The 120,358-nt window shown below is 31.8% G+C and overlaps 15 protein-coding genes, 3 non-coding genes and 2 pseudogenes across 33 annotated transcripts; 18 read left to right on the top strand and 2 right to left on the bottom strand.

The window, feature by feature from the left end:
- The first annotated feature begins 3,706 nt into the window (after positions 1–3,706).
- LOC111318152 (protein POLLEN DEFECTIVE IN GUIDANCE 1-like) lies at positions 3,707–11,821 on the top strand. Of its 4 annotated transcripts, none has more exons than XR_016333959.1 (11): positions 3,707–4,556; positions 5,554–5,705; positions 6,038–6,141; positions 7,132–7,220; positions 7,409–7,482; positions 8,671–8,821; positions 8,906–9,073; positions 9,810–9,907; positions 9,976–10,139; positions 10,401–10,469; positions 11,019–11,821. XR_016333959.1 is itself a non-coding variant. In XM_022920831.2 (11 exons), the coding sequence occupies exons 1-11, from the start codon at positions 3,974–3,976 to the stop codon at positions 11,223–11,225; spliced, it is 1,818 nt and encodes a 605-aa protein (XP_022776566.2). In that variant the 5' UTR covers positions 3,741–3,973; the 3' UTR covers positions 11,226–11,821. The 4 variants fall into 4 exon arrangements, 3 of the variants coding, with proteins under 3 accessions (XP_022776567.2, XP_089611119.1, XP_022776566.2); XM_022920831.2 differs by having other exon boundaries at positions 3,741–4,556; positions 10,017–10,139; XM_022920832.2 differs by lacking the exon at positions 9,976–10,139 and having other exon boundaries at positions 3,729–4,556.
- A 2,354-nt stretch (positions 11,822–14,175) lies between these two features.
- LOC111318154 (protein RGF1 INDUCIBLE TRANSCRIPTION FACTOR 1-like) lies at positions 14,176–16,636 on the top strand. Its single transcript, XM_089755018.1, has 4 exons — positions 14,176–14,364; positions 14,934–15,194; positions 15,611–15,769; positions 16,032–16,636. Exons 1-4 carry the CDS (start codon positions 14,362–14,364, stop codon positions 16,272–16,274), a joined length of 666 nt encoding a protein of 221 aa, XP_089611144.1. The 5' UTR covers positions 14,176–14,361; the 3' UTR covers positions 16,275–16,636.
- Positions 16,637–18,529: 1,893 nt separating this feature from the next.
- LOC111318153 (binding partner of ACD11 1-like) lies at positions 18,530–22,336 on the top strand. 2 transcript variants are annotated; one of them, XM_022920835.2, is made up of 6 exons: positions 18,530–18,687; positions 19,680–19,763; positions 20,420–20,523; positions 20,597–20,672; positions 21,173–21,256; positions 21,569–22,336. In XM_022920835.2, exons 1-6 carry the CDS (start codon positions 18,682–18,684, stop codon positions 22,148–22,150), a joined length of 936 nt encoding a protein of 311 aa, XP_022776570.2. In that variant the 5' UTR covers positions 18,530–18,681; the 3' UTR covers positions 22,151–22,336. The 2 variants fall into 2 exon arrangements, with proteins under 2 accessions (XP_022776570.2, XP_022776571.2); XM_022920836.2 differs by lacking the exons at positions 20,420–20,523; positions 20,597–20,672 and having other exon boundaries at positions 18,531–18,687.
- Positions 22,337–23,435: 1,099 nt separating this feature from the next.
- On the bottom strand, positions 23,436–26,939 carry SDS (Cyclin family protein). The gene is made up of 7 exons (XM_089755025.1): positions 25,572–26,939; positions 25,302–25,469; positions 24,731–24,897; positions 24,399–24,527; positions 24,062–24,242; positions 23,751–23,795; positions 23,436–23,573 (listed from the first exon to the last, which is right to left on the bottom strand). Exons 1-7 carry the CDS (start codon positions 26,649–26,651, stop codon positions 23,541–23,543), a joined length of 1,803 nt encoding a protein of 600 aa, XP_089611151.1. The 5' UTR covers positions 26,652–26,939; the 3' UTR covers positions 23,436–23,540.
- Positions 26,940–27,061: 122 nt separating this feature from the next.
- Positions 27,062–33,240, top strand: LOC111318156 (vacuolar fusion protein CCZ1 homolog B-like). Of its 6 annotated transcripts, none has more exons than XM_022920838.2 (11): positions 27,062–27,196; positions 27,292–27,500; positions 27,608–27,701; positions 27,963–28,146; positions 28,245–28,283; positions 28,393–28,502; positions 29,497–29,592; positions 29,781–30,242; positions 30,949–31,104; positions 32,249–32,478; positions 32,882–33,240. In XM_022920838.2, exons 2-11 carry the CDS (start codon positions 27,319–27,321, stop codon positions 32,910–32,912), a joined length of 1,584 nt encoding a protein of 527 aa, XP_022776573.1. In that variant the 5' UTR covers positions 27,062–27,196; positions 27,292–27,318; the 3' UTR covers positions 32,913–33,240. The 6 variants fall into 6 exon arrangements, with proteins under 6 accessions (XP_022776573.1, XP_022776576.1, XP_022776575.1 ...); XM_022920839.2 differs by having other exon boundaries at positions 27,075–27,196; positions 27,306–27,500; XM_022920841.2 differs by lacking the exon at positions 29,497–29,592.
- Positions 33,241–33,869: 629 nt separating this feature from the next.
- Positions 33,870–35,960, top strand: LOC111317553 (uncharacterized). The gene is made up of 6 exons (XM_022919986.2): positions 33,870–33,986; positions 34,992–35,049; positions 35,170–35,188; positions 35,287–35,364; positions 35,461–35,565; positions 35,660–35,960. The coding sequence occupies exons 2-6, from the start codon at positions 35,045–35,047 to the stop codon at positions 35,774–35,776; spliced, it is 324 nt and encodes a 107-aa protein (XP_022775721.1). The 5' UTR covers positions 33,870–33,986; positions 34,992–35,044; the 3' UTR covers positions 35,777–35,960.
- On the top strand, positions 34,105–34,195 carry LOC149520186 (small nucleolar RNA Z159/U59). Its single transcript, XR_016335290.1, has one exon. It is a non-coding gene; the product is annotated as a small nucleolar RNA Z159/U59 (small nucleolar RNA).
- LOC149520187 (small nucleolar RNA Z159/U59) lies at positions 34,270–34,352 on the top strand. Its single transcript, XR_016335291.1, has one exon. It is a non-coding gene; the product is annotated as a small nucleolar RNA Z159/U59 (small nucleolar RNA).
- LOC149520188 (small nucleolar RNA Z159/U59) lies at positions 34,503–34,588 on the top strand. The gene has a single exon (XR_016335298.1). It is a non-coding gene; the product is annotated as a small nucleolar RNA Z159/U59 (small nucleolar RNA).
- A 6,729-nt stretch (positions 35,961–42,689) lies between the features above and the next one.
- On the top strand, positions 42,690–44,318 carry LOC111317554 (vacuolar iron transporter 1-like). The gene is made up of 4 exons (XM_022919987.2): positions 42,690–43,239; positions 43,372–43,457; positions 43,600–43,714; positions 43,908–44,318. Exons 1-4 carry the CDS (start codon positions 42,908–42,910, stop codon positions 44,203–44,205), a joined length of 831 nt encoding a protein of 276 aa, XP_022775722.2. The 5' UTR covers positions 42,690–42,907; the 3' UTR covers positions 44,206–44,318.
- A 1,038-nt stretch (positions 44,319–45,356) lies between these two features.
- LOC111318159 (vacuolar iron transporter 1-like) lies at positions 45,357–48,305 on the top strand. Its single transcript, XM_022920844.2, has 4 exons — positions 45,357–45,684; positions 45,830–45,915; positions 45,996–46,110; positions 47,854–48,305. The coding sequence occupies exons 1-4, from the start codon at positions 45,437–45,439 to the stop codon at positions 48,149–48,151; spliced, it is 747 nt and encodes a 248-aa protein (XP_022776579.1). The 5' UTR covers positions 45,357–45,436; the 3' UTR covers positions 48,152–48,305.
- Positions 48,306–49,280: 975 nt separating this feature from the next.
- On the bottom strand, positions 49,281–53,522 carry LOC111318158 (heat stress transcription factor A-8-like). The gene is made up of 2 exons (XM_022920843.2): positions 53,113–53,522; positions 49,281–50,577 (listed from the first exon to the last, which is right to left on the bottom strand). Exons 1-2 carry the CDS (start codon positions 53,329–53,331, stop codon positions 49,588–49,590), a joined length of 1,209 nt encoding a protein of 402 aa, XP_022776578.2. The 5' UTR covers positions 53,332–53,522; the 3' UTR covers positions 49,281–49,587.
- Positions 53,523–58,958: 5,436 nt separating this feature from the next.
- Positions 58,959–63,179, top strand: LOC111318160 (alpha,alpha-trehalose-phosphate synthase [UDP-forming] 6-like). Its single transcript, XM_022920845.2, has 3 exons — positions 58,959–61,664; positions 61,755–62,028; positions 62,653–63,179. Exons 1-3 carry the CDS (start codon positions 59,644–59,646, stop codon positions 62,944–62,946), a joined length of 2,589 nt encoding a protein of 862 aa, XP_022776580.2. The 5' UTR covers positions 58,959–59,643; the 3' UTR covers positions 62,947–63,179.
- A 4,806-nt stretch (positions 63,180–67,985) lies between these two features.
- LOC111318161 (MAC/Perforin domain-containing protein) lies at positions 67,986–73,553 on the top strand. The gene is made up of 8 exons (XM_022920847.2): positions 67,986–68,393; positions 68,519–68,760; positions 71,183–71,375; positions 71,469–71,543; positions 71,809–71,992; positions 72,186–72,355; positions 72,547–72,611; positions 72,711–73,553. Exons 1-8 carry the CDS (start codon positions 68,154–68,156, stop codon positions 73,324–73,326), a joined length of 1,785 nt encoding a protein of 594 aa, XP_022776582.2. The 5' UTR covers positions 67,986–68,153; the 3' UTR covers positions 73,327–73,553.
- Positions 73,554–79,027: 5,474 nt separating this feature from the next.
- LOC111317716 (loganic acid O-methyltransferase-like) lies at positions 79,028–81,696 on the top strand. Its single transcript, XM_022920135.2, has 3 exons — positions 79,028–79,317; positions 80,107–80,766; positions 81,358–81,696. Exons 1-3 carry the CDS (start codon positions 79,186–79,188, stop codon positions 81,694–81,696), a joined length of 1,131 nt encoding a protein of 376 aa, XP_022775870.2. The 5' UTR covers positions 79,028–79,185.
- A 2,140-nt stretch (positions 81,697–83,836) lies between these two features.
- LOC111317717 (loganic acid O-methyltransferase pseudogene) lies at positions 83,837–85,586 on the top strand (annotated as a pseudogene).
- A 497-nt stretch (positions 85,587–86,083) lies between these two features.
- ABO5 (ABA Overly-Sensitive 5) lies at positions 86,084–90,660 on the top strand. 7 transcript variants are annotated; one of them, XR_016333975.1, is made up of 4 exons: positions 86,084–86,970; positions 88,338–90,002; positions 90,108–90,187; positions 90,325–90,660. XR_016333975.1 is itself a non-coding variant. In XM_022920848.2 (2 exons), the coding sequence occupies exons 1-2, from the start codon at positions 86,230–86,232 to the stop codon at positions 89,541–89,543; spliced, it is 1,947 nt and encodes a 648-aa protein (XP_022776583.1). In that variant the 5' UTR covers positions 86,084–86,229; the 3' UTR covers positions 89,544–90,192. The 7 variants fall into 7 exon arrangements, 1 of the variants encoding a protein (XP_022776583.1); XR_002693617.2 differs by having other exon boundaries at positions 90,140–90,187; XR_016333988.1 differs by lacking the exon at positions 90,108–90,187 and having other exon boundaries at positions 88,338–89,693; positions 89,818–90,002.
- Positions 90,661–91,786: 1,126 nt separating this feature from the next.
- On the top strand, positions 91,787–94,411 carry LOC111317555 (stem 28 kDa glycoprotein-like). The gene is made up of 3 exons (XM_022919989.2): positions 91,787–92,729; positions 93,510–93,719; positions 93,904–94,411. The coding sequence occupies exons 1-3, from the start codon at positions 92,332–92,334 to the stop codon at positions 94,079–94,081; spliced, it is 786 nt and encodes a 261-aa protein (XP_022775724.1). The 5' UTR covers positions 91,787–92,331; the 3' UTR covers positions 94,082–94,411.
- A 660-nt stretch (positions 94,412–95,071) lies between these two features.
- LOC111317718 (loganic acid O-methyltransferase-like) lies at positions 95,072–96,415 on the top strand. Its single transcript, XM_089755092.1, has 3 exons — positions 95,072–95,181; positions 95,281–95,937; positions 96,050–96,415. The coding sequence occupies exons 1-3, from the start codon at positions 95,113–95,115 to the stop codon at positions 96,386–96,388; spliced, it is 1,065 nt and encodes a 354-aa protein (XP_089611218.1). The 5' UTR covers positions 95,072–95,112; the 3' UTR covers positions 96,389–96,415.
- A 133-nt stretch (positions 96,416–96,548) lies between these two features.
- LOC111317719 (loganic acid O-methyltransferase-like) lies at positions 96,549–102,082 on the top strand (annotated as a pseudogene).
- The last annotated feature ends 18,276 nt before the right edge of the window (positions 102,083–120,358 follow it).

The following is a 120,358-nucleotide window of genomic DNA, read 5'->3' on the forward strand; positions in this document are numbered from 1 at the left end:
AGAAGGTAAACATAAACACACCCCTTCTCTATCCATTACTATCCTTAAGTAGAAGTACCTACATGACATCTTATTTTACTTGACTTTTTTTTATTTTTATCTTTTTTATTTGGGTTTTTTTTTGTTAGTTTTAATTTTATTTTAGTTATATCTTTTAATATTTTTAATTATATTTAAAAAATAAATTTGTAAAAATGAATTTATATTTCATTTGTTATAGAAGTTATGATAATAAAATACATACATTATTTATAAATTAATTGATAAATTTTTACTAATTATTACTTTTATTCAAAATTTATAAAAGCATTGATTTATTATTTGATATTATTAACTACAAATAAAATAAATTAAACCCGGGATAAAATGTAGGTAGGCAAGTTACTATCATGAAAATTACAAAAATATATATATATATATATATTAAGAATTTAACAAGTAGTGCTGGATCTTGATATATAATTTAGAGGGAACCAATAATAATATATAATATATTTTATCTAATTTATTTTCTAAGCCGTATTTTATCATTCTTATTAATATATATATATATATAGGTAAACAATACACTAATAAAAAAATGATAAGAATATAAAATTATAAAATAAAAATATTATTATGATAACATTATACTTTTAATAATAACATGATTTATAATTAATTGTTGAATTATTAATTACATAGAATTTTTTTGACAATTTAAAAGTTAAATAAAAAATATGAATAAATCAATCATTAAATATTTTATCAAAATAAGAAAACTAAATATACTGTTAAAAGAAAGGAGATGAAAATTTGAGGTTATAAGTTTGGACTTTTCCTATCCTTTTGTAAAATAGTTCAAATATGGTTTTTTTTTTTTTTGTTGAAAAAATAATTACAATATGTTATAAAGATCTAAAATAAAAAAAAAAATACAAATAAAATAAATTATTAAAAAATATAAATGTAAGAATTTACAAATAATAATTGTTGAATATAATAAATAAATAATTATAAATATGAATTAAATATCTCTTAAATTACAATGCATAAATTTAATTTATAAAAAAATGATAAAATTAACATATTTTAATTAAAAAACCAATTTAAATGTATATATATACACACACATTTTCAAAACTTTGGAGGGCTCCATTGGGATCCGTTCCTGTTAACAAGTGTTATTGTGAGTCCGGCATTAAAATGTGTTGGAAACTAAGTATTAAACATTACAAAAAAAAAAACCTTCAACTTCTTGGCCTAGTGACTAAAAAAATTAAAAAAAAAAACATCGAGACTGAGTTCTACCCCAACCTCCCCCTTCTCCCTTGTCATAGGATTTTACCTCCTCTTAAATCAAAAAAATACAAAAATCATTTGAAATAGTTTATACTTTGAAGAATAGGACTTATAATAGTTATAAATATTATTTGATAAAATAATATTAAATATATGAAATATAAAATATAAAACAAATAAAAAAATTGAATTTTAAAACATAATAATAGATTAAAAACATTATAAAATAAAATTATCGTCCATTAGTTTGCTTTATTATTGATTTAGTTATCTATTTTAATTAATTACTTAATTATAAAAATGTTTATCTTTTTCAATTTTTATCAGATATGATTTTATTATAAATTCGATTATTTATTTATGTATTTTAGCTATTGATATAATTATATAAATGATTTATTATATAATTCTAAGAATGTTATGTCAAAAACTTTCTATAAAAAATGAAAAATATAAATAACAAAAAAATCAATAGACAAAATCTATTAGTGATAAGAGGTATTTTCATCAATGCATTATACATTGGAGGGCCAAAAAAAAAAAAAACTCTTATATTTGCACCTAAAAAATTTCTCCGCACCCTTTTTTTATTATTAAAATATTCTTAAATGGAATTACTTAATTAATATTTGTTAAATTACCTTTCAGTGCATCATACACCTATGTTGTTTTCTTCTTCTCTTCAAGCTTTTGGATTGACATTTTAGGAAGTTTCTTCAAGTTTTCAGATTTAAGCTTTCAGAAATTTTTAAAAAATTTTAAATTTGTATTCACATTTCCAAAAATTTTTACAAAATTTTAAAATGCAAATATGAATCTGTATCTTTGAAATTTACGAATTTACGTATAATATCTCATAAGAGATATCAATCTATTTAATATTTAATCAAAATTTAACAAAATTAAAGGTGATTTATTTGTAAATTTAAGTTTAGTGAGTTGACTAGCTTTAAAACTTGTGATTTTGGGTAATTTTTTGGTTAGGATTTAAGGGGTTAGATTAAACTGAAAATGGATAGGAAAAATAGATGTGGTTGGTGTTAAGGGAAAATAAGAAATGTGGTTAAGAGATGTAACCAGTAAAAATTAAATTTTAAATTTTAAATTTGGGGTGTTAATCGTAATTGAGTATGTAATTTAAAAGGGTGCAAATAGAAGTTAAAAAAAAAAAAAAATGGCAGGACATGAAGGAGAACTGCGGTTGAGAGAATGGTTTCCTATTGGTGCCTTAAAGGTTTAGTGACTGTCGAAACCTCTAATGTGGCTAGAGAACGTTCAATCGCGTTGGAGCGTGAGATACAAACGTACTCCAATGGTGGTTGTAGTTCCAAATCGTGCCGTGCCTGAATAATTAGAGATTTAAATATTTTAGTTATTAATTTTATTTCGGTATCAATTATATTAATAAATACGTTTTAATTATATTAAAAATATAATATATTAAAAGATAATTTTTTTATCAAATTTAATATTAAATAATATTAATTATTTTCATTAGTTTTGACTAATTTTGATAAATTTTAATTGATTAACATGTTTTAGTTGATTCATGAATGTGAAATATATTTTATATTTTATAATTTATTTTTTTTTATTTAATTATTTTTAACATAATAAAAATAAAATTAATTGATAAAATAATTCTTGAAAATTGAGTTTTTTTTTTATTAAAAGTTATTCTTTTATACTTTATTTTTTAAATCAAAGTTTATAATTTTATACTTTATTTGTTTAAATAAAAGTTTATAAATATTTTAATTTCTTTTAAAAAAGTTATTATATTCTCTTTATAAAATTTAACAATCATAAAGTATTAGTTAATTTTTTCATCTCTTTATTTTTATCTTAATATTAATATAAAAATATTTATTTAAATACCATATAATCAGATTAAATATTTAAAAACATCATAAGACTTTCATGATATTATTTATTATATTTTTAAATTTGTTTATTTAATTTTTGAAGATATTATATATTTATTTTGTAAATTATTAATAATATTATAATATATAAATTCATTTATGTTTATAAATATATTTATATTAAATCAAAAAAATTAAAATAATATATCAAAATAACTTATATCGATATATATTATATATCTTATAAAAAATTAAATATTATATGATACAATATTAATAATTTTATTAAATACAATCTTAATCATTTAAACAAAATTTTAGTAGCTTTTAATTAATTAAGATTTTAAACATTTTTTTCATTAAAATATTTTTAATTGAATATTTTTATATAAAGTTTAAATGTATTAAAAAAAATTTCAATGATTTATGAAAGACGCCAAATTATATTTTAATGGTTTTGAAGATTTATATTTGTTTGTTGGTCTTTTATAAGGTAACATATGGTTAACATTAAAAAAAAAAAAATCAAGGACAATGAAAGGCTATTTATCGTAAGAAAAAAGAAAAGAAACAGTAAAATATTTTCATAAAAAGAAAGAAGCGTTACGTGGAAAAAGTTGATTTGTCGAACATCGTCAGTAGCGTTACTCGAGATGAAACATCATCAAACGTATTTCCTTGGAAAAACGGATTTCCACTGGCAGCCCACTCACTGCAATTAAACGCAAAACAAACAGAGGATGAACAAAATCCAAATTTGAAATTTTATTTATGAAATTATTTTTTTCTTTCTAGATTTCTCTCAAATGTTTGGGTAACGATTGACGATGACGTTGACATCATCAAGTAGTAGAAAGCTCTCTTTCGAGATTTTAAGCAAAAGTAGCTCTTTAGAAGAAGGATACCGATCAAATTCAGATCCAATCCAATCCCAAAACGGCGTCACTCAACCGTCCCGCAATAATCGAAAGAAGAAGAAACACAAGAAGAAAAAGGAGGCTACGACTGAGTTCCCGATCATCCCGGAAGATCCGGTCGAGAAACAGCGCCAGAGCAGCGTCTTGGTGGAGTCGAATTCCGAGAATTATGGGATCATAGATAACGGAAATGTTAACAGGATCAGTTACGTTGGTGGCGGAAGCGTCGTGTTGCTGGAGGAGAGCGTGTGTCAGAATGTGTGTGGTTTTGGGGAATTGAGGCAGAGGAATGTCAATGGAGTTGACGGAAGCGGGGGAGATGAGATGGAGACTGTGGCAGCGAGGGCGGACGAGAGTGGCGTGGAGTTGAGTAGTTCGAAGGAGCCGTTTCCGCCGGTACCGCCTCAGCCGGTGGCGAATGGGAATTTGGTGAATAAGCTGGAGACGGCTGAGTCGTTGTATTGGAAACGGCTCATGGCAGAGGATCCTAATTGTGAGTTTTTACGCAATTTCATTCTTTTATGAATTTTTTTTTGGTTGCGAATTTGATGGAAATATATTTTGGTGCATGTAACATACAAGAAGAAATTAAGGAACAAGTATAAATAAATTGTTCAGATATGATTTTAATCATTATTTCTTAACCAATTCAAGAAAACTATTATTATAAATTGGTTGTCAGTCATCTGTTAGCATTACTAGTTATTAAAATCACCATGGTTGATGGTGTGAGTACAAATTGTAAATCTTTGGAAGAAATAAATTTAATTCATTAAAGCGGTTCAATGAGTTAGAGAGTTTTTAGAACACAGGGTCTGATGTCCATCAAGCCTCTTCATAAACCGTAGTTGAGTCTAATGGAAAAATTTATGTGGCAGACCTAAAGTAGTTTCTGATTGAGGCTTACTCCTATATATTGATGAATGTTATAAAAAAAAGAGGTGGCAAATTTGTGTGTCATAATTCTGCGTAACATAAAAGAGAATGGTACTCATGCATGCATAGTAGGTAAAGATTTCTGCATGCTGTATGGTTGTATTTTATGTTTATTTCCTAATGCAGAAAGGAGAGGAAAGTTTTAAAGATGCCTTTCCTTTTCTTTAGTTGTAACCCCTTTTGTAAAGTTTCCTTTACTCCATTGTCTCTTTGATCAAAGGGAACTTAAAAGTACCGACAGAAGCATATACAGGTTATCCAATGGGTTGTCTAACATATTTTTATATGTTGTAAGCTTTCATTCTATGAGCATTGCTCATGATGTTGTATCCAGGAAGTTATGATTTTTGCATTCAGTCTAACTACTTGGTGGAATTTTGTATAGAAAATGTTCTCTGATTTATTAAACGAGGATTCTGATCTTAAGTTTGGTTTCTTGGAGGAAAAAATTAGGGGTCTGAGCATTATATCTGCATTCTCTGGTTTATTTTAGTTATGTTTTCGTGGAAATGCAAGTTTAAGATCTACTCTTGTTTTGGTCCTTGGCTTGTCAGATCTTTATACAGTGGAGAAATCACCAATGAAATACCTTTTGGAGGAAATGTATAATGGAAATTCATTGCGGAGCACCACAACACTTGGTAGTGAGAAAGAACGAGAGAGAGTTTATGACACCATCTTCCGCTTGCCATGGAGATGTGAAGTGGTAATCTTAACTCTCCCTTTTTGAATTTTGAAAGGGATAAAAGAAAATAGAGAACAAAGATGGATTTTGTTGGTCATTGTACCTGTACCTCATCAATTTATTAATGATAAGTTTCCTTGCACTTATTATTCTGTGTTTTTTGGATTTCATTTTACCTCATTTGGTAACTTATTAGTATTTAAATTTTGTGCATTGAAGCTGACATGTCTACTCTATTTTTTAAAATGCTGAAATAATGGTGTACTTCTGGTGGATTGCTTAATCAAATTGATTTATGTTCTAGTAAAATTATTTTTTTTGAAAAATTCTCAAGCGTAGCAACATTATTTCAGCTCATAGCTGTTGGCTTCTTCGTCTGCTTCGATTCATTTCTGTCCTTGTTAACTATCATGCCTACAAGGGTTCTGATTACGCTTTGGAGGCTCCTGACTACAAGGTTAGCTATCATTCTATGATACATACGCACATACATATTTTTGCTATGTATGATCTGTTGGGAATTCATGCATGTAAATGTACCACATAAATACATGCAAATAGATGAGCATTATTTGGTTTGGTTGATTACTCTTACAATGTCTCATTGCTCATTTAAAATGATTTGGATTCCCCATGCCTGTAACAAAATAGGGTCAAACAGTTTTGTTTTTTCTCTTTTTGGCTTGTTCCTTGTAGTAAAATTATTCTGTTAAAATTATGACTCATGCTTGCATTTGGAAGGTTAAAAAAGGCTGGCATTATGCCTGGCTTTTCTTGAAGAAGACAGTCTTCATAATCATCTTTTTTTTCTCTTAACTTGGTTACAACTCCATTTCATGAATAGATTTAATACTTCCTCCTACTTCTCTTGATTATTCTTTTCTTTGAAGAAACCACTTTTTTCTAACAATAATTTTGCCCTCAGAAGATCTGAGTGTAGATTCTGGCTTGTGATTGCTGGAGATTGAGTAGCCGAAAGTGTAGCATGGTGATAATAGGCCCTAAAATTGGAAACCTGAAAATTTTCAGGGTGTCTTCTTGGTTTCCCTTTTTTGTTTTATTTTAATGAGGCAGAAGCAAATTTAAAACCATGCTTAGTAGTTTAAAATGAGCACAATGTTCTTGAAGATGGAATTTTAAACTGGCGGAGAACTAAAAACAATTTGCAAATGTTTCACTTTTTATCCTCAAAATTAAGATGAGAACAAAAATGTAGTTTTTGTTCTTGTAAACAAAAGGTATTCCAAAAAATTAGGAAGTATTCTTAAAGTATGTGTATGATAAAAATGTTTTTTCCCCTATGCTCCTTTTAGTTGATCAACATTTGATTCTTTCAGGCCATATGTGAAATTAAGCTCTTTGGTTGTCTATATAGTTCTTTTTAGGCACATACTAAAGTTGTTGTAACTTGTAATGATTGCAAAATAACCTAACCTGTTTGTGGCAGGCAGTTCAAGAGGCCTTCTGCAGCAGAGCTGTGTGATTTTGGCTGCTTCGCTGTTCTGGCTTGTGGAGTTATTCTCCTGGAGCGAACAGGTATAGCTGGACTATCACTTCATGAATGTTTGTAATATACAATCATTAACAAATATCCAAGTGGTATTGCTGCTTGTTAAGACTTTGAGGCATAATTAATGCTCTTCCACTAATGGACCAAGAGTTGAACTAGTAATACTGATTTCATAGGCAGTTTTCTGTTCTAATTTTAGTTTTTGTCTTCCCAGATATCAGCCTTATATATCACATGATTCGCGGTCAAGGAACGATCAAACTCTATGTGGTTTACAATGTGTTGGAGGTGAGAATGAACAGCTGGACCTGAGAACTTTTACATATTTCCAAATTACTTTGAGGGATTTACTGATATGCACTTAAGGGCGCAGATCAGGGGCTGAACATTTACCTTGAACAAAGCGTTGGACTGTCTGAGATTTTGATGCTTCATGGATTTAGGGCCTGAGTTTGATGGATGAGTTGGTTAAAATTTTGAGTTTTTCTTTTTTTTTTTTTTTTTCTTCCAGCTATAGATTAAAAGTTTGTATAAAAGTGGAAGAAAAGAAAAAAAGAAATAAAGAAAGAAGTGGAAACATATGGGAAAAGCTTTTGGGAGTTTCACTCAGAAGATTTTTTAATAGAGTGACACCATCAAAAGGATGCAAAAGGTTGTAAAAGTCTTTCATCAAGTAAACTTTCTTGGTTACTAATAGAATTTTCTGTTTTCAGTATCTAGTAATGTTAGAACCTAACAGACTCAACAAGTGCTACTAGAGGTGATTGCAATGAGGGACTGTGGTGGTGTCCACCATTGGAGTTCACATTGGTCTTTCTAACCTTAGAACATACCAATTTTATAAGGTGGATTGATAACTTCTAAAGTGGTCAAGGAGACATGCTTATAATGCCGGAAAGCAATTCATAGCCATAGGTTTCTAGTTGTTGAGAATTAAATACTCCTTAATTCATATACTGAAAAATGAGAAATTTATCTTCTGGCCTTTTAATCATTGAACTCCATAATTGAAATTTGTCAACACAATTGCTTATTATGCATGCTATTTAATAAATTTTTTAAAGTTGGGAGTTGGGACAATTTTTTGTTGAGGGACAAGTACAAAATTTTTATGTCAAGAATATCTCAAAAGGAAAGGGATTAAGGTCATGGATTTGAAGTTTGCTTAGTATGCTGCATACACTTAAATAAATTCTATACTTTTGGAATATATTTTTATTTGTCACTGAATAAAATAATTAATAGTACGATATTTTCAAAGAGTCCATATCTAGGGCTTCTAAAGTAAGATTAGATAGTCTTGTAGAGATTTTTTTTGGATTCATGATTGTTAAGTGACATTTATGGTCTCATATAATTTGTAGATAGCGTGTGTGTTCTTCTAGCATTCATGTTGGCTCTACTACCATCAGCTGTGTCTTTTCACTAGTATCTGGCTGAATTTTGTATAACATTGTTTCTTGTGTCCACATACAGATATTTGATAAATTATGCCAAAGTTTTGGTGGAGATGTATTAGAAACCCTATTTAATTCTGCAGAAGGACTAGGAAATTGCTCTCAGGAGAACATGAGATTCTGGATTCGCAGATTTGTTTCTGACCAAGTGTTGGCTATGGCTTTTTCAAATATCCTTATGTTCAAGCAATGTTCTCTCTCTCTTTCCCCTTTGTAAACATTCTTTTTCCATGTGTTTCCTTGACTATTATTACTTCTTCATTCTTTTATTTTATTAGCTCAGGCAATTACTTTATCAACTTGCATTGTCGCTCATAATAATGCACTATTTGCTTTGTTGGTATCCAATAACTTTGCTGAGATAAAAAGCAATGTCTTTAAACGCTTTAGCAAGGATAACATCCACAGTCTGGTATACTCAGGTCAGTTGCTCGTATGCACATTTCTTTTTATGTATTTGTAACTGTCTGATGATATTTTTGATTCTTGCGCAATTTAAAGGACCCATTGGTGTAACATTTGTCAGATGATTTTTTTTTTTTTTTGTGATTCATGGGAAATATTGAAGATATTTTCCTGTTAAGTTCATTTTGAAAGTTATGAGACAAGAATCCAAGCTATGGCCACGTCTTTGATGTTTTATGTACCCATTAGTATCATATATCCATCATGGTTATCATATTTGGCTTGCTTTGCTTTAAGCAATTTCTTTCTTGACATTTATTTTCTAAAAAGTATATGTATTCTTCTTTCAATGCTTAGTTGAAGTTTGTTCCTTTATTCTTTCCCTTTGTCAATACCTCTCATTCACTTTCCATCCGTGCCATCATACTTATATTGCTGACTTCTCTTCCATTTTTGGTATTATTTTGATGCCTTCTTGTAGTCTACCTTGTTGCCAAACTGATTGAAATATTAGTTAGAGAGAACAAGAAGTAACAATACATGTATCATTTAGTGGGTAAGAACCAACTTGAGTTAATTCCACTTGTAAACCCATGGAAAACATTATAAAAATATTATATTGGCATTTTGTGTCCGTGTTTTCTTTTTGTTGTATGGTTAATTGCTGTATATATATATATATATATATATATATATATATATATATTTTTTTTTTGTTTCAAATATAAACTATTGAATTATTTTAACTCTCAGATTCGGTAGAGAGATTCCACATTTCAGCGTTTCTCTTATTCGTTTTAGCTCAAAATATTTTGGAAGCTGAGGGTCCTTGGTTCGAAAGTTTTCTTTTTGTAAGTACACCATAAAAATCATAGTACTCTATGTTTTAAGATATTTTCTTATCATAAATGCTTTACAGGTTTGTATGGCTTGCTCATATGTCATGTATGAACTCTGCAGAACGCACTTGTGGTTTTCGTTTGTGAAATGTTAATTGATATCATAAAACATTCATTCCTAGCCAAATTCAATGGTATAAAGCCCCTTGCATACTCTGAATTTCTTGAAGATTTGTGCAAGCAGGTATATGCTTCTCTAGTTGATGAATTGCTGATCCACCCCCCACCCCCCCCCCCCCAAAAAAAAAAAAAAACTGTCCTTTTGGCAACAAAAATTGTTGTTGTATATCATCTTTTCTGTCACATTTCCATCTCTTCTATCATTTTGCTTTCTATAGATTAGCTTCTTCTATTTATAAAAAAAAAAAAGAAAAAGAAAAGGATTACCTAGTTTAACTCGTTTGTATTAATAACTTTTAAAGTAACAATCTGTCAACATTTTCAGACTTTGAATATACAAACTGAAGATAGCAAGAAAAATCTCACTTTTGTTCCTCTTGCACCAGCTTGTGTGGTAAGTACCTGTTAATACTTTGTTCAATTGTTTTCTTTGCTTCTCCCCCCTCTCTACCTCTTCTCCTTCCTTTATTTATGTTTATATTGTTTTTTCCCATATCTAGCCCTTTCGCTGTTCTTTTCCATTTTCTCTTTTTAATATTAAATGAAAAGGTTTCTTCCTGATAGCATATTCTTTGCAAAACACTCTCTCTGCATAATCATATAATAATGATTGAAAGTAGAGCCCTCCTTTTCAAATTAAATTTGCCAATATTATGGGGAAAAAGCTGACAGATTTCACCAGCTGCACATTTCAATAGACAGTTCAAGTCATAATATTCTGAAGGCTTTGTTGGAAAGTATTAGATGTTAGGCAGTATAAGATGAGGGAAAAGCACGAAATTTACCATTGATGCTGTGATAGGCTTTGAAAAATATTTGCAAATTCTAGGTAATCAGTTTCTCTGTATTGAATTTCTGGCTTGGTTTAAAAAAAAAGGTTGTTTATTGTTTTCTGGGCAAGTATTTCAAATTACATAATTTATATCTTTTTTCTGTTTTTAAGGTCATACGAGTGCTGACTCCAGTATATGCTGCTCACCTCCCATACCGCCCCCTGCCATGGAGATTCTTTTGGATCCTTCTCTTGATGAGCATGACTTATGTCATGCTCACAAGCCTAAAAGTGATGATTGGAATGGGCCTACAAAAACATGCAACTTGGTATGTCAACAGGTGTCGTAAAAGAAAACACCATCTTCACTTCGATTGATTTGAAAGAGTAAAGGTGGATATCATTAGAAAGTTCAGTTGCATGCGTTTGGTGGTTCTTGGTATCCATTTCACCTGGTGGGAAAAGTATCAATCAAACGAGAAATATAAAAAACCGCTCAAGATTTCTTTGTGAGACAGGTAGCAGGATCCAACATATGATATGGTGATTGTCTCCCGAAGAGTACTACTTTTACATGTAAATGGGTCTTCCCTCCTTCCCTCCAATTTTGTAGAGAATGATCACTTGCTCACTTCAGGGAGTTACTCTTCATATGAAGGTTTTAATATTAAAATTCTTCCCTAATCTGCTGGTGCGTTTCTTGCATCTACATTGCTTTTATTTTTTGTTGGGAGGAGTCCTATGTCTTTTATTATCATTATTATTATTATTATTATTTTTTATATTTGAGTTTGTTAGGGTTTAAACTCTGGTCATTAAAATTAAGAGTTCAGTATTTTACTAACAAACCATGCAATTGTTAGTGGGGTATTGTTCTATTGCTTCAGAGGTATTTCTATTTGATATGTAACATTGAGTATTGTTCAAAAGGAGAATCTGGAGAAAATAGAAGTAAAATTATTTTATAGTTTCTATTTTTATGCTAATGACTTATTATTGGCCCTAATCTTCTGAACAGTCCTATTTGAAGAAATCAGGAAAAAGTTAGCGAAGGGGATTTTATTTATTTCCCCTATTCAGTGTTTGATTTGATGTCTCTCCTGGGAGACCTATTTTGGTTTCCTGGCGCTGAATGCTCTTCCACTTTCAAACCTTTTTGAGTTTGGATTTGAGCTGACGTCTTCATTTTGAGGACTATGCGATTCCTCTTTAAACTTGAGAATTTCTCGGATACTAGACTTGTTTCTAGGGAAATCTCTGCAATCTTTCAAGTCCACTTGCATTTCCCAGGTTCTAGAGCAAGCGTGAATCATGCATTCTACTGTCGACAGAGCTCTGGCTCAAGTAGGGCTATAACTTGGAATGGTTGCGGAATCATATCTTCAAAGTGGCCCATGTATCTTAGCCAGGTGTGCTGAGAAAGTTGATTTGACAACGGCGAGCTCATGGAAATAACATCTCGGGTCCCTCTAGAACCTCGTCAATTTTTTTTTCATGTTGATGCCAAGAAGCCAAGGGGACCAAGGCAGCCTGCCAACCCCCAAGTTTCGCATCTGGCTATAATCATGTTTTTTCAAAATTTACTAAACTTTCTAGCCTCCTCAACTTTAGGGGTTTGAAATATTACACCATCCCTTTCAAGTGGTGTTGGAAATTTTTTTCTGAATAATAATGTGGAACTCAAAGAAATCAACATTCAACGCTAGAATTTTCTCTAACGTAAAGAACGAAAAAAAGTGACACTTCCAACTTGTAAGCACAAATATATATGGGCACCGTCAATATGAAACCCGTTGGCGTGCCGCAATTATTATCAAGAGAGAGAATGGCTGTCGTACACTTTTTTGTTCAATAGAAAAGAAAGGAAAATAATATGAAGAGAGAGAAAAAAAAAAGAAAAATTGTTTTTCAATTATCTAAAAAAGGAAAAATTATTTTTCTCATTACTTTTTTTTTAAATAATAAATTTTTCTCCTCACATTTGGTAAAAAATGTAAATTAGAAAGTAAAGAAAAAATTCTACTGCAAAATTAGTAGTAACTAAAATAATGGGAGCTTAAGCTTAAGCTTAAGAATACACTCTAAAGATCTTCAATTTGAATTTTTTGATAAACAAAATAAAATTTATTAAAATTCGAGAAGATTAAAAGATTACCATAAATTATGTAGCCGAATATCAGTTGTACGTAGAAATAATTCTCTATAAAAATATTAAAATAATAAATAAATATAAAAATGATCATTATTATCAGTTTATATTGAATTAAATTAACTAAAGTGATAATGACAACAAAAAATTAGGGATAAACATGATAAATGTGAAAAAAAAGGAATCGCTTTGATGAATTGAAAATTGGGTTAACTTCTGATAAGATATAATTCCCAGACATGCCTTTTTTCTCTTATATTTATTTTATTATTATTTTGATATATAATTTCGGAGCAGATATAGGAATTTTTTATATGCACAGCTTTTTTTTTTATAACTTTGCCTGTCCCCATCAAAAGTTAAATTTCTCTGTGTTTTCAAGCTTCTTTTCTATCACCTACCAGCCCACCAAAGATTATTATTTTGTTATATCTTGATTTAGCGTTTTTTTTTTCTTTAAGATTTTTTTGGCTTTTCATTTAAAAAATAAATAAATTACCACTTGACCTAGTGGAGAAAATTGAGGCAGAAATAAAGTCAGTCCTCAAATCTTCAAAAATATAAAATTATTTTCCTCTTTTGTCAAATTCTCTTAAAATTTAATGATTTCTTAAATTTTGGAAAACATAGTTATTTGAGAAATTAATGTATCTTAATACAATTTGTTTCATAAATTAATAATAATTAATAGTTTTTAATTTTAATTTTTCACAAACTCACAAGTCCAATAAAATTAATTCATAAATGTTAAAATTTACATATAAAAAATCCAATATTTAATTCAATAAATTGATGTAATGTTCTCAAAAGATAAAATTTAAAATTTAAAATTCAAATTTTAACTTTTAACTTTTTAATTTTTTTTATCTTTAGATTACTAATTTTTTATAATTTTTATGGAAAAAAAATTAAGGTTCCAAAATTTAGTTTATATAAAGTTCATGAATCATATTCATGATCATGATAATTCTAAGAAAACAACTTGATAACAATGAAAGCTTTAATAAATTAATGGCCGTCCGATCAAGCTCTAACGCTCCAATCAGAATGATTTGTTCACCCTTCCCGCCTATCATAGGTCACTTCGTTTTCTTTAGCAAAAATTGCTGACAAAATTTTCTCTTTCCATTTTATTTTATTTATTTTATTTTTAATATCTTTTACTGCACATTCCTTATATTACTCTTTCCACATTCTGTAGGCTTCTCTTCTCACTCTCCGTTCCTTTCTCTCTCTCTCTCTCTCCCTCTCTCTCTTATTTTTCATTTATTTTTCTTAATTTTCTTTGCAAATTGTATTGGTTAGAGTATTGATCAGAGCAATATATATATATATATATATAAATATCAAATTCAAAGCAAAGAAATGGTGAGAATTCTTTTTCTTTCACTAACTGTTGGTGTCTCTTTTGAATTGTTTTTTTCTATCAAACATAATCTCAAGTGTTGAATGATGGCTATCTGTTGTTCTTTTTGATGATTGAGGTTATTTATCTATCATGGTCTGTTTGGTTCGCAGGAAAATTTAGATAAACACAAAGAAATACAATCTTTTTGAATCTTGTATTTAGTGCAGCTTTGATATACTCATGAAAATAGCCTGTGTAGCTTTTTGGGTTAATTTAATATTTTGTTTAACCTTTCATGAATTCAACAGCTTTATAGTTGGTGTCTGAATTTTAAATCTTGAATCTTGGAGTTTGTTGAATAGTACTGTTATAGTTGAATTTGTATGAATTATACTTCTAAAGGGTATATTCACATTGAATGTTGATTCTGGATTTTGAAAATTCATCTGTTTCCGAAATTCTGCATTGATTTTACTGTTATGTTTCCATTGCTTTTGAGTACTTATAAAAGATGTAAAATTGAATGAATTGTAAATCAAGAATGTTGGAAGTTTATTGCGATATCTGGGAATTGAATCTGTTATTGTAGGTGGGTAGCGGGTTGTACATAAAGAAGAAAACAGATTGGCTTAGTACCCTTCTGGAAAGTGATTTCTTTGGTCCTTGTTCTGATCATCAAAACCTCAGGAAAAATGAGAAAAATGTGTTCTGCATCGACTGCAGTCATGAGTTTTGCAGACATTGTATGGCTCACAGCCAGCACCGGTCACTTCAGATCTGCAAATATGTCTATCAAGATGTGGTTCGCCTTCAAGAAATGCAGAAGCATCTAGACTGTACCAAAATTCAGGTTTTCATATCTTTACTTTGAAACTTTCATAGTAAATTGATAATCAATTCAAATCAATTCTTTTTTGCCTTGTTGGTATTTGTAGCATTATGGATGTGATAAAAGATTGTTTTGGGGTAAATCACAAAATAAAATGCAAAAATTTTCATTAATTTCTTCCAGATGTTATTGATATATGCATAGATGAATGCAAAATGGGAATAGATTTTCATATCATTATGTTTGCTGAACCATCCAAATTTCTTTTCCCTGTTGTTCTATTACTACATTGGTTTCTCAATATTTCCATCCACAGTTTCAACTTATAATTACTCTAATGTTTGCTTTGATTGCTACTTTTCTCTTTTGATAAACTTTAGTAGCAATTGGAATGATCATTGTTTTCTTTAGTGAAACGATTTTTAATTATTTGACAGACATACAAAATCAATGGTGAAAAAGCTGTACATTTGAATCCTCGTCCTCAAGCTAAAGATGCCAAACCATCAACAAAATCAAAAACTGGTGCTGCCTGTGACGCTTGTAGAAGATACCTTCAAGACCCACCTAACCGCTTTTGTTCCATTGCTTGCAAGGTAAATTCATCTAGATTTGAATCTGGAGTTTAACTTAGTTACTTCATGCAGTTATCTTTAAGAAGTGATATCTAACAAGTTTAAGATTCAAATTTCAGTACTTGCAACCTCTTTGCCTATCCCGAGACGGTCGCCATCATTGTACTAACAAAAAAACCATCTGGACTTATTTCTGAAACTCCAGTTTAATTAAATTTCCCATTTACTTTATCTGAAGTAACAATTGATGAACTACTTCACTACAACCTGATAAATGTTTCAGGTATCAGCTGTTGATGTGAAGCCAAAAGACCAAAGTGAAAAAATGGAATTGCCAATACAAGAAATTCCTGATCTTTCCTTGAAGGACAATCAAAATTCGGAAACAAGTTCAGAAGAAAAGCAATCCTCACTCTCATCGACAGATGTTTCGGAGGAGATCAAAACACTGGGGAGCGCAAGTTTAAAGCCTAGGAAACGAGTGAACAAAAGGAAAGGCATTCCTCGTAGAGCTCCTCTCAGTTAACAATGCAGAATTTTGGTAGATACTGCAAAAAAAGGTACTTGAAACAATAAAAATCCATAGCCATTACAGTTGATAAAATGATACTTTTCAAAGAATTGAAGAAAGTCACTCTTCTTGAGATTGTACAGCACAAGAGAAAAAATGGTTGATTGAATTGAAGTTGATGCGCAGCAGCAGTGTTTCAAGATTGATTTTTAATCTTTGTATCTACCCATTTTGACAGATTTGATTGGATCTATCCTGATTTTGTTTTCCTTTAATATCCTTTTTTTCCTTAAATTTTCTTTCTTAGGTTGTCATGGATCAAGAGCTTTGTCTCAATCTTTGTCGGTTTAAACTAATGTTATTTATTTTTCATCTGATCTTTGGTAACCATCAAATTTTGGGACCCTCCTCCTCCTTACATCATGGCAACAATGTCTTGTTCATTTATTTATTTTTTGTTCATATCATATGAATGTGGCAGACAAAAAGAGCCGCAAAAAAAAAGATGTGAGTGAATAGGGATGGTGAGAATCCGGCGAACCAAGCAACGAGGTAAAAGTCCTATTTGTGCTCACGTCGCACATGGTATTGCCTAACTTTTTCCCCATTTTTGCAGAGAATTGTCTGACACAAATTCTTACACCAATTTTATATAGATATGGCCATTTCTGCAGTTCAGTTGCATTACATGTATTTCACTAATATATATACAAGAGCACACACACAAAATAAATTACGGCTCTTGTGTAAATAATATCTATTATTGAATCAAATGTTATATAAAAAAAATATAATTTGAATTATCCGGGGAAGAGATTATTAGATAATAGGGAAAATGAAAAGGAATTAAGAATATTTTTATTGCTATTGTTGTTGTTATTAGTCGAGCATGCATTTTTTGGTATTCTGGTAATTTGGCTTTTGGACTTTCTTCTTCACAACAGTTATATATATATAAATATGTTCACTTTGTAGATAGGTTGCCGTTCATTATAAATAGTATGTCAAAGAATGAGGTTTATGACAATGTTCTAAATGGCTGCCCTTCCCATCACAATGGGGTCATGTTTAACTTTGCTTTTATTTTAATCTGTTCAGGTTGCCACTTTGGCAATTTGATCGATTTTTTTTTTTTATACATAGGTTACATGATTTGAATTTTGATTATTAAAAATATATGAATATTAATAATTAAATTGAATATATATGGTTCATAAACCTTAAAAAAAATCAATAATAAAGTTAATTAAAAATTATGATAGCCGATGAGGTATGGACTTAATAACAAAAAAAAAAAAAAAATCTTATAATCATGAGATTTTAAATTCAAGTTCCAGGTTTGGTTCAGTTTTATGATAGATTGTTTAGTTTATTGGTTGGTTACGTTGTTTGCTTACTTAATTATTTTTATTAATTTAATTGTTTACATTTTTAATTTCATAAAAACATAAAAAAAAATGGTAATGGATATAAAATTTCATTTATAAAGAAAAATATGAAAAATCAAAAGGTTAGAGAAATCACATTCTTTCTAAAAAAAAACCCTACGAAAAATCTACAAGAAATCACAAGTCAAGCATTTACTTGGACTAGAACTGGTCCAACTTCTGTCAGTTACATATTTTCTTTTGCTTAATAATTAATACACCTAATGTTATTACTATTTAATTCTATGAAACGTATATTTCAATTCTAAAAAAAAAATTTTCAGAAAAAAAAAAACAAGTGGCATTTATCATTTTATGAGTGTGGACATTAATATTAAGGTTGGTAAAATATTAAATTTGTTTTTTTTTTTTTGTTATGGATAAAATACACTATTTGTTTTCAATGATCAAAATTTAATATTTATTAATTTTAATACCAAAAATGAGGGTTGGTTTTATGGGATATTTTGATGAATCAAATAAAATTATCTACAAATTAAATTACAAATTGATAATATTGAATTATATCCTAACTAAACTTAATAAAAAAAAACAAAATCTAAACTCTTTTTGGATAACTAAAAAAAAAAAAAACAAAATCTAAATTCCGAAGCTACTCAAACTTCCATTTACTTGTAAATTACTATTACTTTTATTATTTATAATTATTGGGTTTTTATAAAATACTTGAAATAAAAAGCATGTTTAAGAGAAGAGTTTTTTTTTTTTTTTTTTTTAAACAAAGGATAAGGAAAGGAGAGATTATCTAGTTTTTACAGCTGAAAAGTAAAAAGATGGCAAGAGTCAACGCTCTCCCGAGAAATCAGCCCACGTATTTCACGCTGGATAAAGACGCCTTTGCCCCCACGCTAACTTTTCTTCCTTTCTCTCCATATCAAAATCCAATCCAATTTTCTTTTGTTTCCTTAAGCAACATCGTTCCATTGATACTCTTTGTAAATCTTCTTGTTGGCAATTCTTTCTACAATCTTCAAATGTCGGTGAGTTTATTTCTTTACTTTTTATGTTTTTGATGAATGTGATCCTTTGTTTACTTAGATCCAACAACCTTTTTTTTTTTTGGAAAAAAAGACCGACTTACTGAAAGAGAAATGTCGGTGTTGCTCTGTTTGGTTGCTGGGAAAATGTAGGAAAAATGGAACCATAAAAATTGGAATTTTGAGTTGATCTTTACTAGACCCAAATAGTTCTTTGGGTTTTTGGAGTTGATCTCATTGTGTTTCTTGGGTTATGAATGCAACTTCAATGCAAAGATTCAGTTGGGGGTACTTCTTTTAGCTTTCTAGGAAGCAAATCATGGAGAATATGAACTGATATATATAGAGAAATATGAAATGACATGTGAAAATTGTAACTTTGATGTTTCCAACCAAAAAGATTGCAACTTGTGCTACGTTGTATCGCATTTGAGTTTTGTGCTCATGTTATTATTATTTGTGGGTTTGCCTTGCATTTCATTCTATTTCTAATTTATGCATTTTGTTTTATAGTTCTTTTAATATCTTTGAAGTAGTATTTCCATTATCTTTGGAGTTAGTTTGTAGGCTCAGTATCAAATTATTGGTTATAGTGATATCTTGATCTTCAAAATAAGATAAAAAAGTGTTGCTTTTTTTCTTTGGGTAGGAAGCATAAAATGCCCAAAGTATAAGACATATGATTCAATTACAATTGATGTTATGATTCCAAGCAAGCATACCACTGACAATTGAGCTTTGTTTCTGTTAGTGTAGCAATGAGCATTTTCCTTGGTAGAAGGAAAGAGTGAAATATTATCTGTTTTATGCTTTTACTTTCATTGAATCCAGTGGTTGAATATCTTACTATTGTTGCAATGTAATCATGAATCCTGTTTTCGTTTATGTTTGTCTTATATATTCAGTATATCAATGTCCATCATACATCAAGCTAATTAATTTTCTTGCCAAGTAGAGCTTCTTGCTGTAGTCCTTACTGATCTTTGCATATGCAGGTTCCAGTGGACCATACTAATCAGAGTCTTGGAGCAGTACCACAGACAAATGCTAAAACAAACTGGACAATCAATGGTTCAGATGTGAGGAATTTTTTTTTTATAATTATTTTTTGGTTGGTGCTATTAACAATAGAGCTCCATTGATTATCATTTGCTATAGTTAACCTCTTTTAGACTTCTAATTTAGAATATTTACTTTTGCAATCTTGTTGATAATAATATAAAGTAGTATTGAAATATCTGTGAAATTATTTTTGCATCTCACATAAGATTTTGAGGTCGAGAAGAGTAGAGATAAATAACTTTGTTTTTAATCTCAATTTCAATTGGAACTAACTATTGTGTCAATTTACTTATTTGACTTCTTTGGTTTTTAGAGAAAGAGTTTATGCATTAAGTTGTGTCATTTTGCCACATTTCATGGAATTATGTAAGAGTTATCTTAAAATTTTTTGATAAGTTAATTATTATGATATGCACTAGCCGTAAAACCTGAAGACTACACAAGCAGTTTTGTATTTTTGCTATATGTGCATTTAATTGTAAATAAGGAATCAAAAGGTTGAGTTGTGAAATCGACATAATATATTAAATGGACATATGACAAACATAGAAACATCCTTGTGGCATTTTCAAACTCTGCCACCAGTCTATAGGATAATAATCCTAAATTTTAGAAGCAATAGTCCTTGTCAAAAATGCAAGCATAAATTTATCTGCTTCTTTGTGCTGTACAGATAAGAACAGTTAAGGTCAGTAATATTTCTCTAGCTGCTTCTGAGAGGGATATCAAAGAATTCTTTTCTTTCTCTGGCGATATTCAATATGTTGAAATGGGAAGGTGGGTACCATCAACTAGAGTGTGACTGATTTGTTTGGGAAAGTCATCCTTAAGATTATGATGAATTTTGCAGGGAGACCGAAAATGCTCAGGTTGCTTATGTTACCTTCAAGGATTCACAAGGAGCAGATACAGCAATGTTGTTGACTGTATGTTAGTCAGTGAGATTAAATTTTTTATGATTATGTTTCCATAGAAAATTTTAAACTTATAGATAGTATCATTGGGCAAAAAGTGTTACCAAAGGCACCAGGATATCTTAAGATATCAGCTTTAATTTTTCCTCAATTTGAAATTGACAGGCAACTTGAAAAATCCAGAAATAATTACGTTTTACATTTTAGCACCTAGCCAATGGTATTTTTCAAGATCTACTTAGAGAAAATGGAAATAAAGAATCAAACTTGATTAAAAGTTTCCAGGTCTGTTCTTTGCGAATTCATCATCAGCATTGTCTGTGTCATATCATAAAATTTAAGACATGAGCTGGTTCTGTGAGAGAATCACTTCTCCAGTTAGCTGCTTTACTATCAAGTCCTAACAATAAGCTCTAGTCACTGAGCTCCAATTATGCTGCATTACATGCTTGCTTGTTTCTTATTTGAATAGAGAGCTCATTTTGAATAATTCAACTTATTCATTGATTCAGGGAGCCACAATCATTGATCTTTCTGTCAATATCACTCCTGTTGAGGATTACCAGCTACCCCCCGAAGCTCTCCAACCAAACATGGTAAATTGAAATAATGGGATTCTTGTGTTGTGTATATCTTTGCTAGTAAACTTAAAACCAGTTGTAACATTCATATAAGACCATAGCAATGATATCACCGAGGCTCAGCAGCTGGAAATCTTATGCTTTTTCAGGAGTATTCTAGCGCATGTGTGAGTGTGTACATATCTGTTTGCAAGTTTTCTCTTGGTGAGAAATAGCAAAAGGCATGTTTATTCTAGTGCATTCATAAGAATTGAAGGGAAAGAACTAAATTATTGCATATTCACTATCTTATGCTTTTCTCATCTTTGTGCAATCTGCCTTATGAAGGAGAAAAAGCCAGCTGTTACTGATTCTAATGTGAAAAAGGCTGAAGATGTAATGAGCACCATGCTTGCCAAAGGCTTTGTCTTGGGAAAGGATGCCGTCAACAAGGCAAAAGCATTTGATGAATGGTATCACTTGACCTCAAATGCCTCTGCTGCAGTCACTTCTATTGATCAGAAAATGGGTCTGAGTGAAAAGCTAAGCATTGGGACAGCTGTCGTAAATGAAAAGATGAGAGAGATGGATGAGCGATACCAAGTGTCTGAAAAGACAAAATCCGCCTTGGCTGTTGCTGAGCACAAGGCAAGTAATGCAGGAACTGCCATCTTGAGCAATCGATATGTATCTACAGGAGCTTCATGGCTTTCAAATGCATTTAATGTAGTTGCAAGGGCAGCTGAGGATGTGAGTATGTTGACCAAGGAGAAGGTTGAAAAGGCAGAGGAGGAAAAAAAGGATATTATTTACAAGGAGAGAACAGGGATCATCAATGACTTTGCAAAGCTCCATCTTGATGAATCTTCAGCGGCAGAGCCTCCAATAGTTCCAGTTGATTCAACTGATAGTAAGCTTGGAATGATATGATTGCTTTTGAATTTTCATTTTCCTTTAATGCCTTAATTCTTTATTCCTCCTTTTCCATCCTTGCTGTTGTACAATACACAATGAATTTCAGATATCGTGCTTTGATCCGTGTGAAGAACTTTTATCAGCATCCAGATGGATGTGATACTATGTGAATACAATACTAATCTTCGACAATTTTTTTAACATGCTTTGAGACAAACATAGCACTTTCTTTACTCATCATATTGTGCCTAGGAATGATTTTATGGAGCCTTAATAATTTCTTTTAGTTGTCTTGTGCAACATACCTGATCTCATCCTTGTGTTAGCAAAACATGCCATGCATTGACATTTAGAAATTATATTCGCATTTCAATTGAAGTTGTTCTGTAGAATAAGCATTGCTGCAATTGACATTTGGTTGGCTATGGAATTTGCGAAAATAGGTTTCTGACATCAGACAGAAAGTAGTGTAGTGAACAATTATACGTTGAAATATTTTTTTGTGACTTTTGCAGTGTTTTGACACTATCATAATCTGGTTCTCCTTTTTCATCATGTTCTCTCTATTTTTTGTTATCAGCATTTTTCTTTTTATTTTTGAAAAAAAACTGCCTGGCCCCTGGTGCCATGCTTATATTATGTACTTGTGGTCATTATTTAGTCAACTTGAGAACTGTTGTACCCAAAACCAGCAGTAGATCTTGCAATTTGTGTCTATCCTTATGTTTATTTTGTGTTAAACACATACAAAATACAAAAATTGTTATTACAATTCATGTCACACATCAAGTACGAAATATATATTTTTTAGTTTTTGTTAAATCTATATATTGTTTTTGTTAAATTTTAAACGTGTTATTTTGTATATTTTTCATATTGTTTTTATGTCGTATTATTTGTCGTGTTTAAAATTATTAGATCTATTTAATAGCTAATGTCTGAAGTATATTTTAGCAAGACTTCAATACTTTTTTTGAACTATTTAGTATTACACTAACTTAAGAACATAAGAGGAAACACCAAGAAAAAAAACAAGGCATATTCTTATTTCTACAGCTATAGAATTCTGTCATTACATCGTGTATGGTAAGTAACAAAACTTTTTAACATAGGACTATACTTGCAGATTTTGCACATGCAAAAAATATGGTTGTGTATATTCTACTTCACATGAGCTTCGACTGCAATTATGAACAGCTTACAACAGATGTCCTTAGACATTAAGTTGGAAATGAATACTGTTTCAATTGTCTTTTTTTTCGCGGGGGGGGAGGGAATTCAGTTACCGGTACCCGGTGGTTTGATCAGGCTCTGCCGAGGTCTGGCACCCACCTCTCAACCAAATGCTTGTGATGGAGAAAGCGTGGTAATGGTAAATGTTCAGGTTCCTTTCTTTGCCACTATGCTAGCTTATATACTGTACCAACCAGTCCAAGCTCTGTTTATTCAACATTATCAGTGAACTTAATGTAATGAATCAATGATAAATATGAAGCAGGCTCAAGGATAGAAGGGTAAATGATTATGAATCAGCGACATATTAGGCATTAGAAGGAAAATAACGATGCAAAAGAAGATTATTTTATAGTAATATTCCCTTGTGTAGGAGTCATACCATCATGCATTCGGGCAAATCATTATCTTTGGTTCTCATATGAATCTGCAAAAACAGATAAAGTTGTGAGAATCTAGTAGACTTTTTTCTGACAACATCAGAATATAGATTAGAGCAAGCCCCTACAAAACATTCTGAAGATATTTTTTATTTTTCGAGGATATATAAGAATGATCAGTGTATAATTATCTGCATAAGGTAATTGACGAATGCCAATAATTATCTGCCTAGCTATCTCTGTTTGATGTGGCCATTGAAGCTTCTACATCCTTCTACAGCCTTTAATGATGGTGAGTGTAATATATTTTTACCTCAATGACTTGGTGGTACAATCCATGTTGATTGCCATCCATGGAAGCCATGATGACAACCCCAGCCGCAACAGTGGATGGCCAATAACGTAGCTGTTCATGGTCTGACAATGCAAGCACTGCCAGATACTTGGCCCTCTTTTCTACATCTGCGTCTGCCTTGGCTGCTTTGAGATAGAACCTAGGATGATTTTGGATCATATCTTGATTTAGCACTTTATAATATGTCTAGCAAACAATTCAAAATTGTATCACGTACTCTTCATATAATAAATAACCAAAGGAGAAAGTAAAAGAATATGGATAAGTGCTTGGCACGAGGGAGGAAAAAGTGTACCACAAGAAGTTATAGATGGTAGGCAGGAAACATTGGAAGTTGAGAACCTCCATCACCAGCCATTCCATGGCCACCACTTCATTTCTGCTGTACGTGTTACTTCCAATGTAAAAATTCTTTTGCCGCACACTGACATAGATATAGCCACAAATAAATTTACATTAGCAAGTTCCATTAGTCAGATAAAACTTACAATTCAGAGTAACTGTAACCCTTTTTTTTATGATTTTCCTTTTTTTTTTTTCAGTTGTCCTAATTAATTAAGCCACAGTGCAGTGGTTAAAACATTTGGAAATGCAAAGAAGAAAAAGTGCATGTGACTAGCTTAGAACCTGTTGTAAGGCTGATTTTCTTCAATTCTGGTTGCCAATGCAAGACAGGCTATTCCAGTGATCTGAAGACTCCTTGTATTTCTGAAGAATCCTTTGCTTAGGAATCTGTCAAGCAATGAAACTCCAAGGAATATTGTCTCCTGCTGAAACTCCTTTGCAGTACATTGCTGCTCATTCGTTTTTAGCAAACATGAATAAACTTTGATAACAGATTATCATTAAACAAATGAAGAAGCTATTAATGCAAATTACAAGCTAATTAATAACATAAACCACAAAATTTTTTTAAAAAAATGCTCAAAGTAATTAAAGAGGGGACTACAGTAAAGGAGATTTAGCCAACCATAGATTCTTCTAGTAACCGCCGTCTCAACTTTCATGAATATCATGAGAAGAAGTGGTAGTTTGTCTTTTCATGCCCTAATATGGTGATGTGTCGCAATTTGATTCGATTACACAGCGCTCGTGAAAAATCATCAAGAGCATCTAAAATGTACTTTTTGTTTGACTCGTGCTCCTTTTCAAACGTGTTCAGAAAAATAACTGATAAAAAAAAATTTAATTGACTGACCTCAACGATCCAGCGGACCATGAAAGAACGTTGCCGGAGAATAAGATCGCCGTAGTCAGTCGTGAATCGGTATTCCTCGGCATAATCACGCAAAAACACTTGCCGTCTCTCTCTCTCCCTCAAACTCTTATAACTCTCCTCGTCTTCCTCATCTTCAAATCTCACCACCTTTTTTTTTTTCATAAAAACATAAAACTTAAATCATTAAATTCATTCAAATAAAAAAAATTAACGATATAACTGGAAAAAGAACTTGAGTAGACTTATTACTGCAGGATTAAGTTGACGCTCATCTTCAGCGCGTGAAGCAAATTCAGGATCTAAAGGAGAGGTTGATCTGGAGAATTGTTGTTTGAACTCGAGAAAATGAGAGTAAGTGAATGAAGTGGGAGAGTCATTGGTCGATTTCTCAGAGAATTGGCTTCCGGAATCATAGAAAAGAGAAGAAGTGTAATCTGAGAAATCCAAATCCGAAGTTTCGGGGAAAATATCAGGTTGCAGCTCAGTAAACACAGTCTCGTGACTCGATGAGTAATCAGAAACGACTTCCTCCAATGAGAACTTTTCGTCGCAAGCGAGATGTGGAGAATCTAAACCGGAGCTCTTTGGCTTTTGGTCCACAATAGACTCCGAGTTCGAAACGGTGAAATTGGCGTCCACGACGTCGTTTACATTCTCTTTGGTTGCAGTGTCAAATTTAGAAGTTGAGCAGTAATCATAGCCGGAAGTCACCGAAATGACGTCGTTCTCTTTATTCTCCGACGAGAGTTTTGAGATTTCATGAGGAGTCGGCTCGACGCAGGAAATATCCGATCGCGTAGCCGCTCGGAGAGAAACCGGAACCGCGTTGTTTTTCTCAATTTTCTTCAAATTATTGCTTGCTTTCTTCAACTTAGAACTTCGTTCACTAAAAAAACGAAAATCAGCACCAGAATTGGATTCAACGCAGGAAGATTCACTCAATTCAACTTCATTTCCTTTCACTTCTCTTTCCTTCTTGTAATACGATCTCGTGATCCTCCTAAACTGTGAGTCTCCAATTCCTTGATTTCCTTGATTCTTCTTAGCTCCAATATAGCCACCTTGGATTTCACCGAACTTCCTCTTCTTCGGATTTGAAACTCTACTTGAATCGCAAGAAACTTCATTAGCGCTGAAGTAAGAACGGGAACTGGAATCAACGGAGAGATCAGTCGTTTGCTTTTGGAGAACAAATGGAGCGATCTGAGAACGTCTTCTGCGAGGTTGCTTCGAACGGAGTTTCTTCTTGATGAACGTCGACGTCGCAGAGAGTGGTACTGGTTCCATCTTTTTTTTCTGCGATAATTTGATCTTCAATTTCATTCTCATTGATTTTGCTTAAGATTTTGATTTTTGATTTTTGAATTGAAAGTTGTGTTTGGATACCGATGTTTGAATAAGGTGAAGTAAGTGTGTAATATAGAGTAGAGCATGGAGTTGAAGCTAGGCGGTTACGGACGTTGTGGGAGTAGTGGGACTGGGGTGGGCCGCGGGTGACAGCTTTATATATACTGTGTGCGACCTCAAGTTAGCAACCCTGCACATTCATCGGAACCGTCCACGTCATCTTCTATAAAGGGCTTGAAGTTGTCCATCGTTTGATTGGTTTTGATTTTTGACTTTTATTTGGTTGTTCTCGAATTTTTAAACGGCAAATTTCATATTTTCTTCATTATTTATTTTAGGAAATAGCTAAAAAAAGTCCAAACTCTAATTGGGCCCATATGTTTTCTTTTTTATTTTATTTAATTTTTATAATTTACTGTTCCTTCTTTCACCTGCCATTCAAAATTCATTTCCAAACCAAAAAGTCTACTCGCTCAATATCTTTGGTTACCGATGATCTGAGTAGCTACATCACCACGTTTTACGAAGTAAGTCATCCTTGCATTTGTCTGTCTCTTTACCTTAATTTTTCAATAGCTTTTTGCATTCAAAATTTTTGCGTTTCTCTATTAATTTCATTTAGGTCCGTTGAACCAGTACAAAAAATTTTATGGGTTTGGCCTCTGTTGGCACTGCTAGTGAAGGCATGCAACTCTGTATGTTTGATTTGAGAAGGGGCCAGAATGAAGGACAAGAACTTGACAAAATTTTATTCTTCTTTCCTGCTGATTTGCCCTTTTCGACTCAACTCTCCGTGATTGGGCTCAGCGAAGGTCTTATTACATTCACGCGGTCAGTACTCAGTAGCTACTTCCTTGATCGAACATATGCAAATCGAATTAGAACAAGGTTTCTTTAGTTTAGCTAGTTCTTTTAGAAATAGTTTTAATTTTCTGCAGAATTTTCTCTCCGGAGGCGGCTTGTGAGGTTATAGAAGCAGAGAGACATTCTCATGTGTTTTACGAGGCCGAGCCAGATATCTGGATGGTTATGGTATGCATTTGGCTGTGACTTTCTTGCATGAAATATTTTTCTATGTCTATTTGCTTCTGAATGACAATTTTATGCGTAGATGTAGATACCCTTTGTCAATAGACTGTCTTGAAATCATTTTAATGTTGTTTCCAAGTATTGCCTTATTTACGAGCGATTTGGTGGGAAAAGAGAAAAGTTTAATATCTTGGTCAATTTGTAGAATTTTGGTCCCTTGATGTTAGTATAGGTTAGTCTGATATCTGCTATACTTTGTTGTAGATAGTGGAAAAAAGTAAGGAGTCGGAAGCCATATGGCGGATTGATGCATTAAGAGAGGTTCTTAAGGAAATTCACGCTCTTTTCATGATGTTTCATGGATCTATAAGAGCATTGCTTGACAAAGAACCTGGTGGGGAACTAACTCGTGCTCATTTATACCCTTTCATCATGGATTATCTAAGAGGTAAGATGAAATTTTATGCCGGCTTAAAATTTGTGCTAATTTTATTTGTTCCTTTGTCTTTGTTTCAAAATATTTCATTGTAAGTCACTAATTGTCAGCATGTCAAAAGCGGTCTCCCTTGGATGAGTGCTGCTGGGGTAATGATGAAGTTGCTGTATCAAATGGCATTCACTGGATTTGTGCTTCCAAGTTTTGCTGAAGTTGCTATATCTCATGCCTTATGTATAACTTTTATGTTTGAGGCAGATTTTCTGGTTGGGAAGAAACTCCAGTTGCCATCATTCCGAGACTGTCTAAAGGAACGAAGGACTGTACAGATGCTAACTGTAGGACGGGAGGCTGCAATTGAAGTTCAGGTTTGTGTTAAGAGTTGTATTCAGTAGCCAAAATTCATTCATATTTTATCAGATAAGTGGGTTAAGTTCCCAGTTTTGATAAAGAAACTTAAATTTTGGTAGTCTCAGGTTATGTTCCCCGTGTAACTAAATTCTCTAGTGACTGGATTGTATAATGTCAAATTGATAATTTCTATGTTTGAATGATTCTGTTGTTCTCACTATTCTTTTCATAATCATATATAGTTTGAATTTGAGTTCTAGTGCCGTTATTTCTCCGAATCAATTGTACCATCAAACCATTTTTTCCGCCATAGGTGTAAAAATTTTCCCATTTATTCTTTCCACCAAAGATCTCTAACTATATAATTAGAGCAAAGTGACACTATATATGTGAGTGTAATTATTTCTGTAATCATCAAGATATTTTTCGCATTTCAGTTGGCAAGTTATCACAATCAAGCCCATCTGTAAGATCCAGAGTCATGAATCTTCTCTATAACACACTTTTCAATATCATGTTGTCTTATTTCCTTCTAAGTCTATATATAAAGTATAGGATTTTCTTAGGAAACTAGTAAAAGGAGTTTAATATAGCACTAGATGCCTCTGTTTGCTTTGCTTTCTTAATTTACAAGAATAAAAGATATAGCATTAATGGGTGAAATGAATTGCACAATTTTTTGATGGTTGATCTCGTAAGTAATGGTTTAATTCTTCCAAAAATGAGTTTGGATTATCCTATTTGACCTTTCATTCCAGGTGCCAGAGTTGGCAACATTGTGTTGTTGCTTTTTTTGTTCTACTTCAATTTTCAGCCTGTTTTTAAACTTAAACTGAATCATTTTAAAACCTGGAGATTAGAAGCTTATTGAATCAATCGTTGCTTGATTAAAACTTTATTTATCTCTCTACCGTAAGCATATAAGACTGATAGCAAAATATGTAACTTAAAATGGCAGTTGTGCAATTGTTATTTCTTTATAGTTTTAATGATTCCGTCTTGTTTTGGCAGACACTTGTCAGAATACTAGAATCTTGTGCTGGCAATGCACAGTGCTCGTCACTCATGTTATTTCAAGACCTGCTTGTGTCGACAACACTTTCTCTTGTATGGTCTGATCTTCATAGCTTATGTAGCAGTTTTCTAATTTTTGTTAGATGCCTCACCTTTTATGCTAATGTGGCATCAATATTCAATAGCTAAATAACTTTTCCTTGTCAAAATTCTGATGGGAACTATTTCTGTTAGGCATTTTTAATATAAAAAGCTAATGCTTCTAATGATCTTGTTTTCAGGAGGATACCATAAACTTATTCACATATGCTGTTTTAAGGCTAACCCCAAATGCTCTATCCTCTGGAGCAAGTTCCTGGTCCTATTTACACAAAGGAAATTCTTCATCATCACGTGTTGGCACTGGATCTACCTTGGCCCACTCTGGATCTGTTTCGGACCAATTTTATGGCTCACACGACACCTCTCCTGCTGGAGATAATAGATATAATATCACAAGGCCTTTGCAGCATGACAAGTGGTTCAAAGGGAAGGATGGTTTTCTTATCACTGATATTTTGGGTGTGGATGTTGGTAGCTTGAATGTTACCACTCCAACAGTTTGGCTACAGCAGAAGGAGGAGAGGATGTATCTATGTGCTTATCAGTACAAGAGCCTTACATTGATCCTTCTTATTCCTCTTTCTTCCATACCTAATGGGGAGCAAGGTGTTTCAATTGTGAAACGACAATTTCTTGAAAATGTTAGTTCCTACATTTGCTATATATCATACTTACCATCAGTATTTCCATTTATCACCGGTTCATTTCAATATTTTTCTATTAGTTTCACAAATTCTATGCAGTTTTCTCTGTCCACATTGTCTTACAGCATGTGTAATTCATTTGTTTCTTATATAGTTATCTTTCTGCTTTTCTAGTGCCACTGCTGATCATTCAAAATCTTGCTTTTGTATCTCAGAGCCTTTTCCATACTGTATAGCCCTTCGCCTTAGTGGTTTCTGCTTGTTTAGATTGCCAGATCTGAAATGGCTATGTTTATCTATTTGTCTAAACCAATGGCACTAGTTTGAAATTGATATTAGAATTATTTTTCTTTCTTTCCAAACCTGTTTACCTAAATTTTCTTTCCAATTCATTCATTTTGTTGCACTCAAAGTTTTGGCATCCATTTTTTTCCAATTTATACTTAGTGTGAACAAGAATTGCTGATATAAACATTTGAAAAACCTTTTGTGTTCTTGATAGGTAAAATCATATCATAAATGACACTTTTTTGGACATTTGAAATGCACAAATAAATATGATGTAAGCATCATAGCAGTTCCTAACAGACAAGGATCCTTAGTTATTAGGTACACTGTAAATACACCAAGTTGAGAAATTATATGTTTCCATAATCAGTTTGGCTGACCACCTATTTTATCTTGCTTTTGCTAAATTCTCTAGGCATCACTAAAGATTTTGAAAGTTGAAGAAAAGTTGTCTAAGGGATGGGGTGGAGAGAATGCTTATCACGTCAGTGGGTATCGCTACTTGTTAGTGGATGGTAACAGAGACATATCCAGAGCTTCACCCCCTGCAAAGGTTACAACACTAACAAAGGTAAAATACATTGCTGGTGTTTCGCAAGGTTGCAACAAATTGTTTGCTTTAAAAATAAAAAAAAATGGATGTTTATGATCATTTCAGTGATAGAAATTTTGCCAAAGAAAAGGTGTTAGCATTTGATGTGACTTAGAACTAGGTGATAATCAACTTAAATTTCACTTTTAATATGATGAAGAACAATATTGTAGATAGGGGAGCATGGATGAGTTGAGAAATGCTAATCTTGATTCATTAGAGGTTGGTGTTGCATCTTTTTGGTCATGTAAATATTGTAAGCTATATCTTTCTCAATTATCATCATCAAGAAATATGTCTGCCTCGAGGGACGAATCACTGGATGTTCAAATATTTTGTGCATGAAAATTATGAATTTGGAACTTCATTGATTGTTTTGTTGGCTGACTAGGTGCCTTGTTTATTACATTTTCTTGGCAACCTGTTTTAAAGCAAGGATCATAACCATTTATGGAGAGATCAGAGATATGTCTGCATCCTTCAACCATTAAATTCTGTGGCTCAAGATTGACATAGATTTTTGTGAAGCCTAAATTTTTTCTAATGCCGAAGGCTTACAATGTCAAATTTCTAGGTTAGTGGAACATATTTAGACAACCTTCTTATGAGGATCTTAAAGTTGGATCGGTTATCATTTTTGCTATTTTGTTATGTTGCTTCCTATGGGCAATGGGGTTTTATGTTGCTTCCTACAGACTGCAGGGATTTAGGAGTGGTCCTGATAGAATTAAATTGAATTTTATTGCTGTCCTGAAAAAGATTAAAGTGCCCAGAGATCTAGTGACCAAAGTAGTAAGCATAGTTTTACTCTTTTTTGGCTAGTTCATAGTATTAGAATTTAAGATTGATTTTGACGATAAATTCTGCCCCTAGATAGCCTTTGCAGTTGTTCTATTTATTGTCTCCTAAAGCTGATTCAGGTCAAATTTGATTTGTGTTTGTCAATCAAATTTTGGCCCTGAGAATAGAATATATAAGTTACTGCCAATTGTGCTTTCCGATGTTATCTAGAAAGTAGATGCTTCCCTCCCTCAAACCTTGTTGCAATCCACCAAGTTATCAAGATAAATTTTAAAGCCTTTGATGGTTCATAAATTTTTTTTTTTTTGTTCTTATAATGCAGGAATCTTTACTTGCCTTAAATAGGCTTAGAGAAGAAGTAGATTCAGAAAAGAGTCGAGCAAAATGGGATAATCCAGGTCGTGACAAGGATTTGGAAGTGTGCATTAGAGCGAAAAATAATGCTTGGATCATTGCCCGCATTACTGGAGGGAAGGAGCTTTATATGGTTTTAGAAAAAGCTAATGAAACGCTCCTCTATGCATCTGATGCTATTGAGAAATTCAGTAACAGGTAGTGTGGATTTTTGCTGTGATTCTACAATTTTTTTTCTACAAGATTGTTGTTATCACTTTGCTAAATATATTCCTATCTATTAGTACTTATTCCTCATACTTTAACTTTCTTACTGCATAAGAAAATCCTTAAATATTTCGAGCATCTAGTCATTTATGGATGTATGCAGTTTTCATTAGTGATTTCTATTAAACTATATTTTTAGTTAAATAGTTATAATGATTTATTAGTGAGCAAATCTCTGTCCTGAGCTACTTGTTTTCTATTGCTCAAAACCGTTGTCCATACTACTTAAAAATGCATTTTTTTTTCCTGAGCATCGGATTTTATGATATGCTATTTGTGGTATTTCATATCTTCTGAAGGCAAATTCATCATTATGTTTCTATGAATCTTGCAGATACTGCAGTGGAGCATTTTCTTTGGACTAGTGAAAATTTCAGAGGAATCAGCATCGTACTAACGTAACAATAAAGAGGTGCTGGTGGACAAAAGCTTCTTTTACTTGTTTCGCTGACCCCAGCAGATATGAAGTTTCCTTCACCACAAATTTTTGTGGAATGGAATACAATAGTAAAGCCAATGTTCTATCAGTCGATGTAAAAATGTTGATTTATTTATTTATTTTGCTCTTGTTCCTTCATATTGTTCTTTAGACTTCAACTTCTAATGAACTGTTATTTTTTATTCTGTACAAGACATGAGCATCGAGCTAGTGAATCCATGGAAACAGAAGAGCTGAATATTTTTATCTTTTCATATAGATGTTTTGTTACTTCCAAGAGTATGCTGTAGTGTTTCTGTGATATTTGTCAACCTAGTTCCCGACAGACTTTTGTTCTCATTTATAGCGTATGTTCGTCTGTATGTGTGTTTGGTTGGTTGAATGAAAATACTTCATTACTCTAAAGCTACAGTAGATGTATCTACTAAGATTATGCGAAGTGAAAAAGGATATTTCAGTTCTTCACTTATTTATATAAATGCTTGTGTCATGTAGCTACGCCTCCATTTGGGAGCGCGGTGGGATTAATCATAAACCATTTTTTTTTTATGCCGTGTGAATATTTTTATCACATTCGGAAATCTAATATAATATGTTAATTTTATAAATAAAATAATAAAAAATGCACTTTATCATGCTTTAATTTCTTATTTAAAGAATGAAATTCATTTTTTTCTCAAATAATAAATTGAATAAGACGATAAAAAAACTCATAAACTTTGGTTCGGTTTTTTAATTTTGTTTCTAATTCTAATGAACTCCCAAAGCCTGAGTTGTTAATCAACCAATGGGCTTAGGCCCATAAGCTAAACAACCATAGCCCAAAAGCCATAACCCTAATTCAATTGGGCTAAACAAAAAAAATAAGTTCAATGCCGATAGCAAAAACCCTAATTTAAAAAGAAACTAGGGTTTTCTTTTTGGTCTTCGGAGTCTTTATAAAACGCCTCTCCATTCTGCTTCTACTCGAATCAGATCTCATCGGTGTAGCGCCAATCAGGTGAATCTCGTTTCTCTTACTTTCTCATAGTTTATCTTAGCTAGTTTTTCGATATTTTTCTACTTCCTGCTAGAATTTTTAGGGTTTCCAATTTTCCAATCATAACAAAAAAAAAAAAGTCTCTGATGATGATTGAAATTTAAAAACTTTCGTTCTTCTGAGACACAAATCGATGCGGAATTCCATATGGAGACCTGAGCTGAAGAGACATTGTAGTTTTTCCGCTATTTAATTTCAAATTTATACTTGCTTTATTTTTTTATTGATTGCTTTTGTAATGTTTGCCTCTGAGGATGTTAAAATTAAAACTTCGTTCTTCCGAGAAAGTCCATGCGGAAAATTTTTGGAGACCTGAGCTGAAGAGGCTTCATTTTCATCCTTACCCTAAAACTTTTAGCTTAAATGTATTTGTTGTACAATAAGTTTTAGGCCATGAATTTGTTTGGCATTTTACTTGTTACTATCAAGTATAACTTGTAATTGACCTTTTCGGAGTAGGCATTGAAGGTCTTCTGTCACTCTGATGATGTTTACTATGAAAACTTTCGTTCTCCTGAGCTAAAAAAATGCTGAATTGTTATGGAGACCTGAGCTGAAGGGTTTCAGAAGATTTACTTTGCTGATGTGTATTGTAATTACCCTGTTTCTGTATGAAAATCGAGTAAAAAGAACAACTGAAGTAGCATCATATATAGATTTAAGTTAATTGGTTAAATTATATGAAAAGCTAGATTCTGCATAGGTTTTCACCCATAAAACTTTGTTTTTGTTTCATTGGGCTATTTACAATGGAGCTATAATAATACCATTTCCATTTGGGCAATTTTTACGGTGCTTGTATAGTTATGCATTTTCATATTTTACGAGTGTTTCAATCAGTTTAGTATTCATTTGGTATGTAGGCATATAAAATTGTTCTAGTCCCCCATGCTGGTTCCATTCTCAAGGGTACAAGAGTTTCTTGATTTTTTTGTGTTCTAACAGTGTTTTACTTGATTTTTGCAGATCTTGCTTTTGGTTTTACTTGGGGATAGTACTGGTTACTTCTGTCGTTGAAAATGAGGTACTAATTGGTTAATCCTCTTTCTCTCCTTTAGCTCTGTTTCTTTAGTAGCTTTATTCTGTTGATTTTCATTTACAATATACTAACCCTCCCTTTTATTTGCTTCTTCTCTTTTTTCAGTCGGCCAATGGAAGAAGATGTAAGTTATCTTAAATGCCATTTTTGTCGTTTATATGTTTTTGCATAAAATGTATATGTTTGCTTATGCTTATTTCTTGTTTGTTTATCTGCCTGCAGACGGTAAAGAATGAGGAAGAGGAATTTAACACCGGACCACTGTCCGTTCTGATGATGAGTGTTAAAAATAACACTCAGGTAGTGTGCCCATCATTTGATTCCCTAGCAATTGCTCATCTGCATGTTAAAGAGAATGTGCTTATGTTGAACTGAATTTGATTTTTATGAAAACAGGTTCTCATCAACTGCCGTAACAATAAAAAACTTTTAGGCCGAGTGAGAGCCTTTGATCGACACTGCAACATGGTTCTGGAAAATGTCAGGGAGATGTGGACTGAGGTTTGTCTTTTTATTTTCCTTTTGTATGCCTCCATCCTATGAATCTTCTTTACAGTTGAATAAAAAGGTAAAATTGTTTCTCCCATTGATATAGGTACCAAAGACTGGGAAAGGGAAGAAAAAGGCACTTCCAGTTAACAAGGACAGATTCATCAGCAAGATGTTCCTTAGGGGAGATTCTGTTATAATTGTTCTTAGAAATCCTAAGTAAATGTGGTATATTAGGTTCTGGGGTTTTGGGCTTTACCCTTCTAGTTTCTGTATTGTCCTTATCCCCACCCCCATTTGCTATTTCAACCAACAACACTGCTTTGAGTTACTGAATCTACTGTGGAGTATTTGTGTGGTTGTAAATGACTGATTCTAGTAAACTTGACAGAAGTTTTCTTGTGACATTTTGTGTTAGCTCCAGTTATTTTAAGACGTATGAATGAGCAGCGACAGCGAGAGATGATTTATGAAACGTTGGTCACATCTGCTAATACATCAATGTGATATTTGTTGAAATGGCTGAGATATTACATTTAAGATTTTTAAAGTTTTAACTATTTCATTGAATATTTTATTATTTAAATGATTAGATAAAGACATATTATATATGTAGCATAATATAGAACAAATATCAATTTTAAAATTATTTTCTCAATATTTAAATATTAATAATTGAATTTATCAAAAATATATATTAATTTTATTCAGATTAATCATATTATTGTTGATTACTTTTTTAATTTATTCAGCATCTTTTCAATAAGATTACCATTCAATCAATTTCAAGAGCTTTTTTTATTGATTATTATCTCCTAAAAAGATCAATCAATGAATTTATTTGTATTTGCTGGTGTGTTTTCTTTCTTATATATTGATTTATTTATTTAAGAAATTAAAAAGATCATTGACTTTAATTAACCTAAAATTGCATTTATTATTATTTTTTTAACAAATCAAAACAGAAAAAGGGAAGAAAAAAGAAAAAACAGAGTCAAAACAAATTTGAGTGGGAGTAGGGTTTATTGAGGCTTATGAACTTTTTCAAGCCTACCAAACAACAACATATGGCTTTTAATCATAGTGCGTAGATCAACAGTATAGCTGGATTCAACACACACAGTATATGAACTGAAGTCCACTACTCGGATTAAACTACATGCTTCCAACATCAAACGCCACGTTCCTCCTTTTGTCGATGGTTTTTATTACAACTTTATCTTACTTCATTGCTTTCGTAACTTGACAATAAAGAATGCATAGCAAAATTTTTTGTAAAAGCAGCCAAAAAGTTAGACTTTTTTTCCTTGACAATGTTAGAGTATTCAACTATGCGATTCACAACAAGTAAACCGTAAGGGAGGGTATTTTTAAGTTTAAAAGATATAATTGTTATTTTTTTATTAGAGATTATTAATAGATAATCAAAAATACTTTTAATTTTTGATTGAATCAATGTGTCAGGTCAATCTAAATTCACGAGATTACATTAATTCGATTATTTCAGTGGATTACTCATTAGATCCCTTAGATGTTGACTTAACTTTTCATGACTAAGTGATTAACGTCCAATTCAGCTTGGCTTATCATGTTATTCTGATCCTAAGTTGATTTTGGCCAACTTAAGCAGCTTAAAACCCTTCACCTTACATGTATAAATAGCACATTTTAAGTACTATTTGAATCATTGAGCTTTCTTGCACTCTAAATTCCCATTCCTATATATTTTTTTGATCGACTTAAGTAGTAGAACACAAACATTGAGATCACTCTTAATTTTTATCTTTAATTGCTATTTTTCTTTTTCTTCTGATTTTAAAATTTTACATGTAAGAAACTGCTTTGTGCAAACATAAACATTTATAAAATGTGGATGAATCAATATTTAAATAATAAAAAATAGCAACTTTATACGACTTCATTGTTTTGTAACTTGACAATAAAGAATGCAGAGTGAAATTCTTTGAAAAAACAGCCAAAAAAATTAGATTTTTTTTCCTTGAGAATGTTAAGAGTATTTAACTATGCTATTTGCAAATAGTAAATTGTGGGAGGGTATTTTTAGGTTTAAAAGATAAAATAATTATTTTTTATTAGAGACTGTTAATAGATAATCAAAAGTATTTTTGATTTTTGATTGAACTGACGTGTCAGGCCAATCTGAATTCACAAGACTACATTAATTCGACCATCTCAACGGTCTACTCATTAGACCCCCTAGATGCTGACCTATCCTTCCATAATTGGATGTTTAACATCCAATTCAGCTTGGCATACCTCAAAACCCCTCACCTTACATGTATATATAGCACATTTTCAAGTACTAATTGAATCATCTTGCTTTCTTACACTTCCTTACATTCCCATTCCTATATACTTTTTTGACCGATTTAAGTATTAGAACATAAACATTTAAATCACTTTCAATTTTTATCTTTAATTACTATTTTTCTCTTTCTTTTGATTTCAAAATCTTATGCGTAAAAAACAACTCGATACAAACATTAACATTCATAAAATGTGGATGAATCAATATTTACATAATCAAAAATAGCAACTCTATCTAACTTCATTGCTTTCGTAACTTGACAATAAAAAATGCATAATGAGATTCTTTGAAAAAATAGCCAAAAAAATTAGTCTTTTTTTCCTTGAGAATGTTAGAGTATTCAACTATGTTATTTGCTAAAAGTAAACTATGGGAAGGAATTTTTAGATTTAAAAGATATAATGATTTTTTTATTAAAAACTATTAATAAATAATCAAAAATATTTTAGATTTTTGATTGAATCGATGTGTCAAGTCGACTTAAATTCACGAGACTATGTTAACTCGACCAACTCACCGGTCTACTCATTAGACCCCCTAAATGCCAACCTATCCTCTCATGACTTGGTGGTTAATGTCTAATTCAGCTTGGGTTACCAAGTTATTCTGATCCTAAGGTTGACATAGGGTAACTTAAGCGACTCAAAATCCCTCATCTTACATGTGTAAATAGCACATTTCAAGCACCATTTAAATCATCTTACTTTCTTACACTTTCTTACATTCTCATTCCTATATATTTTTTTGACCGACTTAAATATTAAAACACAAATATTAAAATCACTCTTAACTTTTATCTTTAACTATTATTTATCTCTTTTTTTTATTTTATAATTTTATGTGTAAGAAACAGTTCCGTACAAACATAAACATTCATAAAATGTGGATGAATCAATATTTAAATAATAAAAAATAGCAATTTTATTTGACTTCATTGCTTTCATAACTTGACAATAAAGAATGCATTGTAAAATTCTTTGAAAAAGCAGCCAAAAAAATTGGACTTTTTTTCCTTGAAAATGTTAGAGTATTTTACTATGCTATTCGTAAAAAGTAAACTGTTGGGAGATATTTTTAAGTTTGAATATAATAATTATTTTTTTATTTGTGATTGTTAATAAATATTCAAAAGTATTTTTTATTTTTGATCAAATCGACATATCAGATTAATTTGAATTCACAAAATTACATGAGTTGGATCACCTTATCAATCTATTCATTAGACCCCTTAAATGTTGAGCTATCCTCCCATGATTGAGTAGTTAACGTCTAACTCAACTAGTACATTTCAGATACTATTTGAACCATCTTGTTTTCTGACATTTTTCTACATTCTCCTTCTTATATATTTTTTTGATTAATTTAAGTATCAGCGTATAAACATTGGAATTACTCCCAACTTTTATTTTTAACTGTTTTTTTTTTTCTTTCTTTTGATTTCAGAATTTTACACCTAAGAAATAACTTGGTACAAATATAAACATTCATAAAATGTGGATGAATCAATATTTAAATAATCAAAAATAGCAACTCTTGTTGTCTTTTTTACGGCTGCATTTCTTGACAAAGATATTCGCTCCCTTTTCATTCATTCGTTGAATCATTCTCTAGACTACCATCTTTTCGTACCAAATAATAATAATAACAATAACTTAAATGGGTTTTGAAATTAAATTCAAATATATGGAGATGAGAATCATTGATGATGGATGCCAAAAAAAAAAAAAAAAATAGAAAGGAAAAAGCAAAGCAAGAACCCGTGCTTATCCTTTACCCAAAAATGTCAGGGCTTGTTGCTCAACAGTGCAATGACATATGGAACAGTTCATAGCATAGAATTATAATGCAGAATAATATTCTACTCTTACTTTTGCTCTGTATTTCCTTTTTTATTTCTTTCCCTCCTCCTTTAATGGCTGCGTCTGCTTGCCACAATAATGAAAAACAAAAGAAATCCTCTCCTATGACATTATCATCATCTGCTGACAAGAAAAAGAAAGTTCGATATTTTGTTATCAATGTTCCTAACTTCTGAATGATTAACATTTGAGATTTCCATTTGAAGGTTTTCGTTTGAATCTTAAAATGAAAATGATGAAATTTATGCTAGGAGGAGATTGCTTTTGGTTATACTATTATCTAGCATGATTAGATCATATTTACCAATAAAATATTTTAATTTCCATCAAATATCATTTGGCAGGGTAGACAAATTTAAATTAGATTTTAATATTTTTTTAACTCTTTTCTCTTTTGAATTGTTTGGTATTAAACAGATGTGATATATACTCATAGAAAGATTAATAAACCCTAATTACTCTCAATAATCAATGGTATATACATATGTACACATGCATATCTAATAACTGATTTTTTTCTCACATCAATATTTTAATCAAATAAAAAAAATCATCTTATGTCATATAGCATTATCTGTTAGTTAACATATATCTATATAGACACTTGTTAAGATTGATTAAAATTTCATTTTAAGAAATGTTTTTTTTTTTTAAAATTTTATGCACTATTCTCATCAAATTTAAGCACAAACAATTTATTAATTAAAAGACTTTTTTATAAATCATATCATCTTAACTGATAATCTTTAACATTTCTTCATAAAATTATATTTTCAAGAAAGCCTAAATAAATTGGAAATATACATTTCATTTAAGTCAATGTGAAGTAGAAAACAGGTAAGAAGACCAAAAGCTAGAGGATTTTTTTTTTTAACTAATCAGAAGGAACCCACATGGGCAGTTTGTATGAGGCAAGGAACAAGTAGGCAATAGGCATGATGGCCAGTAGTGGGTGGTCATGTTGGAAAGTTTGATTTGATATCATTCTTCCACTGCTAAAAAGTTAAAAAAGCAACACTAGTTCTTTTCCATTTTTTTTCTTTTTCTTTTTCCATTTTGGGTTTCAAAAAGATCTTTTGTTAACAATACTTTATATGATGAAATGTAATACAATGAATGAGAAAGTGGTCAAATTGCATCTACCCAAACCAAACCCCCCTTGTTTAACAGCTTATGACAATTAGATGTGATAAAAATTGATCCGATTCGAAAAGCTAATTCGAATAATCTAAACTCAAAGTTCATTGGATTAATACAAAACCATTCATTATGAAAATTAATTAGACAAACTTGATCTTCTCGTACTATTATAGACTAAATAAATCACTCATCACATGCATCAATGAAACTCACTACTATTAGTACTATGATAAATCGATGATGCTGAAATTACATAACAATTAGGGGAATTACGTTTAGTAGTTAAACTAATGGTTGCACAAGAGCACTACTAGTAATTAATCTGAATTTTAGATGAAAAATAATAAAAAAAAAATCTTCGCAATTGAATCTTCATTGTAATCATTACAGATGAATTCTCACAAGATTGAATCTCAACCTTGGGAGAATCCATTTCTTTAGAAAAGTGATAAATCATTTAAGGTAAGCGTCGTGTTCGTTTAAGGAGTAATTATTTTCAATTTGATAAACAGTTATATTTCCTTTATTGACTTAACCCAAAGCATAGTTAGTGGAAAGTTTATAGTTCCATATATCCTGAAATGATCAAACCCTGGATCCTATCATACTTGATAAGTGTTCATATCATGTCCCACTTACCCTAACCATGGAAAATAAATTGTTTCCCATATAATTTATCTCCTAGCAAAAAAAATAATTTATCATCAATTATTTTAATAGTTTTATTTTTTATATATTAAAAGAAGTTTGAGAATTGAAAAAATATTTCAACTATTAAAATTTAAAATTTAAATTTGTTCAATATATTTTTTAAAAGTGATTTAATGATTCATTTTAGATTAAAACTTAAATATCTTATTTTTAAATATTCTAACTTACAATTTGATAAACAAAATTGTAGCGTCAGCCCTGTAGCATGCCCGTAAAGGCTATCATGTGAATTATTCTGTACAAAGGCCTGTGCTACGCACACGCCTTGGATCTTTGCCCCTACTTTAAAGCATCAAAATCTTCCAATTTTGTCGTATCTGCACGAGTCTTGTGTCGGCCACACGCTCTTTTTTCAATTTAACTAATCATGATTATATATTACCTAAAGATTCTAAATCTCAAGTTCATTCAACTTTTGAACCATAGTCATTATAACACAGCTTTTGATCTTTCCAATTCCTTGGCCGGTATATCATAGAAAAATTATTAGATTCAAACTAATTTATCAAAAAAAAAATGTTACAAGTGGGTTTCCAAGGAATATATCTCAATGCTAGTAGTTAAAATTTAGGGATAAATTATAAATTCATTGTATTTACATAAATAATTCAAATTTACAATTAATATTTTAAGTTTTTAATTGGTAAAATTGATTATACAGGATCAATTGAATGAATGAGAGACATTCATTCAAAGCTAATTTTTATATTCATAAGTCCGTATATATTTAATTATCAAGTAATTAAAAAAAATCGATGATTCGATTTTTCATCACAAAACGAGCTCCCATCGTTGAAGAGGGACTCGCCTAACTACTCTCATTACCGTTCCATTAAATTATCATAATACAAAAGATCAATTGATCTCCAACTTGCATAACTCATATTCACCTAGGTAATTTTTTTTAACTTTCATATAAATTTATCATCAATTGTCAATAATTTCGATTATGTCATCACTTTTTCTCTTTTTATATGTAAGATAAGGAGGTCTAGATACAATATGAACTTTGAACCCTTCTTCTTTAAATTTTGCTTAGCACTCTTTATTGTTCAACTTCTTTCTTCCAAATTTTTTTAAATAATTGTTTGACTTGAGTATCAAAATACGTCTCGAAAAATTAACTTTGACACTCCTAATCATGCTTTCTTACCGTAGGTACAGATAATCCTCCACACACTTCCAAATCACCGTTCATCTGCCCAAACCCAAAAGACATTCAACATAGACCAATTTAAGTTATAGAAGCTTTTGAATTTATAATACGCAAAGGACCTGGCCAATACTTCAAAGGAACATCCTCTTTGCTATAAATATGCATAGCCTCAATACTCTTGACACACCAAGCCCTACAAGGAGAGAAAGAGCTCAATATTTAACATTCACTATGGCAGCAAAAGGTAATCAAGTTGATCCAGAGAAGTTGAAGTTGCTTTTGGAAGATCAAAAAGATAGTAATAAGCAAAGAGAGAAACACTTCAAGTCCAGCGAGACAGTCCGAGACATCGTTCTCGGCGTCTCCGATGGTCTTACCGTCCCTTTTGCACTTGCCGCTGGCTTGTCCAGCGCCAACGTGCCATCCTCTATTATTGTTGTTGCTGGTATTGCTGAAGTTGTAGCTGGTGCTATTTCCATGGGACTTGGCGGGTACATTTTTTTTTTCTCAACTCAATTAGGTTTTGCAAACAAACGTAAATAATAGGCTAACCCTTTTTTCCTGTAAATTTTTTTTGTCCCCCTAAAATTTTTCCTTGGCTCTTGCACATGAATGTTATCCAGATATCTTGCAGCAAAAAGTGAAGCAGAAGTGTACAACAGTGAACTGAAGCGAAAACATCAAGCAATCATTGACGATCCTGAGCTTGGTTAGTATAGACCATTTTTATTCTTTCTCTTTTTTTTTTTTCTTTTTTAATGATAATTTTCCTTTGATTATGAACTACTAATTAATGCCAATACAAAATTATAGACATGGTTTAACATTATTGTTATTTTCGAAATGCACAGAGGCTGCTACAACTGAAGAAATCCTATCGAAGTATGGGATAGAGCCGCATGAATCCGAACCAGTGGTGAAAGCACTGAGGAGGAACCCTCAACTTTGGGTTGATTTCATGATCAAGTAAACATATATTTTAACTATATATATATATATATATATATATGTTCTACATGTGATATCGGGTTACATAATGACCTCATTCCATAAATTTTACCCCTTTAACTCAAATTTTGAGTTCAAAACTATCATTCGAACATAAAAAATAAAAATAAAAAGAGTTAATGACTGATAAAAATGTCCAAATTAATTGCAGGTTTGAGCTGGGATTGGAAAAACCAGATCCACTGAGAGGACTAATAAGTGGGATAACAATTGCAACATCTTACATGGTGGGAGGATCGGTGCCACTGTTGCCATACTTGGTGTTTCCAGTTGCAAGTGACGCTTTGATTGCATCTATCGCCTTGACAATAATAGCATTAATGATTTTCGGGTTAGCTAAGGGCTACTTTACTGGCAGTAACCCATTCAAGAGTGCCATACAAACTGCCTTCGTTGGTGCCTTCGCTTCTGCAGCTGCCTACTACTTGGCTAAGCTTCTAAAACACTAATCATTAGCATAAGTCTACTCGATAATATTAATCTTTTCTCTTTTTAATTTGAGCTTGTAGTTGGCTTGTCTCTTAATTTGAGTAAAGTACTATATATAAGTTAATTACTTCGTTTGTAAGGTTTATATTCGGTTTTTGATACCAATTGGCTACTTCTATAAGTGATTGGTAAAAACAGATTAAAACATATGGCATATCGTGACAATGAAATAGGTAGTTTCCTCTTGTTTAAATTTTTAAATTTAAAAAAAAAAAAAAAACCCTCAGACCGAGTGTTAATGAAAACTCATATTTTTCGTTTTGATTAAAAAAAGAGAAGGATAATTTACTTAGTTAGATTGCGGATCCAATATTTAGACGAAAGTAGAGCTAATGCTATTTTTCCAAAGAGATCTAAAGTATCAAGTTTTAGCTACAATTAACATGAAAGTTTCCCTACCACTATCATCAACCATATAGGCAACAATACAATTTGGATTATTTTTGTACTCTAAAGTCTAACATTCACGTTATACATATGATGAAATTGTTTTGGACTTAATCCAAGACAGAAAATTAAATCACGTATTTTGCATTTAAAATTTTATTAATAGAAATATAGTTAAAGAAATTCAATTTCCATATATATATATATATATTATCTAATTAAGAAGAGGACCAAATTTGATAGTTTAAATTACATTAATAATCATATGCCAAAGGGGTGTTGGCTAGAAACATTTCATATACAATTTTTTTAATTAATAATTAGTTAATTATAACAAAAAATTATATAAGAATTTCTCATTTATGGTATGGGTTTTATATAATTTTTTAAAGAATTTACATATATAATATTAATTATAATTCATTAATTGTATTGCATAGATTGTAGCTGGATTGATTAGATGGACTGAACTTATTTTTCTCGCAATGAAATGTGAGTTCTATTAATTTGAGTCATTGACTGGTTTTAATTTTTGATTCATTTCATGTTATTCTCGTGGTTGGTATAATCCAAACAAAATTAAACACTGTGGGGGGAGAAAGGGGAAGTGAGAATCCTAGCTGTTCCTCACGTGTGGTCACAGTTTTGGAATTAGAATCCATTTACCAAAAAACACAAATGTTTTCCCATTTATTACAGCAAGACAACCTTCTTAATTAAAAAAATTCCTATTTCATTTCATCATTTGGATTTTGGCATCATTCCAATTAATTACCAAAATCCAAAACAGACATAGGATTTTCCATGGCCGGAGGAGAGAACAGCAAGGGAAACATTGAACCCGAGAAGCAAAGCCTTCTCAATCACCACAAGGAAAAGCACTTCACTGCTGGAGAGATCGTCCGAGACATCATCATCGGCGTATCCGATGGTTTAACTGTGCCCTTTGCTCTTGCCGCTGGATTGTCTGGTGCCAATGCCACCTCTTCCATTGTTCTCACTGCTGGCATCGCTGAGGTTGCCGCTGGCGCCATCTCCATGGGACTCGGCGGGTAACTATACTTAATTTTCATTGTTTTTATAGTCTGTTCGTTTTGTTTTGATATGTTCACCATTGGGTATTGTTTGGTTACTAAGAAACTGCAAGAAAAAAAGAAAAACGTGAACAAAGCTTAATGCTAATGACGTTGCTTGTAGGTATCTGGCGGCTAAAAGTGAAGCCGATCATTATGCGAGGGAGTTGAAAAGAGAGGAAGAAGAAATAACAAGTGTGCCTGATATCGGTAATCAAAGAATAATTGAATTTTGAGCCATTTGATTTTCTTTGTTTGATTCAAGAATGGGTTTGTTCCTGAAAATGCAGAGGCTGCGGAGGTGGCTGAAATACTGGCGGAGTATGGGATAGAGCCACATGAATATGTGCCCGTTGTGAATGCTCTCAGGAAAAGGCCTCAGGCTTGGCTTGATTTTATGATGAAGTAAGTTTATCATTATCATTCTCTCTCATTAATTTTTAGAGAAATTTTATAAATGTTTGACAACTAAAATTTGGGTTTGATAGATTTTTTCTTGGAACTGTTGTTGCTACTTGCTATCATTCTATGTTTTTTATAACACTAAGATATTAAATTATATAATTTTAAATATGATAAAAATAATTTTTAAAAATTTTACTAAAATAATATAATTTAAAATTATATATAAATTTAATAAAATTTAAATATATATTTCATATTTAAGGTATCAACGCAAAAACTTAACATAACAATTTTTATATTTTAGCTTGCTTAACACAAAATAAACACGACACAAGTATAAAAATAATAAACTCTACTCATAATATTCCATCCTTTTACAAGTATCTGTTATTTCTGTGAATGAACAGAGAAATAACAATACAAGGCTTGTATTTAAGCCCACCTGCTGATCTTCTCCAGAATCTGTTGGGTGACAGAGCAGGAGTTGCATTCCCCTCTCTTATTACTAAAAGATTAATCTTTCTCCTTTCTCTTTTTTATTCTTTATCTTAATTTCTTTTCTTCTCATGTGCCAAAAGGGAAAACAATACTAGGCTTGTTTGATAAAATGGAGTGGCTCCATTGTCACTCCCCAAAAGCAGAAATAAAAGCCAATTTTGCTTTTTGAATATTCGGATAAAAGCTGGTTTTGCTTTTCAAATGGAGACAAAGTACGTGTGGTCCACAGGTTGTGATAATAGCATGCAACTTGGGGGCTTATTATATATATATAGATATAAAATGTCTTCTTCTGGTTACGATGATTTCAACATTTTTCTTACAGATACATTCCCTCCAATTTTGCTTTTTGAATATTCGGAAAAAAGCTGGTTTTGCTTTTCAAATGGAGACAAAGTACGTGTGGTCTACAGGTTGGTGATAATAGCATGCAACTTGGGGGCTTATTTTATATGTATATATATATATATATATATATATATATATAAAATGTCTTCTTCTGGTTACGATGATTTCAACATTTTTCTTACAGATACATTCCCTCCTCATTCTTCAATGGATTTTTTTTTTAAATATTAAAAAATTCTTAAACTACTTTTTTAAGTAAATAAAGAAATTTAATAACTTTTTTATTATTTTAACTTTTTTTTGGAGCATTCTTCAATGGAATGGAATCATCAGAATTAACTATAGATTCATTTTCAGGGACACTTTTCAGATATTGGTCGAATCCAATCTTTGATTTTCTTTTGCTTAATCATTTTGAAACGTAAAGGTAGCTTGGTTTTCAGGATTTTTTTGCTTTTTAACATGTCATTGTAATTAGAGCTAAATTTAATATATGCATATATTGTAATAAGGTAGATATTTCCAAGCTTTGTCTGAACTTAATCATTTTCATATGGCAATTATAAGGCTCTCACAAAAATCAAATCTACATTGACAAACCGCTTAGCAATCAGACTAGTTTCATGTGGGTTAAATTTAATATTATTTTCATATATGGAATAATACTCTGTATGTTTGATTCAAATTTTGGAAGTACATTAAAACAATGGAGATAGATAAACTATCACTATTTTTTTTTCTTTTGGGGATGAACTGTCACCGTCTTTATCCTTCTTGCTAATCAAAGCCACTTTAACATTTACTCCATGGCCATTGCATGTGCAACTTGTGTTTAACTGATATGATCGTGACAAAATATATACAGGCCGTTATTGACAAATGCTGGGGTGAATGCAGGTTTGAATTGGGATTAGAGAAGCCAGATCCAAGAAGAGCGTTACAGAGCGCATTCACCATTGCTGTTGCTTACATATTGGGTGGATTGGTGCCACTCCTTCCGTACATGTTCATTCCAAAAGCTACGGATGCTGTGGCTGCATCAGTGGTTATAACCATAGCGGCTCTCCTTATCTTTGGCTATGCCAAAGGTTACTTCACTGGCAACAAACCCTTAAAAAGTGCTGTCCAAACTGCATTCATTGGTGCCATCGCGTCTGCTGCTGCTTTTGGCATGGCTAAGATTATCCATCCCTAGGTCCTACTACTAGTGTCTCAACTGGATAGTTATCTCCAGTTTGCAGATTTTATGCTTCATTCTTAAGGACAGAACATCTGGATTTTTTTTCATCTGTTTAATGTTGGTAATTAGATTAAATCTCACATGATCTTAACGTATTTTTCTCCTTTTATTCTTGCTTCTGTTAACTGTTAGTGCTCCTACAGACTACGTTAATAAATCATCGTTTTGACATGAAGCGAAACAAATTTATGAAAGAAAGATACGAGTATTAACACGATTACTCGACTCTTCTGATGGAGAAGTGAACCTCAGGAGATGAGAACCACCAAACATAGCTACCTGCTTTAGTCGGCTGATTCAAGTAAAGGAGAACTGCCGTTCTTTTGAATAGCAGTACAACACAATTCATGTTTTTATTCACTGTTTGAGCCCAAAACACTCTTGAAATATTTTATAGCCATCCATTTTAACTAGTGTATTTTTTAAATTTCCTTTATAATCTTCATTAGAAGCAACAGGAGCAATATCAAAGTCATTCGGCTTAGATTAGGAAAATTCAATGCATAAGTAGAAGATACACCTTTTGCATACTACAGGGGAATATCCTATCCATATTAAAGTGAATGAAAAAAAAAAGAAAGTTCTAAAAGTTAGGAATGTATTGCTGGTGCTGATAATCTCATCCAGACTCAAAATTTTGCAGATAGGACAAGCAAACTAAATGGTCCCAAATTGATAAGGACAAACAAACAAATGCACGCATGCACAGATGTGCAGAGAAACAGAGAGAATAGTCTCAGTACTAAGAACAACTGAATCGTGCTTGCGCATGCAAGTGTATGTTTGTACGTATATTTGTTTTGAGTGTTTGTGTGTGCACTCACGCCATGCGCTGAGATAATAATCATATCAAGAATTCATTCAATTAGGGTAAAATCAAGTGATAATCTCTATCAATAGCACTTTTCTTGTGCAACAGAATTATACTTAAAATACGGAAAGAGGGTAGCTAAGATCGAATAGTAGATAAATTACTAATTAGGCATCATAGAAGCATATTCTCATGCAAATACATAATTTCTTCATGATAAATACTGAGATTGTTTATGGATTATATCGATATGGGTTTGTAAACAATTGAGAATAGGAACCACAAATTTAAAATGATAACTTCATTCAAGGCAGTTTCCTTTGATAGCTACAGCTACTTGGCAAAAACAAACTTAAACTGCCATATCATCCTCCAATACTCACTAGATGTATTACAATTGTTAATTTTGCCAGGCAGCCCCTTTCATGATGATCGGGGTGCATGCATTCAGATATGGTGAAATGAAAAGAAGCAAAAAGATGTATTGGAAATTATATATATATTGCATATAGGTTAAGAAAGATCATTAATGTGAGGATAACAGGATATGCATTCTGCACAAAAATCTCCAACTACCTTTCTAAGGAATTCCATGTAGTTTAGTACTTTTGGAAGTCCAATGTCCCATTGGTTCTGTCAGAAGTTCCAAGTTCTGGGATTTCTCCAATTGTGATCCATTTAACAGTGGTTCAATCTCCAGGTTTTGTGATTTCCCCATATTTTGTAGTAAAAGTTCAAAACTACAAGATTTTTCCAAATGGGCTCCAGAACCTGTTACCTCCATTTCGATACCAGATTTGATGGGCCCTTCTTTATCTTGATTTCCATCGTCATTGTTCTCTGGAAAACCATCAGCTAAAAGAAGCTTTTCCCATTCACCATCATCATGTAATTCAGGTGGGATGAAAGTTGTATGACTTTCATCCATAAGCACTTTAACAAAATCAATATCCATCCAAAAATCTTTCATTCCATCTGAAGAATTATCAGATTCACGAGGATTTTCAGAATCTATCATTGGTGTGAGTACCGGCTTTGATGTTCCATCAATTGATGGCTGATACCTTACTATCATATGATCAGAAGCCACTGGTTCACCATCCTCTGCAACTTGTTCTAGCATATTGCTTGCTCCAGCCACGCGCAAATTATTTTCTTTTGGTTGAATCAGTTGGACCAAAAAGCCTGGGCTTTGCATGGCCATTATTAAGAATGACAACAACTGCTGCTGACTTTTCTCCATTCCTTGAAGACGATCCTTCAAGAGAAGTACCTTATTGTCTGCAGACTCCTGGTGCTGCCGAAGTTTAACCAACTCCTGCATAAGAGCATTTTTATCAGTCTTCAAATTCTCAACTTCTTTCCACAGCCCAATATTTTCATTGTTTGCACATGATCCAACAGAGTTCTCCAGATGTTGTGGTGGCTGCTGCTGCTGCTGCAGTGATTTACGCTGCTCAGATCCCTGGGAGTATTTCCGCCTAGCAATATTCTTCAGCGAGTCCTTTTGATCTCTGACAAATCCATCATTTGCAAATTCCCAACGATCTGAATCAATTTTTCTAAAACCCTGGAAAAACTTGAAGTGTTACCATTTACTTATATCTTCAATAATGGTTAATAGCGCAAATAGACCACCCATGCATACACACTCACCCAACAAACGTTTTCTAATGCCATACAGATATATTAACATGTACAACATGCACGAAAAAAGATGCTATAATTGCTTACCAAAATTGTACTGTTTGTGATAAGCAAATCTACCACAACTAATAAGATTTTCTGTTTATTACTCTATTAGTATAGTCTTTTTGGTTGACTGAAATGACAAGAGGTACAATAGGTTAACCACACCTCCAATTATTTAATGTCCAAGATAGCTCGCTTTTATTCTCAAATTGTACTGTATAGGCTTATGTGTCAGATACAAACTAAACTACCTGCTCTGTTTAGGCTCAGCATAAAACGTTTAAATTCAGCATTTTATGGCCTTGGAACTATTTGAAATGTCAAATTAATGCCCTGGTCAGTAAAATTCCACTCAAACAGTGCAACTATTTTGGATCCAGTTGTTTGAAAATTGCCCCAGTGGATGCCTGAACTAGTGAGAAACTTCTATTCCAATAGCAACTATTTTTGCAAATTATGTATGACAGAATAGATAGGTGTATATCAGGTATAAACTTTTAACGATAGGATTGTTGGCCACAGTTACCACAATTATAAGCTATAAATAAGGAGGTAATAAAGAAAACGGGCTAATCAACCAAGCTCAGCGTAAATGTTCAAACGTTTTCTTTAGTATTCTATATATGTACTAATGAAAAGGCACCCCAAGAAAGAATAAACAGTAGCATTCAGACTACAGTAGGCTATTGAAACTCATATCTTTAATACTTCATAGTGGTACAGATCTAAAGGGATCTTTTATCAATCAATAGAACATTCAACAACAATGAGAGAAACCAAAAGAAAAAAGAGGAAAGACCAAGACACTGTCAACAGAAATTCTAACAGAAAAAGGCCAAGAGTAGTTAAGCATTGTGCCTCTTTTCCCATCTGCAATAACGTATATATTCAAAATGGAAAAGGTAGATCAAACTTGCAGAAATACCTTATGACTACCTCCTAAATAAGCAAGAAGTAATAAATCACCGAAAAGGTGTGAGAACTTCACCGAATAAAACTAAAACAAACGAATGCCAAATAGAGTAGGAAAAAGAGAGGGTGATGACCGTCAAAAATAGCAGTCCAATAAATTTCAACAACTTTTCCAAAATATAATTGAAAGGGTATTAGACAACATTTAGATGTTGCTTATTCTTACAACTGTTGATAGTAACCATAAATGGCACTACATCTCCTACCACAAACAACACTTTTCACCCCACACACTTTTGATAGGAATGAAAGGGGTACAAAATTTAGTTACTGTTAACAGAAGCGTCTCTATCAGATTTGTGCTAGCATAAAATGATTACATTCATTTTCTTCGCATTAAAATTGCCCTAATAATACAAAATAATTAGTTATTTTCTTTTTTTTCCTTGTTTTTAAGTTAAAAACTATAGTAGTATCAACATAGAGAAATGCATACTTATGATTTTGCTTAATTACCATTTTTCTTAACATTATCACTCTACAAACTTGTGAAACTCAATTGGGGGGTGCATGCCCTTGGTGTATTCTTCCAAACACTTGGTCAAAAAAATTTAGAAAAAAAAAGGTAGAAAAATAATAAAAATGCATACAGGCAAGCACATTTAAATTCCCTTGACAGCTAACATTTACAAGCTCTTTTCCCTTTTGATCCTAAATTAGGCATACAATATCAGGATCCAAAGCAAATAACTCCCCCTTTCAGATACTTCTTTCTTTACTACCCTAATTTTCTCGCTACCATCAAGAAATTTTACACTGCAATTTCAATTGAACTGAGCCATCCCATGAAAATGGAAGGATCAATCTAGCAATGTTTAGTCATGCTATGTTTAGATCAACATTACGAATAAAGCAGGTAATGAAGTCAAGTAAACTATCAAATCAATACCATTTTTGCTCTTTCTAATTTGCAAAATTCAAACTGATACTGCCTTCACCATTACAGCATAATTGAGCAAAAGTTCACATTGAAATACTGCTAGTGCTAGCAAATACACCTTTCCCCATCTATGTTAGAAATTGAAAACAAGCCAAAAACCCCTACAAATTTACATTCAGAAATTTGAATCCCACTACGAATATAACATCCAAGCCTGCAACTTGAACACTACAACCAGTCTCTCACAAGCAAAAAACCAAACTCGAAACTAATAATAAAGCAATATTAACAATAAACCTAAGCAACAAAACAAAAACCCAATTGATAAAAATAATAAAATTTCCCGCATAAATATACCAAAGAATTACTTCAAAAAAAAAAAAAAGCAACAACAGTTTCACATAAAAAAAATGAAAACCCAATTCAACACTTCCAAAATCCAAACAATTCAACACTTCCAAAATCCAAACTAAATACACAAAAAAAAAAAAAAAAACACCCAACTTTAACATAATTTATAACAGAAATAGATACCCGTTAAAAGAAGAAGGGGAGACTCACATAAATATTGAGTTGCCTGATGAAAGAAGAGAAATTGCTGTGCTTGAAGTACTTAGGAAGCAAATGAACTGAAAACTCAGTCATATCCCAAATTACAAAACTATCACCATTTTGGCTCCATGAAATTATTGAATCTGTAGCCTTATCATCTACCATTTCATAGCATTTTTTTAGGAAAGGTGCTATTGACTGAGACCCATTTTCACTCGGTTTCACCATAACTGAATTTTGATAAGATAAAAAAAAAAGTATAGAATTTTGATCCTCAAAATAGAGTGAAATTTTTTATATATATTTAACAAAAGAAATGAAAAGGATAAGTTGGGAACTTTAAAATGGGCAAATTGTACGGTTGTTGATGGGAAGTCTGTCTTGGCTTTGCTTCAACCGTGTGAACTTTGGAATATGCCGAGGGAAAAACTTGTTCTTTTCATCTTTTGTATGTTTGAAGAGGCAAAGATATTTAGAGGGTGTCGTTTCGCCGTTGGTGTCTGTACAATTGGTCATTGTAGTACCAATCAGTGAATGCCAGGTGGAGGGTTCAGTAGCTTTTAGAGTTGTCTCTTTTGAAGCATTGGTTCCAAGCGAAATTACTTTGCAATGGGGTTTGCATCGCTTGAAGATTGTTTCTGATAATTTTGTCCTGCTTGCCTAGCGCTTGTGTTTGTTCGGGACCAGATCGCGAGAGATGTTTCTACGAAGAGCCCATACCATGATGTTTGAGATTGATTGTAATTGGATTTTCAAATAATCGGTTTAAGATTGTGATTGTTGATGTCTCAAGGAAGGTTGGACTTGGGCTTTTGCTTGGAGGAGTCACTTTGGACTTTAGTCGAATTCATCAAGACTTGCAAAACGCGAACACTATCTCATCTGAAGCTAGGCTGATGTCTTTTAAGAAGGCAACAATGAAACAAAGATACCACTGGTTTACAGCCTTTCGGTGAAAAAATCTTCAACTGCCATAGGACAAACTACATTCAGCACCCTGGATGATTGGGATATCACTGGATTCATAGGGGCTGATTTATGTCTGATACTGTAAGGATACCCATCCTGGCTTCTTGTTCTACATCGCTTATACTCTCATGATTGTCCCATCAGATTACCTTTAGTTTTACATTTCAATTTGCTTTCTCCGGGATACTTGATTCATGGTATATGTAATTGAATTACTGTCAAAACCGTATGGATAATGTGACACGTATGATAGCATCAAGGTTAATTGGAAAACTATTTGCAGTGTATTTGCAACGAAATCTGAATACTGCCTGCTTTCACATTATCTTTCCATATTGCAAATCTTAGCAAATGGAGAGTATGAAGGGCAATATTAGCAAGAAATCTGATGCTCAATACCTGTTCAAAGTTGAACCAAGCTGGTTGGGATAGAGAATAATGACAAGTTAGTCAAAAAGGCGATTGCTCATGCATGACCAAATCCGCCATCTCCGGTTTTGTAGATTGACACTGTAAAGTTCTGATTCAGACAGATGAAAAGACAAATCATATTGTTCATTCATTGTACAACTTATCATGATAAACCACATTTTAAAGGAATATAGTACCATTTTTTGGGGTAGTGGGGGTTGAGTTCCCCTTGAGCATACATTAACCCAATACAAGTCAACACTTTCATTAAGCAATTATTGCTTCATAGTTGTATCATTCTCAAGCCAAAGCAAGTATATGATAATGGCAAATTCTGGAGTTTCCTACTGTCTTCAGGTTGCAATGTTCTAGCAAGTGTTGAGTTCGAATTTCTTATTTTTTAAATAAAAAATACTAGAAATTTTTTTAAAATAAAAAATACTAAGATAGCAAGAATCACTTTTACATTGGTAGTGTAACTTGCGGCTCTCCTTCCTCTTTACAAGCCCCTTGAATTACGTAATGCAGGAAATGCTTTATTCCATGTTTAAAAGATAATAGGATCAAAGAAGATTGAAAAGTAGTAGTGGTAAGAGTTTCCAAAGGAAATGCCAATGAAAGTTTTAACTTTAACATTAAAGGAACCTCCACTAGTGATACATAAAAGAATGATGACCAATGAATTATTAATTGAATGGTATTGAAAGCGATTTCAAGATTAAAAGTCTTGAATTGAAATAATCTAAACTATCGTTTTGAAATATCAATTTTTAATTTTAAAAATGTCTGATTTAAAACATAAAATTAAAATTTTAAATAAAAATACATATATTTATTATTGAACGAAATACATGTTAATAAAAGTTTAGTGAGTATAGATCATGAATCGATGAGACTAGGATCACCTAATTTTATCCAATTTGAGGGGCTCTCGACACTCTAAAAAAAAAAAAAAAAAGCAATGGACCCGTTAATTATGTTCTACTTTAGTCTTCGGACGATTCTTAAACAACAAGATGGATGAGAACGTGACTTGAATTTCACTTACAATTACGATTTTCATTGTGAAATTTACTGCACGCCGCGACATGAAACCGCCTCAAATGATGATAAAAACCTTCATCGGTATAATAATTAATAATATTATTATCTTCAATTACTTAATTTAATGATCAAAATAATTTTAAAAAAAATTTAAAATTGAGATTCATACCCTAAATTTTTTTTTTATCCCCTTGATGTAGGGCTCTGGCCGACCAATTAAGCAAATTACTTCACACGTGTTTAGCTACTTGGTTAATTTGTCGAAGCTCCCCACTTTGGAGTTTGGAGCGGGGTGTGACTTTAGTGAGAGTGATTCCCCCAAAAACATTTTCTCTCTCTCCTTTTTTTTTTTTTTTTTTCTATTTTTAATTTATATATTTCCGATAATAATAAAGTCAATTCTTAAACTTGCTATAATTAACCCTTCATTCATCCAAAAGCCACAAATTGCTATTAGTCTTTTCTCAAAGTGATGAGAGCGATTTTTAAGCCAAGTGATATTATTTTTATTGAATTTTAAAAAATTAAAAATTTTTTTAACTGAATTTTTTTTAAAAAAAATTAAGTCATAAAATACCGTTGTTACATTCATAAAATGCAATGATAATACTTCTAAAAAATGGTAGTAATAAATTAATTAATGAATATCAATTAGTGTTGTTGTTGTTGTTTATCAGCTAAAGTATAGGGTTAGATAAAGGCTTTAAAAGGCACATAATCCCTTTGGTAGGTTGCTTTTAATATATTTAGGTAAAGCTTTTAATGTCTATTCTCATTCTAAAAGCAACAAGAGCTGTGCCTAAAGTTTTAAATGAGACATAATTTAGTTAGGAGAAGCATTCTTTAGGAATATCTACTAAAGTGCATCATCAATGTAAAATTGGCTTAATTGATAAGTTTATTTAAATTGGGTTAATTTTGTTTTGCTTACTTAACCAATGTATTTGTACAAAATCACTATTAATTTCATCTGTAAAAATTAAAAAAATTTACTAACGTCGAATGAAATAATTTTTTTAATTATTAATCATTGTATTTGTATTGCCGAATATGGACAGTGATGGGGTTTGAATTCATCCTTCCGTTTGCTAAAAATACATTTAATTATGAAATTTCAATATACCCATTTAAAGACATCATAGGCCATGCGTGCTGTAATTTATTTTATTGTTATTAATACTAGTTTTATATTAATTAATTACTCTTGAGCAAGAACCAATTGACCAAAATTTAAAATAAAGATAAATAAGTAAATTATAAATAAGAGAGCCATGCATATCCTATAAGATATTACATCCAATAAACAATATTAAAAAATATATAAAAAACAAAGCCTAAAGATTGGCTATTGCTTTGAAGATTGCCGTGCATACAGATTCTTATGAAAAATCCACAACTAAAGATTTTATCAAGATTTATTGTATTTTCTGGTGCGGTGGAATTTGAAGAAATTTTTATTTTTAATTATATAATTTAAAACAAATTTATGAAAAATATAATCTTTTAAAAAAAATTTTAACTCGAAACTAAAATTTTTATATTTTTGTAAAATCTCTTTATTTATTAAATTAAGAAGCGGATAATCTTTTGTTTGTATTTAAATATATTTTTGTTATCGCTGTTGTTTCTCAATATCTTTTTAACCAATCTTATAATTTATTCAAATGAATTTTATCTTTATACTCTGTAGTGCTTATCCCATTTGTTGGATCTAATAACATTATTTATCAAAGGACAAAATCGTTCCACGTAAGCACTCCCGTCACTGGCACTACACCGACTTTGTAGCCCTTATCCTTAAATTTCAAAGGGAACTCTGCGCACCCCGTTGCCGGCTAAGGATTTTGTCGTTTCACAGGCTCGCTTTACAAATTCAGACAAACAAACAATGTATGGGACACGTGGCGAGCATATGGAGTCCACGTAGACTGCTCATTTATCCGTGCTTATCCACCTAAATCAGCCCTCTTTTAATTAAAAGCTTTTTGTTTATGAACCCACTAAGGTTGTTAAGCTACATGGCTATGGGTCCCACTTTGCTGACGTGGAGGATAAGTCAATGTGACGTCCAGCTGTTCTCGGTCCTTTCTCCTCAAGTGTATCGTACCGGCTCGATATTTTGATTGGTTTTGCAAGTCACCGTTGATTTCAATTTAATGATTTACCCCTCGGCCTTCTTTATAATATATGTTAAGTTGCATGTTGTTTGATTTTTATATTAAAATTTTAATTATTAATATTTTAAATATTTTATTTATTAATTTTATAAATTTATATTTAAAAACTTTTTCATTGAAGCATTTTAGAAAGCATATTTTTAAATTTTAATTAAAAATATATTTAAAATAACATAAAATTAAAGTTAAAAAATTGACCTTTAAAAAACAAATTAAAACATTATTGATCGAAAAAATAAATGAAATAGTGCAATATTAATCAATGCTTAGTAACATTGGTTAAAATGATATTTACAGATAGAACAAAATTTTTATTTGAATATTTTATTTTTTATATATTATTAGTAGATATTTTAAATTAAAATTTATAAGTAGCTTTATAATATTATCATGTGTTTCATTATTTTTATATAAATGCATTAAACTTTTTAATATTTCTTAATAAGATTGTGATAATGTTTTATTTTCATTTATGAAATTTAAAAATTTCATTTTAATGATGGATAAGATATGTTTTTTAATCAATATTAAGTACTATTTAATGTACTATTTTAAATAAAATTATATATTTTATTAATTATAAAATTTATTAAAAACGATTTTTTCAATTCAAAAATTCTATTTATTTTTTCTTCTAGTAAAAAAAAAAAGAACGAAAATTCATTTTCATGAAATCAGTTTCACAAGAACGAAAGCATGCCTTATAAAGTTGTTTACTTTGCATTTGACAATATTAGATTAATATAAAAATATATGAAAAATATAAAAATAATTTAATTTAATATTTTGATAAAAATAAAAAATATAATTTTAACTATCAACAGTATGCAGTCAGATCACGATATTTTACGGTTTTTACTTATTATTGGACGAAATATCGTGAAAATCTGTCCAAACGAGAACACATATATTGCGAGACTTACTTGTGAATAAAGCATGGAAACGATGCCGCGTACCACAGCGAATAGTTGTAGCCACGTGGGATTTCCCGCGACCCATTACGGCAATTTTTTCAGACAAGAACCCTAAGTTTGTGGGTCCCACCTCCGCTTGTTGCCTCGTGGCGGACTAACCAAAGGACAAAACGATAAGAACTTCCAGTGCACATTTTCCTCGACTCTCCATCGTTGGATCAAACAATAAGTCATCCAAGGGTCAGTGTTTACTTAAATTATTCAACCCAGAAAAAAACACCCCCCAAAAAAACAACCCTCGGTATATTTTTAAGTGTTGTTCTCCATCCAAGTTTTGGCTAGGGAGTGTTGTTTTGGCAAAGAGGATTTTAGATCTGCTAGAGCTTCAAAGAAAGGCAAATTCTTTTTCATTTTTTTGTTGCACTCTTCAGCTTAAAGATCTAAACTTTTTGGTCAATTTCCAATTTTCCTAACTACCCAATAGGGAAGAAAAAAAGGAATTCTTCAATATTCAACAACAACAACTGCTGGTAATTTTTCTTGAACTGTTGTTGGTTTTCATTGATATTTTCTAAATTTTTTTTTTAAAACTTTTATTTCAACTTTAGATTTTTCAATAGTTGTTGTTGTTGTTGTAAGTGTGACAATCCCTAGTGGAAATTCTTTTGGGTGAAGTATATTTTCTTAGCCGTGTAATCTTGAATCTATTCCATTCCATTATTTTTGTTCTTCTTTCTTATCTGGATATCAACTTATTTCCACCATTTGTTTTTGATTCACTTCTTCTAAGCTTACCTCGCAATTTCCTTCGTTGATTCGCCATTTTTTCTATAAAAAAAGGTTGGACCATTTTTTCCCATTTGCTTGCACTTAAATCCAAGTGCCTTCTTTACCCTGAAATTCGCCATCTTGTTCTTTGGATTTTTCTTGTTTTCGTGATCTTAGTCGTGAAAAGAATTTGTCCTTTAATGGGAGTCTTTTCGTATGTAGGAATAGTGAAGCACGGTTTTGATTAGCTTTAAGAAATGGTATCTAGATCATATTCGAATCTCTTGGAGCTTGCCTCTGGCGAGTCTCCATCTTTTGGCCGAATGAGCCATAGGCTTCCCCGGATTATGACGGTCCCTGGGATTATTTCCGATATTGATGATGATCCATCGGAGAGTGTTTGCTCTGATCCATCATCATCATCTGTTCAGAAAGATCGAATTATCATGGTAGCTAATGAGCTGCCGATAAGGGTACAGCGAAAATCGGGTAATAGTAATAATGGTAGTAGTAGCAAGGGTTGGATTTTCAGCTGGGATGAGAATTCACTTCTCCTTCGAATGAAAGATGGGTTAGGAGATGATGATGTTGAGGTGATTTATGTTGGTTGTTTAAAGGAAGAAATCCACCCAAATGAGCAGGATGAAGTCTCACGGATTCTCTTAGAGACCTTTAAGTGTGTGCCGACTTTTTTGCCTCCTGATCTTTTTAGCCGGTTTTATCATGGGTTTTGTAAGCAGCAATTGTGGCCTTTGTTTCATTATATGTTGCCTTTATCACCGGATCTTGGTGGTAGGTTTAATCGGTCTCTGTGGCAAGCCTATGTGTCGGTCAATAAGATTTTTGCTGATCGGATTATGGAGGTGATTAATCCAGAAGATGATTTTGTGTGGGTACATGATTATCATCTGATGGTGTTACCAACTTTCTTGAGGAAGAGGTTCAATAGAGTTAGACTGGGATTTTTTCTTCACAGTCCATTCCCTTCATCAGAGATATACAAGACATTGCCTATTAGGGAGGAGCTTTTACGAGCCTTGTTAAATTCAGATTTAATTGGGTTTCATACTTTTGATTATGCAAGGCATTTTTTGTCATGCTGTAGTCGAATGCTTGGTCTTACTTATGAATCCAAGAGAGGGTATATAAGCCTTGAGTATTATGGAAGAACTGTTAGTATCAAAATTCTCCCTGTGGGGATTCACATGGGTCAGCTTCAGTCACTTTTGAGCCTTCCAGAGACTGAAGCCAAGGTTGCAGAGCTCCTGAAGCTGTATTGTGATCAAGGCAGGACAATGTTGCTTGGGGTAGATGATATGGACATATTTAAGGGTATTACTTTGAAGCTGCTAGCAATGGAACAATTACTTTTGCAGCATCCTGAGTGCCAAGGGAAGGTGGTGTTAGTTCAGATAGCAAATCCAGCTAGAGGACGTGGAAAGGATGTGAAAGAAGTGCAGGAGGAGACATATTCAACTGTGAGGCGGATTAATGGAACTTTTGGAAAGCCTGGATATGACCCTATTGTATTGATCGACAAACCACTCAAGTTTTACGAGAGGATTGCATATTATGTTGTTGCAGAGTGTTGTTTAGTAACAGCTGTAAGGGATGGAATGAATCTCATACCATATGAATATATAATCAGTCGACAGGGGAATGAGAGGTTGGACAAGATTTTGGGGTTGGAGCCATCTATACCAAAGAAAAGCATGTTAGTTGTTTCAGAATTCATTGGCTGTTCCCCATCTCTAAGTGGAGCAATTCGAGTAAATCCATGGAACATTGATGCAGTGGCAGATGCAATGGATTGCGCCCTTGCAATGGCAGAGGCAGAAAAACAGCTTAGGCATGAAAAGCATTACAGATATGTGAGTACCCATCATGTTGGATACTGGGCTCATAGTTTCCTTCAAGATTTGGAGAGGACATGTCGAGAACATGTCGGACAGAGATGCTGGGGCATTGGTTTTGGGCTAAGTTTCAGAGTTGTGGCTCTTGGTCCAAACTTCAGAAAGCTCTCAATGGAGCACATAGTATCAGCTTACAAGAGGACTACTACTAGGGCAATTCTTCTAGACTATGATGGCACTTTAATGCCACAGGCTTCCATTGACAAGAGCCCATCATCTAAATCAATTGACATCCTAAATAGCTTGTGCAGAGATAAAAACAACATGGTTTTCATAGTCAGTGCCAAAAGCCGAAATACACTCACTGAATGGTTTTCTCCATGTGAGAAACTAGGAATTGCTGCTGAGCATGGATACTTCTTGAGGTGAAATGATTCAGCTTTGATCTTAATTTGTAATTTTTCCTTATCGCAAGATTGTAGTTTTGACTTGAAAATTGTGTTTTATTGTTTCAGGCTTAAGCGAGATGAGGAATGGGAAGCATGTGTACCAGCTGTAGACTGCACTTGGAAGCAGATTGCAGAGCCTGTTATGAAACAATACACTGAGACTACTGATGGGTCCAACATTGAAGATAAGGAAACTGCCCTTGTCTGGTGTTACGAGGATGCAGATCCAGACTTTGGATCTTGCCAAGCTAAAGAACTTCTCGATCATCTTGAAAGTGTGCTGGCCAATGAGCCTGTTACAGTAAAGAGTGGGCAGAATGTTGTGGAGGTTAAGCCACAGGTTTGGATCATATGTTCCCTGATGAAGTTGTACAGTACTTTTATTTTCTTTACTTACGTTTAGCCATTAAAGTCTGTTTTAAAAATTAAAATATGTTAATGATATCAAATGTTAGTTATGCAAACTGAGATGGCCGGGTATACTGAAAATCCTGCAGCTTAACAGTTTCCTGGTCTCCAATCAAATCACACTTCTAGTTGGGTTGTTTGAACAAAGTATTATTTTGTGTTAGTTATTAAGGTTGGAGTTGAAAAAAATTATCTCTTGTATATGTTTACTTCTATCCTTGCTAATATTCCTGCCACAGTCTAGACATTTACCTGAGATAGGTTGTTTATGTATGTTCCTTCAAGAGAGAAGGGAATTAAGATCAAACAATATTTTTTTAAATGTTAATGATCGTATTTGGATCCTCATGAAGCCAAGTAAGGTCAAAACGATATAGCTTTAGCCTTTGTTTGATTTTGCGTATCAAATTGCTTTTACTTTTATTGAGAGCTTTATATCAGTTAGCTTTTTGTGAACCTACCTTGTGTTTGTAGAGCTATCAAATTATCATGCTTCAAAATATCTGTTTCTTCATGATTATGCAATCATTCTCTAATTCGTTTTGGGTATATGCAGGGTGTAAGCAAGGGTCTGGTAGCTAAGCGCCTACTTTCCTCCATGCATGGGAGGGGTATGTTGCCAGATTTTGTTCTGTGCATAGGAGATGATCGATCTGATGAAGACATGTTTGAGGTAATCACCAGTTCAACGGGAGGCCCATCGATTGATCCCAGAGCAGAAGTGTTTGCATGTACCGTTTGTAAAAAACCCAGCAAGGCTAAGTACTATTTGGATGACAAGGTAGAAATTGTTCGGTTGATGCAGGGTCTGGCTTCTGTTTCCAATCAAACGCTTTCTGTGCTGGCTTAGCGAAGACAAACCGAGGTGCGATTTTCTTCGTTGTGTTTGTAACTCTTATAGTGTGTAGGCTGGGCAGCGGACTTATGTTTCCTTGCCTTGTTTTGCGTTGTACATTATCATAGTGTTACTAAGAGAAACTGTGTTGGCGGATATTTCTGTGTTTGTTCTTTTTTTTTTTTGGTGATGCTGTAAATATGTGCTTGGGCTATGAAATCTGAGCTTCCCCATTTTCTCTTTTATCACTTTTTATGTTTCTTTTTCCAAAGGATTGACATATAACTAAATTTAGCTCTTCTTAAAGAGGACTTATGAGATTCAATGCATTGTTAGTTCATGATTTGTGGAGAGGAAAGCATCAACCAAAGTTTATCATCTACCGTGGGTGTTGTTTTTGCCATTGTCTTATGCTTGAACCACCGAATGCTCGGATGTTGTTACTCCGGAAATTTTAAAGCATCAGAAAATAAGTATCACAGTTTGAATGCCAACATTACATCTTTTTAAGCGGTTTGAATGTCTCCCTTTTGTTTTTTTTTTTTTATTTGATTCATTTAAGACATCCAATTTTAAGCTGTTTATTGTCTTTTATGATAAGCCACAATATTTATAATCTGACAAAAGTTTCCAACTTGTAGCTATCGGCATTATGTTAAAATGATTTCCTACTAATCAAGCAACCTCCAAGTTGTTCTCATTATGCTAAATCAAAGAAATATCTGAGAAAGATCGTTTTTTTTTTTTTTTTGTGCGTTTGTTTTGATCATTTGTCTCATACATTTTGTCGTCGATGGTTGTTTCCATGCACATCCAACCGTCTCAGTTAAGCTACTGATATGAAAGTTGCTTAGGCCTGGTGAAACTCATCAAATGCTCTTGTCGCGAAGTTACTTGGTTGGGGCCTTTTCAGCAGAGAAAGGGGGAAACTAAGATTAACAACTATATTTATATTTATATTTAAATTGAAAAAATTGTAAGCATATTATTTCTCAACAACTTGGCTAACTCCATTTGCTGGCTATTGTATTTGTCAATTTCCACTCATATTTGATGCGTTTTGCATGTTCATTTCACTCCGTTTGTTGTTGAAAGAAATAATTTAATAAACAAATTAATGATCGAATTTAAAAAAATATTTGTTTTCAAATTTCAATACTTATAATTTATTTTGATATTTTTATATTATGATATTCTTTATACTATAAAAAACTCTTGCAGTTTACTTTTGTGAAAAAAAATTTCTCCTAAACAAAGAACAAGAAAAGTAATGTGAATTAAATGGAACAATTGTTTACTTAGAATGCTTATTCATATCAACTCTTAACTTGGTTCTAATCAAAATCAAATCGAACACGTTGAGCCAAACTTTTTGTTTTTTTAATTTAAGAATTATGGAGATCGAGGATTGGATTTCCATGTAGTTTCTAGACCTTGAATCTTTGCTTGACTTGAAGTCAAGTAATACTAAAGTCTCCCCTTTTCCACAATCTTACCAGATTCTTGTGGCTTTCCCAAGGCATAATTTTGAGTCCTTTGAACACAATTGATTGGAAGTCTTTATTCCCTATTATCCCTCACTGTTTCCATTTTTATTGGACAAAATTAAACAATGGGTGCATTTTTGGTCCCAAGAATAAGCTGTCTAAGTCAACTCCAGCAAAAACATTTTCTTGATGTTTTTTTTCTTTGGCCAGACACGTTTTCTTGATGTTTACTCCTCCTAAATGTAATATAGAACTGATTAATTTGTTCTTTTTTGACAGAAAAGTAGAAGCTGCTGGTCCATTCTGTTTCTGCACTTTAGTTTTTGCTTCCACACTTTCATTTCAGAATCAAGTTTGGGTGTCTCTGTCTCTGGTGTGAAATGTTCTCAACAATCTCACCATTTTTGGCTTAATTTGATCACACTGTGAACACAAATTTCAATTCAAGCATTAGAAAGAAATGATGATGATGATGAGAAAACAAACAGATAGTACATAAAGCAACATTACCTCTTTTATCTTTTACAAAAATTGTTTAAATTGATATATATATATATATATATATATATATATATTTGTTGGCCGTGTATTGACTCTTTCTTAATCTCCATTTTTCCTCTCAAGCTCTTCTTTATCTCCCCAATTTTCGAGAATTCAAATCTAACACCTCTAAAATTCATATCTCCCATACTACTTGCTAGATACAGATCACATTACTCTTTAAAATTATGCCAAATTTAATAAACATGGAATCTTATAAAACTAATACTCACACATTCTAACTCTTCTATATGGGAGAGTCTACTCCATGTAACACATTTTTTTTTTCTTTTAAATTATATTTATAATCAAATATTATATTTATATAATTAACTAAATAATCGATTATTATATCATAATCAAGTTATAATCTCTAAATAATTAATTAACAAATTATATTTAACTAATTAACAATTAAATTCACGTATAATAAGATTTAAACTTAAAACCTTTTATTGTCACTACGTTGTGATTTTATTGTCAAAATTTATAATTTATACTTTTATGCATATTCCATGATAATGAATTAACAATATTATTGTAATTATCAAAATTTTATTTGGTCAAATCTAGATATTTATATTAATTAGATGTGTGCTTGCCTTTGGAATTGTGGCAACTATCTAGGAAACTCCACCTTGTTGACATCAATAATAACCATTAGTGATTAAAGTCAAGTAAGAATTGAGATAATCCTATGTCTTACCTACTTGCCATTGACTTGTTTTTTTACAAAAAAATGCAAATCCCATTTACCAATAACCTTTGAAATTGGTTCATGACAAAGCACATTCAGGATTTGAATACAAAATTTCATATTATCAATGAGAACAAAGAACATTATTATCAAAGTACATTCAGAATCTGAACATAAAATTTCATATTATCAATGACAACAAATCCAAAGATTAGTAATGAAGATTTGCTGGAAATTGATCACCTCAAGATGATGATGATGATGATGATGATGATGATAGAAAAATTCTAATAAGAGGACAATTTTATAGCTAATGCTTTCAAGTTGGTAATAATATGTCAATAGATCTGATCTTCTCTCCCCAATTATTTGGTTTTTTGGATGTAGGCTTTTTTGTCATCATTTGACCATAATTAGGCAAATAAAATAGTGGCAAGAACCGTTCAATTCCTTTCCTGCTCAATCGAGAATATAATAGAACCCTACATTTGTCACAAAATTGTTTACTAATAATATGTTTACCCTCATGATTTATTAAAAATATTTTTCATTGAATTCAAATTACATTTGCAAGTGGATTTTTTCTTCTTATCTTGGAATGTACTTTCCAAAACAGTAACTTGCTAACAGTTCAAATTTCCTTAATTTCTCGTATCTCTTATTTTATTGTCATACACAAGTAAAGGGTGTGATTATAATTTTGTGAAGATATTGCAAGTTATCTGAGTTGATAAAAATCGATATTTTATTTGTAAGATTTAAATTTGATTTTCATAATTAGTTATCTCTTTCGATGGATAATATATAAATTTAATATAAGTTTTCGTTGATATCTGCAACATTCCTTTGACCTTAATCTCTCTTCACTTAATTTTTTTGTATAAAAAAAACAAGATATTTCAAATTTCAATCGCTAAATTTTGAGGACTTAAATTCGAATACGCCTTCCATCCCTATTGATTTGTTCCTCATTGATTTTCATGAAATTTAAGAAAAAAAATGTTAACTTTAGTGTATTTAATATTAATTTTTTTTTCAAAAAATTGATTTTTCATATTTTTAATGTTAAAAAGTAAAAAAAATGAAAAATAACTTTGAAATATAAAAAAATTTTAAGTGTAAAAAAAAAAAAAGACATAATTTTGATATATTTAAAAAAGGAATAAAAAAAAGACAGATGTATTATTAAATGAGATTTTTTTATATTTTAATTTGTTTTAACATAAAAATATATATTTTTTCAATAATTTTTAAGTGATTTAATTGTAATTTTTTTTTTCTTTCAAATTTAATTTCCACCATGTAAGAAAATTTGGATGCTCAATTTCTCAAGTGGGCATATGAGACGCATATTGGATAAGGTTCGTATATGATGCTTTTTACTAAAAATCAATATTCCAACCTCATCCAAGTAGGGTATATGTAAACATGTCTTTTCTATTCACACTCAACAAAAATATATTCTTTTTTTTTAAATGAAATTAAAAAAAAACCTTTTTTAAAAATTACATATATATATATTTTTTAAATTTCCCCCGAGCCAACCCTATAAACTATACCAAAAACTTATTGAAGGAAATATTTTAATAATTAAAATTTAAAATTATGTTTATTTATAGATTGACTTAAATTCAATTGATTTTTAAAATTTTTTATTTTTAATTAGGTTCGGATCTCAAAAACTTGAAAATTTTTAAATATATGTTAAAATATTAATATTTAAATATTTTAAACATATTTTAAAATTAAAATAAAATAAAATTAATTTAATAATTTAATAATAAATCAAATCAAAATTAAATTAATAATTAAAAAAATTATCTCAAGACTGATTAAAATTTGATCATGCGATAGTACCTACCGGCGGAGACCACCAAATCAAAGTAGATAGTCCAACTCTAAAACATATTTATCTAAAATTATTATTCGGAAGTTAAAAAAAAGTGAAATTTATGAGTCAATATAGAAATGATTACTTTCTAATTTTTTAATCTCATCATACAGTAAAAAAAAAAAAAAAACTATTAAAGATAAATGAACAATAGCCGGATAACTTACAATGGAAAAAAACAATTGAATCGTGCGTACGCAATATGTTGGAGCTGTTGGTTTTCAAAATATATAGTTGACGTTGAACATTGACAATTAATGCCCTTCTTATTTGGACTAACATTAAAGCCAGCCATTAGTGTGAAATGATAAATAGAAAAGCATCATTATTTTATATATAAATATAGCAGAAAAAAACAAATGGAATAAAGAAAAAGATGGCAGTCAAAGCTAAGATCGTAAGCAGGAAATGGAACGAAACAAAACGAAACTTCCTGGATTTTATTTCATTACAATTGTACCATTTCACAGTGTTCTCACCCACATTTATAACTATACCCACTCTTCATGTTTTGTATATAATTAACCCCAAACTTTTTCTACGCTCTTCAATTTTATATCTTTGTTTATCTTTTTTTTCTCTTCTGAAAGGGAAAGAATTAAGAGAGATGAGCGGCAATGGAATTGTGGAGAAGGCCCTTAGCAGCCTGGGAAGAGGATTCGATTTAACGTCAGATTTTCGACTCAAGTATTGCAAGGGCAAGGAAAGGCTGATTTTACTCAATGAAACAGAGAGAAGAGAGATTGCCATACCTGGTTTTGGAGCTATCAGAGATGTTCCTGTTGATATCAAATGCGACAAAGGCGATCATACTCGTTATCAGTCTGATATTCTTGATTTCAATCAGGTATTTGATATATATATTTTTTATACTTAAATTTGTCAAGAACTGAACCTGATCCTTTTTTTTTTTTTTAATTTTCGTTACCATGTTTTTTCTCAAATTCATAACTGCTATGCACTTGTGTGTAGATGGCGGAGTTTTTCAACCAGAAAAGTAGTCTTCCGGGGAAAATTCCATCAGGGCTATTCAATTCAATGTTTGGTTTCCAAAGCGGTTCATGGGCAAAAGATGCAGCCAATACCAAATACTTAGGACTTGATGGATATTTCATCATATTGTTCAATGTTCATATTGATCGCTATCCCCTCCTTCTCTCTCAAGAAGTTCTGAATGCTGTTCCATCTGCTTGGGATCCTTGTGGCCTAGCAAGGTACGTAATTAATGTTTTTATTTTACTATGCTATATTTTTTTATTTAATCTTCTTTTTAATGTTTTTCCTGAACAATATTGGGTGGTTTTTCAATAAAAAATTAACAATGAAAAAAACCCCAAAAAGTGTGACGTGATGAGATAATTGATAATAAAATTCTGAATTTTTAGTTATAATGATCATATATAAAAAATAATTGAATAGAGATACCGAATCTAATTATAATATTTTTCCAAAAAAAAAAAGTAAACAAAAGGACAAGAAAGAGGAGAAAATTAATTTAAATTAAGACTATTTAAACGTTTTTTTAGATAGAATTCATTGTATTCATTCTTGCAAATGACGTTATAGGAAATGCCGTTTCATTTTTCAATTATTTTGTGGACTTTTCCTTTTGATATTTAAGGCATATAATAATGTTATATATAGCCACATTTATTGATTTGGTTTGTGAGAGTAACCATGGCAGTCTTCACTCTAAGAAAAATCATAGTAACATTCACACGTATTAAATTCATTTATCATTTATAAAAAGCTTTTCCAACTCCTTTGTTGAGGTTTTTCATAGTGTTGAAGTCCAGAAAATTGAAGATTTCGAAAGTTAACCAAACTGATAATTCAACCAGTCATTAATTCTACATTGAAGATTTCCAAAGTTAACCTATCAAAATAATTGAACCATATATAACTTTTCAATGTCAAAGCTAATTGGATAACTTTCAACTTTTGATGTGACCAACTTCATATCTTTTCTCATATGCTGTAATTAACAGTGTAACAAAATGTGAAAACAATTAAGGTTTGGTTTTGTTGAATGTTAATTACTCACACCATTTTTTTTTTTCATTTGAGAAAGGAGGATTGAATTCAAATTAAAAAAAAAAGATATATTTATCATTAAATCAAATGTTTCGAGTGTATTTTTTTATAAATTAAATACCAACCTTTTTTTACGAAAAATATATGTACTTGCCATTGATTCAAATGTTTGGTGTATCTTTTCATAAATTACATTTATTTTGAAGCCTTTACTTTAGGTTTTTATTTCTTAATTTTTATTTATTTATTTATGCTCCAGTCAAAGCTTAAGCTTCTGCGGTAAGAATGTTCAATTCTTAAGGCCTTATGTTCATATAATTGCCTATATAATTTGCTAATTTTGTAGTATTAAGTTGACTTTATGATGATATGCTATTTACATAATAATGAAGTTGAAATATTCTTGCCTTGCATATTAATATATGTTTTGCATTTTGGTAATTAAAAACTACTAATTTCTATTTACTCAACTAGGAATTTGACAATCCTTGTGTATTCTTCTTTTTTTTTTTTTTTTTTCAATGTTTTTCAATTATAAGGATCTTGAAACTACCAAGTACCAAGCATATTAAATAAATTTTGATAACATTATGTTAAAAAAAGAAAATTTTGATAAAAGAAATTTAATTTCTTCTTGGACATTCATAAGTGTTACACTCTTTTTGTTTTGGTATTAATCCAAAGCCATAATTATTTTTCCATAAAAATTTTATTTTTTCTTATATCATTAGTTCTTTGACCTTTACTTTCATTTTCATTTTTTATACTAACAAAATTTTGAATATAAAATAGGTAAAAGCATCATAATTAAGTAACTAATACTAGACCTAACTGTTGCACCTCCTTGTAAGGGATGAAATTTAAGGTTTGAATCTTTAATTTTTTTAAAAATAAATGTTGTATTTTATTCATCCAAAAAGACAAGAATAATATCCAGCAACCAAATAAAAAATCAATAAGTAATACAATTAACAACGACAGTTCGTATGTTAGGAAAAAAAAATTCTTGGTAAAGAAATTGCAAAATTCTAGGGTCAAATTAGAATTTGTGTCAAAAGTAAAGATGGGCAAGTTTTCCTTGTTTGACCAGTAAATTATCCCCATAGGAATTGGTCCACTATTGGATTTTTAGTTAAAGTCAACAATATCAGCTGCCAGAAAAGCCCAAAAGTCAAGTGCCAGCAAATTAGACAGTTCAGTCTGCTTGAAAAAACCATGTCTGCTCATGCAAAAATGTAAAAAAAAATAAAAAAATCTGGTATGTCAAATGACAAATTCTAGAAATCTAAACAATTCAAGGCTCTCCTGTTTAGTACCTTTCATTTATGGTAAGGTGTAATTTAAGTAATAATAATTAAAAAAAAATCCTAGAAATTATACTTTGGCCTAGCATGTGGTTGACAATTGAAAGTAGACCTTGGAAGGTAGGTTAGCAGTTGGCCGTAATTTCAGAAGATTTTTAATTAATTAATTTCTTTATTTATTAAAAACTCAATTATGAAATTGTCATAGTAATTGTTAAATGATGTGCATTTTATCCATTGAATGTTAAATTAATCCTTTGCAAAAATTCAACTCCGAAATTTGGAAATTATTTGGCAGATTCATTGAGAAATACGGGACTCATGTCATTGTGGGGTTAAGCATTGGTGGCCAAGATGTGGTTTTGGTTAGGCAAGACAAATCTTCCAACTTGGAGCCTTCACAGCTCAAAAAACATCTGGATGTTCTTGGAGACCAATTATTTACAGGGACTTGCAGCTATACACCCAACACCAAAGAGCAAAAGCAAAAGGTTTTAATTTTGATTCATTCTTTTTATAGAGAAATGTTATAAATTGGTCGATTGTTTCTTTTGACTTATTTTTTTCCTATTTGTGCTGCACAGGTACCGCAGGCTTTCAATTTCTTTGATCAACAACCTGTTGCCTTCAATCGCTACCCCTTCATCTGTACCAAAGATGTAGGTCCAACTAATTTCTATTTAAAATTTTCTTCTCAATGTTATAGAATGTATAACATCTAGGATTGAAGATATAACATTGGCTAAGAACAGCTAGCTAGGTCATTTAAGTGTATATATATTTTTATATTGGATGCCGTTAAGAATTAAACTCTAATCATTAACATTTTACTAACAGATCATACGATTATTAGTCGTTAAATGTATGTTAGTATGCTTGAATACTAATTAAAGCATTAATAAGGAAGTGAATGGGGTTTTTCAGGGAATCACTGTTATATGTTCAAAGAGGGGAGGTGACCCAGAAGCTAATAGCCATTGTGAGTGGCTTCCAACAGTTGCAGGAATGCCGGATGCCATTAATTTTAACTTCATTCCCATCACTTCTCTCCTTAAAGGTGTCGCTGGCAAAGGTTTCTTATCACATGCCATCAATTTATACCTTCGATGTAAGTTTTTGTTCCTTGTCACTCATAATGCAAAACCATATGCAAAGGGATATGCATAACCGAAGCCCTATCATTGATCTTAAACTCAACAGTTCATAAAAAAAAATTTCTTTATATTTTCCAAAATTAAGTTACACATTCTTTTTTCAAACTTAATTATGTTGATTTGTTCCTGAATTTTATGTAATTGCAGACAAGCCTCCTATAGGGGATCTACAGTACTTTCTTGACTTCCAATCACGCAAGATTTGGGCTCCCATTCACAATGACCTTCCTTTGGGTCCTTCCCCAAATAGGGCTTCTTCATCACCAGCTCTTCACTTCAACTTTTTGGGTCCTAAGCTTTATGTAAACACTTCTCAGGTACATCTAAACCTCCACATTCATATCCAGAAACCCTTTCATCATGATGATTGTGGTGCCGCATATATATTCAACCAGCATTGGTACTTAGAAATGCGAAAAATGCCAGTGTTCTAACAAATTTCAATCTAATTTTTCGTGTTTCATACCTTGGAAAAATACCAATAACAAGTGTTAGCTCTTAATATCAGGTCACAGTAGGGATGAGACCTGTAACTGCGATGCGCTTGTATCTTGAGGGCATGAAATGCAATAGGTAACAACTGCTATCGGTTAGCTGTGAAATTTACTTGGGTGAGTGATTAAATATAATTTTTTTTAAAGTAAAATTCTGCTTTTCTTGATTTAATCTCAGGCTAGCTATTCACCTTCAACACCTATCGAATCTACCAAAAACATTGGAAAACAAGATGGACGACATACAATACTGGCAAGCATCAGAAGATACAGCTGATATTCGATTCTTCGAAGCTATCCATCGCAAAAAATTTTCTCATATATGCACAGCCCCAGTTAAATATAACCCAAAATGGACTGCTGGCAAGGATGTTGTCTTCATCGTCACCGGTGCTCAATTGCATGTAAAGAAACATGGTTCCAAGAGTGTTCTCCATCTTAGACTGTTGTTTTCCAAGGTCTCCGGTTCATTTCTAGTTCAGTCAAGTTGGGCACAAGCCGCCTCTGGATTTTCCCAAAGGTCTGGTTTACTTTCAGCCATAAGCCAATCCTTAACAGGCAACCCTGTCAAAGAAAAGGAGGTGGCGGTTGTGGTGGATTCCGCCGTGTACCCAACAGGGCCACCAGTGCCTGTTCAAACACCAAAGCTATTGAAGTTTGTAGAAACCTCGCAATTATGCAAAGGGCCTCAGGATAGTCCGGGGTATTGGCTTGTTACCGGTGCCAGGCTACAACTGGAGAAAGGGAAGATAAGTTTGCACGTAAAGTTTTCTTTGTTAAATACTACATGTTAGCTAAAGATTATTAATTGGGGTTTCAACTTTCAATTGGATAGAGAAATTTGTATTTCAGTTTTGATTTTTTTTTTTCTTTTCAAGGATTTCACCTCGGTGGAAGCCTCATGTCTCTTTTATATGTCACATGAAAATTGTTTAGGAAATTAAATGTGTAGTTTCCTGTAAAACGTACATATAAAAATCTACAAATATTTTTAATTGAATTAATTAATTTTTTGTAGTAATATTATAGAACATCTAGTTTACACATTCATTTCATTTTTATATATTTTTTTGTTATATGCAATGTGAAGAAAACATCATACATATCTTTAAAACTTATATATTCTTGATATTCCTTTTCCATCCAAATTCATACGTAGTTTTTAAGTTTTTTTTTAAATAATTTTAGGGGGTTTTAAATTATATAAATAAATGAAAGGAATTTTTAATGAAAGAATTAAAAATATAAAATATTTATCTGTGGCAAAGAAAACTAGAGTTGTAGACCTTTGAAAAGTGGAACAGGTAAGAATTAAACCAAACTTTTTGAGCCCAACAAATTTCCCACCCCAAGTAGGCTTAGGCAAGATTATAGCAAAGGTAGCCCAAGCCCATATCCATAGACACCTTTAACTGTAAGAAATTATTATTTTTTTTATAAATAATTTTGAGAACTTATTTAATTATAAACTTGTCTTTGGCACACCCATGAAGTAATAACTAATAAGCAATTTTCTATATTAAAAAGATAAATATAAATGTAATTATTTGGAAGATTTAAAATAGATAAAATGTAAGTTTAAAAGGAAATGGATTTAAACTGTATTTTTAAAAAAGTGAAACTGTGAAAGATTAAAATAATATTACTAAATTTATATTTTTAATTACATGATGAATTTTTTTTCCAATTTTTCTAATTGATTTAGTATACTTGACTGGTGATGTCAACTCAGTTAAGGGTTTTATAATTAACTAGTCTTATGCACTTTGGGTGAAATAAATAAAAATTTTAATATTTAGATACAACAACAACATATCAAATCTTATATCCCATACTTTTGTATGGTTATATGAAAATCAAATAAGATAATGAAGTTAGGTTGTAGTTTGAATCTTTTTGCATCATTCATTTTTATTAATGATCACTTTTTCATCTAATTTTTTAATCATTATATTATTTTTTATTATTTGCATTCATATCTTTCAATGTCTATCTCTAAATGTTTTGATCTCTCTTGGATTTAAAAACTCAATTCTCCTAATTTGTGTACAGTTAGGTCTATATTTTATATGTTCAAACTATCGCAAACAACCCTTTTTCATCTTTTCTTTATTTCAAACTACCTCTAATTTTTTTTGAATCTCTTCATTTCTGATTTTATCTTATCTAGTATTATCACACATTTATCTAAACATCCTCATTTCCCTTATGGTTATTTTCTTTTTATATTATTTTTTAACAACCTAACACTTAATTTCATATAATAATGCAGGCTTTACAATTTTTTTTTTTATACAACTTCACTTTTAACTTTAAAAATATGTTGCGATCATACTACTTGTCAAACCCAATCAATTCATAATTATCTTAAAATGTAAAAGTGATTAAAAGGTGGATAACTAAGGTGTCGGTTTTTTAAATGGAAAAAAAGTAAGAAGAAGTGGAAAGTGGATTTCGAAATTCAGATTCTCATTTTGCTTTTATTTTTTTAAAGAAAAGTAAATTAAAAATATAACCTTATTAATTTATATTTTTTATTTCATGATTTTTTTTAATCAATTCTTTAATTAACCAAATTGGTTTCACTCCAACTCATTCAGAAAATTTAATATTAATATAGGTTAGTAAGTATTAGATAAACATATGAATAAGTAATTAATTGCAAGAATGCAAGGGAATTTTTTCCATCGAAAATTTTTCTACTAGACTCAACAATCAAAATCCCGCTTCTTTTTAGGTGTAGAAGTGACTAATGCTTTCATTTTTCATTCGAATATAGTGATTGTGCATAAAAGTTAAACCTTAATTTTTTTTTTGATATAAATTAAATTTTTTTTAAAAAAGTTTGACTCCAATTTTTACTAGATACAAAATAATTTTCAAAAATAAACTAGCTAACATGTTTATTAAAATATTTCCATGTACCCAAAAGGAAAAAAATATCTTATTTTTCTTTCTGATCTCAATTGTTTGAGTACAATAAAGAAATAAATAACAACTTTATGTGTATTTATTTCTTGCGAGTAGTCAAATTGCAGCAACACTTTAACATTTCAAATTTTTAGAAAAAATAAAAAAATTTTCAAATATCAAATTTTATTTAATCTGGCCAAAAAAATTTTATTTAATAGAAGATTGAACTATCGAATCTTTTGACTCCCTTTGGTGGCCCTTCTTCCTGCTAGTAGTGTAGGCGGAGGATTTTATTTACGCTACATCGTCAAATGATAAGTTAGCAGGCAAGGACAAAATGACGTTCGTAGCTGCGTCCCCTAGAAGATCTTGGCATCAAAGATACTTTTCCCAAAGAAACAAAAGACCTCACCGTCGTGGAGCAGAAGGTGAGAGTATTGCCGGCCTATTTCCTACATGTGATTGGTCCGGATTCATTATCCTTACCAACCCCGGCTCAACCTATCACGACCAGTACAAATGCCCTAGTTCGACTCAGGTCTCGTTAGTGCTTTATGTCTAAAAAAAAAAAAAATCATTTGGGTCTATCTTGATTTATATATTTCTACTAGTATTAATACTACTCATACAAGCGCGCATATTTATATTTTAAATATATACTTTTATAATAAAAATTTCCATAGATATCATCGATCTTGGTGTAAACACCAATAAAAATCACACTGATTGCGTTGTGCATGTTGTCCAGATCAGCCCTACGTGACTTTAAAAGAGTGAGCTATATATATAGGTACATATATATAGCTTGAGAAATACCACCCAATTAAAAGTATTGATTGATTTTATAAACCAAATGAATTGTTGTTGTCGTCTTGTGTGTCTCCTTTGAGTTATCAAGCGGGACTTTTAGAAGACACAAATGTGGCTTTTCCAAACTCCAACATTAACCCTAATGGTTCCCACTTCCCAGGGCCGGTTTCCAGCTCAGTTGCCTCGTTTATCTACATTTTCACTTTGTATTTTACTAGTTCTTCTTTTGTTTTGATTATCCTCGACAGATCACTCTGTATTACCTGTAGCTCGGGTAGACTTGCAGGCAGCTACTGCTACTAATTCAGAAATCTAATGTTTTTTTCATCATTTTAGGCATGTGATGCCCTGTTTATCATGAATCATAGCTCAGGATTATGGCTCAGGATTAATTTATATACTTAAGATTAGACATTTCCAAGAGATATTCTGTCACTCTGGAATTGCCATTCTCCAAGATATAAACTACAAAGTCTGCAGCAATTTCCCTCATGAATTTTGGTTTATGGAAATTGCAAGTTAGGGTCTATTAATGCAAATATATATTTTTTATATTTGAAATGATAAAAATTAACTTTAACTGATGAAACTAAAAATCCATCATTTTATCGAAAGTCATAAAACATTGGCTATAAATGCAAATATATATCATATTATATATTGGATAAATGTAAGATGAGTAACAATGCTAAATGCTCAATTGATAATGTATGAACTGAAAATTGCATTCCCAAATCTTTAATCTAATGATTAAAAATACTTAAAAAAAATTAAAAATTTAATTTTGAATCAAATCTCTTCCGATTCTTTTTGTTATATTGAAACTTTGTCTCATGATATAACAAAAAAAAAAAGAGAATTGCATCAATATTTGAAAAAGATGACAAGCTGTAACCAAAGCTATAGCTATAAGCTAGTAGCTATATGCCTAGCTTATAGCTGTAGCTAGGGTTCATATATAGGGAGTTTCTTAAAACTGTTGGTGGGAATAATGAAATATTTAACAGTTGGCCTTATTCGAAAGAACATGGGAATAGTTACAGATCCGTTGTGGCTTTCCTGTCATATGACCACAAAAAAATGTTTGAATTCAAAGTTGAAAAAAAATGAATTAATAGACTTTACGCATGCCTCATAAAAGATTGCAGTCCATTGATTGTCTACCAATAATGAATTTTCTATCTTATTCTATGAAGTGGATGCTTTTATTTTAGAATCTTTTGTACTATTACTAATTTTTTTTAGCAACGCTCGGACCATTGACCAATGCCTACCTCTTTCTTCTTGATGTTTCTTTCGTTTTTAGGGTATACGTTCTCTTTAATTGCCTTTTTCCTTTTTCTATAAAGTTCGCCTTTTCCCCCCACATAAAAATTGAAGAAAAAGAAAAGGAATTATGTAAAAAGCATCAAGTAAAAAAAAAGAAGTTTTTAAACTAGAATACGAGAATGCTTTTTGTTTCTAATGGCTAGTCTTGTAATAGTACTTAAGTGATGTTTATATAGGATCTGATACACCTTAACAGTGGAATTAGAATAATTTTTATTAATCAAAAATATCTTTTCCCTTTAACTTACACTGAGGATCTGATTCTTTGCATAAATTGGTTCGAGGAAATCGGATGCCACTTTTACAATCTAGATTTTGAAGAAATACAAAGCATGAATTGTTTGATGATTCTATTAAACGGTACAAAGAAAAAAGATTATCATTTGATAGATGAAAAATAAAAGTTATGAAGGTAAAAGTTATGATCGATAAAAAATATTAGAGACTATGCATGTATGTATGTATATATAACCTAGCTAAGGTTCTTTGCTAAATTGAGGCTGGGGGTTGATTATCTAATAGTACAGGATCATTTGCCAGTTGATGGCACCAATTTATTAATATCTCAGTCGAAGCTATTGAAAATATTTAGTAAAATTTAATTGGAGAATTAGTTTCTTAATCGTTGGTTTGCATTCATTTGGATTGGACCCTTGGGAGTTTTCTTCTATATATATCCCTATTCCGATGGATTAAGATCTCCTAAGTTTAGCTTTTAATTTTGTAAGAGAAGAAGTCTCTTTATGGAATTTCGTAATACCAAACTAGTGATTCTTAACCCTTCCTTGGTTGCATTTGAAGTACAGCTAGAGCATATAATATTTTTAAGCCTTTGTTTAGTTTTTCCTTTCTCAAATTAACAACATTCAGTCAATTTTTAATATTTTGTTTTACAGCAATATATACTTTTATATTGTTTTAAATCATTCACGTTATTAAACCACAATAATCATTTTTTTACCATAATTTTCAAGTTACATTTTTATAAGAAAATCTTTTTCCACTGATCATATATATCACCTATCTCAAAATTCAAACTCGTGACATCCAAGGTAAAATCCTAACTACTAGGGCATCTCCCTAAAGATATGTAAAAGAACTCATTGTAATTTGCTATTGAATTTATACTAGAATTAATTTGCAAATGAAAAGGAACTTTATTTTTATTTAATTTCAAACTTCTACACTATTGTAAATATATTTTAAGGACTACCAGAATTATTAATTCATAAAGTCAAGAAAGAAAGTAGAAAAAAAAGTTTTAAAAGTTTATAATTATGAAAGTTGTAATCATATGTATATATATCAAATTAATCTCTTCTTCTCCAGTTGAACATTCTCATTTGTGTGTTTGTGTATATATAGTCGATATTAGAGAGTGAGACATTAAAATCATTCAAGAAAAGAATTAGTTAATTATGAAAAGCTTGAGGACAACCCTATTGTAATTAAAAAAGATCAATATAGTAAGCATTCCTCCATGATGGTATCTAGTATGGTATTGGTACCACGAGTCCTTTCTCCTATAGTCCTATTCTATATATTTTGAGACAAATCTCTTACTGAACCTTGTTCAATGATACTCTCTGGTCTCTGCAGCCATGGCAAAGATAGCGCCGGATCCATCCCTACTCATCGATAGCGGCGAAAGCGTCAGACGACCACTTCCAGATACCCTCCATGTGAACGGTGGAGATGGCACCTACAGCTACACCAGAAACTCCTACTATCAGGTATATCTCTTTCAGTTTCTGATATATTAGTTTTTCATGCCTCGATCAAAAATATTCCATGGAAATCATGCAAGCATTCTTGCATGCATGTATAAACAGTTTCTGGCTCAAAGCTACGGTTAAAACTTATGTGATCTGAATTCGTTCCCCTTGGTTTTAACCTTGGGGCAACGTATAAATTTAAAACCGATAAGCCCTCGATGGAATTACACTATATATTCTGATGATCAATTTCAGATCACGAAAACAATATCTTTAAGACAAGAAACTGTAAATACATAAACTCTCTGTAGACAGGAAGTCGGGAAATTTTGTTTGTAAGTTGGCTCACTTTCGAGAAACCATAACCGTTGGTCAGTTTAATGGAAGATTCTTTATATATATATATATATTAAGATTCTATACTAAAACCTAGAACCCTACGGACGGACACATCTATTTCCATTTTTTTGATTGGACAACTCTTTGTTTATACCAATCAATATTGCTTTTTTATTTTTTATTTTTATTTTGTTCTTCTATGTGTCGTACATGTGACATAGGGAGTAATATTTTTTGTAATAATATTTTTCATATTTATATATACATATATACAAGCATATATATATATATATATAATATGTATGTATGTGATTTGAAAATTTTCACTTCTTTCAAGGTAATGTAGGAGAGGGGTATTATTACAAAGCATGATGAACGCATAGAATTGGTTTGATGAATATACTTGTCGTCTAAATTAATTACCACTCCCACCTTATTGACTTTGATAATATGGGTCACAATTGGCAGAGACTAGCTGCAAATGTGGTTAAGGAAAAAATTAATGGAGCAATTACAATGAAGCTTGATGTGGAAAAACTCTCTTCTACATCGAATACAATTTGTATTGCAGATTTGGGATGTGCAGTTGGGTCAAATACCTTCATTGCCATGCAAGATCTTCTAGACTTTATAAAACACAAGTTCAAGCTCCAATGTCCTAATTTTAAAACGCTCGAATTCCTGGTGTTTTTCAATGATCAACCCTCCAACGATTTCAACACACTCTTCACATCTCTTCCACCGGAAAGGCCATATTTTGCTGCCGGCGTGCCTGGCTCTTTTCATCACCGATTGTTTCCGGAATCCTGCATTCATTTTGTGCATTGTTCGTATGCACTCCATTGGCTTTCGAGAGTGCCGGAAGAGTTGTTAGACAAGAATTCTCTTGCGTGGAACAAGGGGAGGATTCACTACACAAATGCTTCCAACGAAGTTGTCAATGCTTATGCATCTCAATTTGCTAAGGACATGGAGAACTTTTTAAACGCTCGAGCGAAGGAGCTTGTGATTGGGGGGATGATGATCATGATCATGCCAGGTATTCCCAATGGGATGCCTTATTCTCAACTGGCAGCTAGTCTGATGTATGATTTTATGTCATATAGCTTCATGGATATGGCAAATGAGGTAAGCGATCCAATATATATAGATTAGTGATTACAGCGTGAAGGCCTTTATATCTTCGATAAAACCATCCCATTTTGAAGAATATCAGAAATTTAATTAGAAAAAATGAAAAATAGAATTTGAAGGATAAAAAATATTGATGATTTAGGGAAGTTTGGTTTCATATCTTAATTCATAATTGATTCAGAGTTTGGTGTAAAATTAATTAAAATACCCTTTTCCAAATCGTGTAAATAATTTAAAAAAGAAAAAGGGAAAAGCATAATCTCATGATTGATCAATGTGGGCATAAGATGCTTACTAGGAGGAATTAATTAAGCCTTGCATCTTTTGATTCATTTGACTACAATCAAGAGTTTAATTTGTGGGAATTATTTTGAAAATAATAATTAAAATTCTGAATGCGTCAGACTGATGTGAGAGAATACGTTCTTAAAATCTTTCAATGAGAAAATTAGATCCAAATAAAATTTGAAGATACTTCTCACTGTATTAAGAAAAAAAAAAAAATCTGACCCCAAATCGCTAGTAATTTTTAAATGGCTTCAGCTTTTATATAATTGACATGAGAAAATATTTTAATACATGCAGGGATTGATAAGTGAAGATCAGGTGGATTCCTTCAACTTGCCGATCTATACTGCCTCTCCGGAGGAGATGGCCGCTCTAGTAGAAAAAAATGGGCATTTTAGCATTGAAAGTTTGGAGTTAACCAACCCTGCTTCCTTGGTAGATGGTCCAGTTGATATAAATGCTTGGGTAACTCATGTAAGGGCAGCAATGGAGGGAATGTTCACCAAACACTTTAGCAGTGATACTATTGATGAAATGTTTGATCGACTGACCAAAAAACTATCCAAGTTTTCCGATCAGGTGGAATCAGGTTACAAGGAACGAACTCAGCTATTAGTTGTTTTAATACGAAAATGAGGGGTTTTATAAATGATTATCACCATTTCTTGCCAATAACAATTGTATGTGAATGCATGCTGCTTTCTCGATATTCCCAAGTCCCAACCTACTCAATTTACTGGCTGTTTATGTTGTGGTAAAATCCTTATATACATCTTAAGTAATTAAATTGCACTATGACTTTCTAAAAATATTTCTAATTCATCAATTTTAATAATTAATTATCATTAAAATTTGATAAAAATTTCCAACATAGTCAAATGTATATTCATGTGGAGGTTTACGTGGTAAAAAAACGATCCCAATTACTTTTTGAATTAAAATTTATGTCATATGAAAATTCATGCAAAGTTGATGTGACATATTTTGTTAAAATTTTAAAAGTGGTTGATGAAATGAATGAATTTGAAACACTTAAAAAAATCATAAATAAAAAATTAAACTTAAAAAATTATAGATGAAAATGAAATATTTTACAGACCTCAAAAGGATTTGGTGCATTTTACTTCTCTTATCTTAAGCAATTACTAACTTCTGTTTGCTTAATTAAGTCCTTTATATCAAATATCTTTAATTTAAATCTTGAGAGGAAGAATGAGATTTATGTATGAAACGAAAAGAAATTCTCATTGTATATTACAAAACTCAATGAGTTTTTCATATGTATGAAAAATTACTTTTAGCTATGTGAGATTTTGCTGCCTTGTTAATCTATCAAAAATTCCGTCTGAAAGAGAGAACCTTTTCTCCACGAATTTGGACGGAATTGAATCATCTTTTCCAACGAAAAATATGTAGTGACAAATAACAAGTGACAAGTGATTGAACGTCAAAAAGCCCATTTAATTTAATGAACAAAAGCTAGCTATCCTAGCATCATTTTATAATTTTAAAGATTGCAAGCCAGATCTTAAGGACCACAGCCAAGATATGGGCTTCCATTTATTTAGTGAAATTAGGTGCCATGATTTTGGCCGAAGATTAATCTAACATTACTTAATTTTATCTTTATTTATACAAATTTGAAGACGATATATCATTTCTAATTAGTCAATATGCATGACAACGAAATCGATCCATTTCATAGATGTTGCAAAAATTTATTGGAAATATACTAATCTTATGTCTCAATCAATATATATTGTGGTCCTTAATGCTTATTCCTTGTTTTTTTTTTATTGTGGTCCTTTACTGAAGACACTTGCCTTTATATATATATAATGAATGATGTTGCTTGAAAAAAATAATTTTTTTGATATAAAAAAAGTTGTAATTTGAGAATAGAATAAAGAATTATAAGCATTGAGATTGAATATTAAATTTGTTAAATGATTTCTTTTAATGGTAATTATATGAATGAATTAAATTAAAATTTTAATTAAAAAAATAATTTTTTTTGCATGAATAATTACAAAAACTTAACTTTGTTAAAAAAATTAGAGAGAAATTAAAGAAGGAAAAAGGATGGGAAAGATATATTGTACTAAATTTAACTTCATTTTTTTTTCTATTGTACTAAATTTAACGAGGGGGGATTAAAGATATATAAATCCTTTTATTTTTGCACTCGTTTTTCTTCCTTCCCTTCTCTTTTCCTTTCCTACTATCGTTTTTATTTTCTTTCATTTTTCCTCCCAAGTTAATAATCATATCATCCATGTATGTTAGTCATACTATACATGTATTTGAACATTTGAAATTAATGTAAATATATGTGTTTCTTTACCTAAAAAATGGAGTTTACAAAATCAAAATAAAATCCCTCAACTTTCAAAAGAAAAAAAAAATTGAAATCCTCTTTTGATAATTACATCATGCTCTCATCCCAAACCTCCCTTATTGATTGGGACAATCCATCTAAGCCAATTTAATTTTTAAAATTGAAATGACATTAAAGCAAGCTTAGACTACATATATATCCATGTCTCTTTCTTTTAGAGTCACCTCGGACCCATGATTTCAACATATGTTTAATTTTTTAAGAATATTAGAAAATGATATATTGCAAAACAAAAAGTAATGGAAATTATATTTGCATGCATATATGATCCTCATACTCTGACCTCTTCTAAAGAATAAAAGAAGACACAGCGAGAGAGAGAGAGAGAGAGAGAGAGAGAGAGAGAGAGAGAGAGAGAGAGAGACTAACAGAGGAGGGATGGCAGCTTTGGTTTCTTATTCAGTCGCAAAGAAGAATAATGATAAGGCACCAGTGAATTCACCAACGCAGGTTATCGGTGGACATGGAAATAACAGCTACTCCAACAACTCCTCCTACCAGGTGGAAATTTTAACTAACCCACATTTGAAGAAAAAAAAAAGAATTTTATGCATGATCAGTTTTCAAAGTCTCATGATCATATAAATAACTAATATTGCATATGCCCAAGTTAATTTATTGAATCCATCATGCATGCACATATAAATGACTAAGTCTCATGCACATAAATGATTAAGGCTCCATTTAACTAATTGATTTTGAGTTTGAGCTACATATCTTACATGAGTTTTTTTTTTTTTTCCTATTGGTTCATGCATATTGGTTTTTTCGTGAGCGTATAGAGTTTGGCTATTCAATAATATTTAATTTTGTGCTAATAAAAATATGTATGTGTTATCATAAAGAAAAAAGAAAAAAACATTTAAATGAAGGCCTTCCATTCTAAAGTAATTCCCATTTGCAGAGATTAGCAGCAAACTTTGTAACCAACAAAATTGAAGATACAATTATGATGAAGCTAGATGTGGAATCCTTGTCTTCCGCTTCAAACATAATCCGTCTTGCAGATTTTGGATGTGGAGTTGGATCAAATACGATAAATGCTATGCAAGATTTACTAGAAATTGTAAAGAAGAAGTATATGTCTCAGCGTCCTACATCTCAAGTGCCTGAATTTCAACTGATTTTCAATGATCAATTCACAAATGATTTTAATTCCCTCTTCACCTGTCTCCCACAAGAAAAAGAGTACTTTGTAGCTGGGGTTCCAGGTTCTTTCCATGAGCAAGTATTGCCTAAATCATCTCTCCATTTAGGCCATTGTTCGTATTCATTGCATTGGCTATCTAAGCTGCCAACAGAATTAGAGGACGAGCATTCTCCTGCTTGGAACAAAGGCAGGATTCACTACACCAGTGCTCCACAGGAAGTTTTAAATGCATATGCAACTCGATTTGCTGAAGATTTAAATTATTTCTTGAATGCTAGAGCTCAAGAGATTGTATCAGGAGGAATGATGGTCATTATCGGCTCAAGTATTCCAGACGGGATGCCCTATTCTCAAGTTGCGAATGGCTTGATGTACAATTGCATGGGATCCATCCTCATGGACATGGTGAAAACAGTATGTAAAACCATTTTTTTTTCCATCCAAATTAATATTTCAATGATAACAATACAGGTTCTTTCCTAATTTTTCCTTGTAATTTTCTAAGAATTCGAAACTATATATATGTTATAGGGATCTATCAGTGAAGCCGATGTCGATGCATTCAACTTGCCTATATATGCTTGCCCACCGGGAGAATTCACTGAGGGAGTGGAAAGAAATGGAATGTTCACGGTGGAGGTGATAGAATTGATGAACCCTGCACCATGGCTAAAAGGTCCCATTGACATCCCTGTATTTGTGAAACATGTCAGAGCTGCAATGGAAGGAATGTTCAGCAAACATTTTTCCAGGGAGGCCATTGATGAATTGTTCAATCAGCTTGTCCCGAAACTGTCAGAGATTTCTGGGCAAATGGAATCGTGTTACAGAGATGGACTTCAGCTTTTTGCCATACTAAAACGCAAATAGATTAAGATTTCAAATTCTTGAATGATTTTATAATTTTATTGCACTGTAATTGTGTTGAGAATTGACGAAAGTGTGTAAAGTTGTTGTGTGTTTGGATTGATTGCAGGTAGAAATGTGATATATGTATTAAAAAAAATTCGATCAAGGACCTAAACTTTTAATTTATATGTTGATTTATTTCATCATCATTAATAAAAATTAGTGAAGTGAACGTTAATTTATAAAAATTGGATACGCATATAAATATTTATACGTGGATGATGCATAGATTATCACATGATACTCTTGTGACTATCATGTGTTACATATTTTTTTTAAGTGAAAAAAATTAAAAAATTAAAAAAATATTTTTTGAAAAAATCTAAAAAATTCAAAATTAATATACAAAAATGTCTTCCATGGATTAATTTATACACCAATGAATTATTTGATCAATTTGTACCTAATAACATTTAATAATTTAGATGCTACAATACTATTATTAGAATCCAAACATTGGTTGGATTGCAAAAATAACTTTTTCATAAAATTTTTTAATCCACAATTTTTTTTATGTATGGAGTAGTAGGATTTATTGATTTTTAAAGGCAAGTTTCAACCTAAGCTGCCCAACTTTGGCCATGGAAAATCTTGAAACGCCATCGTTTAAGCTTGTCATGGACTCCTTTGTGGATTTGTCTTGACTCTCTCCAAATTTTCAAGTGAAAACCGGTTCTGGAGCAGAGCATAGGCGGTACAATCAAAAGCCTCCATGAAGCTCCACTACCGCCGCCACTTCCACCAAGTCATAACCACTAACCGCCGCCACTTCGCCACCAAATATATAGCCAAAATAACATCAACTTCCCCAAGCGGCCGCTCCCTCTCCGCCGAAGTCTCCCTACCTACCGTCCCCGCTGACTCTCGCGGTTACCCAATACCACGCCACCAACTCATCTGCAAAGTCACACACATCCTCAACAAATCCCAATCCGATCCTTTCCTCAACCTCTCCCAATACGTCTCCTCCCTCTCCCCAACCCTCACCACCAATGAAGCCTCCCTCATTCTCAAATCCCTAAACTGCCCTTCCCTCGCCCTGAAATTCTTCCATTTTTGCCCATCCCTTTCCCCCAATTTCCGCCACGACCCTTTCACCTACACCCGCCTCCTCCTCATCCTGTCCAAATCCTTGCGCGCCGACCGCTTCGACACCGTTCGGTCACTCCTCCACGACATGGAGAAGTCCGGCACACGTGGCAACATCTCCATCGTCAATATCCTTATTGGGTTTTTCGGGAACACTGAGGATTTGGACACTTGTATGACGCTAGTGAAGAAATGGGCATTGAAGATGAATGCTTATACATATAAGTGCCTGGTTCAAGCTTACTTAAGGTCACATGACTCCGGGAAGGCGTTTTCGGTTTATGGGGAGATGAAGAGGAAAGGTTATAAATTGGATGTGTTTTGTTATAACATGTTGTTGAATGCTTTGGCAAAGGATGAAAAGGTTTGATCTTTTTATCTCTTCTTAAATCGATTGATATGTTCTTAGTTCTCACAGTTTTATTTGGTTTTCTTGTGGTTATTGATTATTTTTTCTGATTGAATTAGAGGAATTTGAAGTGTTTAGCATTGGTTTATTTAGAGTTAAGCTGCATTGGGGTGATTTCAAGTGTTTAGGATTTTGTGTGTAAAACCAAATACTTAATTGTTTTATTTCTTAAATAGTTGCTGAAAAAGCAAAAGCCAATGGTTGAAGGGAAAATCAATTCTGATTTTTTGACTAAAAATGAGGGGAATAACTAAAATGTAACTCTTGTTCTAACTTAATTGTCTTACTTAGAAGTAAAATCATGAGGATTGTGGATTTAACAACTTACTATTCAAGCATCATTATAACATGAAAATGAAATTTCTCAATTTGAAATTAGGGTTTGAAATGTTTATACAACTTAAGTGTAAATTCTCCCTCCTCTTTGACCTTACTCAAGTGTACCAAAAAAGGCTTGACACTTATTTTTCACATTTTTTAGGTTGGTTTCACCTATGGCACCAAATTTTCTGTGATGTCTTCTTCCTTTGTTTATATTCCTTTTCCAAAAAGCAGATAAGGCAATAAAGAAGGCTAAAAGAGAATTGTTTTCCTTTTTGTTTATTTTATTTTATTTTATATTTGTAGGAAAACTAAACAGACAAAACATTTTCTGCTCTTATACTATAGTTGACTTGTTGAAGATTGTCTCCATATATTCCGCTAACAATTAAACTTTTAAAGTTTATCTCAAATTTTTAAAATTATATGACCTGAGCAACCCCTAATAAAACTTTTTATAGACATATTGGCTTCTAAAATTTCCTTGTTAGTGTGGTCAATTTAGAATTTTCTCTAAACTAACTTATGTATTTTGAAGGAGTTTCCAAATTTCATGGTTAAGTGACCCACATACTTTGTTGTGGCTCCATCTTTATATGTAGATTTTAGGATTTCTTACAGGTGTATACCGTTCGTTTATTCTGTTGTTGCAAATGTATAATAGGGGGTTTTAAATTGTTAATTCTGGTGAATCAATTTGGTGTTGAATTTTGTTGCTTAATGGCTGGAGTTTAGTGGAAGCAGTTAAGCTTTGAATCAGCATGTGTTTCTGTTTTCGAACTTCAACATTGTTACTTGCAGTATGAAGTTGTTAGGAAGATTTGTCAGTACTGTTAGTAGGGTACTTTTACTGCTAATAATTTTGAAAAATATATTGGTAATAACTAATTTATGATGGAAACAATAAAATATATTGCGTTAATATCAAGTTTTTATTTTGTTACTTAGTGTATTAGTTTCATGGGCCCTGAAGTGATAATCTGATCCACGGCATTTGACAGGTTGACCAGGCCTACATGGTTTTTAAAGACATGAAACGAAAGCATTGTGAGCCTGATGAGTATACGTACACAATTATGATTAGATTGACTGGAAAACTTGGTAGATGTGGTGAATCACTGAAACTTTTTGATGAAATGATATCAAAGGGCTGTTCTCTTAATGTAATTGCTTATAATACTGTGATTCAGTCACTAGCGAATGGGCGGATGGTTGACAAGGTTATTAGCATATTTTATAAAATGGTGGAGAAAGGTTGTCGGCCCAATGAATTTACATACAGTGTCATTCTAAATGTTCTGGCTGCAGAAGGGCGGCTTAATAAACTAGATGAAGTTATTGAAGTATCAAAGAAATATATGAGTAGGTCAATATATGCATATCTTGTAAGGACGCTGAGTAAGCTGGGCCATGCCAGTGAGGCTCATCGGTTATTTTGCAACATGTGGAACTTCCATGATAAGGGAGACAAGGATGCTTACGTTGCAATGTTGGAAAGCCTGTGTAGTGCGGGTAAAACAACTGAGGCTCTGGACCTGCTAAGTAAGATTCATGAAAAGGGAATCGATACTGATACAGTCATGTATAACACTGTATGTTCAACACTTGGTAGGTTGAAGCAAATATCCCATCTTCATGATCTTTATGAAAACATGAAACGGCTTGGCCCTTTGCCTGACATATTTACGTACAATATTCTAATCTCTAGCTTTGGAAGGGCCGGGAAAGTTGATGAGGCTATCAAAATCTTTGAAGAACTTGAGAAAAGCGATTGTAGACCTGATATTGTATCTTACAATTCTTTGATCAATTGCCTTGGGAAAAATGGTAATCTTGATGAAGCTCACATGAGATTCAAGGAGATGCAAGAGAAAGGATTAAATCCAGATGTTGTAACGTACAGCACTCTCATTGAATGCTTTGGCAAAACAGATAAAGTTGAGATGGCTTGCACATTATTTGATGAAATGCTTGCCGATGGCTGTTATCCTAACATTGTGACATACAACATTTTACTTGATTGTCTTGAGAAAAGTGGCAGGACTGCAGAAGCAGTGGATCTCTATACAAAACTTAAGCAGCAGGGGTTAACACCTGATTCAATTACATATGCAGTGCTTGAACGTCTGCAAAGTGGTCCACAGAAGAGATTCAAAGTTCGCAGGCAAAATCCCATTACTGGTTGGATTGTTAGCCCCTTGAGATGATGGGGATGATTAAATTTTCAAAATGCATGACTAGAAAGGGTTACGGATAAAATTTGCCTCCATTTGTCTTCTTAGCTAATCCCTTGATGAGTGAGAAGGGTGAAAAAGATTTACAAACCTGACTCTAAGTACTTATGGATAAAGGCTAGGGTGAGTTCGGTTGTGTGTTTAGCTGGTTGGTTGGAGAAGCTCCTTAAGGAGATGTATCTTGTTCAAATGATTTTGTTGGAGAGTATCTAATTAATTTCTTGGTACATTGTGAATTATTCCATAGATAATATACAATAGAGCACGAGTGGAGAAGATTGTGCTTATTTTGGCTCTGACTTTGAAGCCTCTTTGGTTTACTGCTAAGCTAGTGATATAAGGAGGGCCTAATGGTGACGCAAGCATTTCCATCTGAAATATGGAGTCTGCAAGCCTTGAGCCCGTTAGAAACCTTCTCTGATGACTCACAAGGTACATAATGCATTTGGCTTCTTAGAATGCTCTTCCCTACTCTCCCTGTCCTACCTTCTTTTGGATACGTATTTGTATCTGTATTCTATATCTGTTTATTTGCAGATAAATTTGTGTCCCTTGCAATTTTGCTATAGGTTGGCATTGTTGAATGACACTCGCATATGGCAATGAAGTTGTAGAAGGTTTTGAGATTCTTCTTTTGCAATCATAAGTATCTTACTGCTAGTAAAAATATAGTCCATGTATTTAGGATGCATGGTATGTATAGCGTATAAAAACAGGTATAATTATGCTTAATTTTTTTGTTCTCTTCGGCCAGGCATTGGACCCCGTCATGCCAAAGAGCGCCCAGGTCTATAAAAGTCGGCAGCATCTAGCGAACAAAACTAAAGATAAGAGCTTTTGACTTTCTTGACCACATCCATTTTTTCCTCGACTCTTTTTTGGATTTCTGTTTGTCAAGGGATTTTTCCTTTAAGAATTGTCAACGCTGTTTATAAAAATTGTGTGGCAGCCATTCCATGGTATAACCTATATGTAAATGAGTTTTTGGGTGTTGAAATTTTTGAAGTTCAAACTCTAAATTAAAGGCTTTTGAAAAAGCAATAATGGAAAGATAATTTAAAAAAAATGAGAGTCTGAGTTTTGTCTTGTATTTTTTTTTTTTGCGAAATAAAAAAATTTCATTGATATTATATAAAAGTAATAAAATTTATAAATAGTCAAAATATATATTTATACTAGTTTCAAAAACAAATGGCACTTTTCAAAAGATTCCACTTCATACAAACTTTATTCGTCAATCCAAACAAAGTCTTATTATTTATTAAGCCTAGTTAATAATGCAAAATCTCATTCCAATTTTGAATTATTACTTGAAAATGACTATGATATGGACCAAATGAGAATTAATCCAACACTAGATTTCATCAGTTCTGTCGGTTCAATGTATCCATAACTTTTCTCCATTTTTATTTTTTTCATCTCCAATGGTCCTGCCTTGAAATCTTTGAAAATAAGGAATATCTAAGGCAGTTGAAGTGTCGGAATCGTGTCTGTTTAAATCCAAATATCCATGTTGACTTTGCTTGTGCGGGTGTGCTCTAATGGATCACTTTAGAAAACATATCATGAACTTAGATTCTCAAAATATTCTTCTATAACTTTAAATAAATTTGTATAGTAAAACAGCACAAAACTTACATAAAGTTTTAGAGATGAAATTTGTTTAGTTTTTTATTAGAAATAAATATATAAAAATTTTAATAAAAATTTCAAATCGATAGATTGATAAAATTTAATGTGAAAATTAATAATATATAAAAAATTTTATTAAAAATATTATTTATAATTTAAATTTGATCGATATTTATTCAACAGTAAAAATTTTATTAATATGTTTATAAAAAATGATTATTTAATAAATATATCAAAATTTGTTCAAATTTTATTCTATTAATTTATGTGATAAGATTTTTTAATATATGAATTTTGATTTTGGATTTTAATTTTTATTTACTCATTTTTAATATAAAATTTCGTGAACTTTACCTATATAATTTTATATAAGTCTTGTTTTTTTTTGTCAAATATATTACAATTGCTTAAAATATTTGCAAAAGTGGGACAACCATAAATCTCATATCAACTTTTTTTTTTTTTTTTTAGAACTTGACTTTGCTAAGAATTAAATTTTAATAAATATTAATAGAGCAAATCATTATTGACAATATCATTTTAGCTTCAGATCTTGGCTGTATTTTAATAAAATATTACGAGAAAGTCATATCGAAAATGATTTCCATTAAAAAAAGAAGCCATGTGATAAAATATTATCCATCAAATGTGAATCATATGAATCCAATAACATTTAAGATTACCCATAAGATTACTGTTCCAAACGTCAAAATATGCATTTTCTAATATATTGTGAAAGATTCTCTCTTAAAAAAAAGAAAAAAAAAGGAAAGAAATAAAAACAAATAGAAAAAGTATAATCCAAAATCTATATAATAAAAAGTAAAATAGGAGTAAACCTTCAAATGATGCGAGAAATTTAAAAATGTACAACCAATAAAGTCCAAATTAAACAAAAAGTTTATCAGATTTTCAACTCTAATCAAAATAAAGCTGAACAATTAGTTAATAGGTCTTTGTCACCCTCCACATTCATTGCATAACTGATTTGTGAATTGTAGGTTTTATAAACGTGAACAATAAATTTTTTTTAAAGAATATGAATAGACCCATTGCATCGTCTTATATTTAAACAGAAGCAAAATTGGCTTAGCCAGGCTATCACCAAGTATTAGAAAACAAACACACCATGGCATTGCTGCTTGTCTTGTTTCTAGCCAACATTCTAACAACTTCAAAGGGATCAATATCACAACCGGATCACGTCCACCACCAAATTCACCTCCTCCGGCCGCAATCTGGTGCCGGAGGAAACCTTGTACCTGGTTTGTCATGCCTAAGTTGGCGACTCGGCGTTGAAACTAACAACATTATTGGGTGGAAAACTGTTCCCCAAGTGTGTGAAGGTTATGTTGGTCATTACATGCTAGGCCACCAATATCTGAAAGACTCTAGAGCTGTAGTTAACGAGGCTTTGCTTTATGCTCAAAGCCTCGAGCTGGACAGAGATGGTATAGATGTTTGGATCTTTGATATAGATGAGACTACCCTCTCCAATTTGCCTTATTATGCAAAGCATGGATTCGGGTATGTAATCAAGCATTTTATTATATATAATTACTTAATAATATTATTATGAATTAATCATTTTAATTTACATTGTTTGATTATAGAAATTTATAGTAGTTTCTTGCCAAATGTTTGTTTGTTTAAAGATTTCAGTTCAAATATTTTTTTAAATAAAAAACTTATTAAAGAAATAATAATAATAAAAATATAATTAATTATATATATTTTAAATAACAATTACACAAAAACAACTTTAATCCTTAAGGATTTTTATAATGCTTTAATCTCGAAATATTATGAGTATTTGATATATATATATGTGTGTGTGTGGAGATTTGAATTTATATTTATGAGAGATTTTTTTAGATAAAATTGTAAAATTTTTAGATTAAAACAGACAATATATCGTAAATTGAATGTAAATCTTTACGATTTGAATAACAAAATCTTTAGTTGCTTCATTTATCGCATGATAATTTGGCATATTAAATTTTGATTAGTAGCTGTATTTTAATTAGTCTTAGCCCAAGATTCAAAGAAAATAGTTAAAAAGTTTTCATGGAGAGTCAAAAGTCTCATTCTCTATCAACCAGTTTCCATGATTTACTCTGCCCTTTTTTTTTTGGTTCAGATACTCTGCATATTTCTTGCTTTAATTTTTGCTTCAATCAAAATTCGGAAGTACATATAAATGATACAAACTTTAAAAGTAAAATTTTCATCTCACATTCACATTATAATTAATTTGAACCATTTTTTTTTAATTCTTTAACATTTTTACATGAATGAAAATTTCAGGGTGGAGCCATTTAATGCCACATTGTTCAATAAATGGGTAATGGAAGGGGCTGCTCCAGCTTTGCCAGAGAGCCTTAGACTATACAGGAAGTTATTATCTCTGGGGATTAAGGCTGTTTTCATAACAGGAAGATCAGAAGATCAAAGAAGTGTAACAGCTGCTAATCTAAAGAAAGTCGGATACCACACCTGGGAGAAGCTTGTACTTAAGTAAGTTTATCAATTAACAGCATAATCATCCTCCGATATTGTCCTGAGGGACGCAATATAGTATATAGTCTGGAAATTAAGCAAACCTAAGCGTCAGACAATAAATTTGTGTCACCCACCTTAGTGTTTTGTCCATTACTTTGCTTCGTTCGATCCCTTATATAATAACATTTTCTTATTGCAGGGAACCTTCGTATTCAGGAAAGCCGTCAGTAATTTACAAATCCAATGAGAGGAAAAAGGTGGAGAAAAATGGATATAGAATCGTCGGGAACATAGGTGATCAATGGAGTGATCTACTGGGCACCAACACTGGTAATCGGACGTTCAAGTTGCCAGATCCAATGTATTACATTAGCTGAAGCCACAGTCAGGAACTGTGACAAACGTTACTGTGGCTGGTCTTTACAAAACGTCCAGCAGGAAATGGTTATATTTGTGGAGAAATAACACTTAATAGACCCATTTAGTCTTGTTAACCATAAACCCAAAAATCAAAATGCAAACTGGTTCGTATAATTATATTTAAATTTTAACGATCTCTTTTATATAAAAAAAATGCAACAAGTAATTAAAAATCATCGTGTTATCATATATGAATCGAAAACTTAATAAATTATTGTAATAGCTTTGGTGTGTAGTGGACTGATTTATATATTTGGCATGATTTATACGTGATATGAACGAGAATAAACGGTAACAGATATAAAAATTAAGATGTCATAAAGTTTTTGGCCTTACAATTGTCATTTCTTGTGCCATTTAAGACAAATCGAAAATAAATTGCAGCCAGAGCAACACAAAGTCCAATATGACAAGGACAAAAAGGTTAGTCTTTGTCTGTAGCTCTGAATTAATATGCAGCTGCTTTGTATATTAACGACCAGAAAGTATCTCAGCTGTCCAAACTGCAAATGACACCATCCAAAAGTTTAATATATTTGGAAAGGAGAGAGATTCTGAAATGAAAGAAAATTCAAGGACTAGAGACCAAAGAAACTAAAATTTCTTCCCTTTTTAATGCCAAAAACCTTCAAATTTTCTCAATGGTAGGCATCATGTTTGGAATTAGATTTAACAGTCATTGACCCCCAAATAGAAAAAGAAGTCAATTCAGGTATTGACAAGAAGGCAGGCTTGTTTCTTAGGAGTATCCAAAGATATTCCCAGACGGAAGAAGCCAATTCTGATCACAACAGATCAGAATCAATGTCCGCCATCTTGAATATGGAAACCAACCAAATTTTTATCTAAGAATTCACGTTACAGTTCTGCATTGAACCACACATATATTTATATATATGATAAAGGTTCATGTCCAAATTATATGCTATAACTTGCGGATCAGGAAAATAGATTTTATTTTCTGATTAAATACTATTAAACAATCACAATGTCAGAATCCTATCCAATGAATGGGGGACATGGCACCTACAGCTACACCAAAAACTCTTATTGTCAGGTAATTTTTCATTTCTAGCATGCTTATAAGTTATAATCTGTTGTGGTTGATGCTTACCTGATTCTCTCTATATTTTAACCATACAATTACATATCGCAGAAGACAGGTATAAATGTTGTAAAGGGAATAGTCAATGAGGTAATTGAGGAAAAACTTGATATGAATAACTTTTCTAGTTCAAACTTATTTCGTCTTGCTGATTTGGGGTGTTCAGTTGGACCAAATACCTTCACAGCTATGCAAAATATACTAGAAGCTGTGCAACACAAGTACCAATCCCAAGGCCTTGCTTCAAAAATTCCTGAATTTCAAGTGTTCTTTAATGATCAAGGCTCCAATGATTTCAATACCCTTTTTACCTCCATGCCAAAGGAAAGGCAATACTATGCAGCCGGTGTCCCAGGGTCTTTCTATGGCAGATTATTTCCCCAGTCCTTTTTACATTTCGTGCACTCTTCATATGCCTTGCATTGGCTAAGTAGGGTGCCAGAAGAGTTGCTAGACAAAAACTCCCCTGCCTGGAACAAAGGGAGAATACACTGTACCAATGCCTCTGATGCAGTAGTTGATGCTTATGCAGCTCAGTTTACTAAGGACATGGAAGGCTTTTTGGATGCTCGGGGTAAAGAACTCGTATCTGGAGGGATGATGGTATTGATCACACTAGGTTGCCCGAATGGGATGCCATACTCAAATCTTCCAACTGGTTTAATGTTTGATTTCCTGGAATCCTGCTTGAACAATATGGCAAAAGAGGTGAGTAACTCAACAGCTAGCTGTAATCCTTACTGAAAATGTTGTAAAATCCAGTTATTGATTTCAATTCTGCTGGTTAAATTGAAATATACAACATCAATGCATGCTGCAGGGATTATTAAGTGAAGGTCAAGTGGATTCATTCAACTTACCCGTTTATGCTGCCTCTCCAATGGAGATTACAGAGCTGGTGGAAAGAAATGGATGCTTTAGCATTGAGAGATTGGAGTTAACAAATGTTCGAACCGAGGCTGATCCCAAACTTGATGAAAAAGCATGTGTGATGCATTTAAGAGCTGGCTTCGAATCGATCATCAGCAAACATTTTGGAAATGATATTATAGATGAGTTATTCGATCGTCTTGTTAAGAAAGTAAAGGAATCATTCCACTTAATTCTGTCCAGCTGCAGAGGAGGAACCCAGTTATCTGTAGTCTTGCAACGCAAGTGATGAATTTTGCAGCTGAAAGCTTGAAACTAGGACCCGTTTAATTAAAAATAAATTTCTCTGGTCAGCATAACTTTTGTTATTGTAAGACTATTTTGTATGGAATAAACATATATATATATATATATATATATATATATATATTGACCTTGTTTCTTGTTTAATGATTCTGACTGTGTTCTTGTTTTCAGGTGCCTGCCCTCAATTCGGATTTTTGCACAGACAGATTGATTAATGAAATAATAACACAATAATATTAGTACAACTTCCATAAAAGTCAAATGAAATTAGGAGCTAGGCAAACATCTTTCAACATGAATTAAAAAGTTTGACACTAATGAATTAACATCCTATGATCTTTCTGCTTTTATCTCAACCAAAAAAAAAACTCAAGCTTTTCCCACTTTTCTCCCCATTTTCAGTCCCTATTTTCTTTTTTTTTTTTCCTCCCTCCTTTCAAGAACATCTAATTACATCACCCTGCCATCCTCTCCAGACTCCATTTGTCACTCTTTGCTCCATCTGTTGTTTTCACTCTCATCAAAATCTACTTTCAATATTGCAGACAAATTAATGACTCAGTCAACATTTTAAAATGGCATTGCTCCCCTAATCGGTTCAATCAACAAGAAGAAGGGAACTCATATTTATCTGGTGTTTCGAAAGATAAGGAAACTAATTTATGTATCTATTATATATAATTTCTATGATATATTTTTTTAAGACTACTGATCTGCCCAAGTTCGACGAACATACATAAATGATAGTTTCAACTATCATTTAATCTAGGTAGCTAGGATCATTCGTATGGCCCATGAGAAATTCACAAATAGAATAAACGTCTCTTTCATTGCTATCAACTTGCATTCGTTCAAATAAGCTATTCTCACAAACTTAGAGAATGTCATTCAAATTAAAATGCATGCATGTATTTTATATGTGAATGTGAGATTTTGCTGCCTTGTTAATTACTACAATGCTTTCGAATAAGATGATTGCAACGTCGAGAAAGGTGTCTGTGTTTGACTTTCTTCCCTTCAATTATCAAGTAATTATTGTAGAAATATAAAATTACACATGTGACGATCGTGTCCATAATTATTTTTGTTATCAGTTAATATATTATTTAATTAATTTTATTTATCTTATCTTAAAAGAGTTTAACTTTTATTGGTTTTGGTTTATACTCCTTTGAAACATAAAAACTATCATAGATAATCAAAATAAGAACTATTATTAGACAGTAACATTATAAAAATATATCTGTAAAATTTATATTTGATATATTAGTAATGTATAAATTTTTATATATTATTAATAAATTAAATAATATTATATAATTAACGAATAAGTATTAATTTTTAAAATAAATGTATAAAAATTAATATATTTTTTAAAAAATTTATTAATAAAGTGAGACCAATCTAATTTATTGATAATATATAAAATATAAATCTTAAAATGATATTATTGAATTTTTTTCGTAATTATTGAGATGACACACAACAACTACTAGAAGCAGACAACTCCCGACATGTCTTGACAGCCAACGTCCTAATATGTCTTGAGTTGAATAAATAGGTAAAAGCAAGAAGACCCTGAAGCCTCAGCCCAAGCCAAAGAGGTTGCTTTAGAGAAAAAGGCAAAGAGTTCAATTGTTAACGATAAGCAAAAACACTGGTGAAGTTCTGTAGTCATATCCGATTAAAGGCGGTGATGGAGCCTACAGCTACGCGAAGAATTCCTACTTACAGGTATGTCTTTTTTTTTTTTTTTTGGGCACTACTCGACAATGATAGAGGGACATAAGCGTTAATACTTCGACCTTAATCCATCGTTTTACGGTGTGTATTCATAAAGATAAAGGTAGCTATAGTAAATCATATAACAACTGCTGCAGAGAGCGGCTGCAAGCATTACAGATGTAAAGATCCATGGTGCCATTGTAGAGAAGCTTGACATAAAAAAAACTTTCTTCTGCATCAAACGCACTGCATGTATAAGATTTAGGATGCTCAGTTGGACCAAACACATTTATGTCTATGCAAAATGTACTAGAAGCTATGCAGCTTGAATACCAAACTCAGTCTCCTGCTTCCAAAATTCCGGAGTTCCAAGTGTTCTACAATGATCATGCTTCCAATGATTTTAGTACCTTTTTTGCTTCCGTCCCGCCCGAAAGACAATATTTTGTAGCTGGAGTGCCAGGGTCTTTTATGGCCGCTTATTTCCTGAGTCATCTCTCCATGTTGTCCATTCCTCCTATGCATCACAGTGGCTGTCCAAGATTCCAGAAGAGGTGCTAGACAACAATTCCCCTGCATAGAACAAGGGATGAATTCACTACACAATGCTGCAGCAGATGTATACAATGCTTATGCAGCCCAATTTGCCAAGGACATGGACATATTTTTGGTTGATAGAGCTAAGGAGCTTCTGGTTGGAGGGATGATGGTTCTCATCACACTATCAAACCCTGATGGAATCCTTAATGCGTACAATTCATTCGGTATGATGTTTGATCTTCTGAGTAAAATCCTCGTGGATATGGCAAAGCAGGTAAGTCCTATCTGTAGACACCGGTTTTGTCCGGATCTATTGTTCTCATTTCAGGTTAATATTAATATTTTTAATAATAATAATAATAATAATAAATATTAAAAATATATATATAATAATTTAAAAAAAAAAAGAAAAAGAGACAAAAACTAGAGGCTTGGTACGTCACTGTTGTCGCCCCTGTCTAACCCGACCAGTTCCCTGTCCAACCCCTGATTAGCCCCCTGTCTAGCCACCAGACCAGACAACCACCCTATCACGCCTACGACCATTATCTATCCCCCTATTTGAAGCTTTTTAAAACCCTCAGTATCTTCCCCTTCAACCTCTCTTTATGACAGACGAAGAGCTTACCCTTTATCACTGCCCAACCCCCCTTTCAACAAGATCAGTCCCCATACTAGCACCCAAATTCGAGCCTCAACCCTCACCAAACTCATACCCAAACAGAAACAAAAAAACAAAGACAAATAGTCCTCCCCGTAAGGAGGAACCTCAGCGTCGAGCTCCCTGTAAAAACAAAGAAAACAGATCAGTTCTAGTCCAAAATAAAAAAAAAAGAGAAGAAACCGAAACTTTAAACCCCGATCTACGATGATTGGGGTTGTTTCTTGCGAAAGTGACACTGGATCTGGAAAGGGGATGAAGAAAGAGAGCTTCTGGATGTTTTTGAAGGTTTTTTGACATCGGTTATCGACGACCGATGGTGACCCACGGTGGTCGGCGTGACCATAGGTGATCGACTTCTGGCAATCGACGGGCCTTCTATTTTTTGGGTTAAGAAAAAAAAAGTTTTTTTTTCTAAAACAGGTGAAGAAATGAGCAAAAAAAAAAAAATCTTTTGAGCCTATATAGAAAAATCTAAAGCCCAAAACGATGTCATTTTAAGTAAAGAGGATCCGTGTGTGGACCCGAACCCGACCTAGGATTCGCTACTCCACCCGAAAACCACCTTCAGCCAGCCTCTAACCGGTTCAACTGAATTGCTCGTCGAGCCACTCTCATTCGGTTCAACTGGATCGATTCGCAGAACCGGTTCAACTGGTCTAGATCAGTGTTGATCGGACCATTGACCGGTCCGATTCAAGTAAATTTTTTTTATAATTTTATAATTTTTATTATATATTATTATTTTTGTTATTTTAAGTATTTTCTTTATATTTATGTATGATAAATTTTTAAATTTATTAGGATAATTTTTTTAATTGTTTTAATAATAATAAAAATAAAAATAAGTAACATAATAATTAAAAATATACATTAAAAATGCTCAAAATAATAATAATTATTATTATTATTTTTTCTGCCTAGATGTTGGAGCAATAAAAAAATATTTTTTTAAAGAAATAGTTCCGCCTAGATGTTGAAAAATTATTATTAATAAATTTTCATAAAAAGAAATATAAAATTTTTTTAATTAATTTTAAAAAACCATTAAAATCGAACTTGCTTCAAAAATCTGTCTAGATGTTGGAGATTTTTAAAGATGTTCGTATTTTCTTAAAAGTGAAACCTTAAACACTAATTCTTAATTTTCAAAATCCTAGGTTTCTAAAACTCTTTATATCCAAACCCCTAAAATCCAAAATCTCCTAAAATCCAAAATCTTAAAATCCAAAATCCTAAAATCTGAAACCCCTAAAAATCTAAAATCTCTTAAATCCAAACCCCTAAAATCCGAAACCCCTAAAATCCAAACCCCAAACCCCAAAACTCAAACCCTAAAATCTCCAAACTCTAAAATCAAAACCCTAAACCTTTCATATCATAAAATTCAAGCTTTAAAACCAAACCTTCAAAACCTTTACTCAAGTCCTTACTCAAAACCTTCTGAAAATCTTAAAAACACGTGTGAAAATCTCATTTGAAGTAATTTATTCTCGAATGCCGCTTAGATGATGTGGTATTTAAGAAATTTTACTTCGTTAAGTCTTTTCACACGATTTCGTAATTCGCATTGATAATAAGATTAATAAATAAAAAATATAACAGTAAATTGAGATCTTAAATATAAATAATCGCACCTAAGCTCTGCCTAGATGTTGGAGAGTCGGAGTGGCCTCATTATACTTAAGAATCCAACTTTTAAATTGTATCTCATCCTACATAACATTCATTGGCATACATAAGTTAGCATGTTATTATCAATAATTATTTGTACTATTCTGTCTTTAATTTTTATTTACTACTTGGTGATAAAATATTTTATAATAAAATGAATAATACTTTTTTTAAAAAAATTGTTATATTACAAAATAAAAAAAATATTCTGAAAGAAATAATTCTTGGTACTCTGCTTAGATGTTGAAAAATTTTAATTTAAATTTTTTAACTTAAAGATTTTTTCAATATTTTTAAATAAAAATTTTAGCAAAAATATTTTTTAAAAAACGAAGGGAATTAGTATTAAATTTCAAGTCAAAATTATTTTTATCCAACATCGAAAATAGTGCATAATTAAATAGTACCAATTTATAGGTGTTGTGGGATGCTAATCCTTCCCCACACATAACCGACTTCCGAACTCAACTTGATTTTTTGTAGATCAAAATTTATTTTTTTGATAAACTTTAAACCTGTTGTTATAGTTTTATTAAAAAGATAAATTTTTAAATGTCAAATCACACCCTAACAAAAATTGATGATGACTCCCTTTTATTTTTTTCGATTTTAAAACACTTTATGTTTGAGGATCCTAAAACCATTACGACACATTTCGTCGTCTGTTTTTAAACCTAATAACTAAAATCCTTGAAAGAACTTACAAATAAACCTGAAATGTCCAAACAGGTATATAAATGAAGAAGCTGAAATGCTTTGCCACAGGAAATAATAAGTTGATTCTTTCAACTTGCCTATATATGCTGCCTTTCCCAAGGAGATGAAAGAAATGGTTGTTTTAGCATAGAGAGAATGGAGACAACAAATCCCTTAGCTAAGATAGGCCAGTTCGGTACCGGACCTTGTTCAATGCACTTTAGAGCTGGCCTGGAGGGAATCATCAGCAATCATTTTGCAAACAAGATTATCGATGAATTATTTGATCGTTTCGAGAGGAAAGCTGACGAGTACTCGTACTTGATGAACGCCGGCAACACTGCAGGAACTCAACTATTTATAATTCTGACACGCAAATGATGGTTTAATGGTGGATCTTAGAATCCTTTACGTCCTTGCTGTTGTCACAAAACTAGTTTCTATGTCAAGGAACAATATTATATGGCAGTGTGTCCTATAATTCTACCATTAAATAAGTGTCAAGCTCAATGGCAGGCCGTGCTGCAACTAAGTTGCAGCCATGACTTTGTAGTGACTGAATTAGGCAATTACTTGGAAAGTTTGTATTGCATATTGTAAATATTATGAATGAAAAATAAGCTATGTGAGCTTTCCTGTCCCAAAAACCTTTGCTCCATCTTGTATTTCTTTCTTGCATGTTGCATGTTGCATGTTACATATTGCATATTGTTTTTCTTTCTTATATTTTTCATTGCCTTGTTTTTGGGTGACTATCATATTACCATAACCAAAAAGAAGAACAGTTTTTTCATTTTGGCAATGCTAACAATTGTATTCCCGTACAACTACTTGCCTACATTTAGATTTTTGATACAAGGTAAAATGGGAATACGACATTCTGTGATACAGAGAATGTCAACTTAAAAAATTACATAGTTGACGATTGTTGACAATAATTCATATTCATATTGTAGGGGGAATTCTATTTATATCTCCAATTTTATTTTATACACCTCACTAGTAAATACATCCCAAATTCAAATTTAAATTTTTTATTTTTACTAAATACTCCTCACAACTAATTTTTGTATATTCTCTTCCTACCGTTTTACTCTTTCATTCTCTCTTCTTCTCTCTTCATTTTCAATAAAAAAAGCCCTAAACAAATAAAACTAATCCCAAATTAGTTTTTTTTTTTTAGTTTTTCACTTATTTAAGATAAGATTTCTAACTTTCTTTTCCATTAATTTGGTTGAAATTTGGTTGAAATTCATGTAGAAATAAAGTTTAGGGTTTATAATAAAATTAGATTGAATTTAAGCTTCTTGAAAATAGATTTCCGAGAAGCTTAAAGATCATTTTTTTGATTGTATAAATTTTATTCAAAATTTTCATGAATCAATATATTTTGTAAATTTATCTTTGAGTTGATAGTTTTAATGAGTTGTGTTTTGTTACAAATATGGCTTGTACATAAGGCAAAGGTATCATAGTTGATGCTAGTCCGAGCCAGAGGTGTCTGACTGCCTCTAAAAGGAGATGACGAGTAGGAGAGACAGTGAGCCAGGGGACCATACAGCTAATGACATTCCTTAGGCTGAGCCTTTGACTTTCACCATTTATGAGCATCACGTGAAGTCCTTTTTAGGAGGTCCAATTGATACCTCCATTATATCGAGTTTAGCTTCTTATGTTACATTCCAAATTTAAAATAACCAGAAAATCACTAGAATTGTATAATATGAATCGTGTTAGTTTATATATTTAGAGTGCGCTGGTTGGTTGTTGTTGTTGATGATATTGTGTATGATGTTGATATTGGTGATGTTGTATAAATATTTTTGTTGTTGTTTTTATTGTTACAATAGCATTCCATTGAAATCGATTAACTACGGGCTGAAGTTATAGCAATGGCATCTAAACGATGCATGCAATAGTATTCGAGCCCATGTAGTCCAATTGGGTTTATGCTCACTCATCGACGGCACCTATCATACAATTAATGCAACAATAGTCTCCATTTTTGTCTAGAAGTGGCGATCAGAAATGAACACATTTCATATGTCATTTGATGAGATGACTATTACGTTGAACGATGTGTTTACCATTATCCACATACCGATCATTGGGACTATTGTTATAATACCTCATTTGTTGATGATGCATAAGGCAAACACATTATTGTTGAGGTTGCTTGGAGTTTCTTATGACGATGCTAGAGTGGAGACTAAATCAAGTAAAAGATCTACTATTTAACTATCTTGACTGCATGAGACTTTTAAGCATGTCACTGATACATCAAATGCTAAGGTGATTGCATGCGCATCTCGAGCTTTTCTATTATATTTGGTAAAGAGTACATTATTTTGTGACAAAACCGCGATGAGAATATTAGTAGCATACTTACCCCTATTGAAAGATCTCACTGTCATTGGGAGGTATGCTTGAGGGATAGCTAGCCTCACTTACTTATATAGGTAGCTTGGGATTGTGAGCAGTGCACATGTGTATTAGATTGTCAGATATTTGATACTTGTCCACGTATGTATTTATAATTATTTAAAAATATATTATAATTATTTGATTTATTTTTTATTAGTCATATATGTGTGGATTTACAAATGTATTTCATGTATGCATGGATTTACGATCACTTTCCATCATTAGGCGCAGTCATCGATTTGATATATTCAAATGATCTACCACGTGTTTGATGATGGAAGACTTATGATGATACATTACTTGTTTTAAGTGAAAGCTTGGATAGGTTGACAGTATTAGATATGTGCTAGGCCCTATACGTCGATAGATGGGAGGCATATCCTTTTTCATTGGATGTATCAAGTGTAGGGTAATTGTAGAGCTGTATCAATCGAAGAGGGTTTTATGCCAATTTGGCTTTGTACATACTATTCCATTAGAGATTGTTGGCCTTGTCTCATACTTGACAAAGACCATCATTTAACCAATATGATATTATATATAGCTTTTTAGACCAATACTGGGAACAATGAGATATGCACGTTGTGTTGGTTAAGCATCAAGATCGGAGATGTCAGAGGCTCGAAAAGTATAACAATATGATATCAGTGATAAAATGTTTTATAATATAATATCTTATATTATTATAGTAGCATCAAGATCGTCTACTAGATAAAATGTTCATAATATAATATAAAGCATAAAAAAATATAAACAATAAATATTAACATAAAATATTTAAGATCATTACAAAAAATAATCAATCAATGTCTATTATTTATTGAGTGGCCATATTAGAATTCGAATTAAATAATAACTTGAAATCCTTAACGAGGGGCACATATAAAATATCCTACCCTTGAGCACAATTATACTGAATCTTACGCTAGTTACATGCAATATGAGGTATTGGTGCGAATGATTTTAGAAATGCTTGTATAATATAGGAACGTTATTTATATAATGTCATTAATGCCTATATAAAATAAAAATGATAAATATAAATGTCATAATGTCTAGATCCGGGGATCTATTGCTAGACATTGACTTTTAGGGAGTCGCCACCAATCTTTTTTATCTAGGTGCGATTGACCACCTAAGGAATCTATTTTTTTAGGGAACACCTAAGTTTAAGGGTCCTTAAAAGAATAGGTTCGAGTCTACTAACCAGAACAGAATTCGGGAGTTTGGTTACGTGTGAGAAAGGTTATAGCACCCTCACAACGCTCATCAAAAGATGGTACCAGCATAATTTTGTATTATCCAATAAGCCTTAAAATTTTACCAAGTAATTAACTATTGAAAATTATTCTCAATTGACTCTAATACTTTTAGAAAAAAATTAAAAAAATTTCCTTACCTCAGGAGTATGCAAGAAAACTACTGTTTCACTTGCAGAGGCTCCATCGTCGGATTATTTAACATTAAAGAAAATTCAAAAAAAGAAAAAAATGATTGCTTTTTGTGCAAAAAAAATTGATACTTTCAACTTTTTCCTAAAAATATTATTTTGAAACTTTAATTTCGAGGAAAATTGATACTTTCAACTTTTTCTCAAAAATTTATTTTTTTTGAAAATTTATTTTTAAGGAAAATTGATACTTTTAACTTTTCGCCAAAAATATTTTTTGGAAACTTTTAATTTCGAGGAAAATTGATACTTTCAACTTTTCCCCAAAAATATTTTTTTGGATTTTATTTAAAGAAAACAAAATAATAAAACAAAATAAAAGTGAGAAATAATAAATAAATAAATAAATAAAGAAAAGTAAAACAAAAATAAAAATAAAATGAAGATAAAAGAACATTAAATAAATCTAATCTAATAAATAAAAATAAATAAATAAATAATTTTAAAAAAAAAATCTGGAACGGCTCGAAAAATGGCTCAGCTCGGCTCAAGGAAGAAAAACGGCTCAGAGAAGCGGCTCGGCTCATCAGCTCGGCTCGGCTCACGACTTGGGGAGGTGGAACACGCGCGGGTCGTCAAGTGGGTCGACGCTCGGGTCGGGTCGGATCTCGACAAAACGCGTGGATCCTCTGGGTTGTTTAACGCAAAAACGACGTCGTTTTGGGAGGATGTATAAGGCTCTTCCTTTTATTTTTCAGCAGAAACCTTCTCCCCTCTCTCTCTCTTCCTCTTTTTTCTCTCGTTTCTCTCTAAAATGACCGAAAAACTCCGGTTAAATATTCACCAGATTCTAAAAATTTTCATCGGAATCTGGATTTTTCACCGAAAGTTCATCGAAAAGTTGGTCGGTTTTTGAAAATTTTCACCGAAAACTGGGCAGCTAGCCGGAAACTTCAAAGTTGGCTGAAATTATCGTCGGAAAATTAAATCTTCACCAGAAAAATCATCGAAATCTGAAAATTTTCCAGAAATTTCCAGAAAAAATTTTCGCTAAAAATCTCCAAAAAATTTTTTTCGATTCTCACAGCTATTCTAACACTTCTCAACCTTCTTTTAGCCTTCAAAAATCTTCTATACGCCCTTTTTCTCTCAATCAGTAACTTTTCGCTCACTGTTTTTCTGTGTGTCCTCTGTTATGTTTCAAAGGATCCCTTTTATAGGGATTGATCAGAAGAGTTTTTGATCAATCTCAATTCCTCTTTGGATCGGGATTCAATCATTGAATCCAACATGAACTCTTCTAATTGAATCCAATCCAATTTTCAGCCAGCTAAATAAAAAAAATCAAATGAAAATAAATCAGATAAATCAAAAAAATTAACAGATAAATTAAAATTAAATAACAGATAATACATAAATATTAACAGAAAAAGAAAAAAAAGAAGAAAAAAAAATAATAATAAAGATATATACATATTAATAAATACATAAATACCTAAGATAAAAAAATAATAATAAAAGAGAAGAAAAAAAATAATATATATATATAATAATAATAATAACAATAAAAATAAAAATAAAATAAAAATGTAAAATACAAAAAAAATAAAAACAAAAATAAAATGAAGAAAAAAAAACATAGACTTACCTATTTGGACCAAGCCCAATTGATCTGGGCCTGGACCAAATTGAGTGTCTACAGCTGCCCCTTTTTGCACATTTTCTGTAAAATAAAAATTACGCAAAGAGGTAGACACCCTATCAAGACTCAACTCGACCTTTTTACTTTTTATTTTTTTGTTTTTTTTTTTTTTGTTTTTGATCAAAGCTCCTCTAGGCAGAGGCTCAATGACTTTGAGAAACATAAATGGCTCCTCTAATCAGAGGCTCAACAACTTTGAAAAAAATAAATTGCTCCTCTAAACAGAGGCACCACGACTTTGGAAAGTAAATTGCTCCACTAAACAGAGGCAACGAAACTTTGGGAAAGTAAATTGCTCCTCTAAACAAAGGCACCACGACTTTGAAAAGTAAATTACTCCTCTAAACAGAGGCAACAATACTTTGAAAAGTAAATTGCTCCTCTAAACAGAGGCAACGAAACTTTGGAAAATAAATTGCTCCTTGACAATCATGTCCAAAGGAGTTATAGATCGTGATTGAAGACATTTTGTAATGGGAACTCAAAGATTCACAATTTGAGTTCGACATTCATAGGTTCAGATTTGTAAGAACCTTCCAACTTTGTAAGAATTTACTGAAATTTGATTCTCAAGATTTCAGTTTCGTTCAAATTTGCAAGATCTCAAGATTTGCATTTGCAACTTGTAAGACTCGCATCAAAGATCCTCATTTGAATTTTGGAGGCTCACATCCAAAAGTTCAAGGCTTTTTAAAGGTTCTTATTTGGCAAACTTGAAATTCATATCCAAAAATCTAAAGCTTTTCATTTGAATTTTGGAAATTCACATCTAAAAATTCAAAGCTTTTCATTTAAGTTCAAAGGCTCACATGCAATAAAACTTAGAGTTTCACATCTAAGTTCAAAGGCTCTCATTTAAAACATTGGAAATTCATATCCAAAAGGTTGAAGTTTTGTATTTTGGAGATCCACATCCAAAAGTTCAAAAATTTTCATTTGTTCGAAGATTCACATTCGATAAACTTTAGGGTTTCACTCCTCAAAGATTCTCATTTTGAAACTCAGAGATTCTAAAAAATTTTCATAAAAATATTCATAATTTCTTTTTCAAGTGACTTAAAATTTTGCATGAATGAATGTTATGACCAAAGATGCAAATGCTTTCTTAATGATGCAAATGTGGCAACCTATATTCTCATAGTGCCATGCATGTCCAAACAAAGTTTAATCCATCAAATTATGTGTATGTACTATTCAAGCAATGATGCCCCCATGATGCATGTAATACAGACGTCAATAATGTCATGAAATCCTAAATAATTGTGATAATATGGCTCTCAAAACTCCACCATTTTGTATGTCTTCCTTGTTCAGTTTCTCAATACTTTGAAATAAGTTTCATCAATCGATCATCACTTGACCACCATTCATAGAATTCTCAGCACTAAAAATTTCAGAACAAATTTCATCCACCATTACTGAGTCATTACTTATAGGTGTCTCAGCATTAACCATTCCAAAATAAACTTTGTCCACTGATTATTTTCATCATTCAATCATAACTTGCAAGTCATATCGACCAATTCATCCTTGTACTCATCACTTGATTATACCACTTTTTAAGATTTGTCCTATCATATTCTCCATTTGGTCACATCATATATCCTTTCAAATCATCTCTTTTAGATTTTTACCACCATCATCTTAGATTTCTTTTCAAATGAATGCAAGACTCTTTTAAGCACATATTTATTCATTCATTATCATTTCAATTCTCGACAAATACAATGCAATTAAGCATTTTCTCAATTAATTTTAAGGGTGAAACAATAAGAGAACACAAAGTAAAGATAATCAATGAAAATCTATTTTGGTACAAAATAAATGGGAAAGGAAATAAATTGGATACATGTCATTGGGATGAATGGTATGTCCAAATGATGAATATTCAGATAATTCTCAACATTAATCTAGGATTCTTTTTTCAAAAACTCATTCCATTTACTGCTGAAGTCATCTTGAGCTTAGTGAACTTTGCCCCAGTCTTTGAGAGATCTTCAGATGTCTTTGATCTTTCATTCGTGTGAGCCATTTGATCTGGATCTTTTTCTACCAAAATCACCCGTTCAGGTTTTCAATTTGATTTTTTTTTTTCATTTTCTCAGTTTTTTCTTCTTTCTTTCTTTTTTTTTTTTTCATCATCTTCTTTTTTTTTTCTCATTTTTCATCTATTGTTGATATCTTTCATACATCAAACTTTAGAGCAATATAGCATGATTTCATTGCTTCATCATGAGCATACCTTTGTTCAATATATGATCATTCAAGTTGAGTATTCACACTTGATCCAAATGGACTTTTTAAGGTTGTAATGTAGGTCAAGGTGAAAGGTTATAAAATGGATATAATAGGCTCAAAACATGTATTAAAAAGGTTCAAAACCAAAGGATCATTTGATACAACTTGGCATTTTGCCCCCACATCGTTTCACTGCTTTTTTCTTTCCTCACATAAAGGATTCTCATTACTTTGTCCCAAGTCATGTGTGGCATTTATTTTTTTTTCTTTTTTCATTTTTGAGATCTTTTATGATTTTTTTCAAAAATTGCCCCCCAGTGTAGAGGGTGATCCTTGGTTGGGGTTCTTCAGAAAAAGAAATCATAATAGGCTCAAAAGGGTAGTAATAAATAGTTTTTGAATGGTAAAAGAAATATGGCTATTTTTCATCTCAATTGTGAATACTTTTCTTGAACATCATCTATTGAACAAAGCTCATGATCCTGTATAGAAGATTACATGTCTTCAAGACATATCTCTTTCACTTCTGGTAATGGCTTATCCTTTTTTTTTTGTCAAATCATCTCCTCATATTAATGTGGATGAGTTCTCAAAATTAAATCCTAGAATTATTATTATCATTGTCTAAATATTCATCATCTGAAATTTGAGAATGTGAGTATAAGTTATGAAAGGTAACAGAGCATGGAGTAATGGTCAAATGAAAGAGAAAAATGTAATGAAATGCATTAACTTGCCTTTATTAAGTGAAATCATATTGCAAAAAAAATCTAACAATTACTCGAAAAGAAATCCTAAAATGACAAAAGAAACCTTCAACCAGCCTTATCTCCATTCTTTAAAATTGTCTCCTTATGCGATCAGGTGAAGAATCTCTATTGACATCTTGCCCATCAATTCATTGTGACTCTCCGGATCCTTTCTGTTCTTGACTTTCACTCAGAATGCTAATATTAGGTGTTGTAACTTTTCCTTGATCAAAACTTACCATTCCATCATTGATCAACCATTGCACCTTATGCTTTAAAACAGTGCAATTTTTAGTAGAATGACCAGTAATTCCATAATGGTAGTCGCAGCGAGCTGTAAGATCATACCACTTTGGATAGGGTGGTTTAAGTGGCTTCACATGGCTGGGGGCAATCCAATGGCTATTATAGAGTTCTTGATATAACTCTGTATAAGTCATAGGGATTAGATCAAATACAAGTTTTTCTCGAGTAGTCCGTTGTTCTCGTGAACTACTTGCTGGGTTAATAGGGCGAATTTAGGTTCTTACAGGAGCTTGAATGTTAAGGCTATATGTAAGATCTTGAGGGCTAAAAATTGATCGGTATATGGATAAATAAGGTGGTTGTGGAGCTAGCTGGTATGGGTAGGATGAGGTATTATTCACAACAAGATAGTATGGAGAGTAACCTTGGGATGGATAGGATTGATAACCCCTGAATTGTTGTCTATCAAAGCTCACAACTTGAGCTTCATCTTTTTTCTTTTTTGATGCCTTCTTGGTTTTTCTTCCTTTCAACTTGCCATTTTTTATGGCACTTTCAATATTTCTCCAGAGATCATCATGTCGGTGAAATTTTTTGTTGCATTTCTTATCATCTTTTCATAATAAGGAGACTTCAAAGTGCTGACAAATAACACTGTAGTTTCTTTCTTAGTCAGAGGAGGTTATACTTGAGAAGCAACATCCCTCCACCTTTGGGCATACTTTTTAAAAGACTCGTTTTCCTTTTTCTCCAGATTCTGTAAAGACAAACGATCAGGGGCCAAATCGATAATATTTCGATATTGACTGATGAAGTCATACGCCATATCGCTCCAAGAGCGAATGCGGGTTCTGTCTAACTGAACATACCATATGGCCGCAGAGTCAATAAGGTTATCCTGAAAGACATGCATTAAGAGTTTTTTATCATGAGCATAAGCTGCCATATTCCAACAATACATGGTGATGTGAGTTCTGGGGTATTTCGTACCATCATATTTTTTAAATTTTGGTACTTTGAACTTATGAGGGATGACCACATCAGGGACTAGGCAGAGTCCAGCAGCATCAACTGACCCATAAAAACTAAATCCTTTTACAGCCCGTAGCCTTTGCTCTAGCATACTAATCTTGGAACTTTCTTGAGTTTTCACTTTTACCTTTTCTTTCTCCTTTTCTTTCAGACCATCTAGATCAAAAATTAGTTCTACTGCCTTTTCAGTAAAGACAGGATTTACATAGCTATTATAATACCCTGGGTTAGAAGCTGACGGTATTCCAGGATATGTTGGATATATAAAGTGTTACGGTGAAACCTCTTGAGTAGACTAGGCTTGAGGTGGGCCAAAATCTGGAAGATATAAAGGGTCAGCCACTTCTTGCAACGAGGGAACTTGTTGGCTTGTATCTTCTTCAACTCATTTTCCCTTATTCAGCTTATTAAGAGTATCCAAAATCTTACTCAGCTCACTTTCAATCTTTTCTTGTGCTTTTTCTATCTTTTCAAATCTATGAGAATTTTTTTGCTCCATTTGTCTTGCTCTGGATCTTGTGTTGTATCGATGGGCAGGGTTCTCACTAGATGGAGCTATCCTTGAACCTTTAGCACCACAATTATGATTAGAAATGTTATGCTATGCTTTATGTATGATGCTTTGATGCACGAATGAAATGTACATTTTTTTGAATGAAATCTAATATGAAATGGATGCAAATGATTGTGTTAAAACATGATCATGAAAGTAATGTAGATGCATACAATCAGACAAATAACCTAGTTAGTTTCATGGATAAAATGAAAGTGATGTTGATGCACAATGTTACATATGATAATGAAAATGATGCACAAAGTTAAACAATCAAAATGATTAGATAAACATCCTTTTTGTGTCTTAATTTCAAGGTATATCTATCATTGGGTAGAAAGGGCTCTATCCTAGGTTTAGGCACTCTTAAGGTTCACTATATGTGATTTTAAGGTCAAAGTCTAAAGGTCCTCAAATTGTTCCTTACATCTTTGTCCATCACAGACTAGTAAGGTACCCTAATCCTCACCTATTACAGGCTACAAGCGAAAAAAGTTCAATTTGAGTGGGAGTATTTTGCTAGCCACTGCGGAGGCATTAGACCTCACGAAAGCAATAGGTACTTTACTCTCTTCTAGAGAGACGGAGCTCGGGTGTAGAGCTCATGTTATGCACATGCATATGAATGACATAATTAACAAAGCAAATAAACATGAATCAATAATAACACATATATACAAAAAGTTTCAATTTTATTAGGCTTTTGGATGACACATATTATTTGCTGGCCTGACTCTCAAATTCTCCAGCGGAGTCGTCAAGCTGTCATAACGTCGGGGATCTATCACTAGACATTGACTTTTAGGGAGTCGCCACCAATTTTTTTTATCTAGGTACGATTGGCCACCTAAGAAATCTATCCTTTCAGAGAACACCTAAGTTTAAGGGTCCTTAAAAGAATAGGTTCGGGTTTACTAACCAAAACAGAGTTCAGAAGTTCGGTTACGTGTGAGAAAGGTTATAGCACCCTTACAACGCCCATCAAAAGATGGTACCAGCATAATTTTGTGTTATCCAATAAGCCTTAAAATTTTACCAAGTAATTAACTATTAAAAATTATTCTCAATTGACTCTAATACTTTTAGAAAAAAATTGAAAAAATTCCCTTACCTCAGAAGTATGCAAGAAAACTACTGTTTCACTTGCAGAGGCTCCATCGTCGGATTATTTGACATTAAGGAAAATTCAAAAAAAGAAAAAAAAATGATTACTTTTTGTGCAGGAAAAATTGATACTTTTAACTTTTCTCCAAAAATATTATTTTGAAACTTTAATTTCGAGGAAAATTGATACTTTCAACTTTTCTCCAAAAATATGTTTTTGGATTTTATTTAAAGAAAATAAAATAATAAAATAAAATAAAAGTGAGAAATAAATAAATAAATAAATAAATAAAAGTAAAACAAAAAAAATAAAATGAAGATAAAAGAACATTAAATAAACCTAATCTAATAAATAAAAATAAATAAATTAATTAATTAATTAAAAAAAAACCTGAAGCGGCTCGAAAAACGACTCGATTCAACTCGACTCAAGGAAGAAAAATGGCTCAGAGAAGTGGCTCGGGTCGTCGGCTCGGCTCGGCTCACGGCTCAGAGAGGTGGAACATGCGCGGGTCGCCAAGTGGGTCGACGCTCGGGTCGGGTCGAATCTCGACAAAATGCATGGATCCTCTAGGTTGTTTAACGTAAAAACGGTGTCGTTTTGAAAGGGTATATAAGGCTCTTCCCTTTGTTTTTCGACAGAAACTTTCTCCCCTCTCTCTCTCTTCCTCTTTTTTCTCTCGCTTCTCTCTAAAACAACCGAAGAACTTCGATTGAATATTCACCGGATTCTGAAATTTTTCGTCAGAATCTGGGTTTTTCGTTGGAAATTCGTCGAAAAGTTAGTCAGTTTTTGAAAATCTTCACCGAAAACTGGGTAGCTGGCCGAAAACTTCAAAGTTAGCCAAAATTGTATTCCAAAAATTCAATCTTCGTCGAAAAAATCACCGAAATCTAAAAATTTTCCAGAAATTTCCAGAAAAAATTTTTGCCAAAAATCTCTAAATTTTTTTTTTCAATTTCCACAGCTATTCTAACACTTTTCAACCTTCTTTTAGCCTTCAAAAATCTTCTATACGCCCCTTTTCTCTCAATCAGTAGGTTTTCGCTCACTGTTTTTTGTGTGTCCTCTGTTCTGTTTCAGAGGATCCTTTTTATAGGGATTAATCAAAAGAATTTCTGATCAATCCCAATTCCTCTTTGGATCGAGATTCAATCATTGAATCCAACATGGACTCTTCTGATTGAATCCCAATCCAATTTTCAGCCAGATAAATTAAAAAAAAATAAAAGAAAAAATCAAATAAAAATAAATAAGATAAATCAAAAAAATTAATAGATAAATTAAAATTAAATAACAGATAATACATAAATATTAACAGGAAAAGAAAAAAAAGAAAAAGAAAAAAAAATAAAGATATATACATATTAATAAATACATAAATGCCTAAGATAAAAAAAATAATAATAAAAGAGAAGAAAAAAATATAAAATAATAACAATAAAAATAAAAATAAAATAAAAATAAAATAAAAATGTAAAATAAAAAAAAATAAAAATAAATATAAAATGAAGAAAAAAATATAGACTTACCCATTTAGACCAGGCCCAATTGATCCGGGCCTGGACCAAATTGAGTGTCTACAATAAATAGTAATTGACAACACTAATTAACAGTACCTGCATAAAATGACAACCATTAACAAATCAAATCGTAATTAATATGTGCTCCAATGGTGCGAGTTGTACAGATCTAATAAGAAGATATGTTATGTACTATTTTGAACTAATGTGGACTTGCACGATGTTATATTGGGAGGCAATTAAATGATTCATATCAGATAAGACTATCCACTTATCTTACAATGTAAAAGTTTAGAAACATGATAAGTTTATAACAATCTCTTAACACATTCCATGGATCCATATAAAGTTAGATAATCGCATCAATATCCATTAAGCTCTTCAATTAAATCTCGTCACTCTTGTACCTAACTATCTAATCTCAATCCAACCAACCCAACAATAGCATAAAACTCATAATATCCATCCACCTCAATATCTATATATGGATGTAACTCCACTGGCAAACTATCCAAATATTGTATTTTTTGTTTATCATGAGGCTGGTGAACAAGAATTTTAGCAATATGTTTTGTTGATTTTTTTGAGTTTGTAATGCTTGGTGGTGATGTACTATCTTGAACTGATAACACAATCTTTTATTATGATAGGTTACGTTTTGTAGAGGTATATGCTTTTAAAGCTTTGGAACCTTTTGGCTTAGCCATCTCTAATGGTGCATCAAGATAGTTGTGGACGAATCATCAAGTTCTCACAACTTTTTTTTCATGGCCAACTTACCCCAACTCATCATATTTATTAAAATGTTTGATGGTTCGATCAACCTCGGACCAGATGGTTAACTCATTAGATATTGAATTGTCTTTGCTTTTCATTAAATCTAACTTTTTTCAATGCAGATGCATTTTAGATAAAGAAATTAAACTTTTCATTTTTATATGCTTTGCAACTTTATGAATATAAGATAATCCATGCGTGCTTCTGATCATATAGGCATAAGCATATGCATCAATCTCAATATGATTAGCTCGCTTAACCTTCATCAATATTATATTCAATATGTTCCTAGATACCAAACCTAGCAACTCTTTGAACAATAAAAGCTTGAAATTATACTTTACAAAGGTAACACTTTATTTAAAATGAAGCCTTGATCTTTGTATGTTAGGGCTCAATAAGTGCGTTAATTATCTTCTATGATTATTCAAAATCCTCTTGCAATAATCCAAGGTGCCTCTTTAATTTTAAATGTGCATTTTCGGCCTTAAAAAAATAATAAAGGCACTATTGGCCTTAAAAAAATAATATTAGCAACATAAATCATACATATTTATTGTAACATTGTTAAAGTGTATTATTTTATCTATCCAAGTCACAATAAATCAGTTCTTATACTTTGTCAATCACTGATATTTTACATACTTTAATGTACTTGGATAAGTTTGGTAATCAATTTTAAATTAGCTTAGATGCCTTTCGTACTCACCATAAGTAGACAAATACATCGGTACACTCCAATGCCTCATATTTTTCTTTTCGTTAAAAAAACTTTTTACAATTTGCAAGTAAATTTCTATTGATGTGCAATCTATAAAGAAGATTGATTGTGCTCAAAAACACTACTTATATGACATTCATCAATGCTAACTCTTTATCAATAACAATGACAATAAAAAATTTACTAATAGGCATCAAATTTTTTAACTTATCTAGTGTCGAAATATAAATCTCAGAACATTCAGCCTCTATGTACACAAATGTAACAGAAAATGTCATCTCAGTGGAAGTTACACTAATAATTTCAAATAGTGATGTCGTAACAGTTTTGGGACCGCCAGACGTAAAAGAGTTTTAAAATCGAAGTAAATAGGAGAGTCATCACCAATCTTTGTTAAGATGTAATTGGTCACCCAAAAGTTTATCTTTTTAATAAAACTATAAAAGCAAGTTTAAAGTTTATCAAAAAGATAAATTTTGATCTATGAAAAACCAGGTTAGGTTCAAGAGTTGGTTACGTGCGGGGAAGGATTAGCACCCCTACATGCCAATAAATTAGTACCATATAATTATGCACTATTTTCGGTGTTGGATAAAAATGGTTTCAATTTGAAATTTAACACTAATTCCCTTTATTTGAAAAAAATACAATTTTGTTAAAGCTTTTTATTTAGGAATATTGAGAAAATTTTAAAGTTAAAGAATTATTTTAAAATTCTCCAACATCTAGGCAGAATTTAAAATAATTCTTTTCACTCAAGATTTAACATGATAATCCTTAAAATGAAACAACAATTTTTATAGAAAATAATTGTTAGTGACTCTCCAACATCTAGGCAGAGTACAAAAAATTATTTCTTTCGGAATGTTATTTTTATTTTATTTTGTAGTATCACAACTTTTTTTTTAAAACACATTATTCTTTTTTTTTATTGTTGAAAAATATTTTATCATCAAACAGTAAATTAAAGAGAGAATAATACCGACAATTATCGATGATAACATGCTAACGTATGTATACTAATAAATGTCATGTAAAATAAAATGTAATTTAAAAGTTAGATTCTTAATTATATTGAGACTACCCTGACTCTCCAACATCTAGGCAGAGCTTAGGTGCGACTGTTTATATTTAAAATCTCCATTTACTATTATACTTTTTATTTATTAATCTTATTATTAAAGCAAATTAAGAACTCGTATGAAAAAATTAATGAAATAAAATTTCCTAAATACCCCATCATCTAGGCAACATTCGGGAATAAATTGCTTCAAATAAAATTTTCACACGTGTCCTTAGGATTTTTAAGATGTTTTGAGTAAGGGTTTGGGTAAAGGTTTTCAAGGTTAGGGTTTCAAGATTTTGAAGATTCGGATTTTAAGTGTTTGGATTTAAGGGATTTTGGATTTTGGGGTTTGGATTTAAAGGATTTCAGATTTTAGGGGTTTTAGAAAACGCGAACATCTCTAAAAATCTTTAATATTTAGGCGAACTTTCGGAGCAAGTTCAATTTTTATAATCCTTTTTTTTAAAAAAAAAATTCAATTTAAGAAACATAAATTTTTTATAAAAGTGTTCTTTCACTTTTTTTTTAAAAGTTTCTTTTTTATGAAAACTTATTATCAAAAATATTATTAACTTATTTAGTATTTTTTATAATAATAATTCCCAATATCTAGGTGAAATTATTATTTTTGAAATATGATTTAATTCCCTCCAATATCTGGCAGGAAAAAATTTTTCTATTATTATTATTATTTAAGCATTTTTAATTTTTTTTATTATTATCTTACTTTGTTTTCATTTTATTATTAAAACAATTAAAAAAACTTATCCTAACAAATTTAAAACTTATCATACATAAATATATAAAAAAAAGAAGAAAAAAACTAACAAAAATAATAATATATAAAAAAATTCAAAAATTCAAAAAAATTTTTTTTACCTAAACCGGACCGATCAACGGCAGTTCGGTTCGACGGTTCGGGTGCGGTTCGACTCGGTCTGGGTGTCGTCTGATTGGTTTAACAGTTCGGTATCAGTTCGGTTCTGGTTCAGTCAGACCGATCAGAAGCTGATGGAGAAACGAATCGCAGGTCAGCTCATGGGTTGACGTACGGATCTTGGGTGTTTAAAACGACGTCATTTTGACTATTGACAGCTTATATAAAAGTAAATTTTTTTTTCATTCATTTCTTTTGTTCTCCAAAAAAACTTTTTTTTTTCTTTCTTCTTTAGCCGAACACGGTGCCGGTCGATCGCAATCACCGTCGTTCGTCGATCACCGACCGCCGTTGTCGGTGGTCAAAAAATTTTCAGAAAACACCAAAATGTTTCCCTCGACCTCCTAAGTTCAAATCCGAGGTCTTTTTCACAAAAAAGAGTCTCCACTTCCCTAGATCTGCTTTCAAAGTTTCAATGAGACTATTTTTTATTTGTATTCTGACTTTTTTTTTAAACTGACCATTTTTTTTCTTCTTCATGCAGAAAGCTTGGTGCTGGGTTCCTCCCTACGGGGATGACTGTTTGATTTTTTTTTTTGGCAGAATCTTTCCCTTATTCTCTCTGTCTGTTTTGGTTTTGCTAAGAGCTTTATTGATAGAGCTTTGACCGTGTGTGTACTTGAAGGAAGGGCATGGGGCTTGGCATGGGGTGTAAGCACGAGCCCCATGCCTCTTTTATTTTTTTTGGCCACATCTGGCAGTGATAGGGTTAGGTGATCAGAGGGGTGGGGGGTAAGGCATGGTGAGGGATAGGTGTAGGGCATGGTGGCAATGGTGCCAGGGATGGCACTATTGCCATCCTCGATTTTTCTTTCTTCTGTTTCTTTTTTTTTTATATTTTTTTAGGTATTTTTTTATTTTGTATTTTGTTTTGTATTTCATATTTTGTATTTTTTTTCTAGATAAATTTGATGTCCACAAGTGGCATACGGTACCTATTCGTTTTATAAGTGTCATCCATAAGCAAGACTGATGAAAAAAGCTTGCAATAATTCTATACCAGTAGGATGAGCCTAGAATAAGTCTTTCACATAGTTGCTTAACTCATCATACCTATGCCACTCTAGATATTTACAATATGTTAACTTTTTCATCAGTTATTGCATTTGTGAACTGCAAGCTTTGTCAACATATTTTTATTTTTTACGTTCATTATATATTGTTTTTATAATGCTGACATTCTTCTCATCATGTTGTTTTATAGTGAATAGCATATTTTTGGGTTTGACTATATTAGCAACTAATCTTTTTTCTTTTTCAATTAATCAACTCGTATATGAATGTCTTTCTAATTGTTATGCTGGTAGATGATTGTAAATTTCATATACTACTTTCATGCCCCATTTATTATCTATTGCTAACTTAATCCTATGTAAATCAAATGAGTAACCAAACTTTTTTGTTCCCATTCTCTTACATTTCATGTTTTCTACATTACTCTTATTTTTAAATTGTTTATGTTTTTTACTTTGTTTACATACTAATTTTATTTTAGGTTTTCTCGGGCCTCCCACCTTAGAGTATTTAATCATTATCATAAAACTTTCATACTTTTCAACTCGTCTAGCATATGAAATTAAAACTTATCTACTACAAAACACATACAAAACATTTTAAACTTATTATGTATATACAAATTAACATTCTATGCTTCTATGCCTTTCAATAAAACTAAATCTCAAAAACATAATTTTACCTCTTTCGTAGTAAATGACTTGGTGCAATCATATCTAATATCTAAATTATGTGGCAATTGATCCCACCCTATCAATGCATTTTTCAAATTAATCTACATATCACAATATGTTAAAAAAATTATTAAAAGAAATAAAAAGATTGCAGAAACTTATATTACATTCTTGAAAATGGATTTCCGAAAATTACATGGTATTCTCAAAAATCTATTTTCGAGAATTATGTTGTATTCTTGGAAACATATTTCCTAGAACTACATTGTATTCCTAAAAATTCATTTTCAAAAATACAACATAATTCTTGAAAATGAATTTTTGAGAATCACTAGAACTCAAACTCGACTCCTTACCTCTTTAAGTTTTCTCTCTCATTGTTATTTCTCATTTCTAAATCCATTCTTTTACGGGTTGTAAGATTTAACTAAGATTTCAAAAATTGAGTTTTAAGTTTAAAGATTTAGGATTTATTGTATGAGAAAGGGGGATAAAAGAGAAATAAA

This window comes from Durio zibethinus, chromosome 2 (assembly GCF_047325235.1).
Source record: "Durio zibethinus cultivar Kanyao isolate XHJ-2024 chromosome 2, ASM4732523v1, whole genome shotgun sequence".
NCBI lineage: Eukaryota > Viridiplantae > Streptophyta > Magnoliopsida > Malvales > Malvaceae > Durio > Durio zibethinus.

Bases quoted from the DNA above. Each gene is read 5' to 3' on its own strand.
- LOC111318152 (XM_022920831.2), top strand. From the start codon at position 3,974: ATGACGTTGACATCATCAAGTAGTAGAAAGCTCTCTTTCGAGATTTTA. The intron at 6,142-7,131 runs GTTAGCTATCAT...TGTTTGTGGCAG, and splicing joins TGGAGGCTCCTGACTACAAG to GCAGTTCAAGAGGCCTTCTG. The intron at 9,908-10,016 runs GTAAGTACACCA...TGAACTCTGCAG, and splicing joins GGTTCGAAAGTTTTCTTTTT to AACGCACTTGTGGTTTTCGT.
- LOC111318154 (XM_089755018.1), top strand. The intron at 15,195-15,610 runs GTTTTCATATCT...ATTATTTGACAG, and splicing joins TAGACTGTACCAAAATTCAG to ACATACAAAATCAATGGTGA. The intron at 15,770-16,031 runs GTAAATTCATCT...TAAATGTTTCAG, and splicing joins TTTGTTCCATTGCTTGCAAG to GTATCAGCTGTTGATGTGAA.
- LOC111318153 (XM_022920835.2), top strand. The intron at 19,764-20,419 runs GTGAGGAATTTT...TGTGCTGTACAG, and splicing joins GGACAATCAATGGTTCAGAT to ATAAGAACAGTTAAGGTCAG. The intron at 20,673-21,172 runs GTATGTTAGTCA...TCATTGATTCAG, and splicing joins ATACAGCAATGTTGTTGACT to GGAGCCACAATCATTGATCT.
- SDS (XM_089755025.1), bottom strand. From the start codon at position 26,651: ATGAGAATGAAATTGAAGATCAAATTATCGCAGAAAAAAAAGATGGAA. The intron at 25,470-25,571 runs GTAATAAGTCTA...AAAAAAAAAAAG, and splicing joins AGCGTCAACTTAATCCTGCA to GTGGTGAGATTTGAAGATGA. The intron at 24,528-24,730 runs GTTCTAAGCTAG...TATCTATGTCAG, and splicing joins GAAAATCAGCCTTACAACAG to TGTGCGGCAAAAGAATTTTT.
- LOC111318156 (XM_022920838.2), top strand. From the start codon at position 27,319: ATGGGTTTGGCCTCTGTTGGCACTGCTAGTGAAGGCATGCAACTCTGT. The intron at 27,702-27,962 runs GTATGCATTTGG...ACTTTGTTGTAG, and splicing joins CAGATATCTGGATGGTTATG to ATAGTGGAAAAAAGTAAGGA. The intron at 31,105-32,248 runs GTAAAATACATT...CTTATAATGCAG, and splicing joins AGGTTACAACACTAACAAAG to GAATCTTTACTTGCCTTAAA.
- LOC111317553 (XM_022919986.2), top strand. The intron at 35,365-35,460 runs GTAGTGTGCCCA...TTATGAAAACAG, and splicing joins GTGTTAAAAATAACACTCAG to GTTCTCATCAACTGCCGTAA. The intron at 35,566-35,659 runs GTTTGTCTTTTT...CCATTGATATAG, and splicing joins TCAGGGAGATGTGGACTGAG to GTACCAAAGACTGGGAAAGG.
- LOC111317554 (XM_022919987.2), top strand. From the start codon at position 42,908: ATGCATAGCCTCAATACTCTTGACACACCAAGCCCTACAAGGAGAGAA. The intron at 43,240-43,371 runs GTACATTTTTTT...AATGTTATCCAG, and splicing joins ATTTCCATGGGACTTGGCGG to ATATCTTGCAGCAAAAAGTG. The intron at 43,715-43,907 runs GTAAACATATAT...AATTAATTGCAG, and splicing joins TGGGTTGATTTCATGATCAA to GTTTGAGCTGGGATTGGAAA.
- LOC111318159 (XM_022920844.2), top strand. From the start codon at position 45,437: ATGGCCGGAGGAGAGAACAGCAAGGGAAACATTGAACCCGAGAAGCAA. The intron at 45,685-45,829 runs GTAACTATACTT...CGTTGCTTGTAG, and splicing joins ATCTCCATGGGACTCGGCGG to GTATCTGGCGGCTAAAAGTG. The intron at 46,111-47,853 runs GTAAGTTTATCA...GGGTGAATGCAG, and splicing joins TGGCTTGATTTTATGATGAA to GTTTGAATTGGGATTAGAGA.
- LOC111318158 (XM_022920843.2), bottom strand. From the start codon at position 53,331: ATGGTGAAACCGAGTGAAAATGGGTCTCAGTCAATAGCACCTTTCCTA. The intron at 50,578-53,112 runs GTGAGTCTCCCC...AAGTTTTTCCAG, and splicing joins TCAGGCAACTCAATATTTAT to GGTTTTAGAAAAATTGATTC.
- LOC111318160 (XM_022920845.2), top strand. From the start codon at position 59,644: ATGGTATCTAGATCATATTCGAATCTCTTGGAGCTTGCCTCTGGCGAG. The intron at 61,665-61,754 runs GTGAAATGATTC...TTATTGTTTCAG, and splicing joins GAGCATGGATACTTCTTGAG to GCTTAAGCGAGATGAGGAAT. The intron at 62,029-62,652 runs GTTTGGATCATA...GGGTATATGCAG, and splicing joins TTGTGGAGGTTAAGCCACAG to GGTGTAAGCAAGGGTCTGGT.
- LOC111318161 (XM_022920847.2), top strand. From the start codon at position 68,154: ATGAGCGGCAATGGAATTGTGGAGAAGGCCCTTAGCAGCCTGGGAAGA. The intron at 68,761-71,182 runs GTACGTAATTAA...ATTATTTGGCAG, and splicing joins GATCCTTGTGGCCTAGCAAG to ATTCATTGAGAAATACGGGA. The intron at 71,376-71,468 runs GTTTTAATTTTG...TGTGCTGCACAG, and splicing joins CCAAAGAGCAAAAGCAAAAG to GTACCGCAGGCTTTCAATTT.
- LOC111317716 (XM_022920135.2), top strand. From the start codon at position 79,186: ATGGCAAAGATAGCGCCGGATCCATCCCTACTCATCGATAGCGGCGAA. The intron at 79,318-80,106 runs GTATATCTCTTT...CACAATTGGCAG, and splicing joins CCAGAAACTCCTACTATCAG to AGACTAGCTGCAAATGTGGT. The intron at 80,767-81,357 runs GTAAGCGATCCA...TAATACATGCAG, and splicing joins TCATGGATATGGCAAATGAG to GGATTGATAAGTGAAGATCA.
- ABO5 (XM_022920848.2), top strand. From the start codon at position 86,230: ATGAAGCTCCACTACCGCCGCCACTTCCACCAAGTCATAACCACTAAC. The intron at 86,971-88,337 runs GTTTGATCTTTT...GGCATTTGACAG, and splicing joins CTTTGGCAAAGGATGAAAAG to GTTGACCAGGCCTACATGGT.
- LOC111317555 (XM_022919989.2), top strand. From the start codon at position 92,332: ATGGCATTGCTGCTTGTCTTGTTTCTAGCCAACATTCTAACAACTTCA. The intron at 92,730-93,509 runs GTATGTAATCAA...TGAAAATTTCAG, and splicing joins TATGCAAAGCATGGATTCGG to GGTGGAGCCATTTAATGCCA. The intron at 93,720-93,903 runs GTAAGTTTATCA...TTCTTATTGCAG, and splicing joins TGGGAGAAGCTTGTACTTAA to GGAACCTTCGTATTCAGGAA.
- LOC111317718 (XM_089755092.1), top strand. From the start codon at position 95,113: ATGTCAGAATCCTATCCAATGAATGGGGGACATGGCACCTACAGCTAC. The intron at 95,182-95,280 runs GTAATTTTTCAT...TACATATCGCAG, and splicing joins CCAAAAACTCTTATTGTCAG to AAGACAGGTATAAATGTTGT. The intron at 95,938-96,049 runs GTGAGTAACTCA...TGCATGCTGCAG, and splicing joins TGAACAATATGGCAAAAGAG to GGATTATTAAGTGAAGGTCA.